This window comes from Accipiter gentilis, chromosome 3 (assembly GCF_929443795.1).
Source record: "Accipiter gentilis chromosome 3, bAccGen1.1, whole genome shotgun sequence".
Taxonomy (NCBI): domain Eukaryota; kingdom Metazoa; phylum Chordata; class Aves; order Accipitriformes; family Accipitridae; genus Astur; species Astur gentilis.
The window spans coordinates 4,451,669-4,558,901 of record NC_064882.1 but is presented as its reverse complement, the minus strand read 5'-3'; the positions used below and the strand labels follow the sequence as shown (position 1 = coordinate 4,558,901).

The window sequence follows — 107,233 nt, the reverse complement described above, 5'->3', positions numbered from 1 at the left end:
TCGATGCTTCTAGCCATGCTGCTTGCCAGGCCGTTACGAGCGTGTTTTATATTTCTTGCTTTTAAGTGTAACTTGCAATTTGCTGCTCTGAAATAGTTAAATGTGCTTGACTTACCAAGTAATCTAAATCACATTCCAGTGTTCCTTATTATTCACCATTCTTTGTCATCCACAAATTTTAATCAGTTTTGATTCACATTTATGTCATCACTGAATAAATTAGCCCCCAGACTTGAAATACCAGTCCCTGTGGAAGACCAGAAGAATGTTCCTGTTAGATAATGACTCACCACTTAACCCACCCCACCCCCCCCCCCCCCCCCCCCCGCCAGCCACTTTTGCGAACTCTCACGATGGTCCTGCATGGTAGTTTCTCTATGTGTTTCTTTCTGAGTGTTTGGTGCTATAGCCACGCCACCTCTCAGAAACAGCATTGCAGGTTAGTGTCCAGGACCTAGTGTCACCCCAGGAGCAGTGATTACTCCTGCAAGCTGAAACAAGGGGCCACAATAAGCCACGGCCATTTGTGTAGGCTTGCAGTGTCTAAGTGCGAATGTTGGGTACATTTTCTATGAAATTATGGGTGGGAGTGTTGATCTGCTCAAGGGTAGGAAGGCTCTGCAGAGGGATCTAGACAGACTGGATCCATGGGCCGAGGCCAATTGTATGAGGTTCAACAAGGCCAAGTGACGGGTCCTGCACTTGGGTCAACAACCCCATGCAGCACTACAGGCTTGGGGAAGAGTGGCTGGAAAGCTGCCCGGCAGAGAAAGACCTGGGGGTGCTGGTCGACAGCCAGCTGAATATGAGCCAGCAGTGTGCCCAGGTGGCCAAGAAGGCCAACAGCATCCTGGCCCGTATCAAAAATAGTGTGACCAGCAGGAACAGGGAGGTGACTGTTCCCCTGTACTGGGCACTGCTGAGGCCGCACCTCGAGTCCTGTGTTCAGTTTTGGGCCCCTCACTACAGGAAAGTCATTGAGGTGCTGGAGGGTGTCCAGAGAAGGGCAACCAAGTTGGTGAAGGGCCTGGAGCACGAGTCTTATGAGGAGCGGCTGAGGGAACTGTGGTTGTTTAGTCTGGAGAAAAGGAGGCTGAGGGGAGACCTTATCGGTCTCTCTAACTACCTGAAAGGAGGTTGTAGCAAGGTGGTTGTCAGTCTCTTTTCCCAAGTAACGAGTGATAGGATAGGACGAAATGGCCTCAGGTTGCACCAGAGGAGGTTTAGTTTGGATGTTAGGAAAAATTTCTTCACCAAAAGGGTTGTCAAGCATTGGAACAGGCTCCCCAGGAAAGTAGTTGAGTCACCATCCCTGGAGGTATTTAAAAGACGTGGTGCTTAAGGACATGGTTTAGTGGTGGAATTGGCAGTGCTAGGTTAACAGTTGGACTCGATGATCTTAAAAGTCTTTTCCAACCTAAACAATTCTATGATACTATAATTCCATGAAATTTAAGTTGCAGTCTATAAAGGGGCTCTACGCAGAATTGTTACATGTATAGGATGTTCACCACCCCAGCAAGAACACAGTAAGCTCTCAAATACTGGGTAGGGTTGAGTTTCAGCAACATGGGTGTCACCTAACAGGTGGAGGCAATAAAAGATTCAGTCCTGCAGTACATAACTGGGAGGAGTGGTTTTTTTCTATTCCTTTTCTGTAACCTCCTGCGTAACTGCCCCATCTGTATTTGGATTTTTAAAAATTCATTCTTTCTTTGTTTATATTTTCTTTGACCTGCCTTATGTTAAGCCTGTTCTCAAGCTACTGGAAAAGGGGCAACTTTCTATATCAACCCTGTTTTGCAAGCGTCCAAGAAACAGAGCCACTGAGTTGTGTAAGACATTTTGGAGGCTGGTAATAGAAGCTTCTGTCTTGAAGACATAGCTTCAGGTTTAGTATACATATATAATCAGCACTGAGAGAAGTTTTGTAAAAGCTTCTAAGAGCTCGCAAGTTATCTCTACCTACTTGCTCGGTAATTTGTCAACACTGAGATTAGCTGTTCTCTGTTCTAATTAGATTGGAGCTATTCTATTCCTATCATTAATTTCTTAACTGAAACCCTTACCAGCTTTTATCTGGTCTTTTAGGACATATATGGTCTGTAGCTGGTTTTTTCTGTGTTTTTTTTCTGGTTTTTCTAGTTGTGCTGTGTTAATACCCTGATTAGTCTTTCAGAATTTTTCCAAGGCTTGAAAATGCAATATAACTGGATATTAGCAAGCCAAAGACAGCCCTCCTCAGAGGGGGGCTTAAAGACCAACTAGTGATTTAGCCTTGCTGATCTCAACACGCTTCTCCCTTATGCATTATGTTCAGCATCCTACTTGCTTATTTGTATATTAGAAAACACTCTCTTCCTTCTGCGGGGTAGTGTACCCTCTCACTTCTTTCAAATACAAACTAGAGAAGTTTATTGAGTATTTCCATGGCACAATTATTAACAGTACTTTGTTATTAATAACATAAATATCTGATCTCCATCATAGATTGTTTTTAGGATTTCTGTTGTTCCTAATGTACTTCTATTGTTTCTAATGGACATAGTGTTAGGGTTCTCTTTTTGGGTTCTGGAAGAAAGTAGTTGCCTCAGCCTGCTCGTCTTACCACACAAATGAAAAACGTTAGTTACTCAAGTCCTGTAAGCAGAACTCTCTGACTGTGAGGGTTTTCTGGAAGATTTATTTATATACTTGCTGGTGAATCATGATTTGCTGAAAAAGACAGATTCAGGCAAGTCAGAAGTATTGGAAAATTTGAATCACATTTAGCAAATTGTTTTGGCCAAAATAATAGAGTGATATGTAAATATATATGAATATTATATATGTGTTTGTGTGTATATATATATTTGTCTATAAAGAAGTATTTTTGGGAATGTCAGTGAAGTTTTCTTCACCATTACCAAATTATTTAGACTGTGTCTGTTAGCGAAATATAATCTACTCTTCGGTGTCATATACAGACATAAGAGAGAGGTAAACCAGATTTGAAATCTGCTGACCAGGACGCTTTTCTGGACAGGGGGCTCTTGAGCTCTACCCCCTGCTCTAATTAGTATTATTAGCTTACAAGGCCATACCCCAGAGCCTGGTTATGTGTATAGACTGGGGATGATGCCCTTGGGGTTAGAGTAATTCCTCTGAGAGCAAGGCAAGTGCCAAACCTTCTTCCATATTACAAGGAAGTTTGGCCTTTGCCTGTGATGATAATCATCACCTCTGAACCATGGAAAATAGGAGGAGGGATTGGATAAAAAGGAACTCATCAATTTATTCCTCCTGCTCAGTTCTGGGAATGCTTCTATGCTCTCTGAGAATCTAATCACTGCTTCTTAATCCCTTATTAAAAAGAAAGTAGTACATATGAACTCAGAATGAAATATTTGGTAATATAGAAAATGTCCAGGTTTACACAAGTTGTGTATATGCATGTGTTTTTGTAAGTACTCATTCCCTTAATTTTTTAAGGGGTAGGGAGTTAATAAGTATGGAAATTAATGTAAAACCATTCAGACCTAGTTGTGAGACTAATTTTGTGTAGTGGAATAATAATCCACTGCTTGAAGAGATTAAAAGAAATAGATTATTTCTGAGCCTACTTGTATCTTTTAGTGACGTTGTATTTTGGGTAAGTAAATTTGAAGGGAAGCCAATGAGAGTTGCTACACTGCACAAGGGTTTTTTTGACTGATCAGAAAGTTCTCCCAGAAAATGACACTGTAAGTCTCAGTTCGCAGCATCAGCAGATTTGTTTCCTTTGTGTATAAGGTGCAAGGGAAAGTGATGAAGAAAACAAGGAATATTTAGCCTGTGATGAATGTAGCCAACAAAACTGATAAAGAACGTGAATCTTGAATGCTACATCAGCTACCTTTATTTGCAGTTCATTTTGGAGCTCTGAGAGCATTGCACATATTGCACATAATTCTACAGTGGTGTGAAGTCATAAACAAATTTGTAATACAATTCGTGCTGTTAGGGAGGAGAGAAGTCAGAGGGATGGCACTTCTGTGATCCTAAATGTGAACAGTGATCTTGGTAAGAGAAAACAATGTATCAGGGAGCCTCTGTACATCCAAGTCTCGCAAAATGCTCAGAGCAAATTTGCATTTGCGTTGTCACAACCCCAGAGCTAATGTGACGTGATATGATAGGCATCTCCCAAAGTTTTCTAGCAGTAAGAACAGAGAGTTGAAGGCTCCAAGAAGTGCTCTGAAGGTGCCTTTGCACACGGTTGCTTTCCTGTAACCCTGGCATTAAACTGGGCAGAGAAGCTTCTGAACCCAGTTGGCTTTGAAGGGTGGTAAAGACTGGGTGAGCTGGCCCTTGGTTCTTGCAATGAAGAAATGCATCAAATAATCCAGGACGGTCAGTAGAGGACACTGAAAGTTAGCAAGTGTAGGTGAATATATAAGTATTTGTATACAGTAGTTGCATTTTCAGGTCTGAGTTTCAGATGCTGGATGAGTTTCCGAGCTGGTATATCACCAAGCATCAATGCAGATGTTCTCCTAGAAGACATTGTTTCCATTTTCTTCTTGGTCGGAACTAGACAATCAATAATTTAGGAAAACATCCATAGGATCACAAAGAATTATTAACAAATCTTCCTGAAAACTGATTCAGTATAAATTGGTGACTGAAGGGGATGTTATACAGGCTCACCCTTTTAGATCAGAAGAGCAGGGTAAACCCACGTATTAAATTGTTGAGGACAAGATTCTATTTGTGGAAGGATGAATTGGATGTGTGATTTTCAAACTTTTCAATATTTTGAGCCTCTCAAAATTCCCCAGTGAGGCTTTGTGTCCTTGAAAAATAATAAAACCCCCCTGATGTGGAAGTTGCTCTTTAGCACTTAGCCTTTTGCTTTTATCAGTTGTCCTTGACAGGCTGTTTCGGTGCAGTCTAAACACCTATGCGTATGAAAACAGCTTGAAAAAACAGATGGCTTCAGAAGTCCTGTAGCAGAGACTGTGATTTATTATTCTATTGCGAATGGTTCCTCACAGGATCATTCCCTTTGAACGTAATGGGATGTGCTCTCTAAGTATTCGCAGTATCAGAAAGTAAGTCTTGCTTTATCCTTGGCTTTCCGTGATGCAGCAAAACTACCTTATAGCTGATGAGCACAGCGACCCTATAGATGATTTTTTATAGCTCTCCTCGTGAGGTCAATGAAAGACGCTTGTGTTGTTCTGCGATAGTACTATCGGAATCTCTCACGGAGCGCTCTGTCTTCTGCTCGTTTAGGTTTTGACAGCGGGTGGTGCACTCGGTGGGACTGCGTGAGTGAGTGCCGCGCAGGATGAAAGGATTTCACCGAGCAAGATAAAGACGCGATGTAGAAAACGTGCCTTTTTTTTTTTTTTTTTTTTTTTTTTATTTTCTATTTCTCCCCCCCCCCCCCCCCGCCGCATACTGGTTGATGAAAACAGCTTCAGCGCCGTTCGCCCGCACCTTGCGGCTCCGGTACGGCGGGGCCGCGCACACGCCTCCGCCCTCCGCGGGGAGCTCTCGCTCCTCCCGCCGCGGCCCGCGGAGACGGGCGGAGCGGCCGGTCCCTCCCGGCCCCTCCCGGTCCCTCCCCTCCCCTCGCCTCCGCCCGCCCCCCGCTCCCTCCCTCTCTCCCGCCGGGGCCGGCGGCAGCTGCGCGGCGGCGGGCAGGCGGGATGGCGGTGCGGGTGCGGGTGCGGGTGCTGCTGGCGCTCTGCGGGGTGCTGGCCGCCTGCCGGGCGGCGGAGCCGGGGCCGGGGGCGGCGGCCGGGGTCGCCAGCCGGCGGCGGCGGCTGAGCGCCGAGGAGGGCATCTCCTTCGAGTACCACCGCTACGCCGAGCTGCGGGAGGCGCTGGTGGCCGTGTGGCTGCAGTGCCCCGCCATCAGCAGGATCTACACGGTGGGGCGCAGCGCCGAGGGCCGGGAGCTCTTGGTCATCGAGGTCTCCGACCGCCCCGGCGAGCATGAGCCCGGTAAGAAGCGGGGGCGGCGGCCGGCGGCCCCCGGCCACGCCCGCAACCTGGCGGCAGGTAGCGGCCGGCCGGAGCGGAGCGGAGCGGTGCGGAGCCGCTGCTCTGGGGCCGGGGTCCGGCGGCAGCGGGCAGGCGCCGTCCCTAAAATATTCGCTGCGGCAGCGGCTGTCGGCGACCGGCCGCGCTCAGCGCGAACGCGTCTGTATGGCTCCGTCGCGGGGTTTAAGCGCCCTGATCGGGAGAGGGACGCGCTGCCTTCCCCGTAAACCATCGGGAGATGCAGCAGCAGCAGCCGCCGCCGCCGCCGCCGCCGCCGCCGGGAGCGAACGCGCTCCCTTCTGCTCTGCAGGCAAGCACCTGGTGCAGATGTGCTGACAGGGAAGGCGTTGGCCTCCCCGCTTCCCCGGCACGAACCAAACCGTCGGGGGAAAAAAGCCGTCGGTATGACTGTGCCTGTGCCAGCTGTGTAACGTGGCCGGGCTGCCTGCGGAAACCGTGCGACCGCCGCACGCTACCGGCCTTTGCACGGATGTCTCGGGAGACGTGGCTTTGTGTAGCTGGGCTTTGAGACCCTCTTTTTCTAAAAAGGGGATGTTATCGACGCCGTGCGTTTGTTTCGTGCCCACGAGCGTGCATTTTTTCATCGTTTCCCGTTTCAGAATTGACGGTATCGCTTATGTCTAGATGTGAAAAGGCTTCCTCTTGAAAGCTGCTCGGCACCTGAGGCCCAGCCATAAGCCACCTGCAGTCACGGCTGCACATTTCCCTCGGTAGGTCACAGACCAGGTCTGCAAGTCCGTGGTTTTTAGGTGGAGATGTGACTTCCGTGGGTCTCTGGGGATTTGGTCTGTACGGTTAGTGCTCAGCGTTCTGCTTTATGACTTGAACGTAACCTTGCTTCACATCCTCAGGGGACTTAGGTTTTTACTGCCTGCGTTAGGGCTGCTGATAAAACTTAGAGACTATAGGATACTGGACGTAAGGAAGACGGAAGAGGAAGGCAGGGCGGCAAAAGGTTGTCTTGAAATGAAAAATATAGGAATTTTAGAGAAATTTGAAAGATTTCTTTGCGGTATGTTGCCATCTCAGTGTGAGGGCTGATCCTGAAGCTAAGAATTAATCTACTGCCACTACGTGATTTGCATGCTAGAATGATAGGCAATTATTATTGTGACTTTCTGTTACTGTCGGGCACAGTCGCTACAGCTTATTTATTTGGCACCTCTGTCAAGCCAGCTGAAACAGGGACAAAAAGAGCGCTCTGTGCAGTCTGAGACAGGGCTGTGGCTCTTTCTAGAGACACGCTGCTTCTCCTGTTGGTGTCAGTGGTGTGAGAAAGGGCTTATCATTGGGCCCAAGCAAAAGAGAATCCAACTGTATATCAATGACCGGTGACGAACTGCAGAAAAGAAAATTTCCTACGGATTGCATCCACGTATAAGCTACAGCGAATGTCAAGCATTTCCTAGAACGTGCTCTGTCCCTCACAAAGGGAGCCCTACAGATGAAAATGCCACATGTGGTAATGTCCAAATCACGTGTCAGGGAATGTGATGAGTCCTGGCAATCTTTAGTGGGGGATGCTGAAAATGCTGGGTTTTTTGCAGAGGATTAACCAGGGTTTGAACCCGAGCAAATTCATTGTTTTATTTCAATCCTCAGTTTCATTCTGTGAGTTGCTGAGCTTTTCTCCAAAAGTGGAGAGCTACTGCAGCTTTTGCTGTCTGCAGTGGCACATGAGAGAATCTCAGGATCTTTTTAGGAAGGGCGACGAGCCAGACCCTGTGCCCAGTTATGGTTGTGCTCCTTTGAAATAATTGTAAAGGCACTGATAACATCCCTGCTTCTTTCTTACAGAGGCTAAGCACCTACATATTATGCTAATGGTTGCGTTAGAGGTGTTTTCTTCTTAATAACTTGCCCTCTCTTCTACTGTGTAGTAAAAGGTAGCACTGTTTTCATTTCTATGTGAGCTTTTTGAAGCTGTGAAGTTAAAAGAAGTGGAGCCTTGTTTGTACCAGCCTTGGCAGGAAATACGAGGCTGATCCAGCAGCTCGTACCTGAGGGGGGATCCTCGCTCGCTCTGAGCATCCACGCTTGGTTCCCAGGCCAACAACGGGAATAAGGGTATTTTGTGTGATTAACGCTTGCAGGATCAGGACCTGATTTATCATCACGTATTATTAAAAAACGATACAGAGATTCACAGGCTCACACATACATAGAGTTATATTTTCTTTTTTCACAACAGGTGAAGAAGTTGTTATTCCTGAACGTAATCTGTTCCTACAAGATATCCTGGGTGTCATGGGGTTTATTTTAAAATATATATAAGTATAAATGAAATATATGCTGTGGCTCATGCGTTTATGGCCCACAGAGAGAGAGCTCATGCTTCTAGAAGCCTGGTGAACATGCAGCGATGATACCTGAATTATCTAGTGAGCCGCTGCAAAAACAAAAAGAATGTTTGTGTTCACTTAGTAAGCAAGTTGGTAACAAAATAAATCAGGAGAGTGTCAGCAGAGCATCAGTAAAGACTCTGTACTGAGTAAAGAGGCTTTGTACTGAGTAAATTGAATACTGCACATACATGCATAAACTGCATAATCGTGCATATTGCATGGCTGTGCAGTGCTGTGTGAATGCATTTGATGGTAGGCAAGCAGATAAATCAACTTTAATTTTAGAATATCAGCTATTTTTGAAAATGAATCTCTATTATATGTGCAATATTTCAAAAAAATGCATGAGAGAAATAGGAGAATTTTAGAAATGTGCTTTAGATTTCCAAAGCAACTGGAACAAATCCTTAGTGAACAAAGCAACTGGAAGGAATGTTAAGGCGTCATCTTTTGCTGGGGTAAATATACTTTATGAGGATTTTTTTTTTTTTTTTTTGAAGTCTTGATACTACATTGGAAGCCAGAATGACTCCATATGAGCCACTCTGGTTTCTTGCATAAGCACACAAAGTGTCTTGGCAGATCTTGGACACCCGGATTAGTCACTTGGAAGATGTGAACTGAGCCTTCACTGAGCTCTTCCCAGGGACATGCTAAATGCCAGAAGCGTGAGACTGCCTAAAGTTTCTGAGCTTACATTAAATACTCAGCGAATGTGCCATCTTCTCTGCAAACTTGACCACCACGCTACCTGTGCTTCCCCTGTGGTTCATGGCCAACAGAGTTTGGTCTAATATTTCACAATTTTGGGGTTTTGTGGCAGCAATTTCTTAAGGCTGATACTGCATCCGTATGGGAGATTAGAACCTGCAATCGCTGATGGAAAAGAAACCCTTGAATAAGGAGAAGCAAAACCCAGAGATGAAGATATTTGAACTTGAACTGTTTTATACTGAGGCAGCTGTTCCGTGCAGATAACCTCACTTTGAGTTGGTGGGGACTAGACGGTTAAGGCAGAGGAATACTTGAATGAAACTATATCAGTGGTTAGGTTTAGAAGGTGTGGTATGAACCTAGACTGTTAGTGATCAAAACGTTTTGCAGTAGCTTTGATAACCTGAGAAAATGCAATTTTGTCCCCGTGCCTGCCAAAAATTGGCAAAGTTGACAGAAGATGGCGGATGGCAAGGTGAGATAAAGCAAGGAGAAAGAGACTGTGGGAAGTTGATGATGTACCAAGGGAAAACAGAGGACAGTTGATAGTAAAGCGCAGATTATTTCTGGGACAAACTAAACAATATTTTGCCTTGATTCAGGTGCAGGAGAATATTGACTACTCCTGGGAGAGGAAGTAGGCTCTTGCTTTGGATGTCTGATATTCTGTTGAACAAACACCCAATGGATGCTGATTTCTTGAGGCTTTTTTAAATACCATAGCTAACCTCACTTTGAGCATAATGTGTTTGTATTCTTTAATAGCAATGAAATATATTTAGAATTGATTAATGCCAAAACCAGTTCCTCCACCTTTAATGTGCAGCCACTCGTTTAGGCATGCTGCCACTTCTGACTCATTTGTACCATTGATTTCGGTGGTGCGAGATCAGTCCCCTCCAATACTGCTTCATTTTGAACGCGAAAACAAAACATTCTCATAATTTAAAGATTCCTAAGTTGGTTTTTTTTCTGTTTACTTGAAACAATTGCAGACAAAAATTTCTCTCAACTCCTGCTTTTTTTTAATAAATTACTAAGATTTTTATAGTGGTTATTTTTCAGTGTTTAGTTTTGTGAAGAAATCGTCAAAGTAAGGCTTATTAATTGACTGGTTACATGTATTACAGGTACAGGCTCTGAACATCACTTTTGCATCAAATGGAGGGGAGAGAGGATGGATAAAAATACGGATTTTGTGGCAACAAAATGATCTGTAAATTTGTGACATTTTCATCAAATTGTTCGTACTAGCGAAAAGGAAACAGAAGTCCTGAAAATATCAGAATGGTGGTTTGGAAACAAAATATTTCATGTTTTTTCAAAGCAGCGTTTCATTTAGAAGGGTTTTTTTCAACGTTAATGATTTTATTGTTCATCCTTCTCCCCACAAAGCAACTTTAAAAATACTTCGAACAGAAGGAAAAGGTTTATTTGTAGTTGAGTGAAACATCTGATTTTCTAGAAAATGACACACTTCGGGCTTTTCAAGTTTCAAACAACACCAAAACATTGTGAGCTGGTGAGGCAGGAGCACACTGCGCACGAGGTGAGCAGCACAGTTGTGACTCGGAGCATTTGCAGGACCCTGCGGGTGTGACTTCAGTCAATTTTATGAGGTGCAGCCCAACTACATTAATCCTTGGACCCGTCACTTTATCAAAGACCCCGCTTGGCACAGTGAGGAAATGGGTTGGGTGGGTCAGTGCTGGCACTGAGCCTAAATCAGCTGCTTGACTTCCCAAATTGCAGCTCCTGTACTGGCCTCCCCAAAGTCGCCCAACATTAGGCTCCCGGTTTCTCAGATTCCAGCTCTGCAGTGCTGGAGCTGTTTCCTCCTGCAAAAATATAATTAAAGGTTCACTAAAAAAGAAGTGAAAAACATGCCTCTACTGTATATTAATGAATGGGGAACTCCAAGATCTGTCTGCTAGTACAGAAACTGTACCTAGGGTTTTTTCTGTCATTGGAGTGCTCCCTCATCCATCTGTGGCACCAGCCATGTATGCTAATACTTTCTGTGATAAGAAATCGTGATAAGTAAAGCTGACAAGTTCCCAGGGGAAAAAATTGTTGGCCGTAATGTTTGTATTCCCCTGCTGCACAAACCCCATTTTTAAATATTTTTTTAAATGAGTGTCATTTAAATGACTCTGCAGCCGTTCCAGAGAACCGCGAGCAAGTGCTGCTCTTTGAAAAAGAGAAACAGCAGCAGCAAGAAGAAATAATCGTGCGGGAGGCTGCCGTGATTTCAGCCCAGTGTGGGCAGGAATCTGCTATGCGGCCTTAGCGCGGGAGCCCAGGAGGGGAGAGACCACTCGGTGTCACCTGTGGGTCTCATGGGCAGCCTCGCTTCAGATGGGCGAATGCAGCGCTCGGGTTGGCAGCAGGGTGTTTTAGCAGTGGTGATGTCAGAAAGCATGCAGCTCGTCTCTTGGTTACGGTGATGTCATCAGATGCAGCCGTTCCAATTTTATCACTTACGATTAATTGCACTTGATTTTTCTAAAGCTTCTCTTCCTTACGCTTGGGATTTGCAAGGAAAAATCTTGTGAGCTCTTTGATGGCCCCTGTTAATAGTTCCCAATTTTGCACAGCATTAATACAAATTGTATATGACAAGAGCTTGTTATTAAATCTAGGTGTTGGAGAGCAGACCTAATTTTTGCATGCTCGAGGTTTAAGCAAAGTCCAGTTTTTATCAATGGCCACTCGTTTAGCATTCCCTTTCTGAAGGGAGGTGTTGAAGGATATGGGGCTAGTCGTTGGTAAATGCGAGCGCGCCAAGTTCATGTTCATCCAGCTGCATCGCATCAAGGTAGGGGCTGTAAATAGGTGGATATAAGCAAACCACTTTGTATCAGGAGTACAGGAGATGCTGCGTGTGTGATGACCACGTTATGCTGTCGCATTTTTCGGTCAGCTGTGGTTCAGCTTCTGTCCTTCTCGCGCGGCTTTTACGTTTGCAGTCCTCTTTAAGGCGAGCTGCTCTTCGGCAGCAGGGTAACAAGAGGATCCTCGGCACCGAACCGAGAGGGCGAGCGGGGCAGCTGCTGGTGTCTCGGCAGGGATGTATAAAATAAAATGCAGACTAAAACGTGGTTGAACCTCTTATACGTGTAGCCTTCTACGTTTGGATTTTTTCTTTCCTTTGTGCACCAGGGAACAGATTTTCTTTCAGAGCTTGTGAAGACGTTCCGCCTTTCCCATCAAACATCGCAGGGGATGTGCTACCGACTCGTCTTCTGGGAGTGCTAATCTGGGGCTGGTCGTACCTCGCTCATTCCGCAGAAGACAGAGGGGCTGTAATTAACTTTCCAGCAAAATCCCTTATGGGCTGTAGTGCCACTTAGGGTAGTCTCCCTGGAGTCTCCCAGGCAGGATTTGGCCCGGAGTAGTCTCTGGCAGCACGATTTTAATGCTGCCTGCGTTCAGAGTGGCGTGTCCAGTGTCCTTCGCAGACCGTGTAGGTTGCGCAGGTCTCGGGAGGGCTGTAGGATTTGCTGGCCATAAGATGGCTGTCTGTACGTGCTGAGCGAGTTTTTTAGAAGCATCTGTTTTATTGTTAAGAGCCTTGAATAAATTCACATTTGTTTTTTTAGAATGTACTTCGTAACACGCGTTTTTTTGAAAATAGATTTTTCTTCCTTAATATCTTCTTTCTTAAATAAATAATATTCCCTTAATATTTCTGATTTCATCCTATCTCAGTTTTGATGTTCAGCTAAAAATAAAGGTGTAGAATACCAAGAGAAAAATGTGCTCACAAAACTCTGGTCAAAATCAAGGAGAGGTAGGCATGTTTACAGATCACATTCACAGCTAGTTGTTAATGCCATTCATGTTCCCACTGAAGTCAGTGGAAATTCACAGTAAGTGTGGTTAGGCAGCTGTGCTAGGCAGTCTCTGCAGTGTTTCCTGGAGATACAATGCCTTTACTCCAAATTGCTTCACTGGCTGAGGTATTGAAAGACTTCCCTTTTATTTTAGATTATTTAAAAAAGGGTTAAGAGAGGCTGTGTGCTACCTGCAAAAACACTGTAGATCCCAGCTACTGCATCTCAGAAGTTTCTCTTTTATTTGCTGGAATAACACAAAGGGCAAACAAGCTGTAGTAAAAAGGGCTGTAATCATTAGGAATAAACATGACTCCATAGAAGGCAACTGTTTTATTTTTCAGGCTTAAAATTAGTCTGAGTATGCAGAGCATTCAGAGTTTGTTGATCTGACCCAGGCTGGTTTTGACAACCCCGCTCCTTTTGAAAGAGTCGATTACTTTAATTTCTTTTAAAGAGAAGAGTTGTCATCACCTCCCACACCTGCAGAATGCCTTAACAGTTCCCAATGGAAACAGGAGGTGAGCCTGTTTTGCTGTTGGTTTGGATTAAAGGGATGTTTTATTATGGTGACATTAACACGAACTCCAGAGAATTAATGAACAGCCTATAAAGCACAGGGATTTCCTAAGCTTTTGTTAGACATTTTGTTAAAGGCAGTAAATTGTAATTGTGTGATTTATCAAAATGTGACCTCATTAGTATATTAATTCTTGATTTACTTTATTCAGGAGAAACTGCTTATTTTTCTATAATTCAGTGATCAATATCTCAAGCCTTTAAATTACACAGAGGGTGAAAAGTGCAAGACAGGCCATTCTATGTCAGAATAAACACAAATTTTTGGTTGTAACAATGAAGTTGCTACTAGCGTCAGCCAATAGTTCAGTACTAAAACTAATTTAGAATTAGTTCTGTGTTAATTTGACCTGATTTTTGTTTTCAAAGGTGGTACATGATTTAGAAGCTTACATGCTGTGCATGCATATTCATGCTATAATCTCCCTTTGCTGGTTAGCAGGTTGACCTCTTGGTTGGGCTGTAGTGCCCTCTAAAAACGTGTTTTCTCTACTGAGTATGAAAGGAGCTGATATTGGACAGGCTTCTAACTTAGGAAGGTGCGCAAGAGCTTATGGTGAAGACCTGATGAATCCCAGCCCTCGTGTGTCATCATCAAAGGTACCTTGTTGTGCTTTATATCTTGCTTTGTGAAACACACTATTTATGAACTCTGTCTGATCTTTTCTCAGCAGATTAATTCATATTGTTAAGTCTTCATACCTATTTTAATTCATGTTCCACCTGAAAAAAAAAAGTTATGTGTCCCATCTTTTTTTGGTCTACATTTTCTTTTTAAACAAAAGTCTCATGCATGTATTACCACAGACTCTTGCTTCTTTTTTTTTTTTTTCCATTGAGTTGGGAATTAAACTGGAAAGAAGGCTCGTAGCTTAATTCTCTTACAATTTTGTGGAATCAAGGAAAAGTGAAAACTGCGGTGTGGACTGTAAGGCTTCTGGGTCAGTTAATGAAAATGATGGGTAGAGTTAGGAGCAGCGAAGTAAAGGGCGTATACTTGATATACTTCATTTTGGAGTAAGTTGCACATCAAAACCCAGGGTTCAGTGAATTCAGTATGTTTGGGATGTCATATTTGAAGCTTACTTTCTGGTATGCTGAGGCTAAATGAAGACACTAAGGGTCTTTGTAGTTAAAAGGGTGAAAAAAAATATCCTTGTCAGTAAAATGGTAGCAGAGTGGGCAGGTTTGATCTGCCATGTGACATGAATCTTAGCTCTTCTGGCTGCCATAGATCTGCATGTATTATCTCGGGTTTAAGGTTGAAAGCTGGTGCTGTATTGGGAGTGGGTTAGGAGCTCTGCAGGACAGCAGTGCTGGAAAAAGCAAAGCAGCTTGACTTGCTGGGCTTTGGGATTTTGGAATCAGAGTTCTGCCATATAATGAAGAAATGACTGGACGTGCCATGATGTGATAGCTGCCCTGTGGCACTGAAGTTGTCACCTTGCTTACTCCTTTCAGGGCACTGTTGGGGATGAGGACACCAGGCTAGAAGTGCAGTCTGGGTTCATAGTGCCCTTCTGTGGAATGATTGCTGTAGGTGACTTACTGATATGACATCCTCCCCCACCCCCAAAAGGAAGGTGAACCTCCAGGGTGGAATGCAGTGGACATGTAAAGAATTGGTTCCATGGTAGTTCCCTAAGCAACATAACCTGCAACTTTAGATGTTAGCAGCACCAGGGGAGCTTGATATGCTGACCCTGAAAAGTAACACGGAGGGTGGAGTGGAGCGGAGTCGCCGTGGCCAGGCTCTGTGATTGCAGGGAGAGGGAACTGGGGTGATAGGAACAAGAACGGTTGGTCCCTGCATTGAATCCGCTGAAGCAAGGAGGTAAAATAAGAGAGGTTCTGATGACCTAATGCCCTACTACTGACTTATATCACACATGCCCAGTTCTGGGGTACTGACATGCAACACCACATCCTTTGGGTAAACTTTGCTCATTATAATATCATTATAATACCAAAACACACCTCCATCCCAAAAGTTACCCACCTTCAAGGTGCAACCACACCCCCATGGAGCATGCGCTATGAATTTTTTCTAGCATATACCTCTAAAGGCAAAGCAAGAGAACTTTATACCAATCAGAGTAAAGGTATGTATGACTAGAGTCACTCAAGCTCCACCTGAAAGGAAAAATAGGATAAAAAGACCCCAAAAGAGGAAGACTGTTGAGGAAGATACCATCATAGACAAGTCGAGATAAGTCAATGGGCTGAAACTCTCTTCCTCCCCCCTAGGGATGCCTATTGGGTGAAATTCAAACACTAGGCTGTACCGAGTGCTTCCCCAGGAAACTTAGAATTCTTTAGAGCTCTTTTCTTTCATAATTTAGTGCACTTGTAGTCAACTGTATTATCATTTGCATGTGCTTTGCAGACAGTGTACCTATCACCGGCAATCCGAAAGAACCTGTACTGTTGCTTTAATAAACTGCGCTGCTCATTAATCTAGTCGTGATGGTTCATTAACACAACGAAACTCCCCAAGTCTGGTAATTATCATGCGTTGAATGCGGCTAAGCTGAGAGCGCAGTGAGCTATAAGTGCATCTGTCATGGTGACGTGACCGGACTTATAGGGCCGAATTGGACATTACTCAGAAACTAAGCCTAGCTGCCCCAGCCCCTCTGACATCTGAGGATAAGCTGGAATGCAAGAGGGTTTAATGTCTGCCAAATTCCTTTAACCTTTAATGCAACACCTTCCCTTTGAAATGGAGGTTTCTTGCAGTGTGCTAACGTTGTGCTAGCTGAGTCGGCACCGGCTGCATTTTCCCGTGACAGCAGCAGGTAACAGTGTGATTGTCAAGAGGGCTGTGGGGTTTGGGTCAATACAAAGGCATACCTTAGAAATGTGTCTATGTAGCTACAGTGGCCAGGTGAGAGAGAATCTTGAATCATAAACCAGGGGTTGGCAGTTCGAAGGCGGTAAGCATTTGATTTTAATTATTTTTTTTTTCTGAAACCAGACATTTATAACTGTATAAACGAGTAGCTGCTTCCTGGTAGTTGTTCATATTGAATTATGAGCAAAACAAGACATCCTTGTTTACTCACAAATTAAGTCCCATGGAGCAAGCTGAGTTAGTCATTCTTTGTCTGGGGAGCGTGAGCTGCCTGATTTACCACCAAAGAAAGATATTGCTCTGTCTGCAGAGCCAGCCTACAGCAAGAACAGCCATTGTATGCCATTCTGAGTACTTATCCTTAGGTATGGGTCTGCCTTAAAGCCAAGTGAAAAGAATTGTTTGATCAGGTGGGACATCTGGTTGGCCAAGGTTTAATGAGCTGTTTTCTTGGCAAAGATATCCTTGCTAGTATACCAGTCTAATGATCTGGTAGAATTTTTGGTTATCTGGGAAGTATGACCCTGACTTTTGCCATATTAGTTCTCCAAACAAAAGACAAATTATGCAGTACTTTGCTATGAGAAATACAACTAATAGTTGAAAGATACAAAGAAAGTGAAAGGACAGTGAGACATTTCAAAGATCAGAACTTTTTGCGTAGTTGTGTTTCCTGTACCATCACATTAGAAATAACTAGATAAAATGTGTGTGAATTACTGCATGTTTTTCCCCTGAGATTCCTAGCTGCAAGACGTGTCATTTGAATGTCCTTTTATTTTTGTGCCCCTCAAAGGTAAAGGGAACCCACAGTGCGACTGTCCTTCTGTTACACATTACTGTCCTTCAGTGTTATGAACTATGTATTCCTTGCACATTTATCATTCAAAATTAACCTTTTTTCCTATGCTAAACTGAATGTTTTGTGGTTTTGGCTGGCTCTGCATTTTGGCCTACTGCACAAAAGCACATTTCTAGAACTGTAAGGGAAATTATGGTGAGTCTAAGACCTAAATATGCATTTTTACACATGTAAAAGATCATTACTTCAAAGGGAGCTTTATGACTATGGTCTGACTCTCTGTGTCAGATCTTCACCTTATATAGACTAGACAGTACTTTAATTTCTCCTCCCATCCAGCTGCTGAGCATCCACAAATCAAACTGAAGTCAGTGGGAGCTGTACATCTGAATCTTCATTATAAGCAGGAGGTTTGTAAATCCTAATGTTCAAGCCAACTTGTGTGTGTGCCCTTAAGAAAGAAGGCTAAATGTGACTTTGATTCTGTAATAGCCTACACTTAATGAAAGAGTGATCAAAGTTTATGCCTTTCTGAATGAAATGTGGTGACATCCGTACATAGTGGAATGGAGAGAAGAACAAAGCTGTGGTGTTGGGAGCGGTGCTATCGTGTGTTTAAACTTTAAACATTGTCGTTGTAGGAAGTTGTTTCACAGAGAGGAAAAGTGGTTTTGTGATAAAGGATGTCTGGCTTCTTTCCTGGCTCTGCTGTGTATTTTTCATCTTTTCGGATAAGAACATCCTCTCCTGTGCCTCAGCTTCTCATCTACGTGCTTAGGTTCTCATCTTCCATGCTGCAGGTTAGTGTGTGGCTATGCCATGTACCCAGTATATAGGTACTTGATAGATAGCATGTGGTTCGGCATTTGATCTACCTTTCAGATGCAGTTGCTACCTGCTTCCTGTCAGATTTTTCCTAGTAGCAAATAGCCCCAGTATTTGTGCTGACTCAGCTATGCTAATAGACATGGTAAAGAGTCAAGAGTTTCTCTCCCTGTTCACCTGCTGCAGATACACTTTTTTGTTTTTGTTTAAAAATCTGCCTTGATAGCAGAGGAGTATGAAGAAGGTACCAATTCTTCCTTTTCTTCCAGTGCTGGTAGGTAGAGTCAAAAGAGACATCTAGATTTGCAAGGTTTCCATGTGTTACAGTTAGGGGAACAAATCCATAGTGGAAATAAATAGTACAAATCTTTACTGGAAATCTTATAGTGCAAATCTTTAGTGGAAAAGTCTATAAATAAACAGAAACAGAGGAGCATCTGTTCCTCGATACTCCATGGAGCAGCTGATAAAAATAAATGCTGTATTATAACAGTAGCCAATACAAAATGAAAAAGTACCTGACAACGGAAGACCCCCTGAATAGAGAAGTTTAAGGGCCAACAAGCTCATCTGACTTGAAAATCGAAGAATTGTCTGAAATAGATGTTGCCATGGAGACAGAGAGGATTAGCAGCCTGAGACTGATTTCATTGGTCTGCTGCTAGCACAAGTTGCTTGTTTGAGTAGCATTAATATGTTGTCTCATGCTGCTTTATATGCTAAGACCATCTGGCATTAGTGGTATTTAAAGGTGCAGTTCTGTTATGGAAAGAGTTGGCCAACATCGTTTGATTTATGCTCGTAAGATGAGTTACAAGAGTTAAGAGGTCTTTGAAAAGCTGCCTCATGCACTAAAAATATTCCAAAAAGTCACCGCACGTACAGGGATGAAGTGGGGCTTTGGGAAGCGGCATGGGGAATTTCAGAAGTTTGTTTTATACTCAGTCAGCGCAAATTTAAAGTATTCACTGCACAAATATGCACTTTCACATGTTTCTTCAGGTGTGTATGTGGAGGCAGCCATGTTTCTCTTTTCAAAAATAAGCCTTTTCACTGTATGCTGCGAAGCTGCTTGGGAGCTACAACTCCACCACCTTGAACAAGCACGAGATCATATTGCTTATCGTATTGTGTATTAAGGAAAAGTATGTTGTAGAGTTAAATGAACAAAATAAGGTCTAAGCAAACAGAGCCTGTCTAGGTTACTTCAGAGTCCATGCTTTCAAGAAGAAATATTTTCTTTTAGTGTGACTATATACCATTGAAAACATATTTTGTAGCAAAGTATTTGGTAAGAAAGACATGTTGTAGAGACTAAGATAAGGTTTATCTTTGATCTATTTATAGCTGTGAGTCTTCATCTGCTTTCCTTAATACCACTCTGGACTGGGAGTTATCTTCCAAAGGAGCTTATATCACAGTGCTGACATTCCTCAGATGCTTGTAAATTTTCACTATTTTTTCTTTGATAATTATTATCATGATACTTAGTTATTCTCAAGAGGTTTTCCCCAGAGATGGATGATTAAAGAGTGACCAAATACTAGCCAGAAAATGTTCCTGTCTGAGTTTATGAGTTCCAGTGGAGAGGTCTGTCTGTGGGCTGAGCACGATAGAAAAAGTGGCTGGACGGAAAACTAGCAGAAGGCTTTGTTCTCCTGGACAGACTTAAAACCAAACTGAATTTTAAGTTGAATCTTGATAATGAACACTATGAAAGCATAGGAATGGAAACATTTTTACATTCTCAAGTTACCGATGTTCTGAAGTTACTGAGGGAAAACATTCATAATGGTGTTCAGCAGCTGTGTGACACTTGTCCACAGATATTGATATGATATTCATTGGATATTGATGGTGTACTGCCTAGTACAATAATAAAATGAAACAAGGACTGGGGGTCTATTTCACAAATCTTTAGGTTTTAAGCTGTTATTCTGGAGCTCTTACTTCGATGCCAAAATAAATTCTTCATATAATTTCATGTCAAATGCAAGACCCAAGAAATACATAGCCATGGATGTCCTAGCTCCTTTAAATAGCTTTAGGATGATGATATTTGAAGCTTAATATTTTTACAGCTTAGTTCTGTTTTAACTCTGTCAGAATGAATATAGGGCACATAAAGAAAGACAAATAACTCCCCAGCCCACTCCCAACCCCCAGTTCCTTGTTTGCAAGTCAGTTTGCTCCCTGGTTTGTTTTTTTTTTTTTCTTTTTTTCTTTTCGAATCTGGTCATCCAGTTCTCCCTGAGACAAAGCTTGGGTGCAGTTTTGGGGATCAGTTCACCCCAAGACCTACCTCGGGGTGATAACGGACAGGACTGCCGCAGGACTGCTTGCTGCTGTTATCCCTGAGCAGTCTAGCAGTGTTACCTCGTCATGTCTCACAGCATCACACACATCTACCTACTCTCACAACACACCCAGGGTATGCCACACGCTTTCACAGTGTTGTGCTATTAAAATCAGCCTGAGAGGCTGTGACACAGCCCTCGCATGATTGCAGGCACTTTGAAGTAGACAAACCCACAAGTAATTACTTCTTCAAGCCGCCCTGCGGGGCCCACCGTAGCCCTGTCCAACCGTGGGGATGATCGGGAGGGACTGGCCCTGAGGAGCGAGGGCGTAAGCCACCTACGCCCCTTGGCACGAGGGGTCTCCTGGGTGTCCTTAGCAATGTAGGCATAGCCATAATTGTTGGTTCCCAGTTTTATGATCAGAAGTTATAGTTTCTTGAAAATTATTTGTACTTAACTTAAAAGCTTAATTTCTGAAGCCACTGATTTTGGCCAGATACTACTTCATTCCTTTGCAGTATTTGGTTTGTTTCAGTTCTCCAGATACTGAAATTTGACATGCCGATATTTATAGTCTGGGAATGAGCTTTTCTGTTCTTCATTCCATTCATTTCCAAGGATGGAATGCCATTTCCATTCTTGCTGCATTTCCATAGCACTTAATGGAGCCTACTGCAGCTGATTAAACTATTCACGGATTATTTCATTGTGAGGAAAGATGATAGAATTGAGAAACAATAACATCTGGAATAGTGGTTGGGCTCCATAACATTATACTGAGTTGCGAAGTCTGGTGACCTGGAGTGTCTGAAATAGAAATAGTTGCAACTAGGCTTTCTTGTCAGGAGTGTCCAACACAATTATTTAAATTTATTGCTAATGTGAAGTGGAATGAACGTAGATGAATTTATCATATATTTTGTGATCTATTTTGCTGGTAGCCCCAAAAACTAATGATATGTAAATGTGCTTTTGAAACAACAAGCCATTAATGGCTAATGACAAGTCCATCTCACAGTACCATTACAAGAGCTCTGTAGACCCAATTGATCTATTATAACAATACATTTTCTACATTCAGTGGATTAATTAATATAATTTTGTATTATGGGGGAAATTTCAGGAACCTGTAGTTAGAAACAGCCGAATCATGAGAAGAGGAAATGTCTCCTGTGCAAAGAATCAATAAAGGGCTCCCGAAATGCTCTGGTTAAGTGTAAACAGAGCTGCTATTAGATTTATGTTTCCTAAACTTTGTCCTAGGTAAATTGCACCTTTGGATAGCATTCCAGTGCTATTCCTGTAATCCCAGTGAAATCACTAAATAAGGTCACTCTGGAGCGCTTTGGTATTTAAGACTTGACAAAGATTTAGTGCCCGTCTATACCTCTGACCTCCTCTGCAACTTTGAGAAGGTTATTTGTTCTGCCTAGGCCTCAGTTCACCCTTTGGGACCCTGGAGCAATAGTGCTTGCACAGTTTGTGGGAATCTGTGAGAGGGAATCCTCTGATGTCCACGGAAACTGGAGATATTGGTTAGTGCAGTCCAATCCAGTTTTCATGTTCTCATTCCTAGGAACTGAAAGGATTAGGATAATCTAAACCAAAAAAAGATTTGACATGGTCAGAGGAGGTGGAGTCTCCTGTTGCAGGTCCTGCTTAAGGGTTCTTTAGTGTCCTCTCTAATGACTAGTTGCATTGTCTTCTCCTCGTATTCATCCGCTATGTAAGGACTGGCTAGCCCAGAGCGTGGTGTCTTTATGAGTCCTTTAGTCACTCGGTAGCAAAATTTATGTTAAATTGCTTTAAATATATATCATAGATCTCATGGGTTTTTTTCCAACGTAAAATAGAGTGGTGTAAGGCAGAACCTTGAGCACCACACTACTGACCAGAGTTAGGAAGAGAGCTGTATTTAGCAAAGGATCAATGCTCATCCAGAGCTGAAGAACTTACAGTTTGCTTATTACTGCTGCCTGTCATCTGGGAGCACTTCCCAGATTATTTCTGTTAAAATTAATTGTATGAACATTGAGTTACATAGACCTTACACTACTGCTGGTATAAAAAAATGTAGGTTGAAACCTTTATGAGCTCCCAGGTGTAATTTAAACTCATTGCACCCTGGAAAGCTGTGAATAGCATATATTTTTTCTGATACAAGGATTCATTTAAAACATTTTCTTTTTCCTTTCTTCCTCCTCCTTTCTTTTCACTATTCCTATCCTTTTTTTTCCTCAATTCTTTTTTTTTTTTTTAAGTCGCTGCAGTTGTTTTTTTAAAGCAGATTCTCAAAATACAGCAGAGGTGAAATAGAGGAGAAGAAACAGAAAAGACTAAAGAAAATGCGGTTTTGCTACAGATTTTGTAGACTTTCCATTTTCTCCAGCCTTAAGGCTGCATTATAGGGTGTATCAAGATTTTACTATCTAGAAGGAAGCTGTAGCTGTAATTTACAACAAGAACATGGCATCTTAGTCAGCAATCTGTTTATAACATTGTGGTTTACAGCAGAACTTGCCCTTTCTGTAGGAGGATCTTCAGCAGAATCTCAGGAAAACTGAAGCAGCTGCGGCTGTAAAAGGAAATGTATATTAAAAATGCCAGGGAGAAACCACAGGCAGGGATCCTCTGCCATTTATAGCTCTGTCATTAAGTGTCCCTTTCAAAGCTTTGAACAGAGATAGAAATCACATTTACATTTAGAGGAATAGGCAAATAATGACATCAGTGGTTCAGCTGATGATGAGATGATTGCTGCAGTCTGTAATAAACTGGGATCTGTCATTGCAGTTAATGTCTGAATAGAAACCCCTGAGCATAAGAGCACGGGAGTACAAGAGGCAGTAAGTGGACGGGGTCTTACCTAGTGTAGAGGAGTGGAAGCAAGCAAGCAAAATATTGTGATAATTTCCCCATTAATATTTTTACAGCAAAATGCTGAATTGGTTATTGAGATTTTCACGTGCGGAGTCAACAGGAGCGTGGATCAAACTTTTCCTGCTGATCGCTTTAGGTGTGAGAGAGGTCGATTTCAATGCAGTCATCCTGCTTTTCTGTTACTTTCCCTTTGGTTGCCCTTGTGTTATTCTCTGTTGTTTAAAAATACATTGAGATTAATGCAGCATAATTTCTCTTTGTGTTTACTTGGCAAATTTGGTAGCACACATTTAATTTTTGAAAGAGTTTATCAGAAGTGCACTAAGTGTGTTTCAAGAAGCGTATGTCGAAGGTTATTTCTTCCAGCTTTCCCATTAACTGGTTTACAGTGACGAATGCATCTTCCAGGAAAGCAGTCAAAATTAAATAGCATGAAAATCTGTATGGGTTTCAGTTCTGCACACAATGAAGTCCACTGAAGCTTTGCCAGTGACATCAAGGGATCCAGAATTTAACATATTGCCTATACCATTAAGTACTATGGAAGCGAGACGAGAGGGTGGGCTGTATGTGTCTTCATAAACCACTACTAATAATACAAAATAACTTATAATAGCTTGAAATCATACATGATTGCATGTGACTATTCATGGGTATTTATACATTTTATATCAAAAATCTCCCAAAAAGTCCTTGTAGAAAGGAAAAGTCAGATCTCTCAACCATTGGCTGTGTCGAGGATCCGTTTCCTGGGAGCTGTAGTGGAAGCTTATCAATGTGGAAGTGAAGATGCACTGATCAGTGGGGTAATTGCTGAGCTGATCTTTAAAGCTCACTGAATACGCACGAGAAAGTAAATTTAAAAGACTGGAAAAACTTACACGAGTCCTTATCCTAAGTAGGATTCCACATTAAAATCTGGATACTTGATAAACTTTCCAGCTGTACATGTTCATGCTGCAATTACCTTTTCATAAAGTGATGATATGAAAATGCGAAAAGAAGCATGGCAAAAATTCTATTTCAACATTAGTAAAATAGCACTGATGGCATTCATTGGCCACAGCAGGGAAGTCTCATGGAGACCTCTGAATTATTATAGGCAGGGCAAGCCGAGAAGCAGCCAGTGGTTTTGAGGTTTTGTTAATTCTTCTGTTCAATAAGCAAATGAATCCGAGATCATCCAGAGATAATGTGCAGGTACAAAATAACACACAGTTATGCCTGATCTTGTGTTGTAAGTTGTTTTATATTGCTAACAGTGTGCACAGTCAAAGGTTTAACAACAGATACAATACATGAAGCCCATGCTCTTCCCTTGTTTCTAGTCAGTTACATAGCTAATTTGTGATGTTCTGCCTTTCCTGATGTTATTAGCAAAGCTTTCGTGTCTTCAGTGTGTGCAACATTGATTGATTTTTCTTTCCTGTTTGCTTGACTGTCCCTGGTAGCAATTATTATTTTAGATTACTTTCAAAACCCAGTCTTTTTCACTAAGCTCTTAGGGGAATTAAAAAAACACAAAAACAAACCCCAAAATCCCAAACACCAAAACCAACCAAACAAGACACTCTTTCCAAAGCTGCTTTTTATTTTTAAAGCCTCACAAAACAAAAATGTATTTTTTTTTTTATTCCTTTGGATTTTGCTGTGTGAAAAATTACCAGAAGAGGAAAAGAAGAATAATATTATCCACATAAAAATCATGATAGTCTTGTGGGTTTTTTTGGGGTTTTTTTTGGTTTTTTTTTTTTTTTTTGGTTTATTTTAAATTATTTTGGACTTTGAAATGTCAAAAATCACAAGTCTTGTGTCTGTGTTTGTATTCCTTGATTTCCTGGATCAGTTGAGACTCTGTGGCGTGGTCTTTCCTGGAGTGGTTGTAATTCTCCAGTAGCACCACCTTGAGGAAAGATATTTTTTTTTTCCTAATACAGTTTGGTTAAATAGGTTTTAATAAAAATGAATAAACATGTAAAATTACCCAACTATGAATCAGAGTTTGAAGCATGAAGGTACAGGTGAAATTCAAGTCTCAGTTTGCCATGCTTGCATAGTGCATCAAAATTCTCCAGTTGTTTATTCTTTTTGCAGGTGATTTCCTGGCATATGTCGACCCATCTTTCAGAACTTCAAGCATTATTATATGTCGTAGAAAAAGATCTTTTGAACTTTGTGTCAACTCTGTAAAAGTTACAGTGTACTCAGGGGAGGTTTCTCAGGTCAGTGTGCTTGCTCGACTTGCAAGAGAGAGGCCAGTGTCTGTAACGCTGCAGACACAGTGGTCCTGTCTCACCAGGGGATCAAGGCAAACCAGAATACCATTGGTAGGTGGCAGAATGAAAGATATCCCCAGAAAACAGAATTTCAAATGTTCACAGTGGGCTCAAAAGCCTTTAAGATCTCCTAAGCCTAAACTGTGTTCAAGTCAAGAGCTTGCTTTGTTTGCAATTCAGTAATTTCAAAGCGGAAAAACATAAATAACTTTAAAAAGGAAGTGGTCTTAGAGAATGGGAACAAAAATATCAAAGGTAACTTTCTAGAACTTTCTCATGTACTGAAGGGGTAAGAGCAGATAGGTTAGAGGCGTATGGTGCATCTTGAATAACTGTTTTATTTATTTCTCTACAAATAGAGAAAAGAAATAAAAAGAATCTACCTAATGTTAAAGTCTGTGAAAGCTCTTTAGATAAAAAGAAACAAAATTCTCCCAAGAGTGTTAGGGTGTTGCTATGTGAACAATTATAATGCAGTAGCAGAAAATGTTTACTGAGAGCCCACTATTCTAGGAAGGATTTTGTGTGGGCTATATCAAAAGAGAAAAGAGTGTTTTGATGCCAGTTAAAAAGATCTGTCCATGTTGTGAGATTTGTTCAGTTATGTTTACTCTGAAGAATCACGGCAAGGCTATTTACTAAGACTCAAACAGACTCTAAAATTGCTGAAGAGTTAAGAAGACATTCAAGGACAATTTCATTGTTTTTAATTATTGGCATATGGGTAATATTTATGTGTGGAGGACAAATTTATTTAGAAGAGAGTTGCACAAACCCATCACTTTGTGGGACGTCTACCAAATAAATAAAAGTGCAGTTGTACTAGAAAATATACTTATACTTTTTCAAGTGGCTGAATCCAATGGTATTGATGAAAGTATGATGATAGAGGTTTTCCTGTATGTTAACAGAGCTTTTCCTGAGCATGTTTTGAGCTGACTGAGATTTTGGGGTGCTTACTCTATTGTTAGCCTGTGCTTAAACCTGCATCTTCATCACTGTGGTCACCAACTTAGGTAGGTTAAACTTGTCCGTGCTGCTGTCACACCTTCATTTACAAGATTTCCTCATGCAGGATGGTTGTTGAAATTGAAATCTGGAGGGAGGACCAGGATGAACAACCCATTCATTAAGGAAGTGTCACAGAATTTTTAACGAGGACAGATATGAATTTATTATATTTCCTAATAACCTGGAGGTTGATACTCTCAGAAAGAGGTGATCTTTAACAATGTGAAGCATTCATTTCCAATGGGATTGGAGATATTGTAATATCCAGGTATTCTGTGAAAATAGGCAAGGAAAGAAGTCATCTTTGTTGAAACGTCTTGCTTTGTCAATGCTGGTGACATCGTTGTTATTAGGTTTTTCCTTGATATTTTTGTGTGAAGTAATGTCCCCAGCTGATACGACAAAGATGATGTTGAATGTTCTCATTGTCTTGTTGATGCTGCTACGTTATTAAACATCTTAAAATGGATTTTTTTTTTCACATTTTCCTCATAATTAAAATAAATATAATTTATTAAAGTAGTCAAATTGAATATAATTATGCTTATTATGGTTTAGGTCACATTTTATTTCTTCAAAGAAAGCTTTGGCAATTAGTGTAAAACTTAACTGTAAGTTTAAAGGTTTTTCTTTGTTCCTTCCTTCTTTACGTTGTTATTATGTGGTTTTTTTTTTAATCAGAACTCTGGAAGGAAATTCCTGACCTTTTGATTTTTCCCATGTAAGTGCTGAACTGCATTTGACATGTCAACTCATAAAGTTGTCACAATGTCATGACTATGGTTTCAAACCTGTGTCTCTGTAGGATTTCCTCAGGAACTGGATATCATAAGCAGTGTTTGTAGATACATTCTGTGGAATTACATTTCACTGATAAGTGGAATGCAAACAATGAATTAAGAAGTGTTTTCAGTTAACTATTAAGCATTGTCTTTTTTTAGAATGATCAGAAGAGAAAGAACTGTGCAAAACTCTTCATAACTGTAGTAAAAGTGAAATCACAGTATATATGATTTTTTGATTAATTTCACTTTTGAGAGTGATCTGTAATTTAAATGTAGTTTGGACCAAAACATCACTATTAAGGATACTTTTTCCTTAATTGGCATTTATTCTACTCATAATAAAGATGGGCGCATTGTTCCTGGGTAGTAAAGCCAACACAACAGTGGAAAAATGAGCTGGCTTTTGTACAAACAGTTACACACTGCACAGCTACTTAAGTGGAAGCAGAAATTGGCTGCAAGATTTTTTTCAGGGGTGGGAATACTGTGATGATGGATATAATGTAAAAATGTAGGAGAGGAAGGTTTAAAATGGTTCAGAAAGATCAGTGCGTAATTTTAAAGCACTAAGCCTGTAGAGGTAGCAGCTAGAATAATTTCACCTTTTGACACGTAAACTGGGACAATGCATGTCCCGTCATTGTCTCAATGCACGTGGTGTTCCATCAGTGCCTAGCGCTTGGAAAAAAACCCTTACATTATGGTCCTCCGAGAGGCTAAGCCCTAGTTTTACTTTACCACTTGCCAAGGCCATCAAGAGAATTAATGCAAGTACATTAGTTTGGCAGTAACGCTTGGGAGATTTAGCTGCTGCTGTCCCGGGTGTCCAACAGGTCTCCGGTGAATAGATCTAATTACTGTGCCAAATGGAATATTTTTCAGGGTGGATGGACGGAAACCAAAGGGTAAGGATTAGGATTAAGCAGTGGTGAGGTCACATACGGAAACTACTTTTCAGTGTGGAGTACCTCATCAGAGAGAAAGTAATAAACTGTGTGAACTTAGTAGTGAGAAGACGGTTAGTGAGAAAAAGGTAAAAATATGAATTAAGAGAATAGTTGTGGAAAAAAAAGATAGGAAAACCATCCAGTAATACTCAAGTTAGGACATTAAATTATGAAAACAAATATGAGCAAATTCCCAGAAGTGTTCCCTCCCCGTTTGTTCTTAGGGCAGTGCCTGTTGGTCTTGTTAGGTCTGCGGCATGAGAAGCCAACGAAGACTTCTTTTGCGCCCCCCTCCCCTTTTTTCCTTCCGATTACCGGCACAACAATTCTTTGCAATTTTAGATGATGCGAAAGCAGCAGGGTGCTCCGGGTGGTGTGATCTCACAGGGTGAATGACGATGGAAAGCCGGTACTGTGGTCACTGGGTTATAACGAGGCCATGGAAACATCAGCTTTGTGGCCGGGTGCAGCCTGTCGCGGAGCCTGAGCGCGGCACTCAGCCAGGGCCGGCCGGTGTACCATCTCCGGGAGCGTGGGACGCGGAGGCACCGCTGGTCTGAGGGCCCTGCGTCTGGGTCGCTCGGCACCTGGCACCTCCATTTCTCTGGCTTCAGAAGAGACCCCTAGTTTGAGCGCAGGGTCCCGGGTTTGCACCTTCCGCCTGGTGTCCTCCCTCTTTTTGGGTCCCATGCAGTGTGACTTCCTTCTCCCTCCCCCCCTTTACTTCAGAGGACCTCCAATTTCTTCAAAGGATTCCTTTGCTGTTCTCAAAAACATCAGCCTGAATCGTGGAATAGCCTTCTGGGTAAAGTGACTGAATTTCAAAGTGCTGTTTTCCAGCCGCTGTGATGCTGTGAGACTACTCCCTTTGTTCGCTTACAAGCCTTGCAGCAGAATTGAACTCACGCCTTTCAGAGGCTGACATGGTATGTTATTTCTTATTTCATCTTATTGTCTGCAGGGGTTAGCTTATCCTGGTCTTGGATTCTTCACTGTAATTGCCTTTATTAATCGACCTCTTATGGCAGCTTAGCTTAACTCTCCCTGAAGTCCACAATAACTTCTGAAATATTTTGACTTGGTGGAAAAAGTCCAGTGTGATGATCTTCTGCATTGTATTTTAAGCTCAGGAAAGCCCGCCCTCCTGTTCCCCAAAATGAAGGACCTGTAAGTGCTACAGGAGCACAGCAGCACTGGTATTTCCACGGTGATTTCCAGTGAAAAATCTTAGCATGTATGAAATATTTTCCTTGCTTTAAGAATTTCTTATAAGTGCGTTCTTTGCTGCTCCTCCAGGTTAGCAGTTTAAATATGCCTCTCTTTCTCTTCCATTTCTAGCATTCTGTAAAGGGTAAGGTAAATTAAAAACCCACAAGGGTTTCTGAAGGAAGACGAGTGCTTGGAAGTTCTTGGAAGAAACATACTTTGTCTAATGCAACACCATATGTATATGAAATGGTTGCTGAAAATAATTATAATACCATAGCCTTACAATTTTTAAAAAAGAAAAAGCATATTTTTCTATACCTGCTTCAAGCCCATTACATGTGAAATGAGGTTTGTGTGCACTGTGATGTAAAGTAGGATTTATAGCTACAATGTAAACCTTGATGGGATGCTTTGGGCTTGCTGAACTGTCCCATACTTGCTTCACTGCTTTGCGGATAGTTTCTGCAACATATAGATCCAGTGGAGAGATTTGAGAGCAAATTAGGCATAGTACATTAGGCATGGTGATAATAAAGCATAGATTCTCTTCCTAGTGTTTAGATCTTTGCTTTCTGGGAGATAACCATATATAGGGTATATATGAATTAATTCTGTCTTCTCTCTGCTGTATGTCAGTGTTCGTTACCCTAAAAAATGAAGGTATAGTGCAATTCCTCTCGAAGGCAATTGAAGTGCACCCCGTAATGGAGATTAGAATAGATCCCCAGTCCCATAGCTAGCCTCCCCTGCATAGCAGGGGGACAAACTTGTCAGGATCCTTAAACGCCCGTTGCTAGTATGGCAGTGTAGCAACTTGCATTGAATGGGCCTTCTTAAGAAGAAGTGGAGTTTAGCTTGGTCTGCTACCAAGTGTTCTGCTTCCAGAATAATTCAGTGAAATTACCGACATCAGGGATTGTGTAAGAAAAAAATAGCATTAGGATTTTGTGTCGGCAAAATGTGGCATGTTCAGTATCCAGTATCCCCAGGCATAGAACATGGATGCCAAAGTAAAATCTAAATTTCCTGTATTTGACAGAAAAATACATCTAACGTAGAAAATGTGTTCTGAGAAGAATCTGTCTTGCCTCTTTAGTGCTCTGAAATGTATAGTGTCACTGAAAACAGTGTATCTTCAGAGTGAATTATTTGCAGAAGGCACAATCTGTGTTACATGGGGGCTCGTTAGACCAGTAGCGCGCTACTTCTGTGGTTTGCTGGCACCCATATTCAGCCGTGTCCATCATCTTTAGGTCTGTTACTCCTTTATAACTGACAACAAGTTGCAGTCAGATCTCGGAGTAATAGAGCAAGCCCATACCACAAAACTGAAAGAGTAAAACCACCAAACTAAACCATAACAAAAAGTCCAGCATGGCAAACTTCCAAAGAACAAAATCCTCTTTCTATATGAAATAATACAGCTAGCACCACATGTAATGAAAAAAAAAAAAAAAATTAAAAAATGGGAAATGTTACTTAACCAGGTATTACCCCCATACTTCTTATATTAAGTGCTTATACATTTGAAAAGTAGAGGGTTTGCACTTTCAAATATTTGGGCCTTCCAGTTATTAAAAAGTGGGCACTGAAAAAACAAACAAACAAACAAAATAAATCACTATTGTGAACCAGTATGGTGATTTCTATGACAACTTTTCTCTAAACATAGTTTGGGCTACTTTTTCTACTCACTATCAGAAACAGGTTTAAGTGCGGTATTGAATGGAAGTCTAATTACTTCAGGCAATGATCCTTCTTTAACTAATAGACAATTTAGCACAGGATTTGAAGTAACCTGGTTGGGCACTATTTTGTCAAATCTCAGATGTGCTAAAACACTTGCATATTCTGTAGAATGTTAATTTTTTTTTTTTTGTGAATTAATGTTTTAATTTTAATTTTAAGGCTGTTTCCAGCCCTTCAAAAAAGCCAGAACTGCTTTTTGCGTTTGCAGGCTCAGACAGTAACCATAACAGACTCTAATTTCCATATTAAGAAAGATGTGACCGAAGTCTCGTAATAAATTTGAATATCAGCATTTACTCTCTTACTGATTAATTTAACAGGCAGATTTGGTTTAAAAATAAAACTGTTGTGGCACGGACCTTTTCCTTTGACAGGTGCTCGGATACTGGCTCTCTAGGATGCTCGCAGTCTCTTAAATCGTTCACTCATAGGAAAAAGAGACTTACTCTAGTTCTAGCTAGGATTTCCACTTCGTAAGAGAGATGGAGTTGACGGAAAAGGCCTAAAAACTCTGTGTGGGAGGAGGGTTTCAATCCATATAAGCCACAGGGGGAGGCTGTGAACAGCAAGTCTGCTTTTTTCCTGCTGATGGTGCTGTGGTGTCCAGCTGCAGAATTTCACCGGTTTGTGATTGCCGCCTTTCTGAGACCCCTCTGGGGCAGGACGGCTAATTCAGGCTGTCTGTAGTGTCACACTTGAGTGGTGCCCCTGTGAGCGACGTGGCCATTCCTGGCTCAAACAGCCTCATCATGAAACCTTGGTTCGCGCCTGGAGGTCAGTGCTGAAAGGCAGTGCAGACGTCGCTTTCACGCTCTTGTGTCCCCCTTTTTCCCCCCAAGACGGGGTGCTTCTGTAGAACTGGAAGATGTTTTGCAGATTATGACTTAAAGGAGAAGTGAAAGAAAATGGCAGTGAGAAACCTACATCAACTGACAGGAGTATCAAGTAGCTCAGTCCAAGGAATTATTATAGTGGTCAAAGTGATAAAGAAAAATTTCCTGGAAGGTTCATCAGACTGGGGAATAGTCTACAAAGGGTGCCAGGAGCTAGTTATTTAAAAATAAATAGGTAAACCTTGAAGGATGCTTTAGAGCAAAATCTCTGGCTTCTTCGCTTAACTGGTTAAAAAAAAATATAGTTGTCTTTCAATCTTGTATGTTGAGTTTTAGAATATTCGTGGGATTTAAATGAAACTACACATGAAGGGCATAACAAAAACATGGTCTCTTTTCTAGTTTTGTCTAATTTACCCGAAAAAATGTTATATTCACCAGGTGTGACATTTCTTTTCACAAACCTTGTGTTTTCCTTTATAGGTGGATTTGTGTGGGTGTAATCCCAATTCAGCAATCCTAAAATAAAACCATAAGAGAGCACATTTCCTTCCTTCATTTAAATAGAAACATATAGTTCTAAAGCCCAATGATAAGCAAATAACAGCCGAACATCACGTGTCATCCTGCTTTCTCTCATGCGCATCCATGTGATACTGAAATGACATCTGTTAGGGTATTTCTGTAGTGAAAATCCAAGAAGAAAGAGCTCTGCAGTACAGCTGTCCAGACTTTATATGTCTTTATATGTAAATGTTATACCACCACCCTTGAATTTTTGTTTAGTGGAAACATATCAACAATATACTCGGGAACAATTGCAATGTAATGAGAAATGCGTGCTAAGTATGTTTTTCCTCTGCCAGTATTCACTTGCTTTTATACTAATTGAGCAGTGAACTGATTTTCATTTTGTACACTCTTGCTTTCCTTACACAAACTTGTCTGTTTCATTTTTTTCATTACATAGGAAAGTAAACTGTTCCTTAAGAAAAAATGTACTCATATTCAGTTGTCTATTTGAGCTAAATGTTGCTTTTTCTGCCTATTTTGCAGCTTTCTTTGAGTCCAAAGGCTTGGAGCATCATTTAGGATTGGAACTTGATTTTGTAGCTGTTGAGACATTAACTGCCAAAATATTAGTAAACATTAAAATATTAATTTGTACTTCTCAGCCATTAATGATCATTTCCATTGTCCACTGAGCAAATTTTCAAACCACCTTCCTTGCACTTGCTCCTGCGGTGACATCTGTGGTAGCAAACAACTTCCCCACACCAGCATCAGAGACCATGATCTGATGTCCTTCTTCAGATCTCTCTGTAATATTTACTTTTGTCACAGCAGTTCCTGAAGGTAAGGGAGGAAAAAGCGTTAATGAGATCTACGGTAAGACCATTGCCTGCCCTATGCTTGCCATATGCTTCTAGTATCTTTTCTTCTTTTGCTTAGATAGCAAATGCTCTGAGAGCAGGTATAATCTTTGTTTGTCTAGTGACAGCACAGTGATGTCTCTCCTGCCGTGGAGACTGTTAAGGTTTTGTGACAATAGTATTAATACCTGTATGGAAAGTCTCGCACTGTTGGAGTGGCAGCTTTGAGTAACCCATGGTTAAGATTCCCACGTGGCTTTCTGCACTGTGACTATCCCTTGTAATCGTGCTTGCAGACGTGTTGGGAAAGAGGGCTGTTGGCTCTGACTGATGGTGGTTTTTTATTTTTTAAAAAAAAGCCTAGTGATCAATACAGTAAACTATATAGATTTTTTTTTTTTTTTTTCTATACATGACTCAAGCCACTCGCTGTTGACAAGCAATCTAAAATAGGAGTCTTTCTTTTTCTGGGAAAAAAACATCATGGTCAGACTATTTTTGCCTGGTTGGAAAGAGCTGTAAGACAAATCATGAACTGCATGTATAACACATAGCTCAGAAAGCCTGATAAATTCTGGTTTCCTACATTGCACAGTGTTCGGTTTTACCTTGGTAGTTTGTAAGTTATGTAGCCGTGACAGAACAACATCTCGATGGAAGTCTCGGAGCTGTTCCTAGTCAGGAAACTCTTACAGTTCCTAAAATTCTCTCTTGGTTTTTTTGGGTTGGTTTTTTTTTTTTCCCCTCTGTTTTTTTTTTCCTTCTTGCCATGAAAGACAGGTTTGCCCTCATATCCTGCTTCCTTTGACGTGTTGAGTTGATTATTTGAATCTGATGGGGCCTTCTGAATAGTGTGAGATGTGATAATGGCAGTGCTCCCAATGTGAAATATTTTATGAGCAAACCTCGCTTTTGAGTTTGTCGCTTTCATGGGGTTACAGCAGTGGACTACCATGTCCAATGTGGGAAATAAAGATTACCCTGAGAGCCTAGCACATGTTTTTCCCAGCATAGCTCTATCACTAAGGGCTGCTTTGTTTTCCTTCTGTAAAAAAGTGTCATTCTCTAACACTGAAGGGTTTGAAATAGTTGTCTTAGCATAGCAATAGTAAAATATAGATGTAATTTTACTTTCTGTCTCCCTTTTAAAGCAAAGTAAGAGAAAAAAGGCTTAATGTTGTACTAATCTCAGTGTGCTTTTCTACAGTTGGAGTCTGCACAGTAGGCAGTTAAGCATCAACACCCCACTACAACTGTGTGTCTAGCAATGATACTTTACATGTACCTTTTCTAGTAGCTGTTCAGATAGTGTCATGATTCTAAATGTCATATTGCCTACTGCAAGATGGAGTTTTCAAGCTTTTATAAATCTATTGGTTCATGCCTGGTTTGAAGGGAAGGTCTGAGTGAAAACAAGCCACCTGGAGAATTTTAACATGAAAAATTAATTTGTTTCCAGGGTTACACAAGTGCAAAGAAAATACCTTTGCAAAAAAAATGTTGTCTTAAGAGGGCCTATATTTTTTTACCCCCAGATAATTTATAAATAGGTGAAAAGCTTTTGCTTAAAAAAAAAAAAAAAAAAAAAAAAAAAAAAGTAGTTAAGTGTGGACAGAAACCAAATATGGAAAAATTGCATCCAGAAAGAAGTTTTTCAGAAATAAAGACTTGATCCAGAATTTACAGCAGTCAGTGGAAAATCTCTTCTCAAAGTTTTTGCTTTTGCGTGAGACCGTAATGCCTTATTCTGGCAAAATCCTGAGCATGTGCTTGATTTGGTGTTCCAGACTAACCCCTCTGATGCTAATATGCTGAAGGTAAGCATATGTTTTATGTGCTTCACTGGTTCAAGTCTTAAATGAAGGGAACAGACGATAAAACTGAGCTCTTGATGCATATTTCAATGGTAGTTTTTGCTGCTAGCAAAGTTAAAAGGGAAAATTCTTTATTATATAAATATAGAAGTCTTTATGGTTAGAAGAAGAGCCGTATGAGGTCAAATATCACTGGGATGTTTTTTAGAGAAAAGTATTGTTCCTACCTGCTGGGTTAGTAGTGTGTCTTGGTGAGTTTTACGTGCTTGCTGCTCTTTCCCAAATTTGTTGTCTTTCATTAGGTGCAGCCTTTAATGGACAATGTGGTAATCTTCAATCTCTTTGCCTTTCCATTTCTGTGTTCCTATAATCCGAACACAATTTTTTAGATTATTTTACATTTTGTAAGTACTTTTTTTTCTTTATAGCTTAGCAGACCTCTGGAAAAAACATACTGAAACATGCCTTTGGCAGTCATCACACTGTGATCATAAAAGTTAAACCCAGGCTGAAAGAGAAAGTTAAGTAAAATCCATATAAAAAAAGAGAAGTAGAAAATATGGCAAAGACTGGATAGCTAATAGTTTATGAAACAATCCAAGCAGCTTTAAGTTTATCTTTTAATGAAAAAACATAATCATTTTATAAGAAAGACTTTTCTTTCATATGGTTTGATTAAATAAGAACGAACTACTGAATCATAAGGTGTAAGAGGGTTAATAAAGACAGGGAATACTGGGTCGCTTCCTAAAGGGTTCAGTTTCTTTCTCCCTTGGAGTCATATGTTTTTAATTTTATTTGTGAACTGTGCCAAATCTGTCTTTTCATATGATTTTGAATATCTGCAAATGCAATTTCTTTAGTTAAAATTAGAAGTGTGCTTTAGATCTAAGAAGATGTTGGCAAACAGAAACATGAAAAATATGTTCATGACCTGGGGATGACCTCCTTGATGCCTGAGTCCCTCCATGAGGGACGTTAGTGCGTGTCTGTAAGATGTACATGTCCGCATACACACATGATAGTAGAGAAGTGCTTGTATACAGTCAGAAAAGATTTTGCATCCACACTACTTGGTACTGTTCCTCTGTTGTTTGTTGAATTAAAAGCTTGTCAAACGCATATTGGATCAGGTACCACATCTTCTTCCTCTCCGATTGGAATCATTATTTCCTAGATTCCCTTTTCTTTTCGTTAGAAAACTTCTCAAAAAGCCTCAAATGCCTGAAACCTCAAAGTGAAACTATTGCTGTAGGGCTTCTCAGGAGGTGTCTTTTGGCTGTATTGCGCTCTCCTCTGTGGGCTGGCTAGTTAGCTACTTCATGGGGTCTTTAGCCATGAAGAACGACAGTACGTATGAGAAAAGTAATTTCAGCAGTCTCAGAATATTTGTTAATAAATAAAGGTACAGAAAGCACGAAATCAGCTTTTAAAAAATGCCAGACTTTATTACACCTTTTCATTATACCTCACCAGCCTTCTACACCTGCATAAAATTGAAATAAAATGCAATAAATCTGGAAGGTAGGACACCGTTTTCCTCTCACTTTCACTGCTTTAATATTAGTCTGAATTACAGAAGTATGGCAAAATATTTCAGCTCCTATTCAGTTTTATTACACTTACTAAAAAATATAAATGACTACGCAGGAATTGTGGTGAATACAATCAGACCATACCAGATACCACTGATAAAAGTAACAAAAGCTCTTTGGACTCTTATTAGTAAAGGAATTTGCCCTTGGATAACACGTACATTTTCACTAACATGATGTTTTCTCCCGCATTGGCAGGAAGGAGCTTGTCTGATGTACTGGTAGTAGCATAAAAAGGACAGAAAGATTCAAGCGGGATGCAAGGGACCACAAAAGATGGTTTTGCTGTAGCTTTTTGTATTGCTCAGAGGAAACAATAATTAGGCAGTGCTAGGAAGAGCTACTTGGTTTCTGATCCTGCTGGTCATTGCACTTTAATGTGCTTGGCATATTGGAGGCATAGTGGGTATAATTTTAGGAAATGGCAATTATTTGCCCTTTGCAAGGAACATGCCTTGTTGCTTTGAACTAACCTTTCTGCTTGCACTTAGACTAAACCCTAGGTAGGTTTTTATATCAAATTGCACAAAGCTCTGTTGTCACACATAGAGCTCATTACGAAATAGCTAGTTGCTCAGCCACCATTTAACTTTCTGCACTTATAGGTGCCATTCAAGGACAGGATTGCGATTTCCGTTGTCCTTGACTATAGACCATATGGACAACAGGTACCCCTCTCTCCTTTCTCTTAACGCAGAACTGTCTTATTACTCTTTGGAGTGAAAACCCAGTGGAAGCTCTGAGGAAAGCTGAGAAGGCACCAAGCTTTCAAGTTTGTTCCCTATATGAGGAAAAAAATCTGTCTGTTTTTAGGACACTAACGTGTGTGCCACTGAACAGACCTAAAAGCCATTACAGATTTTTTGTTAAGCATTTGTTTCTATCCTATGAAGGGTGTTCTGTGTCTTGCAGCTATACAGCTGTGCTCTGGCTTGCAGTGTCAGGGTCAGTATCCATAGGGGATTTTTTGTCTGAAGCTCCCTCATCTAAAGGCAAAAATCTCTGGAAAGCCTTCTGGATCCACTCCCATCTGCTATTGAAACAAAGGATTTGTCTGGTTCAATCATCTCCATCATTATTCTTGAGTTAACAAGCTGTTATATGATTCACTTCTTCCTCTTACACACTAAGCTTGATTTTATTAGCCTCTGCACCAGTTTAGCTTCCTCTCCTTACACTGTCTTGCTAGGGATCATCACCTTTTTTCATTTTTTTTTTTAATGTTTAAGATGATATGGAGGGCATTTTCTAAAGGGTATCTATATTTCAAACATATGTGAGTGTGAAGAGATAGACCCCCTCCAAGCATCCAGGTCTGCATTTCTACCTAAACTGGCTATAAATAAATCATTAAGGTACAATACCAATTTTAAATAAGATTTTACATACCATTGAAAAATTCTGAAGCCAAGTGTTGCAATGTTTGGAGATGCAGTGCAAGATTGCACTACCAATCTTGATCACTCTCTACCCACTTAACCTTTATTTTCTTCTGCTTCATACTGACCTGATTTAATCATTGCTATCTCAAGAACAAATACAATCAAGATTTACTGCTGGTTAACACATAGCTTTCATACCTTAAATGCAGAAACTTGAGAGAGTATTAGCTGCTAAAATCAGGCTGGAGGTGAAGTGCAGCAGCAGAACAGATCTCAATAAGCCACTTTTTCATCAGGGTTTCAGACAGCTTACCAGGTTTTTAAGCCTACAATGCAGCTGCAGTTTTTTGGGCGAAAAACCCCCTAACTTCTAAAATGGTGGAATTCTCTTTTTTAAAATTATTTATACCAAAAGTGTGATGCTAAAACAGTGTTAGGACTAAAAGAAGCTACCTGGGTATTTGTTGGTTTCTGAGGATATTAACATAAGTCAGGTTGTTTACGTTCTGACGTAAATGGTGTCCTCTGTTAGTCATCATGGGTCAATCATCCATATTTTTTTCCACAAAGGAGCAAGGTAACAGCATAATTAGCTTTTGCAGTTTGCCTACATCTTTCTTACTGTAATTTATTTTAAAAGGGTGCTTTATAAGTCTTTCTGTAAACTCCATGGCCAATAATCACAGAAGGTATGGTCAATAAATATTAGGGCTCATCTAAGCAAGGGAAGCTAAATAAATATGCCAGCGCAAAATAAACTCTTACTCTGTAACATGCTGCCTACACGAAGGAGTTGTTACAGATGTGCATTTATGGGGATATTTTATCCCTCTCCATCTGTTAGCAATGACCAATGCACTTCATCATCATCCGTCTGAATCACAGATCTGCAGCCCACAGATTTTTTCACACAGTGTTAGACTGTGACAAAACAGCAGTGGAATAAAATAATGTTCCAGTTACCAATAAAGAAGGAGCATCCAGTATGTGTAGCCTTGGTGGAGTAACAAGTGCCATTGCGATGCCTCAGAAATGCTCCTGGAAGTCAAGGGAGGAAGACTGGGGGCTTACCTTAAGCACAGAAAGTTTATTTCCCAAGGACCCAGAAAGTCCTCTTGGTGGGAATTGTAATCCTTTTCAGTCAGAAATAGCCCTCCTCTACGGAGAGAAAAGTGCAAAGAGTTTTGCTCGGTGAAGATGAACTCTGAGTGCACTTTCCTTGCGCACACTGATGCAGCCTGGTCCCCAAGGTAGCGCAGCCCCGAAAGCTGCCCTAGCTTGCTTTCCTCCTGAAATATGGCCTTGCAGCGAGTACTGGGACACGATGCTACAGAGGAGGAACCCTGGCCTGACTTCACTCTCTCAGCCCTCCTCAGATTTGCTTTCTGCTCTGGATGCTGCTGGGGAAATCACAGCGCCCATCATTTCCAGCCTGGAAAGAGTATCTGAGCAAGCTCGTGTCTGCGCTTCCATGTTTTTGGCCACCCATTTGGGAGAGGGAAGGCACGTGGCAATGTTGAATTGGGCCTGTATAACTTATTCAAAAAGAATTATTTACATCTTTTCATTGACTTTTTGTTTCCAGTAAAAGGGGAGAGCTTTTGTTTCTTCAGCTTATTTGCCCAGCATTTCTGCCTACCTCTTTGACTTGAGAGTCTGGGATCTGGATATAAATGGGTTGTTTCTGACTTTTATTTCTTCTCTTCATGAAATGAGGATGAGGAAAAGCAGAGCCCAAATGTATCTCCCGCTGGCAGCAGGCGTTTGAACTAGTTTAGCTTTGAAATTTCCCATATATTTGTTGCATGCAAAAGGAATGAGATAGACGAGCTCAGTCCTTTTGAAGTGCTCTGATGGCTGGCAAGTACTTTCGTAGTTGAAGCGAAAAAGCCAATTCTAGAGTTTGCTGAAGAGAGAAAGCTTGTTAAGTGAACTTGATGAGGAACCACCATAAATATACGTTTAAATTATGTATCAACTTTCTCTTCATCAGAAGGTCTATTTTGATGATGAATTGATGGATTGAAAAAAAATATCTTTGCTCTATGTGCCAACCAAAACTTGAGGGATACAGCGAGTGCCTTTGAAATGAAAATTCACTTGGTCACACATAGTCATAAATGGAAAAGCCCCCCCCCTCTTATTAAGCACAGTGGAAAAGATGAATTGAATCTGTTATATCCCACAGCCAACATCACAGCGGACAGAGAGGGAGTTACTCGTGACATCTGCATACTGCCAGTGTTCTTCACAAACCCCAGTGTATGTTTTGGTCCAGGTTTTTTCCTAGCAGTGAGAGCAAAAACTGGGGGATGAAAAAACTGTACCTGTCTCATACTGTGCCGCAGACTGGTAAGGGTGGTTCAGGAGAGTTCATTTCACGTTTGGTTTCTTATGAACCTCATCTTCAACGCTGAGCTAATGATACTTGCTGCTGTAACACTGTAATTAATTCTGTAAATGCAAAGTCCTATTCAGTTTTCCTAGAGCGTGAAAAATTCAATTGTTTGTAAAACTAATCTGGTTAATCTGTTGTATGTATAGATGGTTATTTGTTACTTCTAAAATGCTGATGATTTTTTAAATCTGCTTTGAACTTCAGTGAGGGCTTTTTAACACATTTACACAAAACAAGGGGTTTGTGCATATCACATTTCAGTGTTTCTTATGAAGTTAAAAGTTTCGATTAAATAAGTAAACTTGTTTTGCTTTACAAATGATTTGTTATGATTTAAAGAATCAATTCTATTGGATAGCACCATCAGTTCATGGGCAGTAACACAAATCTAGTAGGCAAAACCTGTTCTACTCTCTGGTGAAGCAAGTGGGCTTGAACTGAATACCGAACCTCAGTGTAAGCGCAGGGTGTTATGGAAAGATCACCATAGGGTTGTGCCAGCAAAGAGCTGTAGGTGGGGACTGCAGGAGTCGAGCAGATGCTCTGCCCACTTCTTGTGGGAGGCTGTGCCAAGTCCCATAGCTGCAGGGGTGAGAGTGGGCTGTCGGAAACCTGGAGAAAGCATCGAGTCACGCAGAACCTTTTTGGTGGAAATAACTGTCTTGAGCATGTGGTAATCTGTCTGGAGAATTTAATTTCCAATGCAAAGACAAGTAAGATCCTAGTTTGAAGCCTGACTGACAGACTTCTTTGTACTCAATAGAATGGAGGTCGCATCTTAATTTGTACGGGTCAAGGCCAGCAGAAATATGGCTGTTCTTTGTGAGCTTTCACTCTGAGATTAATGTGCTGTACAGACTTTGTTGTTAACTTTAATTTTAAGCAGTAGCATTCAAAGAATTATGAAAATTGCCAGAAAGGGCTTGGGACCACTCTTGAATCATAGCTGTTAAAAAAACGCACGCATTTTTTCAAAGCAGAAGATTGCCAAAAGATCCTTGATTTTTTTTCCCCTTGTTTTTTTTTCTCAGTGTATTTTCTAGCAGCTAATGGCAAGAAGGTGAAAGATTGGATTTTTCAAAGGCCTTCAGTGTTGATCTGTTTCTGTTTCCACGTAAGCCACCTGTGAAACTTCCAGTAGTTTCTCTTTCAGCAAGGTTAGACCAATGTTACATCTTGGTAAATGTTGCCCTACAACTATATAAGGCTTATACAATGATTTAGAAACTAATACTGCATTGCAGTCCTACCTTTCAAATGCTGTCGAGGCATGTTGCAGACAGTTAACAGGGTGTAAGAAAACTAAATTTTATAATTCTTTCACTTTCCTATCTCACCTCCTCATTTATTGTCTTCTTTCCCTCTCTTACTTTTTCATATTCAAAGGAGACACCCACTTTTATAATCTTCAGTTTTCCATTTATCTGATCTCCAGAGAATTTCTTTCTCTTTAAACTACTGACAAAAATGTGGAGCATAAGAAAGTCTTCAATCACATTTAATGAATGAATTTCTTGCCAGCAGGGGTTCTGAGATTTTCCATGCCATTTATCTAGAAGAAAAGTCTACTGGTTGCCATATTAAAAATGACAAGCAACTGTAAGTAATCAAAAACACTAAGACTGTTATTTCAGGAACGTTGCTGGCTTTTCCATAAGAAATACAGGAAAGTAGAAGAAGGACTTTAGTTTTTAAGGGTATTTGAGGCTGATTTGCAAAACAGTTCATTAAGCACTTAAACTTTCCAGTAGTTAATTTTTTTCTTCCATATGGCTTGCACTTATCCTGAGTGAAATACTGTACATTTTAAAGTTGACTGCTTGACATTAGACCATGACTAGTGGCATGACATTACCTTGACTCATAGGATATATAATTAGTAGGTGCTAGACTTTTTGTCCCTATATTTTAGAAAATTACTGTCCTTACTGTACAAATACAGCCTGACCTGAACATGGCAGTGGTTAGTCATCTTTAATTGGACAATCTGTCTAATATTAGCGATGTACATGCTGTTCCTAGGAAACTGCAGAAGACCTTAGCTGACAGTAACTACAGAAACGAATGGTGACATTTCACAATGTTTGTCAGGAACCAGAAAGGCACGACATTTTAAAATACTTTTTCCTCAATCGTTTATCAGGTTGTAATGTACCATGCAGTCAGTCTAAGAGGGATGTAAAAGCCTTCTAAAAGCCGTAATGATGTGATGGCTTAGGTTTCACCAGAGATACGAAGTTATTTATAAACTTGATTGCTGCATTTCATTTCTTATGACTTGCCCTGAAAGATGTTAGTATCCACTCATTCATTCATTATCACAAACCTCCGTATCTGAGCTGAAATTACATGTAAGCATTTATAAATGTCATACTCACATTGTTACACAAGATATAACTTTGCTATTATGAATGAGAGATTATCATTTGTCAGGATACATAATCAGAAAATTAATAAAATTCATTAAATAAGTATTTTAAATATTCAACCAAGAGAAATGTTCCTTTGTGTTTATCATATCTTGGACCATGGGAATCCATTAAAACAATTTTACTTTTTTGCGGGGGTGAAGATAATGAGAAAAGCCAGTTATATTTCTTCAAGTTTCTTCTCCCTTAAAGCTATTTCCCATTCTGCAGTGGAACAGAAATGTTTCTACTGGTTTGAAGAAACCGTTTAAAAGTTCTTCATCAAATTGACATTTAGAGTCTTTTAATTAAAAAAAAAAATAAAAATTCTGTGAGGCAATTACGGTTACAGAATCCTATGAAGGGTGATTAAGGTCTGCATTAAATGGCTCATGAAGGATTAATGGGAAGGGCAGCTCTTCCTCTAGCTAAGTAGCATGCTAGCAACAAGTGACCGAAGTCTGTTTTCCCCGTGGGGTGGGCTGTTTTCCAGAGAAGCCTCAAGCGTGTAGAAATGGTGTGGCAGGACATATTCAACGAATAGACCAGGGAACCCATAAAGCGTTAAGACTTAAGGACCAGATGGCTGGCATCCTCAGCGTTTGAGGTATCTGTGTTAGCCCATGCAGTGAAGGAGAAGGAGCTGGTTCCTTCGGGAACCATAGTGGGCCTGGGATGCTGGCTGCATCGCAGAGTCGTTCACTGAAACTCAGGCAGCTGAGCTTGTTTAACTCAGCCAACAGAGTGATGGGTGGTTTTTTGTTGGCCTCAGCTAGAAGTCTGCCCTCCAGCTTGGAGTTCATTGTCCTAGAGAAAAAGACAATTAGGAAAGAATTTAGGTAAAAGTGACTCAAAAAAAAAAAAAAAAAAAAAAAAAAAAGGTTTCCAGAAAGTACACCCTGAGTTGCAGTTTTTACTCTAACAAGAAAGGCAGAAATGCAAATGCAAATTAAGGGCTTCATTAACTGCAAAGTTGTATCAGCAGATCGTAGCCTGTGGAAGCTCCCTCGGCTTTTTGGGCACTGTGTTGATAACTAATGACTTTAGCAGCATTGTCCCTTTTTCTAGAATGGACTCCCTGACTTTGCCCATGATGGGCTTGGACAACTAATGAACGAACTGCTAATTCCCCCACAGCCAGCTTGTGGCATTGATTTGTTTCTGCTGAAATAAACAGTAAAAATCGAGTTTGTTTCCCTTGGAGCAGCTGCAAAGTTTAGGTATGAGAAAGACCCATTCCTTCCATTGTTCTTTTAGATGTAAGTTACACTGTTGAAATGATGACAAGTTTTCCTAAGATTGTCAGATACAGTCTGACATTCAATGTATTCTGATACTGAGCAGAAACCCAGTATTTCTTTGGTCGCTGTGCCCAGAAGTAAGAAAACGGGCAGGGCTGGAGGCTGGCAGAGAACAGTTCCCACTGTGTGTGGACTGCGCAGCCTTGTTCTCCGCAGCCAGAGGATCGATAGGAGATGGATTTCTTTGCTTCAGAGAAAGGTGTAAGAAAATGCCCAGGGGAGGTAATATCTGAACACAAAGTTAAGTTTTGAAACAGGGCTGTTATTCATCTTGCTGTTATCTTTCCCTTTTCATTCTTTTGCATTTGCATTTAGATCATTTTTTTAAGTCTTGGTTTGTTAGCAAAACTTGGACTTCTGCTGAGATCTCGCTGCCAACAGGATTCTTTGAATACTGGTTTCACACTTTGTATTATAAGTAATGTTTCCTTTATCCATCTAAAAATGGTCATTGTTCCCTTTCACTGAAAATCACTGTCTCTTGTTTCGTGGTGTAGGGAAGTGCTGCTTTCCAGACCCATTCCTCCATGCCATAATGTTTGGTATATTTGACTGTCCCTTATTATTCTTCCTAAGGAAAATGGGGCTGATATCTGCAACCACTTTTCATAGGAAAGACTTTCCATATTTCCAATGACTCTACCTCTTCCTCAACTCCTTTTAGCTTCTAATGCTCATTTGAGATAGGTCGTTACCACTGAAGATACATTGTAGATGAGGCTGTACTCTTCGTACACTATAGACCCCATGACTGTTTTCATGAACCCTTCTAAACACTGTCAACAGTTCTCTGGGGAGGGGGGACAAGCAGTACGCTATGGGAAATATATGTTTCTGTTTCTCCATTTGAACCAGGCCTGTAAAATTCAAGTAGGAGAGAAAGGTAGGTGATTAATGCACAGGGTTGGGAATCGGGAGAAAATATTTCCCTTTCAGGCTTCTTTAGCGATGTCCTTGGGAAAACCACAAATGCAAAGTGCAACCGTTTTCATATTTACCGCAGTAACAAAATTTGCCTCTTAGCTTGTGAAGCACTCTTCCCATAAGTAACATGCCAATATACATATGCATGAGTATTCTGAGTATATGTGATATGCAGTGCTGTGTATTTTATTAAATAGTAGCCATCTGTTTTAATGGGATCCAGTTGATTGCACGGTCTGATTACTCTTGATGATTAGACCTCTTGCATTCCCTGGTATTAACAGGTAGGAAGAAACAGTAAATAGGAGCTCAGTGCCAAAAGAGAAAATGGAGGTTTTTAGTCACAGTCATGGCATTGTGTCTATGAGATAAGATGAAGCTATTTCACAGAAACTAGAAAACTTCGTAACCTACCTGGCAAAAGATTTCAGGGACAAATCCATATGTACAAAGCCATGTTAGCTGGAAGGAAAGAAGTCACAGTATTAATAGCACTGTGTCTGCTAGCATCTTATCACTCACTGGATTAAGGTTAACAAGCACAGACTGAGGAGTCACAAGTAGATACGACTGTGTGCTTGATTAGCAATTATTTAGACCTCCTTTGTGTAACACTCTTCCTGGCTTGAATTTGCCCCTGGGATAATGCTAAAGGCTATCACAAAGTATGCTCAAAGACTATTCAGAGCATATAATCAGCAGAAGGTTCAATTAAAACTGTTACAACAGAGGAACTGCATTTAAAAAGGAAAAGAATAAGGAAAAAGGGGCTTCAACCCACAAAACAGCATATTCTTCACTTTAGTTCCAGGAAAATCCTTTTAATCTCATTCAGGTATTTACATGTATACTAAACCCTCTCTGGAATCGGGGCTCGACATGTAGTTTTTTAAAAGGTATATCCTTCAGAGGTCTGTAAGACATGTCTTGTGTGGGCTTTATGTCTACAGAATGAAACTAATGAGCAATTGGCAATATTGGGCATCTTATTTATATGTATTCTATATAGAGAGAATATATATTGAATACATATTACACATTGAATATTATATATGACTATACAATATATATAAAACATCATTAAATATGTGCATTAATGAATATACATATGGAACGTTTAAGCATATATTTAATACTGGACTGTTTATTGGAATGTTAAATGGGGATGATTCCTTTTATGAGTTAGGTTATTACACTTGCTTCATAAAGTCTGAGCTGAATATCCAAAGCATCTGCTGCATAAGATTTTTCAGATCGCTAGGATCAACAGCTGTTCACTGGCAATGCTTTGGTAGAAGAATTGCAGTGTAATGCCTGTGTAGTGTGATAAGCTTAACCTAATCTTGGAGAGAACATTAAAGATAAGAAGCTCTGTTAGTGTCGGTATTTATATTTAAAAACTACTTAATCAAGACACTCTTTTGTAGTATTGAGGCATCAATTGTATTAGATCTCAACAGTAGCAATGTTAATGGCAGTGGTTAGCATTTATTTTGGCATACTGTGTTGTCCTCCGGTTTTCTTTCTCTGCCTTTGGCAAATAGCTGAATATGAATTACTAATCGTTTAGCCAGAGTTTAGAAAAAAACCCTAAATCCACTTTTCTGAAAGAGGCTCGTAGCTTCCTGGGGATACTGTGACCAGTTGTAGTAATAGTGATACCCACATCTCAGGTGGACTGTGTGATCCAGTCCATGGGTGATTTTTATATGTTGGTCTAAGACATGTTCTTCCTTTTTCTTGCAGGAGAACCGGAATTTAAATATGTTGGGAATATGCATGGAAATGAAGCTGTTGGAAGGGAGTTGCTCATCTTCTTGGCTCAGTACTTGTGTAATGAATACCAGAAAGGAAATGAAACTATTATCAACTTGATCCATAGCACGCGTATCCATATCATGCCGTCTTTGAACCCAGATGGCTTTGAGAAGGCAGCATCCCAGGTTTGTAAGGCTATGTGTATAAGAATAGTTATCAATTTCTGTATCAACCTTAGGAATATAATAACACTTGGGCTAGCAGTTTTACAGACACATGAACTCTTGGTGGTGATTGTTGAATGGAACAACATAACTGAAGAATTTCCTAATAGTACAGTAGGCTTGTTCTGTTTAACAAAGCAGATTTTATGCTTGGATTTTCAACAAATAGCTGTCTCTCTTGTAAGGGAGTTTACTGTATTTTAAAATATAATGATGTTTATGGTTTACGCATGTTCTTTCATCTAAGTTCACTAACCAAACTGTTTCCTAAACAAGTAACTTCTAGTGATACAAGATGTTTCAAAAGTGTACGGAAAGGGAAATTTGAGGTTTCCTTTAAGAATACTCTCATGTAAGTGCTTTTACATGAATTATTCACATTCATCAGAGCTTTATCCCAAAACAAGTAAACTTTGTGAGCCATCACATTCTAAATTTCAGGCACGAAACACTTTAATTAAGCTATTAGTCAAGAAAATTTAGCATATATTTTAGGATGACGACTCAGTCAAGAAACATGTAATGTGTTAATGCATAATTAGCAGAGGGCAAATAGGACCCTGTTATATAGAGCTTCTCGTGTGTATTATGTTCTAAACAAAAATAAGAATTTTCTTGTTTTACAAGGTGTATTTATTTTTAAATGAACATGGAAATGTTGAATCTTTTTATGTGACTATTTATTTATGATTAAATGAGTCAAACCTCGTTAAGATCTTAACTGAACTGATTGTCATGAAGGCTATAACCGCGCCCCCCCCCAAGCCACAGACCTCTTTAAACCATATTCGGTAGTATGTCTCCCTCTCGTGGCAATGAAGCAGAAGCTGTCCTCAAATTGGTGGAGTATTTTTCTCTGAAATCTCTCTCTGCAGAGTTTCTGTAATAACATTGTTTGAAACTTTTGCTCCTTACTCAAAGTACACTTGCTTTTACATGGTTGCCGTACAACTTACATAGGATTTATAATACAAGTTGCTTTAGCGCCACTGTTATTCTAATTTACAAGTATCTTGATTCTGTACGCAGTCCGTGTGACAGATTCACTGTATCCCAAGGTTAAAGCCAGTAATCAAACTAAACCTACTTTAAAGAGTACTGAAATGTTATAGAGACAAGCTAGGGAAAACTATGTGCTCTGAAGGCATTTCCTTAATGCAACCCAAAACGTATTTTAGAGACTCAGCTTAAAGAAAAGATTTTGCAAAAATCCTCATTGCGTCTTTATTCAGTGCTACCTTTTCAGTGAACAAAGCTGACAGACACCATAAAAATAAAAGTCTCAGGTAAATAAGGATTAAGGTCCTTCTTTACCCTGAAGCTATTCAGAGGAACTTTGAAACAAGTGGAAATGTTCCTTGTGGCTGGCTGATAAATCTACAGCTGCTCTCAGGCTCACTAAAACGAGGTCTGTAATTCACGACCATGGGCATGAGGCAACGGGGAAAAGCCAGGTCTCGGGGGGAAGACTCAGCAGGCAGTGAAAAATCTGATGCTGCTGCTAATTTTGCCCATCCTTAGTCCAGATGTGCCATTATGAGAATGATCCTCTCCTCCAAGACCCTCAGTGAAGCAGAGGTTGGTTTTGTTCCCACAGAGCTCTAGGAAGGATTAGGGGTGACTCAGCTCTTAGTGCTTCAGAATTCTTTACTCCCACATGATCCCTTCTTATTCTCGAGAACATGAGAAGTAAACCCATGATTTGAATTTACATGGCTAAATATATCTATATAAAGCTTGATATGTAATCTCCTGAATCTACCCACCTCCCTTCTCTTTCTGTTCCCCTTCCTCATCTAGCCCGGTGAACTTAAAGACTGGTTTGTTGGTCGAAGTAATGCCCAAGGGATAGATCTAAACCGAAATTTCCCAGATCTTGATAGAATAGTCTATGTTAATGAGAAAGAAGGTGGCCCAAACAACCATCTGCTGAAAAACATGAAAAAAGCTGTGGACCAGAATCCTAAGGTAAGTAGGGACTGAAGATGAGGTCACTTACCTGCCCATCTCTTCCCTTTTACACAAGCAGACCTGTAGCGACCTCTAAGAGCTGTGTGTATGGTCTTTACAATTCACATTCTTCTAAATATTTTGTTCATTTTATTATATTTATCTGTCTGATGCTTCCTGAAGTTCTTCTCAAAATGGCTTCCTGTAGTAAAACCTTTTGATCCATATTGCTTAATCCTTAGACAATTCCTCATTCAAAACATGTTTTATTTTTAAAGCCAGAGATTGCATAGCCTTCTCCCTTGCTTTGAAGCTATTCTTGCAGATACTCTGCATTTTTACCATTGCCAGAAATTCAGTTGTGTATTGTACTTAATTACATTGCTGGCTAGATAGCTATTCTTGCATATGCATTTTTGTTAAGCTTAAGCCTTAAATATACAGATGTATATCTGGAGGGATTTCTATCTTCTTGTGTTTACGCCCACAGGAGGTATAGTGTTGTGACTGCAGTCCCATAGGGTTCTGGCCTTAATAGCCATATTCTGTCTTCAAATTCAAATTATTAAATGAATTAATTTTACTTTCTGTGCAGAGAATAGACTGTATCCTACCAACATTTATTCTGAATTTGTTTATTTTCCGTGGTTTTAAATTTGGTAGGCTTTTTTTTAGCTATAATGGGAAGAAGTAAAAGATTGCTTTATTTGTGGGCTCATTCTGAACTAATTTACACCAGTTTTAGGCTTATATTAATCTATTTAGACAGGTTCTGATGTAAAGGACTGATTCAGTTCTCTCTGAAGCCAAAATAAGATTGCTGTTCATTTAAATGGCTTGTCAATGTATGTGAGAATAATTAAGCCCACTATATATAACTGAATAAGTTTCTACATTGAATTATCAATTTGTAACTGCTGGTAATATTATTTGTTGTAGCTTGCTCCTGAAACGAAAGGTGTCATTCACTGGATTATGGATATTCCCTTTGTGCTCTCTGCCAATCTTCACGGAGGAGACCTTGTTGCAAACTATCCTTATGATGAGACTCGGAGTGGTATGTAATAGAAGTTAACATGAAATAGTAGGAGATATAAATTACATTCTATACTTATTTCACTGCTACCTAAGATCCACTCTGTAAACATCATGTCATGGCTTTGTAATGACTTATTTTAGCATATTAATGACATTTAAAGTTAGTCAGTGTATGGCCATGTTTTCTAGCTTTGAAGATAAATAGTTTGTTTCAGTAGAGTTATGTCATAAAAATGATGTAATACCTGAGGGAATCATGGTCCCTCGCATATTTTAATTAAGGCAACTTAGCACTTCAATTAACTGGGGCTGTTTGTGCCCTGTTAACTGAAGCAAGAGAGATGTGTCTAGACTGCCTGGATGATCTAAAGTTTCTCTATCTGCACCTTTAAAAAATGAGTTTCTGAAAGCGGTACTGTGCTAATAGAAACAACTATCATTGTTTCCACTTTCTCAGTATTGGTCCCACATAAAAAGGATCACAGAGATGATGGCAGAGATGTTACCGTTTAACACACAGCAATATTAGGGTTTTTTTTTCTGTCAGTACAGGATGTGCACATGACTGAAATGGTCATGTGATGATGGTATTGTTTGTGATTGATTGTCTTCCTTCAATCTACTTGATCGCATTTTAATTGCAAATCCTTTTAATATCAGACTATAAAACTCTCTAGGGAGACACTTTTGCCCATGTACTGTGTGTTTTGTGGTGCACTTTTAAATTAATATTTTCATAAATATTAGGACTGATATAAATAGTCACCTTAATAATGGGGCAACCTGGTACAGGCAACTGATGAAGTATTGGGGAAATGTTAATGTTATTAAGGTAATGCTGTATTAGTTTGTGATGCGGTAGGACACTTACCTGTGTCCAGAGAATTTCCAGGCACAGTCCTGCTGTGCAGTGCTGGTAATCTAGGTTGTAAACCAGTCAATATGACTGCCCTTTTAATAATCCTTGTTCCTGAACTCTTTTTCTTCCCTAGGCAGTGCTCACGAATACAGCTCCTGTCCCGATGATGCTATTTTTCAAAGCCTGGCTCGAAGTTATTCTTCTTTTAATCCTGCTATGTCTGATCCAAACAGACCACCATGTCGCAAAAATGACGATGACAGCAGCTTTGTGGATGGAACGACTAATGGCGGCGCATGGTACAGCGTCCCGGGAGGTGAGCCCCACTGTGTGGGGGTTCGGTGTCACTGGTGGTTGTTTTAAGCTTGGGGTTTCACTGGTTTAGTTACAGACTGGAATACCACCAGGTTATTCACAACTTTTGGTGTGGTTAAAGCTAAATCAGAGAAAGATGACTCACCACAGTACATCTACACAATCCCATAATGCCTATTAAAATATTCCTCTTTCGTTGCTTTCTATACAGTGTTTCTCCACTCAAGGTTTGCAGATTTACTAGTTCTACAGTGGGTGAGTGATTGCTATGCTACCATGAGAGCTTAAGGGGTTTTTTTAATTAAAAAAAAAAAGAGTTAAAAAAAATCCCCTAGCAAACCCTGATGAGAGACAGCAGGCTACTGACTGTTCATTTTAATCTCAATAATGAAAGCATCCAACCTTGAAAGAAGCGGAGAAGCCTGATTTTACAATGTTATTGATAATGGGAGTTTGGCCTTCAATTTCCACAGGAACAAAATCCAGCCATGAAGATACTTCTGTCTCCATACTTTGTGTCTTAATTAGTGCCTGATTCCTGCCCAGGTAGTGTTCCCCTAGACTTTGGTAGAGCCTGCTGTGCAAAGAGGAACAGCAGAGATACTGCGGCCACTGCAATGCTAGTTTTCCAGGAGAAGTCTTATAAGAGTAGCCTGAAATGAGACGTTTCATTTGTTTTTACTAAGAATTTTTATGTAATTTTCTTTGTAAACTGAGGCAAAAAGGTGTTGGGATATCTAAATCTTCAAGTCTTCTGCGTCTGCTATACTCAGACAAAACTTTGGAGTGAAAACTGAGCTGGGGATTTCTGAGCTAGAAACTCAGCTTGTGTTGGAGTGATTTGCCTGTGCATTGGCCTTGTTGATTTGTACCAGACAACCTCAAACACACGTATCAGTTTTATTGTTTGCTTTCCTCTTAATACTCAATTACAGTCTCTGAATGAATTTTAAATTTTTACCTGGAATGAGTAAGAATCTCTCAAAACATTAGGACAGCTTAGGTCATAGCCTAACTCTGCTCCTGTTACAGTAAAGATGTCATAGTTTAACCCCAGCCAGGAATTAAGCACCACACAGCCACTCACTCACCCCCCCACCCAGCGGGATGGGGGAGAAAATCGTGAAAAGAAGTGAAACTTGTGGGTTGAGACAAGAACGGTTTAATAGAACAGAAAAAGAAGAAACTAATAATGATGATGATAACACTAATAAAATGACAACAGCAATAATGAAAGGATTGGAATGTACAAACGATGCGCAGGGCAATTGCTCACCACCCGTCGACCGACACCCAGCCAGTCCCGCAGCGGCGGTTCCCCGCCCCCACTCTCCCCAGTTCCTAAACTAGATGGGACGTCCCATGGTATGGAATACACCGTTGGCCACTTTGGGTCAGGTGCCCTGGCTGTGTCCTGTGCCAAATTCTTGTGCCCCTCCAGCTTTCTCGCTGGCTGGGCTTGAGAAGCTGAAAAACCCTTGACTTTAGACTAAACACTACTTAACAACAACTGAAAACATCAGTGTTATCAACATTCTTCGCATGCTGAACTCAAAACATAGCACGGTACCAGCTACTAGGAAGACAGTTAACTGTATCCCAGCTGAAACCAGGACACTAGAAAAGGAAAATAACTAAGCTTGTGTGAAGAAATTAGAGGCAGAACAATGACTGGTAGAGCTCACACAGCCCGTGATTACCTGCTTAAACTTAGAGTTGTTATTCCCAATGTTCACAGGAGCAGCATGTTTCCTCTGCTGTGGTACCACAGGTACCACAGACTGGGTGTAAGGTAAAATGTTGACATTTTGGAATATAACTGAAAAGCAAAAATTTCCCTTTGTATGAAGCTTTCCACAGACTTTGAATTGGAACCATTAAAACACCCTTGACAAAACAGAGTTTGCGTAATTTGAAAAAACCTGAATATAAATAAAATATTGAGAGGTTCAATAGTTAATTTTTGTTTTGATTCAGTCAAAAAATTATCTTAATGAAATATTAACTATAAAAACATGGACATATTTAACTTCAGCTTTTTCCTTAGGAAAATGCTATGAAAAAATGTCTTGCCATTGTTTTGATGAAATGCTTTGATTCTGACTAAACTGCACATGCCAAAGGCACATTTTTCCATTGGAAAAACTTGTTGGAAAGTTTGAATTATTTCCTCCTTTTGGATCTTATTTTAAGTTAGACGGCAAATTCCCCAAGCGAGCCCTTTCTTTTTCTCATGTATTTGAACAGAAGTTAGTAGACAGGAATCCTAGTTCTGACCAGGATCTATGATCCTAATGTGGTACAGCTAATAAAAAATAGAAAGTCGACAGTATACTTTGGCCCATACATGAATCTGGTTTTTTTTCCAAGTGTAGAAATCAGCTGGCAAGCTGTGACTTTTGAATGCAACCTCCACGGTAATGTTTGCCACAGGCTGAGTTAAAAAAACAAAAATAATTCAGCGAGAACAGTTCTGTTGTTTCCATGTCTAGCGTTAAGGAAAATAACTAAACATTGCTTAGTTCAAGTGCAAATTTTCTTGGAAGCTTTAGTCCAAAAAGCTGTGTCTGGAAACTGAAATGTGGCACCTAAGTTATCTGTTGTATCAGTGATCTTTTGGTATTCATATGGTAACGCACTCAAAGTTAGCGGTGGTATAAGCTATTGAAAAGCCATTTGTATTGCTTTAGGAAAAGTATTGCATTGTATATCCTTACCAGAGTTCAGAATTTATCAAGAGAAACTCTCCCAAGACCTTGTCTGCATGGCATCTGTGCCAGTTTGGAGCTAACGTGGTGCTTCTCTGCCTTTGCATCTTTGGGTTGCTGCGGGCTGTTCTGGGTCCTCCGAGGGGGTGTGAGAGTAGCTCAGTGTCCTGTGGGCATCTAGAGATTAGGCTTGCATCCCTATCTGATCTCCGTGGGTTGAATGGAGGCAAAATAAAAGAGGACTTGCCACAAGTTTATAGAGAAAGGAGGAGAACTGGAGCAAAGTGACTGGGAATAGAGAGAAAATAGGTGAGGGTGGGTACTGGAGCTGTGTTTGGTGTAGAAAGGAGTGCATGGCTTTAGCAGAGCAGTGGTGAGGGAAGGAAAAAGGAGAGAGTGGAGGACAGCTGTGCTAAGTGAGAGGGGCTGTGCTCTCCTAGATGCTGCCTTGGACAGTTCCTCATCAGACCAAGAGCTCTGACCTAGGAAGGGCTGATTTTTCTTTCTAATAAATTACTAAAGTCAGTGCTGCCCTGTAGAGCACATTACGGTGCCCTAGTTGTGCTGCATCAGTTTCGTTGCCCATATTATTCGCCCACAGGAACTTCTGCCATCTGTAAAAAACAGCACTACATGGTGGGCCAGCAGCGGTCTTGGCTGGTTCCGTAGTCTGCGGGGATAATTCATGGGTGGCTCTCTCCTGTGAGTATGGGTTGGTTTTCCATACGTTTTTCTGAATACCTGGGTTCTTTCAGTTGGAAGGCTGAACATCTGGTGGCCGAAAAGTCTGGTAGCAGCCCTTGTCTCAAACTGGAAGTAAAGATGAACCCTCCATTGCATTCATGTTCTGTCCTTCCCTCTTGTCGAACCTCAGGATTTCCTCATTAAACTCAGGCAAGGTGGCAATTCTCCATACAAGTTTTGGGGTGGAGGGAGCAGATGATGTAGAGGAATATTTGACACTTGCCTCTGTCACTTAATATACTTTGCTGTGAGGTTTTTCTCACTGTTACCTGCTTAGTAGTTATTTTCTTCTATGGAGCAGGGGCACAGAGAAAATAGCTCCCCCAACAGCATCTTTGTGCTAAATCCGAGACCATGATGCCTGTTACCCTTATTTTGTATTAGTTGTCATCTGTAATAAGTTGATCCTTGTAGGTTTTTCAGAGAGCAGTAAGCAAAGGCAAAAAGGTCATTCTTCTGTTCTCAGGAAATGCCCTTTTAGCCACCAGACCCCGGGGAAAAAAACACAAAATCCATGCTATTTTGAACACTGGACTTCTCCCTATCAGTATGTAATTAGTGATTTCACTTATTCTCAAGAAAGACAAATTAAATTTGCACAGACAGCTTTAATTTTGGCATTTTTTTAGCTGTTGAATGCATAACTTTTCAATATTGATAATGTTTTTTTAATGTACCTTTTGTGTGGAATATCTATTTGGAAATATAAACAAGAAGAGCAGATAGCAATGAATTACTAGCTAGCCACGTGTCCATTCTGCTTGTTCTGTCATTACAAAGTCACCTGAGTCTAATCAGATTTGTGTCATTACAAAAATAGCATTTCAAAGCAGCTTACATTGCTGTACCATTAGGCTATTGTTTAACTGTCTTTTTATTTTCAGATACTCTTAAATAATTCTTGGCACTCAGTTCATTAATTCCTAACTTGAATTATTACCTTTCATGTTACCAGTTTTGGAAGCAATGTTAGGTAAATTTTTTTAGGATTTTTATAGAACACGTGTAGGAGACACATGTTCTGCCTGTTACGCCCAAGGCTCAAGTTCATCCAGTCCTGCTAAAAGTTACTGTCTTTATATGTGTAGAAGATGAAGTAGCTTAGTGCTGTAGCTTGTAACTCAAAGTCTAAGTAATTCTGATGCCTGGACTCCAGGGGCACACCCTGCACTCCGCTTTCTTTGTGAAGTTTGGAGTTCCTTTTTTTAAAAGCTAAGAAATTAATTTTGTCCCACATTCTAAGCTTATTTATGTGAGTGCTAACATAGAGACACTGTAGTCCTTCAGGACAGTAGAGCAGTGCAACAGAGGAGTGTTTGTGTTGCTCATTTTCAAAGAAAAGTCCTACTCATGGTCAGCAGTGAAGGGCATGAAATCCCAGTTATACCTGAGGTCTGCTAAAACTTTCCAATATTCAGAGAGTGGTCCCTGTTAAAGTATAGGAAACTTATTTTTGTGCTATCCTTTGTTAAAACGAGAGGCTTTGGGAGTGTGGTGGTGTGCATGCATGTGATGTATGGCATGTGCATAACAAGAAAGAATAGGGCAGTTAGGGAGCTTGACCAGTGGCAGCAAAGTCGCCACAATGTTGAATAAATCTTTTGAAATGTATTGGTTTCTTGGATATTGCACGTAATCGCCACATTGAACAGGCAGGTAAATACTGCAAATTGTATGTAGCCAGCCTGATGCTCTCCAGATTACGGATGTAGTAGGCCATAGTTTAGATCTAGGCTGTCTTCACCCCATTATCCGTCCCAGAAAGTCAGATCATCACCTGCAGCTCAGTGATTCAAGCTGATTTTTTTCAGAAGACACACATATAAGCTGTGGCCTAGGCAAGGAGCTGGGAAGCAAACTCTAGGATATGGACATTATGCACAAAACTGGAAAATATATTGCTTCTTTATTCTGTCCTTGAGAAACTATGGCAATCCTAAGTATCACCTTGCATTGGGAGGTGGCAGGGAGGGAGAAACTTCCAGATAATTGGAGCAGTAACGGTCAAGAGTTGTTGGCACCACAGTAAAATGACATCATGCCCTTCTGCTCCCAGTTCTCCTCTTCATGGATTCTTTCTTTCTTGTAGAAGAAAGGCAAAAATCAAGAAAACCAACATTTTCTAGTGTCTGGAACAGATGCCTGGCAGTCAGCGCTGCTGTCAGCATCTTACTCATGACTCCGCTGCTCTCTTGCTGTGTACTGCTGAATGGTCCATCTTGCATTCTGCCTGGTGGGACATCAGAGCTGTCCATCCCAGGAGGACCTTTGTCTTCTGTGTCTTCATCTTTCAGCCATCTAAAAAAGGCTTAGAAATAAAAGTGTTCCTTTGGGAATCTGAAAATTCCCTGTTCCTATCAGTAGTTAGGCATCTCGTTGCCTGGTTGGCAGAAAATAGATTCACCCTAACGTGTTGGCAAAATCCCACCTGACTCAATCTGTTTGCTGCCCTTGGTGTTCCCTTTTGGATGGGACACCAGCTCTCTGGACATTTCTGGACCAGTGCAGAGCAGTGGTGCTTTGGTAAAGAGACTGCATTAGGTCTCCTATGTATAGGTTGTGTGTGGGATCACAGGGCTGAATGAATTAGCTGTGTTTGTAGCACTTTTAAATCCCTTGGTGACCTCCATGGGGATGCTCAAAAAGCTTGGTAGCCTTTTTCTTTTCAGTCTTCCATTTGAGAATCCACTGACTTTGCTAGCTAGATAGACTGGGAAGGCAAGAGCTAATTCTACATCAGCCTCTGTAAAGAATATATTTATAACCCTCCCGGGGACAGTCACAGTCCCTCTCCAGCTGGTTGATCCAGTTACAAAAACGGAAACCACTTTGGTTATTGGTTGACTGATTTCAGAAAATAGCCAATATTTCCATGTAGTAAGAGGAGACGCTCAGAAGTCTAAGAGAGTACATCTTTCCCGTAACGTTTGTATTCCTAGTGATGATGCCACTGTATATATTTGTAAATTCCTATCATTAAAGTTGTATTAATAATGATATTTCTCTTAATGTATTGATTATTGATACTGCAGAGGCATTGAGTGGGTGGGAAACACCCCCATCAAGTAAGATGGAAAAATCTTTTTTTCCATAGATGGAAAAATTTCCATGTAAATGAAGTTTATAGGAAGTTTGGTTTTGTATTTTTTTTTTTTTTTTTTGGTGGAAAAGCAAAAATACTTGGAATCTATGCTGAGAAGCTTGACAAAGATTATTCCTTAGAAAACAGATGCTTTTCTTGTAAAATGTTGCTAAGTTGAAACCCTATAATTTCAGGAAAAAACCACCACATTTTTGACCAGTCTTTATAAACCTCTTTTTCAAAGGCACTTTGTCATGTTTCATTTGCTTTATAATTAGTTGTCATTTTTCTTGGTTTACAAAGTGATCACCTTTACTTTAATCTGAAAATATTTTAGCCATAATTGGAAATAACTTTCTGTTCCTGAAGAGAAAAAAACCCATATGCCAGCTATTGAAAAACACATGTCAAGTAGGAGCAGTATAGAGGCCAGGTGCAATATCAGGTAGAAGTATATAGGCCAGGTGTTAAGTCTTTTCTAAACTTTTCTTGGGAAGAAAATATTTTTGGGAATTAATTGTCTTGCTGGTTTCTCTGATTTAATGCCTCTGATTTCAGAACTAAGCTGATGAAATGCAACTGCACCAACTGTATTAATAGCTATTCTTTCCTTAACAGCCCCAGCATCTCACATTCCCCCCCTTTACTGTATTTACTTCAGAATAATGCAAAATGCATCACTATCTCTCTTTTCTGGCATTGCAGGAATGCAGGATTTTAATTACCTCAGCAGCAACTGCTTTGAAATCACAGTGGAGCTTAGCTGTGAAAAATTCCCACCTGAAGAAACTCTGAAGGGCTACTGGGAAGACAACAAGAACTCCCTTATCAATTACATTGAGCAGGTAACAAAAACGAGGATGGCAAAACTCTAGTTGTTGTATGTGAAACTTCTAAACTTTGTGCTGTGTGAACATTGAATTCAAAATTTCATATTAATCCAATTGGTGCTCCATAATTCTTATATGTTTCTAAGGTGGTAAATCCTCTGTGATCTTTCTAAATATGTGGAGGAGGAGGGGAAAAGAAAGAAGATGTTATAGTATGGAATTCATGTCACCTAATTTAAGCTGTTACAGACATTTAATTTGAAATTATGCCAGCTTCCTCAATGAAAAGAAATACAGATCACCAGAGTGTATAATTCACATCCCCAGCACTGATGTGTATACTAAGAGAGATGGACTGCCCTCTACAGATATGAAAGTGTGTGTACAGATGTGGAACGAATCACTCTGGATGCACAGGGAGCCTAGACAGCTGGATTAGACTGTAGCTGCCTGGCAGTCCAGTGTAACATCGGGGGACATCTCTAATCCTGGTTTTGTAGATACTCCGCTGCTCTCTAATTGCATGAGCTGCTGATAGTCAATGTAGAGCTGTCAGTGTGATGATTCCATTAAAAAATATACAAAATCTGGTTAAAAGTGTAAAGCATAGTCATAGGTTGAGATAATCTTGTGCTAATGGGTTGCTAGAAGTTAAGATTCCTGAAACAGATCTATGTGTGTGTTTGTGGGGTTTTGTTTGTTTGTTTTTATTTTGTTTTGGTTTTGTTTGTCTGTCTGGTTTTGGTTTGGGGGCTTTTTAATCATTTCATGCCAGTGTAACAGGCTGCACTGAAATGGTGGTTCCAAGCAGTGTGGGAGTATCAAATTTCTGAAACCAGGATGCTGTAGTTAAAAATCAGAAATTTATCTGATATCATTAGTGGCTGCACACCTGGGATTGCAAAGTCAGAAACGTACTTTGTTAGCAGAGCTGGTCAATTAATACATTCATTTCTTTAAGATCTTATTTGTGCAGAAATGCTTTAGTTAGCCAGAAATCTGAAATATTTGAATATTTCAAATGTTTGAGTTATACCATTCTATTAGTCAGTTCTATGTGGGCTGAGGAAAAAGCCGTACCCACCCTGCAGGTTTTTACCCATTTATTACGGGATCCATCTCAAATTGTTCAGCTCCTTCGCACATGGGTTAATTTTCTCTGACTCATGGAAAACTATGGTGTCACTGCATTTTCAAAGTTACTAGCATGGAAGAGAGGATTTTGCCAATTTCCTTTGCTCCTGCAGAGCTTCTGGCTTTACCCTTGAAGTTCAGATGGTCTATCTGGCACTGGTTTTTATCCTCCTACAGCGTAAGAGGTCCAGCTCTGTGATCCAGCTCCCCTGTGATTGCTGAGGACGGTGCAAATAGGAGCCTTCTGCTTTTCTAAGCCGATCTGTGTCAGGCTTCTCCCACAGTGTAGATTAGAGGAATCTGGTGAATTAAATTATAGCACCTGAGTACACTATACAGGTTCATAAAGGGGAACAGCAAAATCTCAAAACAGAATTTGTGACCCACAAGTCTTTTCAAATATCACAGAATTAGAATGAAGCATGAACTCCACAGTACTTCGCTGCTTAATTTCCAGGCTCCCAATGAGATGCATCTCTGCACAGGTTCAAAACATCCCATTCTCCCCAGCACTGAGAGCTCCCAATCTCAGGCTGTGAAAAGGTAGCTGACCCTCAGTCCCCTGCCACTGAGGAGCTCAGTCTGCTTTCAGACCGTGCTCCAGAAGTACCAGCAGGACTGCTTTCTTCACCACACTGCAGTCAAATCAGTGCTTTAATTTCATATATGCTGGGAACAGACAGATTAGGTACTGCTGGTGCTGTTGCAAGGAGTATGTTGCCTGAGAGGGAAGAAGGAACTAGGACATGACCCCCCATCGCCTTTCTCTCGCAGGCCATGTGGGGAGTGTTGTGACTGTGTGGTCCCAGCTCAAAGACCTGGAGGTTTTGGGTGCACAGCAGAGAGCTCAAGCACCTCACACAGGGATTGCCCATCAAAGTCCAAGTGCCTGCAATTAACCTTGTTAATGTTTCGCTTTTAAGCAGTTATGCCCATTATTAGCCCTAAATTCTTACAGTTGATGAAACTTTCTTTTTTTAAAAAAGGGGGGTTATTTAGGCTGTTTTTCAAAGCTTTTCAGCACATTCACTAATCCCCAGTGACAAAGACTTTCAAGTCAGTGTTCACATGTTATGAATTGCTGCATATTTCTGAGAAATGCTTGCACTGCACAGATAAATTAGTATAACTACCAGCTGAATTATTTTTCTGCTTCACTGTTTGTTCCATTATGTTGTTTAGTAATTATCCTTGATAGTTGTCAGCATGTAGATGGTGGGATCCATGACATGCATCGTTAGATACATCGACAGATATTTCACTGACGCAAATGCCATCTTTTCTTAAGAATTTTCCAGTGATTTCCCATGTGTTGCTGACTTTATTTATTTATTCTAGATTCATCGAGGAGTGAAGGGGTTTGTCAAGGATCTTCAGGGCAATCCAATAGCAAATGCTACAATTTCTGTGGAGGGGATAAGCCATGATATTACATCAGGTGAGTGTTGTACTTCAGCAAAATGGGAAGTGCTGGAATACGCTGCTTCTCCCTCTGCTTGGCAGCCTGGAGCCGTTTCAGATCTCATTAGCTGAAGGTTTAAGGGAGCAAAAGTTTGAAGCCTGGAAAGCATGTTGTGCCTCAGGAAGCTTGTTGCCTGCAGGATTGCATGAATTTTTCTCCTGTGTTGGGACTTCATGGATCTCTGGTGTGAATTGGTTCTGCTGGGTCTTGGTTATTCATGCTTAGTTTATCTTCTGATTTGTGGTGCAAGCAGCGTTTCACAGCTCTGACAGGATTTAAAGTCCTGTCGGCAGTGCTGTTTTGAGTTTGAAGGCTAAATTGTGGTCCAAAAGTGTTATATCGCTTATGATGTGACCGTATCTTTTGGTATGTAGATTCTTGCCAGATTTTCAGTTTACATAACGTCCTCCTGTGAAGATAAATTCTCTCTGCTGTTTACAATTCTGTGACTTTTTTTAGAAGAGCGGTTCTAGAAGAGGAAAGTATCGTGTTGGTGTTCACAGAAAATTGCATGTCACTTCTTCGATGGTGGTGTGCTTTTTGAGTAAATGAATGAGTTCAAAGGTAACTCGCACAGTGCCAACTTGCAGTCTTCCCTGTAGACCTATGCTTTCTTATTCTGAATGACATTTTTTTGTTTGTTTGCACAAGATACTAATTAGAAAATCAATAGTAAAATGTCATTGCTTTATGCATGAGCTTACTTTATGGTCATTTTCTCAATGATATGTCTCACTATACTGTTACAGAGGTGCAGAATACTATGAAACAGGACCGGTAGACCCTTCAGTCGGCTTTGATTTGTGTTTGTTCTCACATCACCTGCAAAGAGGCCAGTATTTCTGCCAAGCAGAACACTCTGTGATAGCATTAGCCATCTTCTTTCACTGTACATAAGAAGGGAAAAAGTATAGAGGCTGGAAACAATTTTTTAGGGATAATAAAAAGGGAATAAGCCATGCAAAGAGGTATCTTGAGGTATGAGAGAGTGATGCACACGGTACTACAGTTCATGCTTCTACGGTACAAAAAAGCATGTAATCATGATTCCTCTCACATTGTGTGTGTATAAGCATGGACGTCATCTATTGTCAAAACAGTGAGGAAAACAAGCACTTGAATTTTAGCACATTCAGAAAGAAGGATAAATATTCTTTGGCTTTTTTCCCCCTGCTCCTTTGTTCATGAGTTAAAATACAGCTTTGTTCCAGTGCCAGGAATTAGAATAGATCATTATCGTAGTTCTGCAGCAGTATTTTTTTCCTTTCTGTTTTATGAAGAGAAAAGTTTGGGAACAACTGGACTGACTACTGACATTTTCTGACCACGCGAATTGCAGACATTTAAGTAATGTTTCCCTCTGTGCGCTGTGTAGCTGAAGTTGGGCTGAAAAAGCATTTAAGGAATTGGCAGTAAGAGTGTGGCCAAGACTTTTAAATGGCACCGCTAACTGGCCTTTAGAACAGCCTTGCAATGTTTTCTGGAGATAGAGAAATTCAGAGTATTAGCCTGTGACAAATTAGATAATTGCCCAGTGCTGATGGATGGAGGATCTGAGTCTTTGTGAAAATGGGAGATGGTCATTTCTAGAGAAGAGGATGATGTGTTTTTATGGTATGACTGAAAAAGATGATCTGCAGTAGCACTCAGTGCAGTAGGAGCCTTTCTTTGGCCTGAGTGGATCAAACTTTCGTTTCTCTGTTTAGCTAAACGGAAGAAAAAAGACCCAGACATTGCGTGGGTACTGAAACATTTAGATAGTAATGCTTCAGGGGTGATGCACATGGAATATTCTAGGAAATGATGATTTATAGCTTTCTCTGCAAGATAAGAAAAATTGAGAAAGGTGGTCCATTTATTTAAATTTGATGAAAATCAAATGTATTTACATTTGGATTTTCAGAATACTGAGGGACGTTAAAAATTCACATTGCATTGCAAACTGAAACTCAGACACTTAACAGGAGCTGTACATTGGCCAGGGGTTGCTTCTAAAGTAGAGTAATGTCCCATATTGTCCTTTTCTTCAGTGTGCAGGAGATCCTTCAGCCTCAGCAGGCAAAATCTTTCATGGAGGCTACAGCACAACTTTGGATTTTAAATCTGTGTTTTGCTTACCAGAAGGGAAGAAAATCTGTAATAATATATTTGTACAGCCCTTACAGAAGAATCCTTTCAGACGGACAAAAGGAAAGGGCTGACAAGAATACAGAAGACTGACAAGATACATGGTCCCTTCTACTTAGCTGTGTGATTAGTTTTATACATATTTATATGGATTTTTTTCTTCTTCTCTACAGCCAAGGATGGTGATTACTGGAGATTGCTTGTACCTGGAAATTACAAACTTACAGCCTCAGCACCAGGCTATCTAGCAATAACTAAAAAAGTGGCTGTGCCCTTTAGCCCTGCGGTTGTGGTAAGTGCTCATGTGTGTGTTAGTTTATCATCTATTATATATATAAAAAAGTCTCTTTCTTTTTTTTCCTTCATGTATACATGTAAGCAGGAGGTGATTTTTCAGAATATTTCAGGATATGCTAATTTAGAAGACAGTCTGGAAATCTACTTTTCTAGTACTTGCTGCACAAGCCACAGAGAGTAATCTCATGGTAAACCCATTTCATGTCCTGCTGGTATTATTTAAAATGAAAAGACACAGAGAAGGGTGATATTGTCATATCTAAATTTTTTTTATTGGTTGATGTGTAAATAGCCAATCAGAAGATTACAGAATATCTTTAAATAGCACTACATAAAAAGTAAGAGATGTTGAGGTTTTCATTGAGACCCGATACTTTAAATTGTCAAGTGACTACCTGCAGAGGTTAAAACCAGTGTTCAGCTCCGTGCAGAAAGATAGTGATGGAGCGCTGCTTTGTGTAGATACCCAGCATGTATGATAAATAAGACCTAGGCTGCATCTAAGAGTGCAGAAGCATTTTTAATTCATCTTCTATACAGGTGTGTGGATTCCACTCTTAACAATTTAAATAAATGCTTATTTCTCTACTGTGTATCCTATATGAGGATATACTACACTAGCACATCATATCTACATTAATGAGCTGTGTGTCAGAAAAGCTCCCTGGATCTTATTCATGGCATAAAATTGAATATGTGTTTTGATATGCTGGGGGTCTGCATTGCTGGGTGTTAGACAGCAATGTGATGACTATACCTTTTATTATATGCTAGACAATTTATGTGGCTGGCCATTATTCAATTTAAATTTCATTGACCCCTATTTTTTGAAATTTCTAGGCAAGACAAAGACTGGACATATGTCTGGCTTCTTTTGGAAATTTTGCTCACCTATGTGCATTTTTAGATAAGTTTATTGTACTGATATACTAGTATTGCACATATTTAAATTAGCTTTGAGACAGTTTGGAATAAACCTAGCCTAAAATGGAAGGTACCTCCCTAAGCCCCATGTCTGTGTTAAACAACTTATTTAAATAAATTACTGTTAAAAGCCTACGCTTCTCTCTTTCTACAAGTCTTACTGATGTTTTTGATCGTGTCTCTTAGGTTGATTTTGAACTGGAGTCGCTGTCTGAAAGAAAAGAAGAAGAGAAAGAAGAGTTGATGGAATGGTGGAAGATGATGTCAGAAACACTAAATTTTTAAATGAAGATTTTGGCTTTACAGCTTTTAATCTATTATATGTTGACTTAGTATAATGTACTGTGGAGAGTCCCTATATTCTAGATTTTGTGCACTTCACAATAATTAACTTTGAATTTTTCAGTCATCTTTTGATTAAAATGATTACAGATAACTACTAGCCTCCTAGCTAGATAAGTTATTAATTTTCTTTCATATTGTTATAGAAAATTTACTCTTATATACAAATCAGAAAAAAATGAGTGAATGCAGCCTATATGAAAGTACAACCTGTTGTGTATTATTTGCAAGTTCAGAATATGTAGGTTAACTCTTGATTTTAAAAAAGAAATATGCTGTAGTCAATTCCCAATACTGCCAGAAATATTTGACAGTGCACAGTAGTAGGCAGTGCTCTTTACTGAGTTCTATAATGGATGTTATTGAAAAGATTTATAATAACAGTGTGTGGTGTAATGTTTTACAAGGATTAAAATTCAGTATAACATTTTGTGTGTCTTTGGTGTTGGGGCTATTTAAAAATGTAAGAAACTTAAGCTGACGTCATTTTAGTAAGCAGAAGGAATCTGCGTAAGCTCTTTTATTAAAGATGGCATGGAATGAATTCAGGAAATAGGAGAGCTTTATTCCTTAAACTGTTAATGATATTTCAAGATGAGGTTTTAATTATTTCTTATTACTTATTAAGCAAATTAAAAATTCTGAATGGGTGAAGAAGAGCTTGTGCATCTTGTTAATATGCTGCTTGTGTTTGTTTTACAGCAAGAAAAAAAAATCGTTTCAGGTGATGTCTATTTTAATTAGATAACTACCTTTTCAACAATCTTTACATGTGTCAGTGGTGTCTAGATAATCAGCCAAAAGTTCATATGTTCACTGAAAGCTACCAAAACATTACAGTTTAGACAATGAACTAGAAGTCTACTGAGGACACGCATTTAGTCTTACAAGCCAAGAATGGTTTTGTTCCCAACTTTGTTTCTTCTGCTGGTTAGTCTTATCTAAAAGTAGAAGCAAGACAGATAAGTGAAAATTTTTTCAGTGTGGTGAAGTTTTCTCAAAATACTTGAAGATGATACAAAAAGCAACTTTGATTTAAAAAGATCCTTCTTCCTCCTCTTTTTTCTAGCATACTTGAATTAGCTTGCTTTAGTATTTTGTCTAAGATGAGTGAAATTTGCAGAGTCAGACAATACACATGAACCATAGTGTGTGCAATTTGGTATAACTGATAGCAGCTAAGCATCTTATCTGTTTGAAAGCTTACACACTATTGCTGGTCTACTTTAATTCAAGACCAGATGTTCGGTATAGACTTCCTTCCTCTGTTTCTTTAGTATTACTCTTTGTGTTTTGATTAACATATTATTTTAGTTGATGCTGTAGGAGTTCAGTACTGTTCAGACCAACCAACAATGCACTATCATGCTCCTGCCATAAGTGAAAACTCACATGTTCAGGTGTAGGACCCAAATTTACCTCCTTTGGGTATTTAAAAATCTGCTGAAAACACTGTTTTCCGAGAATTTTAAATTCTTTAATAAAAATAGCACTTGATCCTTTAAAGTAACAGGCTTAAGGTTTGACACACATTGATAAATTGAACAGCAATAAAAAGGCATAAACTTTCTCTCTCTGATCAAGAGTTTGCTATGTAACCTGTAGCTCACTTGGGTAGTAGATATGTAATTACAAACTTGAGGGGAACTTCACTTGCTGTAAGTCATTATGCAGTGATGAACTTCGAATCTCCATTGCAATGAGGAACCGCTGTGGCAAACGAAGTATCTTATCTAAACATGTCTTTATAACAGCTTGTGACTAGCTGTGCACAAGGGTGTGCATAAAGGATGCCCAGTTACACCAACTCAGAGGTTTATGACAATTTGAAAGGCTAAGACATGTAGCACAAAACACACTCTGTGTCTGGAGGCAACAATACTGTGTTCAGCTGAACCAGGTAAAATCAAAGCAACCAGTCTAAAAGTTAGTTGTAACAAGAGACTGCTGGCATGTGGGCAAATGGCTACAGGAGTGTTTCTGACATGTAAACTAATGTAATAAGGCAAGTGTATATTTGTACAGAACACCCTGCTCTGCCCCTTCCAAACCTAACAATTTCAGTCCAAACAATATTACTACATGATGTGATGCCTGTCATGCATCCAGTCTTCCTGTGTGGTGGATTGTGTGGCATAGTTAGTGCAGATGTTACATCAAAGTGATCTCATAACAGGTTTCTAATCCGTACTTGTATTACATGTGTGACATCCTCTGGTCTACTGTTTCATGCATTTGCAATGAAATGTGGTGTCCCTTAAATGATCTCTTCATTTTGCTCTAGATGACTGCTTGCTATTACTGTGCTGAGAACAGGTTAAAGTGATTAAATGCTGCACCGCCAGAACCACTGCCTCTGTTCTTGCTGTAGGTAAACATCCTTAAGAACAGTGTAGGCAGGACTCTCAATAAATTCATTCATTATGTAGCTTTCCTAGCCGAACTGAGCTGTGTTGTAGGACTGTGTTTGTTTAAATGGAAGATTAAAGTGTTGTGTGATGCTGAGCTTTTGGTTAAAAAGGCACATGCTGTACTATTGTACAATAAATCTACAGGTTTATTTAAAATGTAAAATGTGTGAGTAATTTACAGGTTCAAAACGTGACCTCTTTGGCTGTGCATGTCTGAAAAGTATGCCATAAGCATCCTTAGTGAGGTGCACGTGCCAGTTAATTTGCTGTTTGAACAGAGAAATGAGGCTGGGATTAGTGCCATTATGCCATTGAAAGCCATCCGTAGCCCCTTAATTTTGGGCCAGTACATCCTCCTTTTGGAATATACATCTATGAGCGCTTTTCCCATGCAGGTTTTCAAGTAAGGTCATGGATAAGAATGAGATGCTCTTCATCTATGCACAGTTGGTGGGGACTGGGCATACACTTTGGCCTATCTTTCCACTCCACAGTATTTACGGATCTATTCTTTTTCCATATCAATCTTTAGGACTAGAAAGCACAGTGTGCTTGCAAACCTGTGATACTCTGCATTCTTTATAACTACAATGGTCAGGCTTACAATAACAAAGTCAGTCAAATAAAATCACTACATCTGAATTATGTTTCCCTTTTCCTAGGTTGTGGTGGTCATGTCGATATATGCAAATTCACATATAGTCCTGGCTATTCCTGAGCTGGTAATAACATACATTAAAGTGTTAGACCTGAGATGGTATGTAAGAAAGAATTGCTACCAAGTTTCTTTCTCTGAGGTTTTTTAACAGATCTAACAGGTGTGTTAGAAACAATAACTAGCCCATGAAAGGAATAGGATTCAGAGAAGGATGACAGGTAGGTTTAGAGGAGCTGGAATTTAAAGTTAGAAGGCGCGGTTCCCATGAGCCTGATTCTCTCCCACATCTGAGCTTAGATTCACTCAGGCCTGCGGAGGCTGTAGAATAGCAGCAGTTTAATGACTGCCTCTCTAACACTTTGAGCAGCCGTCTAGAGCTTCTCCGTAAAGCTGCTCCACCAGAGAAGTGCCCTGCTTCCTACTTGTAGTTAGCACTGGAAACACAGGACCCAGAAACATCGCTGCAGCGCTTGCTTTCTGCCTTCCTGAATCTTGCAAAGAGCTCATTCTGATCATCTCCTTGCAGGTATTTTATTCCCCCTGTACACTTCTGTTTATGTAGAGCTACATCTGTTGTGAATAATTTACTGCTTGTTAATTTGACTCATAAGCTCAGGCATTGACACAGCCTCTGTCCCAGTATTTCTGACTTCTAAAATTAAACCCAGAAACCAAAAACAGTCAGGAGATTTTCTGAAAGTCATGGCATAAAAAAACCCCAGTGGGTTGGTTTGTCTCCTGGCTTCTGAGGGTTTTGCGTGAGCTTCCTTCAAGTTCCCATTTGTAAAGCCTGCTTTAGGGGGAGAAGAAAATGACAACTGAGAAGTTGATGTAATCCTATGCCTCCAGGGGCTAAGCTTTTGAGCAGTATAGCAAGTATTGGAATAGGCAGTATAAAAATGAGATATTTAGAAACAACTGCTGTTTACTTTTACTAAATGTGATAATAGGAGTACAGTAATTGAGTTAAATGGCCTTGCAACGCTGATCTTTCTTCAGCCTTCCTTATCTTGCCTCTCCACGCCCCAGGCATTATATTTCAGCAATGACTTAAACACATCCACGATTAGGCACCATTTATCACAGTGCTAGATTTTCCCTGAATTAATGGTTAATACTTCATGTTTTTTTATCTTTGTCCTACTTTCATATTCAGTAAAACCACCACAGATTTTTGTAATCACACATCCCTCTATGCACAGTGGAAATTGTCAAAGAGAGAAGCTGAAGAGTTTGGCTCCTGCACTGGGAATGTAGAGGGAATTTGACATCTGGGAATGCACTGGAAGCAGTTTAGTATTGTGAAATAAGTAGATTTTATAGACCTTTTTGCTAATCATTCTTTAGTAAAGGGATGAATAGGATTATGTGCCTATGGGATTCTAGGAGTGCAGTATGTCCATGCTTTTAGACTTTAGGTAAAGCTACTCTGGAAAGATTCCCATTAGTTTCACTAAGGTTTTTATCAGACCCTCAAGCCTGGAATCTGAGTAGTCAGGAGTATCTGGTGCCAAGGCTGCTCATCTTGCATTAGCAGTAATAGTTCTTCATCTTTTCCAGGAAAAAGATGTAAAATAATAAAAAATAAATTAAGACCACTTTCACAAAGTGCAGAATTGGTCATGGAACTTGTTAAGAGCCATTGCAAGACCTAAAGTAGAAATAATGGAGATTAGCTGGACCAGTGGCAACCTAAGCTCACTGAGCCTCTGAACCACTGCTCAGTGGAAGATAACAGGGTAAATCAAGGTGCCATTTTTGTTACATTCACCCACTGAGGATGTGGTCAGGGCCGTAATTTAGAGACAAAATATACAGCAAGATGAACTCGCCTGACTGCATCATGGCAGCAACAGAGGGTTTCACAGTATTGTAATACCATCCAGTAATGTGAGATTCCAGTTCATGGACTCAGAGGAGCATCTGTCCTGCGCTCTGCCATGGTGCGTGTGCTGGTGTCCAAGGGTGCAGAACCAACATCCCTCATCCACATTCCAGCACCTTTCACACAAAAGGTAAATTAAACACATTTCAGAAACTATAGACAAGATTCAAGAGAGGACTTGGCTGCCAAGAGCGGTACGAAATTACCTCCCTTCAGCTCACTAAATATCTGCTCATGTTGCTTTCCTTGGCCGCTTCCAGTTCTCTTTCTGGGTGTGTCACAAACTAGCCCAGCCTGAGCAGCTCAAAGATCACTTTTGCCAAGACCCATCAGGAGTGGATTACAGGGCTTTCTTGTGTTTAAAGATCCTAAATTTGCACTGTGAGGCAGGTCCCCTGGCATGGCCTGGCATCCTGAATCTTCAGGTTTCCAGAATGGGGACCCTACCAGTAGCTTGCTTTTGGCCTGCATGCTTCTTGAGTTTCTTCCAATGGAGGTAGAAGACAGCTGCTACACCTCCCTGCTGGTATCGGAGGAAAGACCTGGCCTATGCCTCTGACTCCACATCAGAGGGTAGCTGGCATACATTAAGGCTGGGAAGTGCTCCTGGATCCCGTAGGTTAGACATGGTCTGAGACATGGTTTCTGAGACATGGTCTCTGAGACATGGTCTTAGAAACTCAATCTGAAAAGGAATAGCGGTAAACCTAATACCGCTTTCTTTCCCCTTCAGAGTCAGGTCATTTATTTGAAGGTTTATCATGATAGTGACATTTATCCCTGTATATGCATATATCAGCATATCTACTTTGAGTTTCCTATGGGGGCCGGAATGCTTTTTAGTTTAAAGAAGTTTTGGGTAAAATAGAGAAGCAGCATTGGGGGCAGAAGCACAGTGAAACACAATTAACTGGCTTGTGCTGCACAGCATTTATTACCGTGTGGCAAATGAGGGGCATTCTCTCCAGTCCCGGTGTTACTAGGTTTTGACAGATGTAATAAAAACTGTTGGGAGGCAGTTTGTGCAGTTGTTTAGTGTCTAAAAACTTAGGCCCCAAAAAGATCTTGCTGCAAAGTTTATCTTTTGGATTCACTGTGTGCATACGTACATAAACGTGTGTGGGAGAGAAGGAGCAGGGAAAGAATGTACTTCATCTTCTCTCGGCTATTTTAGGCACTTAATTGCTCAGAAATCTTTGAAGGCACCTATTCTGTTTGCCATAAAGGGACCGCAGACTCCTGGTTTTATGAATCGCATCTAAATTAGGTGCCCATGTGAGACAAGTGGATCCCAGGCAGATCCTTCTGTTACGGGTCTGGGTGCCCCCAGAGGGCAAAGAAGGTGCCCCTCAGCAGGGAGGGCCAGGCAGCACCTTACCAAAGAGGCCAGGGAAGCCTGGGGTGCTGTTCCTGCTTACAGGAGTATTTTAAAATAGGTAACATACAGCTCTAATGTAGCCGGAGGCTATCAAAACGACAACGGCGGCTGCTGGCTCAGTGTGCAGGCTGCCCTGCATCGCGTCTGATGCACCAGGTGCCCTTCATGCACTGTATTGAAGCCTGTAGACCTGAATCTTAGTAAAAGGCATTTTGACCTAAAAATCCTATTATTAGCTGATTTAGTAGGGCTTTTGCAAAAGAAACTTCTGAAGTGAATGCTTTCTTGTGCCTTCTTCAGGAAACTGAAAGCCTAATGAAAAGAAACTGGTTCTGAACTTTGTTATACCAGGACACGATACGTGCCCTTCCAGAGAAGTATAGATTCTGTCTTCAGCTCTCTATTTCCACACATGCCTGACAGACCTCAGCATCAGATGTCTGTTAACGTATGTGGTAATATGCAAGATGTTAAACATCTGCAAAATCTTCTGATCATTTTTGTAATGTCTCAAAAGTTAGACATAGCTTGCAGGGGATTTCCACTGAAAAGAAACAAAATTTGGAGGCCGTTCTATGTTAAGTCATTCAATATTTGTTTGCCAATGCACTGGATGGTATTACAAGGTGCCAAGATAAATTCAAATTAACATGAAAAATACTCAGTACTATTGGTTGTGGGTTTACATAAGTTGCTGGCGCATTATGTTAAGAATTCTCAGATAAATAGTTGCCAGGAAAAAAAGTCCAAATGAAAAAATAATAACTACATATAATACACTTGAACAAGTGTCACAGAAGAATGAAATTTCTACGCAGTGGAATTTTGCTTCAGCAAAGTAATTAAATGTGGAGATGTGTTCACAGACTGTTTCAAAATTAATTGATCTCAAAAACCTCAGTTTAAATTTAGGGAAATTGAAGCCAAGATGAAAATAGAAAACACTACAAATTCCAAAATGGAAATAAGATAAATAAAAATTTAAAAGATTGTAAAAAAATTGCAGTGAATATGTGTGTACGAAAACAATTTACTTATGATAAAACTTATGAGATGTCTTAAGTGCCTTTGAAAACTGTAGGTTGAAAAATAATTTTTAAAAAGGGTTATTGAAAGATAAACAGTAAAATTTTGCAAAACACACTATTCTGCTTCCACTTGAACCTTTCATTTATAAAAACATCAATGCAGATTTTTATATTTTATGGTATAATGCTTATACTTAAAAGCATTTTTACTAGTTTCATAGTTTTTATTAATGTAGCCACATAATTGAACCCAGAGTCTAACAAAGAAAAACTGAACAAGATCAAATAGTTGGCAGCTGAAACTAGGCAAATCCAGAAGCAGAACTAATGTTCAGTATTTTCTTAGTGAGGCTAATTTACCTTTGCAATAGTTCACATAGCTGTACAATAGATTTTTCATCACATGAATTTTTTTAAATAAGACTGTTGTCCTTTTGAAAGACTGTTTAAATGCTGTTTGTGTTCCTTGGCTGAACCAAGGGTACGCCCTTTCAGTTGATTGTCCCATCTGGTTTAATTGTTTCCCAAGGCTTTAGACAATCATACATCCCTTTGAGCTTCTGTTTCATCAATCTAAGAGCATTTTTGGATGCATTAATTACGGGATTCTGAGAATTCAGGGTTGGATTCCCTGGGCAGTATCTGTATGCCATTACAAATATCTGGGTATAGATTTTCCACGTTTGCTTCTGGGTTGGTTCCCTTACTATCTCTGCTCTGAATGAAGCTAACTGAGATTTTTTAGCTTTGATTCTGAACTGAATTTTCATAGATAACAGAACCTGCTGAAATGTTGTAGGAATGCATTTAAGATCAATCAAAATGCTTAAAAGGGCTTTCTCTCCACCTTCAGTCTTATATGTTTCTCAATTTTCTTGGAATTGCACTATTCCTAGAATTTACTAATTAAAGACTGGTTTGCTTGCATGATATTTATAATGTCAGCAGCTTCAGCTCCCATAACATCCAAGAAAACTATTTGTATTGCAAGCCTCCATTCCTCTCAAATCCATCTACTTCCATGGGGAGGGATGGGATGTCAAAGCCATACATTTTTTCTCCCCCCCTTCAGCAGTTTGTAATTGTTCTTTCTCCACAAACTCCCTTTTTCTCTCCAACATCCCCGAGATGCATGCTAAAATCCTGATATGGCCTGTGCACTGCAGAAGGTGCTGGTTTCCAGGCCAGTAAATGTGAAAGAGATTGCGATACGATGAAGTTTATTATCTAAAAGGTGAAACTAAGCTGCTGCTGGTAATAGAAGGTCATAGAGTCACAGAACATGCACTGCTTTATGGTTTCTAATGCACAACTTTGTTACTCTTTGGATAGAAATTGTTGAAGGCAATGAGTAGTCTTTATACTTCATGCCCTGCCAGATCTTCACTCAGGAATTCTTCTCCTCGAAGATGGGGCTGGAAAGGTGTGATCATAAACTGCAGTTCGGTTCTTCTTCTGCTTCCTTTTACTCTCAGTTCCTTGCACCATTAAGTCTCTTACATTAGAGCAAACTACTCCATGACAACTGGCACTTTCTTTTAGGCAAATGGATACTTAGGTGGATATTGTGCAAACCATAAAAAAAGCACTCACAAAAGGGAAACAAAGATTATGAATGTTTTATTTATATACATATACATCTATACATCTATATATATCCATATACTTATATATACACATCTATATACATCTCTATATATTTAAATATACACATATATTTAATCTTCTCTGAATTTCAACGCTTCACTTCATTTTCTTCACCTAGTCTTTCATAAAACATCAACAGAAGGGGTTATCTCAGACCTCTGTATTGGTTGGCCAATAAATAAATTAACAGCCTTTTCTCTCACTAAACTAGTGGGGGGCACAAGGCCCAGAACTTTCCTTAGTATATTATGGTCAGCCGTAGGTGACTCAGACTTCAGGACTATCTCATGGTTTTATTCATATTCTATTTCTCATTTTGCCTTGCAAGGCATATTTTTCCTCCAAGAGAGGATGGCCCATGAAATGGCTTGCTTTGACCTATCCTAATCCCTACCACCTCAATTTCAATACTTGAAACACTTCTTCATCCAAATAGTTTGAGCTGCTGCTTTATTGTTTGATAGTCTTGGATTAGGACCTGGGTATTAGAATCAAAACCACGTTTAGTAATGAGAAGAAATATCAGGATGAGCTTCATTAACTGTAGGCAAGCAGCTAAGAGCACAAACATCCAGGAGCACACCCAGTGAAACTCTTTCTTGACCACAGCTGAAGCTGAGAACTTGAAAGCTGCTTGTTTATGGGGATGCTGAAAGTACAATGAAATAACAAAGTCGCACCACACTTTTACTTTTAAACCAGTTCTTTTCCATGGCATCACACAATTGCATTATGGATTTTCACACCTAAGTAGATTGTTGGGGGAGAGGAGGGGAAGCTTAAGAAGGGGATTCTGTTTGATTTACTCTTCTTCCCTACACTTCCCTGTCATGAGCTAAATAACTAATATTCCTTAGCAACTGTTCCTCTAACACCAGAGTCACAGTTACCTTTACTGAGATTCTGTCAATATCAGCATATATTTTCCTTTGATATTTCCCAGATATTTCTTCTAGATATTATGTTAGAAACCTTGAAACTTGACTATGCCTTGAAACTTTAGGATGCTGAGGTTAGGCTGAAGGTCCACAGCAGCTGTCACTGGCATTGCTGCAGGGAAGCTAGTGGAGGCGTACCAATATTTACCGGCAGTGAATCTGCGCTGTGTGCAACCAAACAGTAACTTGCTGGAATATTTTGAGGCAATAGCTCACATTCATTTTGCTTATCCCAACAATGTCTTTTCTACCTCTTCATAATGTATATGCCTACAATGGTTTGTTTACAATGAGGTTACAAAGCGGGGACATGAAGAGACATGATGGGAACTAGCTGTGTGGAGATGACAAGGCTTTCCCATACAATCTTGCAACTCTCATCTGTGTTGTAAATTTAAGGAGTTTATCTCAATTATTTCCTACTTGCAGAATCAGAATAAGATATAAACTGAGGACTGAGCTATGACCACATAGAGTAAAATCTGTAGTTTTCTTTAGCTATTCAAGTATTTTGTTGTTCTACCTAGGGGATGGGAAAGAACAAAACAGCAATCTGGGACAAAAAAAATGACAGGAAAGCTACAGCATGGTTACTTATCTGAGGAATAAATAGATACTTAAATATAAACTCTCTCTTTTGGGGGTGTGTGTGTGTGTCTGGAATGCACTCAGAAACTTAAAATGGGGGAAAAAAAATCCCCATGTCATACTTTTCCAAAGAATGTTTTCCCTTTAGAAAATTGCAGATCAAAATAACCAAAAGATAAAAATCAAATTGTGCAAACATTTCCTGTTGCAGCTTCCCCCCCCCCCCCCCCCCCCCCCCCAAGTCTTTAATATTTGGAAAACTTCCTTTGAAAATCTAAAAAAAAAAAAAAGCTACAAAAAACTTGGATTCTAAGTATCTGGAAAATCTAAGCATAAAATTAAGAACCATGTAAATGCCCTAAATACCTTCTAATTATTACTTGATGACCCAAACTTAAAACAGGATCTGGCCATCTATGCTACCTATTACTGCCAAGACTACATTATTATGTTTCCACCTAGAAATTCTGTGAGGTGGGAAATGCATTGTGACTCAAACCATCCCTGCTGCTGGGTAGTATCCTCTGTTACAGAGATGGGACAAACAAATTTTGGCTGATGAGGTGACCATCCTCTGTATCACCCCCTTATCCAACACTTCTTGTGAGTGAGCAAATGCAGATATTTAGGTACCTTATCGTAGGTGTCCCTAGGTGTAAAGATGTGCTGAACTGACTCTCCACCTCCCGTTGTGTTTAAAAAGGGATAACAGCCAGAGTCTATTTTCCACTCTATATTTAAAACCATTGACTTCAGTGGAATTACTTTGGATTACAAATGCCATCCTTGGGACTAGAAAATGACCTTCTGTCCCTTTTCTTTCCACCGCAAAGATCCTCTTTCCTAGCTTTCACACGTTGAGCAAGGGCAGTTTGGCATGTGCTACTACTGCACATTTCCCTCCCAATTACCTGTTTCCTCTCCTGTGTGCATTTTTGGCATAACGTGTCATGTTCTGAAACCTCACATACCTGAAATATTTGGAAGCACTGAGTTCTGGACACATCTGGTTATTAGATTCGAGATGGCTGCCCCTTTTGTGAATAAAATCCTCACACTACCATAGGAAATTCCACTCAGATTTCCCCTTCAATATTATAATTTTGCCTCCAGTATTTTACTCCTTCCTTTTTTAACAAAGAAATATTATAGTAACCATGCAAAACACTGCAGCAGCTTAAGTGGAAGATGTCACTTCTTAGGACAAGAATGTAAAATCCTCTTCCAGGTGGGGACATTCATCTCTCACAGCTAAATTCAGTGTACCTTTTGCCACCCACTGTAGTGAATGCTCAGTAACAGGCTATGGCCTTTGGGAAACAGTTCTGTAGCTGAATGGCTAGCAATCATGTCTTTCCATACACTTTTGCTTTGAAAAATTGTTTGTTGCCATATGATCAGCAAACGTTTTCTTGTAAAGTTGTAGTGTAAGCAGCTTGAGAAATCTCTTGTTTGATTTCAGGCAGCTCCTGATGCTTGACATCAAACTGGCACACAGAAGTGTGCTCAGTACAAGCTTCATCTTCTGCTCTAGATTAAGAATTAGTAGGACAGTGTCGTCAGAAGTTTCTTGGCCCTCCTCTACTTCTTTAGAAAAATGTCTTTCCCATGCTAGTAGAGTTCAAATGAAAGACTGGCTGCTAACTCAAATGCTGAATAGCCTTGCTAGAGCTAGCAAACAAACTGAGGCTCATTAATAGGATGCTGTTGAAATCTCTGTGTTATTAGACATCTAACCAGAGGAGTTCTTTCTCCTCTGAATTTTACCGTAAACTTCTTGCTATTTCCACTTTGGATTAAAAAAAAAAACCCCAACCCATTAAAAATCTTTAGAAAAAGATCCAGTTATATATAATCTCTTCTGTTTGGAACAGTTTTCTTCTTTATTTAACAAAAAACCATTTTTCTTTTAGAAAAATAAGGCAGATGCTTCCACTTACAGAAAGAATTACTTTCTTTTTATATTTTGCTCTCTGAAGAAAACATTAATTTATTCTATTAACTAATCATGTAGTAAGCTGGTGATCAGGTAATAATTTGTAAGTGCTTTTATATTAGTAAATGGGAAAGTACCAAGCTCTAGTTACAGCAATGGCAGCTTTTTCCGACTACATGCCAAAAGGCTACAGATATACCTGAACTAGCTTAGACGATGCTGTGTCTGCCTCTGAAAAGTTGTGAATTTAAGGCTGGAAGAAGTTTAAGTATAGTGATAGAATGAGGGAGACATCCACAGGAGGGGATGGAAGAGGTACACTAAAATCTCTCACTAGTTCTGTATCTGTAGATTACTACATTAAAGGCTTAATTCAGCAAGCTGCTTAAGTACTTGCTTCACTTTTGTATCCGAGTTGCTGTCCTATTAAAGGGAATGGGAATATTTACATGATCGGTGGTAGGTACATGTATCGGTATCTTCCTGAATTAGTGTTCAACATATTTAGAAAAAAAGGAATTATAATCACCCTGGAGCTCTCTTTACACTTGCTACCTTTTCTCTTGGCATAATGCCCAACAGCTGCACTAACGAGAGAAGTTACCAGCCCTAATTGTCCTTCACCTCCCTCCCTGCTGGAAGGGACTGGCCTCTCTGATCTGCTGACAGAGCCAGTGTAGTGTTTCATTTAAGATGACATTGGTTAACTTAAACAGTTGTTGTTTTTTGCTAACTTGGCTCTTTAGACTGAAATTAATTAGGGCACTAGCTAGCCTCCTCCTCTAGCTCAGCTGTTTATGGGCTGTATGTGTGTTTGCGTCCTGAAGCACATTGTAAGTAATATATGCAGGTCAAGAACAAACCAAGACTGAATTTGATAAAGGATGTATTTTGAATATTAATTGTAGTAATAACAGATACATGTGTGTAATGTAGTGGCTAAATAAAAGGGTACAGGCTATTAAATACATTTATTGTTGCTACACCCTATGCATTCATCATATGATAAGACCAGTAAAGTAAGCAAACGTGTTAACAAGGTCGACCAGTAATTCAAGCCCCAACAGCTAGCAAAAAGAAGGTAAAATCTGCTGGGTATGCATAACATTAGGCCCTTGATATAGTGTTAAAATGGTGAGGCACTGAAAAGAACAGCTGTAACCGATTCTCGTAAAACATGGTATTTGTAACTGATGTTGGGGCTTAAGGGAGCTTCTTCAGTTCCATAACTGGGAAGTTGGATTTTGAAAGCAGAGGTGTGTTTTTGAGGTACCATTTCCCTTTCTGATCCTAGTAAGGATTCTTCCCTGTTCTCCCTTTCCAGTGGAGAGCCTGTTTCTCTCTCAGGAGATCTGGCAGACGGGGTGAGTAGGAAACCATTTTTTTTTCTCTTTCACTCGGCATTCACCGCAGCACACCGGAGCCCAAGGAAGGACTGGGTGGGAAGGTGGGAGCGCTCAGTGCCAGAGTGGCCTCTCCGTGAAGCTGGTGGCCAGGGCCTCTCGAATACAGTGCTGGTGCCTTTACTTGTTCCTTTGTAGCCTTAGCTACGTTGTAAGTGAACCTTTGTGTTCTGGGTATGGGCCCATTTATGTTTTGAAAGGACTCCTCCAAAAAAAGATAAATCTTACCATAAAGATTGGAGAAAAGATTGGTGTTTCAGAGGTCTTGGTTTAAAAGCTCAAATTTGTAAACTGGAGTGAGGCCTGTGTGTTTAAATGCGTGGTAGGGCATTGCTCAGCTATCGGTGTTGCGAGACATCAAAATGGCCGAGGTCCACTTTTGCAAGTGCCCAAATATCTCCTGTTCTTAACTTGGGCCTGTCGTGCCTCTAGCAGTGTTCACAGCTGGTGAATTCAGGGACCCTTACCAAGTGAGGTGGGGAAGGATAGCGCTCAGGGGTGGGACACGGAACTGCTAGCAGTCCGCTCAGGGTGGCATGCTTGTGGGAAACCCCTGTCTCCCAAACCTACCCTCTCCGAACAGGATTGGGAGGCTGCCACGTGGGTGCCTGGGGTGGGGGCTCAGGGCTCGGGGAGCAGGGTGGGAACGTTCCGCGGCTCCTGCTGGGAGCAATCGGTCTTTTGCTGGCACAAGGAGGACTGTGCCCCCTTGCCACCCGGGGACTTGTCGGTGCAGCTTGGCCACTGTCCTTTTCTGGATAACAGTTCGAATAGTTACAGAAAGTGGCATGAGAAAGACTGGGCTTGTTCCCCTCTCCTCAACCCCGTGTCACTCCAGAGCGGGGTGGTTGTGTGGCTGTCCGGGCTGAGGGCTCACATCCCCTCCAGGGGAGGACCGTTGAATCCAAAGCACCCTTTGCTGCATGAGAACAGCTGAGATGCCTAAAACTGTCAGCGGACGTACCCGCTAAGTGCAACAGACTGGTGGTATTCGTCAGAGTGGCTTGCTTCTAGAGTAGTGCTTTCTTTAGGGTGCTGAATTTCTCAGGAACACCAGTCGTACGTTTCTTGGGATTGAGTAGCCTGGAGGAAATCCGTCTTTCTGCAAGATAAGATACATTGAGGAAAGCCAGCTAATGGAAAAATTCAGCTGCTTTATGCAATGTAATTCCACGAGTCCGTTTCTTGGGTTTTACAATATATACTGTATACACTAGATGGCAATGTAATACCTGCATAAAGAGGTTACCACTGAGTTCAACAAAAAGTGCTTTCAGGTAGGTACTACAAGCTCTTGCAAAGTAATAGCTTTATCTCAACTGTTGTACTCTTATTGTGATCAAATATTCTAACACAAGGGAAAAACACAGCACCAGTTTAGATCAGTAGAGGTCCACTGAGTTTGATTCTTGCTTGTTCCCATTTGTTTAATAATTTTCAGAACTGTGTATATATTTATCACACAGCTTAATAATTATTTCGCAAGGTAGACTCTGCTAGTATGTAATTTAATGTCCTTCACGAGGTTTTGCATCTCTTATCCCTGTTTGACACTAGCTCAAATAGCTTTGAAACATCCTTCCTGTATATTCCCTTTAGAATACTTTAGACATTGCAGATGTTCCCTTTTCATTTCCTCTTTTTCCGATGAGCAAAAGCCTGTGTAATAGCTCAGTAATGTTTCTGGGACACAAGGAAGCTCTGTTGCATGTATATTTCTGGTCCATCTCTTTCTCAGGCTTTGCTGTGGCTTTCTGGATTTAGCCCAGGCATAGATAAGCCTGTGATAATATTTGATTTAACACACACTGTACTGTACTTTACTTTTTCATAGGTTTAGGTGATTGTCTCATTCAAATATAGCCAGTATAAAAAGGTTTAATACATCTGAATGTTCAGTAAGGTTGTGTAATGTACTGAGAAGCTTTTTCCTCTACTGTCTTGTTGGTTTTTTTTTTAAAAAATTATTACTATATATTTGTTTCGTATACTATTCAGATAAAATTTAAGGAAAATCTGCTGTCCTGAGCTCCTAGCAGAGGTTCTAATTAGTTCTTTCTTAGTCCTGCTGTCATCAAGAAACAAATGGGGAAATCACTGGGTTGAAGCTTTTGAATTATAACCCAAAAAGTTAATATTGCAGTTATACCATGTTGAACTTTTAATCTAAGTTTTGATTCAATTCGTCCCCCTTGCAGCTTTCTTTATTGTGTAATCAGAATGAAATGCTCCTTAGTTAGTGAAATTCTTATTTTTGTTTTTAGTCAATGAAGGATTAGTGTGACGCTCCAGATGGTATTCTTCAGTATTTCTGGTGTCTAGGTATGAAAAGCTGCAGTAACCAGTAATGCTACATGTTCCTCAAGAACCCACCCTGTCAAATATCATTCTACATCCCATATAGCTGCTCAACTTTGTTTCTCAGGTCTTCATTTTCTATCTCCCAATTAATTCTTCTAGTATTTCCCCCACTAGAGCAGTCCCCCTCTCTCTCTGTTTATTATTTCCGTACTGTCCACCCATCTGATTTTTTTCAGCTACCTTTTCCTTCCTCCTGCCTGGCTTCTGTGTAGAACACACTCACAGGGAACAGGACCATATACATTGGCTTGCAGGGAATTAACAGAAATAGTTAGATTTGTTTTCTCCTTGCTGGTTTGGTATTGCTATTTCTTTACACCCATGCTTTGACCCTGTCATAAGATCACTTAATTAGGAATGCTTAACGCTGCATTTCAATGACTAATTGCTGTCATGTATTTATCCTGACTGTACCTCTTCCTTCTTGTCTTCTAATGTGATGAAAGCTCCTGCACTATGCTTCCTTCCTTAGCCTCTTTTCTAGCAAGAACCTGCTCTTGCAGTTGAGGTCAACAGTAGAGCTATCCTTGAACACAGCCATCTATTACAAACCAGCATGGGTTTGCATTGTACTGCAGTATTGCTAGCCTCAGGGTTTTCTTTTAAAGTGAAACAGAAAGCAAAAGTGAAACCAGAATTAAGTCATTAATTTATGGAAAATGCCTTCCCTAACCGGATAGTATGGCCTTAGATAAAAGTCAGTTGAAAATTCTCCATGAAATCCTTTTGGTGCTTTTAATTGCTGAAGGGGTCACAGCATAAATTTCTCCATTCCTAATGCCACAGATACCATGGGGCATCTTACATTTGCGACATTTTATTATGTCATATTGTCAGCAAGTAAAAAATACAAATTTTTAAAGCCTATTAAATATATATTACAAATACCTGTACTTTAACCACAGCTGGTTAGAAAATGTATTTTAACATCTATTGTTTGATTTATGTTTTGATTTGACACTTTGACACAAAGACATTTGTCCTTCTGGTTTCTGACTGAGAGATTCCTTTGAAGTATAAGGTTAATAGCCTTGGGTGAAAGATGGCTTCACACCTGCATATAGAGCAAGCGATTAATATATTAAAGAGATTAATTTTATACAATTAACTTTTTTACACAAGCGAGGAGCAGTCTCCACTTGAGTGTAGAAAAGCAAGGCAACTTGTGCAGACATATTGTTTCACTCTGTAATTTTGGGGCTATAGTCTTTTGTCATCAGAATATTATATATCAGATAATTTCCATGCTTTATAAGGTACTGCACAGTTCCAAGTGTTGGAAAAAAGCAGGAGCCATTCCATATGTTATTTTATTTTAACATATAAAGAATGTATATTAGGTAAGGAGTGAAAGGTCAGCGTAATTGGTTTAGCCTCAAGACATAAGTCTTCCATATAAGTAATTTTCACAGTTCCTACTAGCAAGTTCTGCAGAGTGGCTTCCTCAAGCAAGAGGAAAATAAAAAATTAAATTTTGTTTCAGTGGCAAACTGATTTGATTCCAGAATGACTGACTTGTTGAGATAAAAAATGAAAACTTGCACGTGTCTCTCTTTGATCACAAATTCCCCAACATAAATCAAAATTAAGAAGCATTTAGTAAGTCACAGATTACTGAAATGCTAAAATAACTGTTTTGCAGTGGAGTGTCAGCTCAGGCTCTGTGGCAGTTACCGAATCTCAGCCCATTACTGCTTTGCAATTTCCAGCTGAAATTTTGTTTTCATTTTGTTGCTATTTATAGCTAGTTATGTGAAACGTAACAAATCTGATGTGAATTTTCTCTTTTTTTGCTTTGTTGTAAGTTAGACATATAGTCAGACTGTGGTGATGGTTGCAGTAGCATGTATTTGTTTTCTGTTTAGGTTGGATTTACACTGGCCCATCAAGTCTTTGGGTTGGTTGGTGATGCAGTTCCCTTCCTTTAAGTTCAAAGCCTTCCCCATAAGGATTTTTTTTAAATTATGTGATTCTATTTCCAAAAAGGAAACCTGTTGTACAAATACATCCCACTGCAAATCTTTTGCATCTGGCTAGTTACAATGTTCAGACTGGACAGCTTTGCTATCTGGCTTTCTGTCTTTCAAGGTAAAATGGATTAACCGTGGAGTTAAAAGCAAATCTTGACCAATTTAGTAAGAAATGCCCACAGTACTTATGGTGATCTGCAAAGCTCTTAAGTTTAGAAGACACAGCAGCTGACTGAAATTCCCAGAGAAAAAAGTGACATGGCTATTACCTCAAAAACAAAAAAAATCCAAAAAATCTAAGTAGTAATAATTTTCGCCTCCACATTTCCAGTAATTTGACATGCATATTTCAGAGAAAATCCTGCAACCCTTTGTTGAGCAATTGTTTCTTCAAGCATTTGCGTTTGCCTTGACGTCTCAGCTTACTGCCTTGTGAATGAGCTCATTAAGAGCTACGGTGTCTGGAAGTCAAACTTCTGTTAAATGTGCCCGAGGATACCATGTGGGCAGTGAAAAGTATGGGGTTTTTTGAAACTTCTTCCAAAATTATGTAAAAAAAACCAAACAAAAAACCCCAAAACCAACAACAAAAAAACACACCACCTTGCTGAGCTGGTGGTAATGGTTATGTTCTCAGAGTGAAACAGGCATTCAGGTTTATCTTAAAAATTTCATTGAGAATGTCTAATCTTCCTGCCCTAAACACTGGAGAGGAGAGGAAAAGCCAAAACAAAACAATCAAACAAAAAAAAGCACTGCCCCTCCAACCCCTGAACATGAAGAAATATGTTACTTTTTCTTCAGTATACAAATATGTGGCTCTCTTTCTTCAGTATAAACTTTCTTTAATATTTTGGTATATTTAATACACTGATTCTTAAAGAAAAAAGTATTGAAAAGTACTGATGCCTATGTTGTGTGCTGAATTCGCTCTTACTCCCCCTAAGCAAAGGTTGTGTTTATGCTGCATATAAAGCTAAGATGGCCTTTTTCTAAAGACGCACAGACAGCATGCTTGTTAAGTCTTTAAGTGGAAGGAAATTAAAATACAAAGGTAAAGGATTAGAGATGGTAGACATAAACATGTTGATAAAATTGTGATGTGTTATGTATGAATTAGGTGAAAAGAACATCTTTTTTCTTTCCTTTTTTTCTCTCTCCTCTCTACAAAGCTGCATTTTGTGACTGCTGGTAGCTGCAATATCTTTAGGATCATGAACAGTTTTAGAACTAGAGATCGTTTGATAATCTGAGTATTTGCAAAGCTCCAGGTAATTAAAATGTCCTCCTTGCTATCTGGTGGAGGAAGAGCAATGAGTCCTTCAAACTTATTTCTCATCGCATTTCAGCACTCTCTTTTGGCATCTTCTACAGATTCATTGCAATAATTAGATGGATGAGAAAGAAGCAGTTGCTGTAGCAGCTGACTACTGTTGAGGAAAGAAAGAAACATTTGGGGAAGATGAAATAATGGAGGGCACCTGAGAAGGGAGCTCAGGTTTACGAAGAAGTTTCTGGTGCATGGTAAGGCAGTGATACTGCAAACTCAAGGAGATGCAGAGAAGAAAATATGGGGTTAAATTGGCAATGGCGTATTGATGTGGGAAGGATAAAGTTAGGAGAAATTTGGGAAGGGAATAACGGAGATAATGGGTTTGGGGGTGGAGGAGACAGTAGCTGAGGAGAGGAAATGGAGAATGAGCAGCTTTTCAGAGGGCGAACTTGGAAACTTAAACCAACAACAAACCCAAGATATAGTGGCAGGCACTTTAAGCACAGTAATGTTAAGATCATGAGGGGAGACGGGCAGCGTCCTGTGCTCATTCCATGTGCTGAGCCGTGGTTCGTTGTGAAACAAAGCACGGTACAGCAATGAAGGTTTGGGGATGGGGAGGTGTCAGCTCACGTTGTCCTGGTCCCCTCAAAGTGCAGTCACAATTTTAGCTAATAACTCTTCCCGGGAAGGAGAAGACCGTGAGCACTGCAGACAAGCTTGGGGGGAAGCCAGGGTGGCAAAGCCCTCGGGTAGCAGCACGCAGAGCTGCCCAGCTCAAGCAGACACGGCTTCAGAGCGGTCTTGTTTGCACTTCACCCGGTTTCTGGTGCTGCCGGAGGCTGCACCCTACTGAACTTGAATGGTGTAAGGCAGCAAGAAGTAAAAAATCTCCAATCCGGAGTGCTGAGAGAGCATTTACGGGAAGTGGTTAATGGCAGTGCGGGGTCTGGTGATTAAAAAGCTTGCTGCAGCCTCACCTCTTTGATCTTACCGTGGCGCTTGTCCCATCGATCATTCCAATTTATTGCCCTATCTATGCACATTTGCTCTTTGTGGAACTATTTACACAATCCATCCTCATTAGATTATCAGGTGATTTACTCCCTGTCTACACAAAACCAGTCCACAATGGGTGATTCCATTGATGTGCAAGTAGGTTTTGTACAGTTCAGTTGACGCTGAAGTAAATTGCAGCGCTATAAACTCGCAGGTTTATAGTATGTGTGTGTGCACGAATGTGGATTAAGGGATTGACAGAATATCAATTACACTGATGTTAATCACTGTACAGAACAAACCCTCAAAACAGAAGGAAACTTGGATGAGAAATATTTTAAGTAGTACTATTTTACAGCATGGTGACACAGAATAAAACTTAACCTGAAGCAGATCTTTCTCTCCATGGTTTAATAACATCTAAAACTGAATCTTGTAATCAACTGTAAAAAAAAAAAAAAAAAAAAAAAAAAAAATTAAAGAAAAACTAAAAAAAATGCCACAAAAGTTAACATTTGGCATACTGGCTTCTTTTTTTTCCAACTTGTAAATAGGGGGGAAAAAATCCCTAAAAATATATTCTTTAACTATAAAGGATTTATTTGGATAAAATATCACAGTAATTACATGTTTCCCAACCTCTGTGCCCATAAAATAACTTGAATACTACCCAACATTCTTTTGAATTTCCCAAAAGCTTAAACCACTACTTAATTTTAGACGTATTGATTACTGAAAAGAATCGGGTGCCCAACAGAGGGCTGAAAAGAGGAATTGCTAATAGAAATTAAGATAAGGAAGTAAACCCAACACGGAGTAACACATCTAGCCCCATCAGGGCATCTGCAGTGATTGCTGCCCTGATCTGGATGATGGGCAAGGAATAGTAGCTCTGGGAGCCAGTGAATGGTAATGGGGCTTGCTGTGAAGGCTCTAGTGTTCCTTTTGTCTCTGGTCTGCTTGTGCTGCTCAGGAGAAAATACTCTTTTCTGCATCTGAGGGTGGTACTTCAGTACTTTGCTCTTACATCTACCTGGTAGAAATTGAAAAGAATCTACCTATGTGGTTTTCCGTTTGTGTGGATGTTGCTGTTTTAACTCAGCTCTGGTTCAAGTGTTTCAGAACTACTTTGCTTCTCTTAGTCTTGAGTCTGATCTTCAGAAGAAAAAACAGTAATGGTAAGATGCCATTTGTCAGCTGATTAAAAATTAAGTATGGTACAGTGGAGGCAACAAGACTACAATGTGATTTCTTTGACTCATCGGTTCAGGTTACTTTACCAGAGACCCCAGCGATCTGGTGCTGATGCTGGATTGGATTAAGCTGCTTGATATTTTGTATTTGGGATTAGTTGTAAAGAGAAAAAAATCGGCTCCAGTGGTACTATTATGAAATGTTTTACGTCATTGCCTCTCTTAGGCAGTGTCTTAACTTCTTATAAAAGCAGTGAGTGAACAATGAGCATTTAGCAGTTGTACTCTGAATTGTGGGTGTCTAGCTAGATTTTGAACAGACATACGACATTTTGCTATTTGCTTAGTACTATAGCTGCTCAGCTTTATTTTTCCCAAGAAAAATGTGGGAGGGGAAAAAAATTACATCTTATAAACTACCAGGAGTAGAAGCCTGGGTTTCACAGAACAGTCTCCAGTAGGGGAAGATAAATTTTCTGATAATGGCAGTATACTTTGTTTCTATAGACAGCAAATTCAAAGAACACTTTAGAGTAAATATCGAGCCATACAATACGTCTCTTGGGATAGACATTAATTTGAATCCTGAATGATGTATCACTCTAATAAAGTCAAAGTCAGAAGGAGCTGAATAAAGGATGTCCTTCACCTGCTGCTTGGCCTGTCACGCATTTTGGAGATGAAGTAGTGGATTACATTCACACAACTAATGAAAGGTCTTAACAAATGGGAGGATATGCTAAAGAGACGGAGCAGTAGGTCTTGCTTCAATAAGGAACCAACTGTTCCCAAAGTGTTGGGTTTTTTTTTTTCCTTCCCCCCCCCCCCCCATGATTAATCCATATTTGAGACTGTTGACCCGAGAGATTGTTCCCAAATGATCGTCTTTGCTTTTGCTCTGTTTAGTTACTATTAATTTGAAGCTGAAGCTCTATGCTTTCCTAAAATAGTTTCACTTGTTCTGCTTGTCTCAATAGGTGTTTTTAGAAGACATGTCTTTAATTAAACTTGGGAGGACCTTAACTAAAAATCCCAGGGAGGGTTTTAGCACAAGGAATGAAGAACTGCTGAAGTTTAAATATTGAAACATTTTGGCAGAAATAATAAAGTACGTTCATTACATTTGCTAGGAAGAAGGAGGTTGGAATTCAACAAACTGAACAATGGCAAAGATTTAACACTTGGGTATAAGAACATCTTAGAAATAAATGTAAAGGATGGTGATTTTCCAAGTGGGACTGGAAGTAAAATTAAAATCAGATCAAGATGCATGAAAAGATATTGCATACCATTTTGGACTTGTGTTCTGTGATGCACTGACATTATTTTGGCAGTATGAGAAGTAGCACTTTTATAACTGAGTTCACACTCTCCTACTAATTCCAGCCATAGAGCTAGGACAACACAACTGGTGAAGAAAGACGAATATGATGGATTGGATAGAGTGCATGGATTAATAGGTGTCAGAGCAGAGAAAAAATGTGCAATGAAGAGAAATGGGGCATGGGAGGAGAAGGAAAACAGGTGTTGTGGCTTACTAGAATGTTTATGGAATTTGGCACAGAGAGTAATTCCATGTTCACTGAAGCTGATGGCAAAGCTCCCATTAACTTTAATCATGCAGAATGCAGACATTTCCCAGGGTATCCAGAAGAAAGTAAGAAAGATTGCAGGGGAGCAAAATAATCATGAAAAGATGGGAACTTGGAGAACAGCAACACTGAAAAATACCAGCTTGTTAGGAGCCAGCCAACAGAATACAGTGATTTATTAATAATAATCTTATTCTGTCTTATTGACCAAGTGAATACAACCTCAAACAAAGGTAGAACTGGTTTAAAGACTTTCTGTCATCTGCATCTATCTAAATAAATGTCCAAACGTAAACTCCTATGAATTAGCATGGCTCAGAGCAGTGTGTTCAAGCAGTATTTGTTGATTGACTGGGATGATCCAGAAAGACTCTGTATTATTCTGTGTAGATCCTTCTAGCAATGATGAACGTAAGACAGTAGTCACTCATTCTTCCTTAAGGAAGAAGAGCTTGTTGGGCAGACATACACTCTAAATTTTGTGTGTTCAGACTGTTTGCGGGTCCTTAAATTTGGTCAGTTCTCTTCCCTATCTAAATGGTCTTTTAAAGGCGACCGAGGGACTTCTGGACAGGACTGGTGGGGTTCACTACAAGACATCTATTTTGAATACTACCACTTCAGTAGGAGAATGACTTCAGTTTTCCTGTTGAAGCCACAGTTCTCTCAGTCTGTTCAAAGCCACCAGGCAACGGGTCTTAAATTTAGTTTTTCCATGTATTGGTGAATATGCCTTCAAGGTATTATTAGCCTCTGAGCTGTATCTGAGAGTACTTGAAAGTTATAGACTGTAAATTATCTATACACGTTATGCAATGGGGAGGAATTCTCAAAAACAGATTAAAAAGAAACCAACCTGATTTGTACTTAAACTCTCTCTCTGTTTTCTGTAGAAAAATCTGAATCACAGAAAAAGTGGAAATAAAAAATATTCCGATTAAGGGGTTATGAAACAAGATGCTTGGTGATATCTTGAGAGCTGGGACTGCTTAAAGGAAGGCTTTATAAATAGTGGAGAAAGCGGTATTGTCTTTAGTGTTACTACGTGGTATAGCCACATTCAGTGGTATATATCCTTTTCTTTGTTAGATTGCATGGTTCTGGAAGCAGTGATCTATGATCAGAAAAAGTCTTGGATTAGTTTACTTCTAAAATTCAATTGTCCAAAGTCACAGCACTATGAACTGTTCATAATTATTTTTGAGAAGTATGTGGGAATAGGAAACAACAATTTTTCATGGACTGTACCTAATAGTTTGGACCTAGGCTAAGGGCCTTATAACAAAAGTAGTCTGTGCCATGGTACCTTTTTGTTTGGTGTCAGTTACAGGACGCACTTGGCGTATGCAACCTTACAACCAGGGAGAATTCAGCACCCTTACTGAACGAATTGTTGAGAGGGACTAATGCAGCTGACTTTTCTAACAATTATTTCAGGCAACATAACTTTCGGTCTCTGGCACCTGGCTTTGCGCTTCATGAGAGCAGTCGGTGGATGCCAGGCCTACTCAAGGAATCCTGTTTCAGCATACATGTGCGAAGTACTTTCCTATCCCTGTGCAGCTTGGTTGCTGTCACAGCCAAACGCTGCTGGCCAGGACGGTATCGGCAGCCCTGGCCTCCCTCTTTTGTATCAAAGAGCCGGTGACTGGGCTTTTTTGACTGCCTGTCTTTGGTTTGCAGGTTGTGCATCAGGCCAGGATATCTGTTATCTCTGTTACCAGCTGGCGTCTCCTCTCTGTCTGGTGAAGAGTAGGCTCTCGCTACCCCTGCTGATGGCTGTGATGTGGTACCCCTGGGACTGACCCTAGTGCAGATCTTAATTTCTGGCATCTCTGGGAGGGACTTGGTGGCTGCAGCAGCTGTGGCAAGCAGCCAGTTCTGCTGAGGACTGCCACAACTAAAAAGACCATGTATAAACGTCATAAAAAGAATCTGAAGGTTGCAATTTTGGCAACCCTGGCTTTTGAGTAGTGTGAGATTATTTAGTGTTAACCACAATTTAATTCTTGGCTATCTTGGAACTTGCAGTGTAGTACAATGGCTTGAGCCAGCCTGAAGAGCAAGGACACTGCACAATAAACGATAGCAAATATGCACATATTTTGCAGTATTATGTGTTCAGGATCAATGATTATATATACATTTGTCTAATTATCATAATGACAATCCAGTTCTTTCTCCGCATCTGAAAAACTGGTACTTTTTGGCTGAGGTGTTGAAAATGAAAGTGCCCAGTCATCATCACCTTTACAGTGTATTAATTGCATATACTTCTGTCTTGTTCTGTGCCTGGCTTTCATGTGCCCATCCACGTATATTTATTTTGTGAAAAGTGTGTAATATTAGATATAGATTTTATACGCTGTTTACTTATAAGGAGATCACGGTGTTTATGTAACCTAAGAGCAATAAAAAGCAAAGGATGGAGGCAGTGTGCACATCAGCCCGAACACGGAGCTTGCTGAAGCTGTATTTGCTAAGCAGATGAAGAGCCCTGGGGGCAGGAGGATCTGCTGGTAGCCAAGCACAGCACTGAGTTTGTGAGAAAGTGAGCACGGGACCAGACTAATATCTTACAGGACAAACCTGTTAACCCAGACAATTATTTTTACTCTGACAAAAACTTTACTTGGTGTTTACTTATTCTGTTCCTTTCTCAGAACCTTTCTCTCTTTACAAGTAAACATGAACTACACAGGTCTATAATTTAGATAGATAGATGCGCCCATCTTTAACTCTCCTTAAATGTTACTTTTCTGTCTGTCTTGACCTCGTTAATGCTGACAGAGACTTCAGCTACCGGAGTGCATGCCAGTACCAACAAGACACCGATTATGACCTTTCCTGGGGTTTGAGTGAGCCCTAAATCACAGATCATAAAGGCGTGTACGTATTGTCAATGTCTGGGATTGTGTGTCTGGATGTTTGATTACAATGCTGACTGTCCCCAGCATATTCTATGGTCTAGTACTGGAAAGCTCAGCATAATGAATACGACAGTTGCAAAATTCTGCAATCAAATATGAATTATAGGTTTAATTCCATGTTTCATTATGACTGTCTTTAATTTAATTCTCTAAGGCTGTAGAACTTACCTTATGAAAGTTTCTGTGATGAAATGTCAATAATCTGCAGTACCCAGAATAGATATTTGAATATAGGCTTTAATTTAGTGATAGGAGAAGTATCTTGATTGTAGTAGAACAGTGAGTTTCGCATGGTTTTGAGTGACACTTTGTATAAAGTATTTCATAGCTTTCTGCATAACTTCTTGACAAAACTGTCAAGAAACCTACTGAGAGTTTGTCTCATTTCAAACTTCTAAAATGTCTCTTGGACGTAGATGTCTACATGTATGGAACCAAAGAAGCCTCCTCTCTCTCTGTAGTAAATAAAAAGGTTAAACACCGGTATGCCACTCATTTAAAAATTACTCTATTAAGGTACTTTTGACATATTGTGTGTAAATAACTTGGGACTATGTACTATCTTCCCTTGTTCAGGAACACATTTGAAAATGTGCTGATGGCAGGTGTAACAGACCACTACTTAGGAAGTGCTGCTCATACATTTTGTGTTGTCTCTACTTCTCCATTTCAAAGTAAATGCACTGTTTCTCCTCTGCCTTCCTCAGACTTTATTTCGCTGATCATAGCTGAAAAACGGAGTCCAATAACCTGAAATTACATTAAAGGGCAGTACCTGTTGCTCTGAAGTGGCAGTAATTGTACCTTGTATTCAAGATTTATGGCAGGGCAAACTTGCTCATCAACTTTGATTTCAGGGGACTATTTAAATCTTTAGCATGAATGTCTATAATCCAGAAACATTTTTGCTTTAAATTACCTGCAATGCCTCATGCCAGCTGAGCAATTCCACCCTGCTGTGAGGATAAACATGCTACATCTGCATTCAGTGCAGTATTTAAAGGTATCGTAGATAGTTCTATATGGAAATAACAGTTTTCATATAAAAGTGTTAAAAATGAGTCCCCATGTGTTATTCTTGTGCTCACCTCTGAGCTATTTTTCTTCTGCTGTCCAATTAATCTACTAGAAAATGATAGGTTTACAAACATGCCTTGTGTTAGAATTATGATTCCTAAAGTCTCCAGCTTAGATTTGTGAGCTGTTATGCTAGGAGAAGCCAGTATTGCCGAAAACACCATCTCCGAGGGAGTGAAATACACAAGTCACACAAAAGCAGAAGGAAAGAAATATTATTATTATAATCTCAGTATTAAGTAGATAAAGAACCAATCCAATGAAACTGAATGACTTGCCCCAATGTTATCCAAATTTTTTTTGTAGTAAAGCCAATGAGATGATTTTGATTTCCCTAGTGCTTAACCCCACCCTTCCTTCACAATACCCTTTATTTTAAAACAATCCCTAAATCCTGTTCATATCAAGTGAGAGCAAAAGGAATTTTTGCATCTCAACGCAGACATAGTATTAATTTGCAAAGAATGCCCAAAGCATCTACAGTATAAATCCAGCAATATCAAATAATTTATTGATGTGTTCCTTGTCACCAGGGTCTTTTTATACAGAGTTCTTTGTAAGGTATTTTTCTTTCTTCTTTTACCTATATGTAGAATGATAACTATATGTTAAAATGTTCAATCTGCTTGCTCATTATTGGCAAGAGAAACAAATTTTGAACCTTCTTCTGGCACACCTCCATCCCTAAATCTGCTGCACATAGCTGTTCTAACGTTTCCTTCTTTCTCTGGAGTAGGCACAATCACTCTTTGTCCTCTACAGAGCAGATCAGTGCACAGGGAAATCTCATCTCAGCCCCAGTACAACTTGACTCCTGTGGTGTTTCAGTACTGAATTCTGGCCATCTGTGTCTTACTGCTTCAGCAAATTTCCTCTTAGTATTGTCATTAAGCATTTTCTGCACGCAGCCTTTGCACTTGGAAATGAGCAATGTTGTGTTAATCTAATTCTAGTGCATCATCTAAACTGCGTAAATTTGTAGGGACACATTATTTGGACCAGAATACATATTTCTTTTCCATTAAATACATATTTCCCCCCTTGCCACTAGTCTTCCAATCATTTTCTGTTCAGGTATCTGTCCTATTGCAGACTGCTAGTCACTTCACTCAGAAGAGAAACCCTGGCTTCCTCGGAAATATAGTGCCTCTTTATTATTGAAAATTATTAATCAGACTATGTCCATTATAAGACACGATACAAACACATTTATGCAAGAGGAAGGGATCACAAAGCAGTTTAATTTTTGGTGATGTTCAGCTTGGGTCCCTGTCACCTGCTGAATATTATGTACATATTTTCGAGTGGTGCAAGAATATAAATGTGCTTTTGAAGAGGTAAGCAAGCTTCTTTTACAGTGACTTTTCTATTGCCATTCAGCAAAGGTGTGTTAGTTGTCTCATTAGAAATCTTAAGAAAAAAAAAAAACCCTCACAAAAACAACTGACACCAAACAAAATAAAAACCAATAATGCATTTTCTATTAAAAAATGAAAAGCAAGATTTCCTCTTTGTAATTAATAGTGAAGTAACAACCAGATGTCTCAGTTAGTGATGGGATACTTATTTCATTAGCTATTCTTCACAGCAAACAGATGGTTCCTGCCACAAAACACTAAACATCTAAATACATGATGCAAAATGAGCAGATACGGCAGTCAGGAAATGCAAAGAAACTCTATACAAGAGGCACCCAGTGCACAACTCGGGTGGCTTGTACGCACAAACCAACGTATGCCTTGATTACCCCCTCAGCTGCAGTAAAAGATGGGGGAAGATGGAAGTGGACAGTTCAGTAAAGTAAATCGACAGCTTCTATATAGACTGAAGCATCACCTGGCTCAGCTTGACACGTGCAGCTGAGAGCAGAGGGCTTTTGGGCACAGGCCTTCTACATTTCCAGTGCTACAGGGTCCTGGAAATTGCTGCAAGTGCAGAGTACTTCCTGTTTCTGGAAAGCCAGTGGTCTGTCTTCTCTTAATTATACATGTTTTCATCTGTTTATTGAATTCGAGTTCAACAGAGGGGCCTGAAGTATTCCAGAACCATAAACTCATCTCTTTTTGAGCTTGTGAAGCCCGCTCCAAGAAAAGACAGACATGCTAGTGAATGTGTTCATGCATTTTTTTTCTCTTGGCTCTGGAGCGCCCTTGATTTTGCAAAATGACCGTTTTGCAGAAAGACCGTGAGGGGGTCCACTGCAGACTCTTAACTGCTGTAAGGACAAGTGGTGTCGTCTTAGTGATGATGAAGATAATTGCTGTCATACAGCCCTGCTGCCACATGGCTGTTCCCAGCAGCTGGCTGGGCTGGCAGCTGTAGTTTTGTATCTTTTCATCAACAGTACAGCTCCAGAAGCTTATTCTGTGGTTACTTAAGAAACAAGTTTTGTTCAGATTCGCTGCCTTTGCTTGTCTTCCTGACAGTTTTCCACTGCTCAGTTGCATGGTTAGGTTGGTAGGCTCCACACTTTTTACTAATTTGTGGGCTTGAGTTAATTCAAGTTAAACATTCAATGGGATTTCTTTGACTGAACTTGATGCATGGATGCTGGTTATTTTCTGTTACTCTTCTCATAGTTGGTAGTGACAGAGACCCCTGTGGTAGGGAGCAAGCAATTCTTAGCCTTACTTAATAGTTGTCTCGTGTATCTGCATCAGGTAATAGGCTACACAACCCTACGGAGTAGAAATAACTTGGTCAATGGAAATAAAGGGAAAGAAATTGCATCATGAGAAGGTGGTTCATAATGACCTGCATTAGATTTGCACAAAAGTGATTTAATCTGATCTATACTGACCCTATTTAAAAATAAAAAGTCCTCTCAGACGAGTGGAAGAATTCCTTCTGATCCCACCAGGTGTTGGATGAGGGCATTTGTGGACCATTCCTCAAACTTGTTCAGAAAGTTGTAACTTGAGTATTCCGTGAATGTCCCAGAATAGGAATTGAATCTCATTTTTTTTATTATATTTCATGTCATATGAATTTGTGTATTTCCTACACTCCCCCCCCCCCCCCCCCCGAGGATGAATGTAACTGTCAGAAGAACTAAATTGGGCATAATGGGTGCTCCACAGCAGCTGAAAGTCCTTGGGTGAAGGACTCCAACTGTTGGCTTGTGCTGTGATCTGGCACCTGTGAGCCAAGTGTGGTGAGAGCCTTGGATAATGAGAGAGGTTGATGAATGTAGGATAGTTTAGTTTGAGAAAGATATATTTTTTTTTCTTTCCTCCTCATAACAGCACAGCAATTTGGAAAATATACAAATACATTTTAAATGTTCAGCTCAGATTGTCAGATTTATTATTCTTTTAGGTTATTGCAGATGGTAAATTCTTTTTAATCTTTTAATGTTCTGGGCATTTGTTTATCAATTCCTTAACTTTAGGAACATCTGTATTTTGTTTTCCCTAGTGTTATTAAAGTTGTGTCACATGCGTCAGATTCACTTTCTGAATATCATTATGTGCAGCAGTGCTACCAGATTAGCGATGATTATGCTTATGAACTACCCATACATTTACTTCTCAGTTTTATGCCAGTCTGTAAGCTGGCTGAGTGGATCTGATTTGCAGCATTGCTGTTTTCTGCAATATGCAGATGATTAAGACCTATAATTAACTAATGATCTATACAGCAATTCAACAAATTCTTTTGCTCTGATTGCCTACTCCCCACAAAAACCTTTCTGTAGCTTCACAGAAATTTCCGCTCCTGGCTCCTTCAAACCTCAGCTATGAAACATCTTTTAATTTATAAAGGAAATTAACATTCCTCTTTATAGTGGCGGAGGTGGCTGTGCAAACCTCACAGATTAGCATGGAGCGTGAGGGGAAATAAAAACCCTAACAGCAACTAGGTAAAAGAAGAGTTTTTTACAGCTATCCTTTAACTGCAGCCAGCAGAGGTGTCAGCCAGCTATCCTCTGCAAAAGGTAAAGTCATAAACACAGCTTCTGAGGGCAGAGTGACCTGGTGTTTCTGAAGTAACCATAAATGTAACATCTCCTTTAAGTGACAACCTGAAACAATAATAGCGTTTAGGGAAACAATGGCCTGTTAAGAGCAAGTGATGCTGGAACATGAGGAGCGTTGGCCGTCCTTGACTTTCCGACAGCCCGGGAGCCGGTGAGGAAGCGCAGATGGAGCCAGTCTGCGTAGGCCTCTTCACGCTCACTTTTTTTTTTTTTTTTTTTTTTCAAACAGCAGGAAAATATTGAAGAGTGCCAAAGTCTGAATGAGTCACTCCACATACAATAGGAAAAATCATAGAGCAGTGAAGACCACCTTAGATGTGAGTTCAAAAGAAAAATGTGTATACACATCTTGCATGTATTGCTGATCTTCTTCCTTTAAATCCCCACTATGAATTTTCCAGGAAAACATGTGACAAACAACAAAGAGAAAGTTCTGTGATTTATATTGTATTCGAGAATGGTAGAAGAAAATGTTGGAAAATAATCAGGGTGATGTTTAAAAAAATAATATGGGGGCACATCTCAGAAAAGTTGATTTAGAGCCCTACCAATCTCCTATTTAAATCAGTGGCAAACCTCCAACTGGCTTGAGAGAGAGAAGGATCCAGCATGGAGAAAACAGACTGTGAACACATTTTTTAGCTTAGTCCGTCTGTCCCCCCCACCCTTTTAAATGACTGAAAATGTAAACCACATTTAATGCAACTGGTTCTCACAGGTAATATGGAAAGCATGCAGTGGTGTTTCAACTAAATATTTCTGTTTTGACAATACCAGAAGCTGCAATAATTCCCAAAATAAAAATATAATTACTATGAAGGGTGGGTTTCGGCCACTAGAAGTAAACAAGAAAGCTCATATCCTGAATTAGAGGAAAGGTTTTGAAGAAAAAATCACTATGGTGGAACAGTATGAAAGGCAAGTGAGAAAGCTGAGGTTAAAGCCAAAGACCATCTGCAAGAATGGCAAACAAAGACCTGAATATCAGATTTCTTAGGGCCAATGAAACCTTTGACATCAAAGGACATGTGCTGATTGATTTAAGTGGCTTTGAATCAGGGCTTTTAATTGGATTGAAATTATTATGCCAGAACATATATAGCAGCAAAGGTCTAAAACTAGATTTTTGCAAGCTGGTGGCCTAGTATGTGTGAGGGAGTCATGGTGGAATCAACAACTCAGGAGATGGTTGTATTTGTGCTGCAAGTTGAATCATATTTTATATTTTGGTCTCCAGACTGTTTTGTTACATCTTCGTACTCCCTCAGCATTGACTGAAAAGATATTCATGGTTCATAACAGTTGGGCAAAAATTGAATTCCATCTGTTTCTTCCATAATAAGTAACTGGAATGAAGGTCTTAACAGAGGACTCCTCCTTGCTAAATACCACATCAATGCTATTTGTGGCTTTATGTCTGAAACTCTTGCTTAATGTATTTGCACAAAGAAAAACTGCTTTCCTATGCAGAAGTCCATATGATCAGACAGCAGTGCCAGCTGATCATCCAATCTGGTAAAAAACCCCACAGCCACTTATGATGTGTAACAGCTCATGTTTTTTTGATGTGTACATCGAGATAATTTTAGTGGGATATGAGTTTTCTGTGGAAAATTGAATGAATGAGAATTCCAGGTCTCTCTAACAAGCACTATAATTGTGACAAATTCTTCCAGAATTATGTGTAAGTTTATTAAAATGTTTCCTATTCTTTCATAAATTAGACTCTTTAAGCTTTTTCTATCCAACTTTTTTCTTATTTTGTTTTAAAATCATGCTTACTGCTAATCTGCAAGCCAAGTAAAAGTTAATGTTTTATGCAAGGACCTAAATGGTAGAATCTGGATGTCGAAAACCATCTGGCATTAGAAACTCAATCTAGTAAAATAGTCAGTTCTGTTATTTGGATCTAGAAAGAAAGGTAATACAGAAAATAAACCCAGAGAAACTATAGTCATAGGCATCAAATACCCACAGCTCTTGTGACTCTTGGGGCCAGGGAGGAAGTAGATCTGGGGAGTATCAGAGCAAAGACAAAGGAAATTGGTAGTGAGTATTGTATTAAAATAGTTTTGTATGTCTGATATAACTGAGAGAATGTGAGCTGAATCTTAAATGTTATTGCAATTCAGCCACCTCACCCCAGCTTACTGTCTTATGTTACGAAGCTTATTTCCTAAGTTATGTAGAAATTGGCATAAATTCACTGAGTTTGTTCTGAGTGATACTAGAAAGGGATGAACGATCCATAGGTATCTGAAAGTAAGCATTGGCAGCCCCTGTTGACACAGAACTCAGCAGTGCAGTTCTTACATCCCAGTCGTTCCCTAATCATTGCCAGAGATACGTAGCTATCTCTAGAGCAAATATTAACTCTGCTGCTAGATGAGATGTTTGTCATTAAAATAGATAAAACAGAAATTTGAGCTGAATATAGTTGTTCCTGACTAAAGGAACTAAAAGGTGGAGTCCAAGAGCTCTGGAATATGCTAGTTTATTTCTTTTCCTGAGAAAATAATGGATTGGAAACTATCACGTATTAATCGTTTTCATTATATTTCCTTTCGATGTGCCTCTAACGTGTCCTTTCTGTCCAGTTTATGACTTCAAATATAATTATAATCTAAAGGTACAGGTCACCACGTTCAAAATGTTACACCCGTTTCTGGCAACATCCTCATAAATAGCCTGGAGCATATGCTTCCTGTATCGTCCCCTTCTCTTAAGCACAAAGGCTGTTACTGCTGATAACAAATCAGCTTCTCTGTGACTCATGGGAATAAAGAGCCAATACAACCTTAAACGTTTCTGTCTCACCCACAGCCTTACTACTTGATACTGTGTCCTTACTCAGGACTTCCTAGAATGGCGTGGTCATCACCTCCTGATGCTCTTTGGCATGAGTGAAGTCTGAAATGCCCTTGGGTAAAATGACTTTGCTTTCTGGAACAGAATTTTATTTCCTACGTCAGTAGTTTTCACTGATTCCATGGAAACTACTTTCAGGACCTCATCTATTTTCTACTTGAATTTATGGGGATTTGCCTTTCAGCATCGGAATTATTTTTTCAATCAAATGTTGTTTCTCTGTGAGTGTGTATTTAAAAAAATAATAATCTTTTAACAAACTAACTCCTAGTCATCAGAGAGGTGGTAAAAGAATAGGCTATTTTCAAGAGCTGGCTCTTCTGCCACAGCCTGCTCCTCAGATAAAGTGCTCTGGAGATCAAAAATAGTGAAGGAAAATGCTGTATTTAGACCATTTGAAGCTCGTGGAACATGAAGGGCTCATTGCCTGAGCTAGTAAATGTTTCTTCAGAGAGATTTCATCTAGGTCGGTTCTGCACAGTGTGTTTTGTGGATCCTTCACAGCAGGAACTGGGTATTACAATGAAGATTTCTTTTGATTTTTGGCAGAATCTCACAGATTCAGGGCAACCCTTTAAAGCTGTCTTTGTTACAACTTAATGATGCCAAGCAAATTACATTTTAGCCTAAAGCATATTGCAGGTCTGTTTTTCACCTAGAAAGCAATATTGTTTAAACCTATGACCTTCCCCTGCAAAAAAAAGAAAAATAAAAAAAAACAGCTGTGGGTCTGATCTTGAAAAGATACAAAATGATAATAATAATAATAATAATAATAATATTAAAGTCCTAACAAAAGTAGCATCAGAACTTTATTTTAATACTGTACTTAAAAACATTCTATGAGCTCCTTCCCCTTTAGATTCAACCTAAGTATCTAGTTTGAGAACCTGGGCTATCATTAATTGCTCCTTTCAAGCAGAACTGGTATAATACCCTTGCATTCCTCAATCCATTTAATTGAATGATCAGCCTTACCTTCTGAAATCCAAGGATCATTTCATAGCATGTTGCCACAATGGTTTCCATTTACAACTCAATAAATATGTATACATAGGTATATGTATTTTAATGCAAAGCAGGCTGAGAAACATAACTTCAGTGAAGGCAGCGTTTGAGAGGTCTGTGACTAGCAGCGCTGGAATTGCTTACAGTCCACATAATCTCTTGTGTTTTGGTAGCTGGTTTGTCTGGGTTTGTCTCTCATTCTCACAAGCATGTCTGTGTAGCTGTCTGCCGGCCGTGGATTTGTTAATACATGTATTGCAAACTCCAGCTGAAACTGGTGGAATCTGAAGTTACGTAGCTTTTACACCAAAAATGTCAGGTTATCAGTAAATATGTTGTAGCTATGAAAATATCAGTTCCTGAGAGGCAAAGTCACTACTCTTTGCTTCAGATTTTCTTTCCATATATGTAAGACTTGATTTTATTTAAAAATGTCAGTGGAATGAAAAAAAAGAAAGAACAAAAATCCCAAACAGCCCAGGAACCTCAATAGTGAAGCCAAGCAAGTTGTTCAAAATTACAGATTTTTGACTCTTCTGTAAGTAGAAGCATTTGTCCACATGGAATGAAAACTGGCAAATATAAGCCCCATTTAGATTCAATTTATCACATTCTCAACGTTTTACTGATTAATTAAAAGATCTCACCGTGTCCAATGGCACAATAAATTTAGCACATCTAGGAATGACTTTCTGAGCAGGATATACTAACGTCAGGGTTATTTTCTACCTTTCTGCGATAGTGATCCTACTTGCTGCATTATTTTTAGAATGTTGTCTGTTGATAAAAAGCTCGGTAAGCATGACCTTTGAAGAAAGCCAGGATGCTACTTTTCCCTTCACACGACAGACTCTGCCTCCCCTCCTTAATCCCACCTCAAAGCAGATGTTCCTGCCCCTTGGTATTAAAGGGTTCTACTTCACAAATAGAAGTCAGTATCTGACTTGATACTGCCATTTTCAGTTTCCTAGGGATTATAGGGAACATCACACATATTTATGTGTAGTATATTTTTCCATTGTCTGCTTTGTCCCACATCCCACAGATTTTTCTTCTCTGCTGACAGGAAAGCTGATTTCCACGTGCTGGTGCTTCTGGGGCAGGCAATAATAAAGCCTGGAATCCCTTCCTCCACTCAATTTAACAGTAAGCTTTAAAGAAACCAAAGTAACTAGCAGGCTTTCTGCAGTGCATTAGTGAGTCAATTTCTTGATGTATTTTTCAACGTCCATTTAAATATCCTGTCTCCTTACCTCCAGTGGGAGGCATTTGAAGTCCTACCTCAGCAGTTACGGAGGTGTATCCAGTGGAGCAATGCAACGTTTTTCTTCCCACTGCACAGAAAGGAAGAATAAAACTGTAGATGTCGGGTTGTCAATGGGTTCCTAATTCACCAGGCTCTCAGATCGTCAAGGGGAGATGGGCAGGAGGCATTGGCAAAGCCCAAAGATACACTGTAAGTCACGGTAGGAGGAATCTGGTGTGCTGCTGCTGGGATGAAACAGGCTCTGTGGAGCAGTGTTGCAGCTTCACAGTAGCTTAGGAGGATGGATAGGAGGTTTACTTGGCAATTACCATTCAGTCTGATCCTGGAAGGATCTAATCGTGAGTTTGTCCAAGCTTTCCACAAGATGTCTCAGCATTCAGCACCTCAAAGTGTGAGGGCCAGAAATGGGAAGAAAAGGGAAATGGTTGCTCATGATGACTGCCAAATTTCTGTATTTGTACAAATCTGGCACTTTATAAATAGCATGCTATGTCCTCGTAACAGTTTAAAAAACTGTAAACATTCATTACAATGTTTTCTAATCTAAATGTGAAGATTAGTTTTTGGTGGTTTTTTTGTTTGTTTGTGTGTTTTTTGTTGTTGTTGTTTTTTTTTTTTTTTTTTTTTTTTTTTAATGGGACAGGCATTGATTTATTAAAATCTTGGTGGAAGTAGAGAACTATTTCCCTGCTTACCTCCCCTGGGAAACTGGCCATCAATTTTTAGCTCCTATAAAAGGGGATAGAAGAGAGTTCCCAAGGCCTAGACTTGGAAAGCAGATTGTGGAGGTCCATCTCATCCTACTTAATGCAGTTCAGATGTAGGAGGCTCCACCTACTCTAAAAGATGGTTAGCTTCTAGTGATTTTCCATAACTAGCATAATTAGATCATTTTTAATGCTGTACAGTGTCTGTCTGCAGTGAAATAGTTCTCATGAAGGAACTGACACAGACTGCATATCACAGCATATGTGTGTGCAGGAGAAATTTGTTTCTATCGTCCTATCTTGACCTCCCTCCTCCAGAATTAAATTTTCAGACACACCCAAGTTTACACTGATCCTTAAAAACCAAGCAGTTATGTTTAAAGGAATACAGAAAAGTCATTCTATTTTTGTCCAACTCTTTGACACAGACTGTGGGGGTAATAAGCTTTGAGAAACCGTGGTGTGAGTAATTCCAGTAAGAAGATTTGTAATCACAGGCTGTGTATCCTGTTAGTTAATATGGAGTACAGAAACAAAGTTCCATCAAAAGTTTGTAGCAGCAAAATGATTTGGCTCCCTTAGGCACCCAACTGAATGCTCAAGGGAATCTGAAATTGGAGAATTAGAGTAGAAAGTGCATCTGGCAGCCCTCAAGCATTTGTTTGCCTCAGTATGCTTACCACACAAAGTCACCGCAGTTTTTATTACCTTAAATTGATTGTGAAATGTGTAGAGTTTTAAGATTTCTTCACAACATTTCAAATACGCTAGTAGAAGGGGTTTTCACATGATCTTAATGCAATTTGATCTCCATCTCAACTGGATCTAATGATGTGTCATATTATCTGTTTTGTTTGATCAAACATATCCTTTCAAAGTAAATCTTCTTGTGATCCTCTCCTTTCACCACATTTTGGTTCGTACTTGGGAGTGCACGGGTTAGACTGCACTGCTTGTCCAGTGTAAGCACCCTGAAACCCATACAGCACCAATGGCAGGTCCTCTGTACCACTTGCCAATGTATAGTTATCCTGTATGTACATTGAATCACGTATTCGCGTAACTGAGCGTATAACCTGGGGCAGTTTTCTATTCTCCGTAATTACTTGGGGTTTAGTCTGGCAGGCTGGTGCACATCTCCTAATTCACTTAAAGCATCTTCCTTTTCGCAAGCGTGGAAGAATGAGACGTCAAACTTTGAGCAAGCCAGCACTGTGCAGCACACAGCGCACTCTTCCCGAACCACGCTGGGACTCTGTGTTCAAGTGGCATGGCAACTGCTGCTATGGAAACTGCTTCCACCATGACCGGTGTCCTAACTCCCCTATTTTATCAGCAAGCTATTGCACTTTCAGAATATCCAATCATACATTTGCCTTAACGAGTAGGATGACGCAAGAAAGTCACCAATTCAACTTCAGTTAGTAAATGTGACTGATTTTTTTTTTTTTTCCAGAGTCTACATTAAAATAATTTCACTGTTTCTTTCTTAGCTTGTCTCCATTACGTTCAGTTTTGCCAATAGTTTCCCAAGTACTGAGTATGTTAACATCTGTCTGAAAAGCTGCTGGTGATAACCCTGAAGATTTTTTTTTTTTTCCCTCCTTGAGTCCTCAGTATTGAATCTGAACAGTGAAGCTGGTACAGATGGAAAATAGAGTAGGGGAAATGTGAATATGTGAGAACCTGGAAAATGAGCATTGCCAAAGTCCCCTGCATAATGCCAAATGGAGAAGCTTGGTAGTAATTAACGACCGTCCCACCTCATGGAGCTGAGGACTGAGAGTGTCCTTTTAATATTTTCTCCTCTGCGATACCCCTGCTCATATCACTCTGAGGTATCCTGAGAAATCATTGCATAATTCAGGACCAGGGGAACAGACTGAGCGACAAGTCACTTCACTGGCTTGCTGCGTGACCTTGTATTGTTTCACTTCTGTGTGATATTATTCTTTCCCCTCTAAATTCTGTTTAAAAATAATTTTTTCATAAATGATTCCTGAAGTGTAATTAACATTTGCAACGGATTTTGTTTCACACAAAAAAGCAATGTAACAGCATCATGACATGACACTTACTACTTGGCTTTATGCATTTATTATTTGTCTGCAAATAGCTTTTTGGCTCAACCAAAAGGAGTGCTGGATGCAAAAATTCAGTGTCAGCAACTTCATATCCTCCCTATTGCCTTACTCTTTTATTTCTTGAAAAATCTCACTTGTGTTCTTAATTTTACTGGATGCTTCCTGATCAGTTTTCTCATCACAGCAGACAAATTGTGTTCTGCAGACAACACTTTCATACTTGTTGGTGGCAGGGATGGAACCATGTTGTTTTATCAGATTAGCAAATGTGATCTGGGAGAACTTCAGTTTATCTTAATAATCTCTATTTTCCAGTTATTATTTTATGTTTCCTTAACTGATCTTTTAAAGAGCTGCCTTTCCACATGCTTTGCATTCTGCCTTGTTTATTCACCAGGATAAGTAAAACTAACATAAAAAGAATCTGGCATAAGAGTCTTCTCTGCTTGGTGCTGCGGTATCAGGGACTGAGGACGGTACAGTGCCACCGTCAGAGAGGGTGCTGTATCCCATTGCCTCTGCGCTATAGAGATGCTCTGCAAAAGTCACTGGATGATCTTCAAAATACCACAGCAATGTCATTAAAGATTTGCCAAGTACGATGATTGGGGGACTGTACAAAACACTATTTCAGGACTACTGGAAATTTCCATGAAACACGGGGAGATGTGGAAAAAAAACCCCAAACCCCAAACCTGAAAAACATTGCAGGTTATAAGCTAAATGTTTTAGTAAAGATTTATGGATGTATAGGGATCACAGAACTTTGAGAGAATCTTTCCACAGAAAGAGTATAAGATGATGCTACAACATCTGATGCCTGAAATATATAAAAGACTCAGGGTTTTCTATGCATAATTATTTATACATGCATATGTCAACTTTCTATTGCATATCATGTGTTAAGTGTAAACTGGACAGCCTCCTTCATTCCAGATAAGGATTCCCTATACTTTATATATGGCTGCAGTAAAGAAAAAATTAAGAATAAACATAGGGCTTGGTTCTCCAGTAGAAAAAGGTTTTGTAAACCAATAGTAGTCATTTGCTTAATGAGAAGCTAAGCAGAACATTTCTGCCAGCCCTGCTGGTGTAAGGGATTCAGAAGCAGTGTGTGGCCAAGGAACATAAGGAAGAGTGACCTTGGTATACTTAAATCTGTTTTTCTGTTTCTTCTCTCTTTTGGTGAAGCTGTGCTAACTTGGAGAATTTGTCTTATTGTGATCCAAATGAGAAATAATACACTAGCCAAAGCTGCAAAACAAAAATTAAGTACCTTTGAAGTTGTTAAAATTATTTTAAAATACAGTTTTGAACATTTTTCTTAGTAGTTTTATCCTAAAGAATAAATGCTGAGTATGGTTACATTTTAAAAGCCACTTTAAATCCAGATTTGATAACACTTTTTTTGTTCTACTTGCTCTCATCTTTTCCTTTCCCTTTTCCTTTTCCTTTTTCTTTTTTTTCCTTTTTCCTTTTTCCTTTTTTTCTTTTTTTCTTTTTTCATTTTTGGTATGCTGATGGTATTTTTCTGCTGTAATAATGTGACTGAGGCTATTTCTGTTGTCTGTTGCCTATATGTCTTTTTATAGCATTTACTACTTGGTCATGCCTTGTTTTCTTTTTGATTCTTTCTCCTGTCAGTTTTAGCTCTTTCCCCCTTCCTATTCTTCTTTTTCTTCTTATATCTTACATATTTATCCCTCTTTTCCAACACTAATTTTTTCCCTCTTACCTGGGAACTTCTAAAATATAACTATTATTGTTTTACCTTTTAACCTCTATTTTAAAATAATTTTTTAATGTTACGTGTAGCTATGTAGAATATATAGAATTATGCCCATATTCTGATTTAAGTGAAAAATTAACTAATTTCTTTTTTTTATGTGATCTAACAGGATCAAGTTAATTGACATGATCTCACAGGGTCAAGCAGAGAGTTTGCTAGTACTTACAGTTTGCCTAGCAGAAAAACTGAACAGATTTTTTTGACATCAGGGACATTGGATATTACTGCAGAAGGGCAGAAAATGATAAAGTTAGTGTCTATCTTTAAAGGGACTGAAAAAGAATTATTATCGATGAGTCAGCTTTGATTCAATGCATGGAAAAATACTGGAACTAAAAATCTAGCCAAGTATTTGTAAGTACTTTAAAAAAGGAGAGTAACAAAAGGAGGTAAGTTGTAGTCAACACAGGCCTGTCAAATATATATTCAATCCATTTAATTTCCATCAGGACTGGCTAATACCCCTTTTCAGTAGAAAAAAGGTATTAGATATTGTTACATTAGTAGAGCGGTGGATATTCTTATAAGCAAAGGAAATGGAGTCTAGACACAAGATGAATCGTTGGAAGATGAATTCAGACTCAAAGACTACACTCAGCAGTTTTCTGTGGTCCACTGTCAACTCTTTTAATTAGCTGCCTGGCTAGTAGCTTCGAGAGAGTGTTCTCTTGCTGTCTTTGTAGATGGCATCCTTCTGGGAGAGTCAGCAAGCGCTTTCAAGCAGGAGTTGGACTTTGAGGTAAGCATTAGCCCTGGGAGCGTTGCGGTATTGCGTCTCTCACCCAGGGTACAGGAGAGGACCGCCATCTTTCCCAAGAGTTCAGTTTAGCTGATACGGATCACAAACGAGCCTGGTTTACAGCTAACGTCATACAAAAATCTGTCAGTGGGGAGTGCTGTCAGTGTGACAAGGTATGCAATAGCTTCCACGCAGAGATGCGAGAGCTTTGGCGCTGGTTTGTGGTGTCAGCCTTGGGGCGGGCACCACGCTTTCTGGAGGGACGGGCTTTTGGAGGTGGTTATTGGGTGAGCAGCCAAAATGATCAGAACCTACGAAACTGGGAAAGGACCGGACTGAATAAACCTTTGCTGAATCTAGAGGAGACGAGAAGAAAGCACGTTAAGTCTTCAAATAAGTAAAATGTTTCTGCTAAAGCTGTCTGCTGTGGATAAAGCAAGAAGCAGTGAATTAACGGCAGCATGAAAGGTTTCTGTTAGATTTTAGCAAAATGTGATTGCTGATTGTAAGGTTAAATAAGTATTGGGATGGATTCTTGCAAAAGGGTTTCATTACTAA

The 107,233-nt window shown here is 39.8% G+C and overlaps 1 protein-coding gene across 1 annotated transcript; it reads left to right on the top strand.

The window, feature by feature from the left end:
• Positions 1–5,618: 5,618 nt before the first annotated feature.
• Positions 5,619–65,394, top strand: CPE (carboxypeptidase E). Its single transcript, XM_049833995.1, has 9 exons — positions 5,619–5,973; positions 46,920–47,116; positions 48,956–49,123; positions 50,045–50,162; positions 51,136–51,318; positions 58,557–58,696; positions 61,154–61,253; positions 63,578–63,696; positions 64,812–65,394. The coding sequence occupies exons 1-9, from the start codon at positions 5,676–5,678 to the stop codon at positions 64,908–64,910; spliced, it is 1,422 nt and encodes a 473-aa protein (XP_049689952.1). The 5' UTR covers positions 5,619–5,675; the 3' UTR covers positions 64,911–65,394.
• The last annotated feature ends 41,839 nt before the right edge of the window (positions 65,395–107,233 follow it).

Bases quoted from the DNA above. Each gene is read 5' to 3' on its own strand.
- CPE (XM_049833995.1), top strand. From the start codon at position 5,676: ATGGCGGTGCGGGTGCGGGTGCGGGTGCTGCTGGCGCTCTGCGGGGTG. The intron at 47,117-48,955 runs GTTTGTAAGGCT...TTCCTCATCTAG, and splicing joins TTGAGAAGGCAGCATCCCAG to CCCGGTGAACTTAAAGACTG. The intron at 63,697-64,811 runs GTAAGTGCTCAT...CGTGTCTCTTAG, and splicing joins CCTTTAGCCCTGCGGTTGTG to GTTGATTTTGAACTGGAGTC.